Source organism: Apodemus sylvaticus, chromosome 1 (assembly GCF_947179515.1).
Source record: "Apodemus sylvaticus chromosome 1, mApoSyl1.1, whole genome shotgun sequence".
Classification (NCBI taxonomy): domain Eukaryota; kingdom Metazoa; phylum Chordata; class Mammalia; order Rodentia; family Muridae; genus Apodemus; species Apodemus sylvaticus.
The window spans coordinates 57,271,483-57,380,018 of record NC_067472.1 but is presented as its reverse complement, the minus strand read 5'-3'; the positions used below and the strand labels follow the sequence as shown (position 1 = coordinate 57,380,018).

The window sequence follows — 108,536 nt, the reverse complement described above, 5'->3', positions numbered from 1 at the left end:
CTACCCAAGCTGCTCAGAGCTCCAGATGGGAACACATGATTCCAATTTGGTAAAAGTTGGGTGGCTCATAGGCCTTTAGCCAAAGAGAAGTGGATGCTGGGAACTTCCTCCAGGTAACAGGGCAATCAGTTGAAGAAAAGTTCTGGTGGCTGGTTTGTCTGCATGTAAAGCACAGATGAAGGTACACCCACATAGGCTTGGCCTGCTGGCCTCCCAGCCTCCTGGTCAGGTAGCACATACTCACTGAACTCAATCAGCAGCTTGCCGTAGCCCCGGCGCTGGTAAGGAGGCAGAGTCAAGATGCAGGCCACATTGTAATCTTCTGTGGATTCCTTTTCCTGGAATAAGAATAAGTGGGTTTTAGCCGGGCGGTGGTGGCGGCACATGCCTGTAAACCCAGCACTCTGGGAGGCAGAGGCAGGCGGATCTCTGAGTTCGAGGCCAGCCTGGTCTACAGAGTGAGTTCCAGGACAGCCAGGGCTACAGAGAGAAACCCTGTCTCGAAAAAAACTAAAATCCAAAAAAAAAAAAGAGTAAGAATGCCAGGCCCAGGGCAGCACTGAGGGGCACCTGGATGGGTGCTGACCTTGGAGAAGTAGCCCACGATGTGGAAGCCTTTGCAGTCGTACTCCGTCATCACGTAGAAGAGGAAGGGGTCTGTGTCGTAGTACAGTGTCTTGTGGTCCAGGAAACACTTGGCCAGAAGACACAAGTTTTGGGAGTAACTCTGTAGAGGAAAAGGCCTGCCAGTCAGTAGTCTGGGGTGCGGTTTTAAAGAGTTAGATTTTACTGTGCCATGTGTGACTGCAGATGTGCCTATCCACAGCCCGCACACCCAGGCCAGGAACCTTCTGAGAGCCCATTCTCCTTCCACTGTGGGGTCTACAGAGGGAACTCAGGTGGCCAGGCTTCTGTGACAAGCACATCTACCCACTGAGACATCTCAAGGGCTCTGAGGAGCACTACTACGTGCTGTTCCATTGAGAGGGTTGAGGCTTTCCTCCCAGGACCCTGACCCACCCCACCAGTCAGATTATCACCACTGCTTAGAGAAGCACTACTTCTTAAGTGACCAGGAGCCTACACTCTACTGTCCGACTGCCTGCCCCCTGGTGAGCTGTATCGCTTCACATTCCCAGCAAAGCCTGCCTTGGGCCTATACTGCCCTCTGTTCAACTGTTGAATATGTTGTTCAACAATAGTCAATAACATTTCCAAGCCAGGAATGGTAGTATGCACCTATAACCTCAACACGAAGAAGGCAGAGGCAGATACAAGTTTGAAATCAGTCAGCTAGGGTTACATAGTGAGATTTTTTTTTTTTTAATTTTTAATTTTTTTTTTTTTTTGTTAAGTTTCTAAACAGACTGAGTGTCAGGAGAGAAGTTTTACCCATGTGACTGTTCTTTGAGTCTGGGTGTCAGAACCCGAATGCTCTAGCCACAGTGACCCTTTCTGGGAATTGGTCTGCTATTCTCCAGTGGAAATGTAAGGAACTGCCAACCTTAGGGATTGGCTGCCTTATCACATGTGACTTGTACAGGAATTTCATTTCAGACAGCTTTGCAACTGCTGGTCATCTACTCAAACACCACACTTAATGCAGAACAAGGTGGACTGTGGAGAAGTAGCTCCTCTGCAGGGTGAGCTCCCAAACCAATCCAGGAATCCATCTGCCTCTCTCCCTCAAGGACCTCCACACTTGTCACCTAAAGAAACCCAAACCTGCTCCTCCCTACAGGTCTTGTTCCTGTCACCTGACCTTTGACCTTCTTGCCTCACCACTTTTCCTTCTTGCATGCACTTCCTGGTATATCAGCGCCTGCAAATCTGAACCTAACTGCTTAAAACTATCTAAATATGTTCTCTCTGTAATGTGCAGGCTCACAGGTTAACCTGTAAACTATTTCAAAGCAGGTCTATCTGACTGTATTAGCCCTGGCTGGCCTGGAACTCCCTATAGACCAGCAGAGAGATTTGCCTGTTTCTGCTTCCTGAGTACTGGGAATAAAGGATGTACCAGTACACCCAACCAAAGATCCTTTTTTTTTTTAAACTTTTTATTTTGGGGGGGTGTCAAACAAAGTTTCTCTGTGTAGTCCTGGCTGTCCTGAAACTCACTCTGTAGACCAGGCAGGCCTCGAACTCAGAAATCCGCCTGCCTCTGCCTCCCAAGTGCTGGGATTACAGGCATGCGCCACCACTGCCCAGCTTTAACTTGGTTTTGAGAACGAATCTTATTACTGTGTAGTTTAGACTTGAACGTCAGCTCTCTAGCATCAGCTTCCTGGATGCTGTGATTATAAATATACCACAAGCTGGGCCAAGCTGTTCCTTACCTGCCTCAAATTTTATATTTACCTTTGCTGCCTTACTTTCTTAGTTTTCAGTTTGGGCTCCCTAAGATTGGTCTTTCTTACTTTATAGTTCAGGTTGGCTTGGAACTTATTACAGCCCAGTCTAATCTTGAACTTAGGAGTTTTCTGAGATTATAGGCATACACACCTCCAAGCTCTGATGATAGCTTCCTCTGAACTCTGCTACCCCCCCACCCCTTGTTTCTGGACACTCCTCATACTGGTATCTGAATAGCTGACATGTCTGTGTCTGCCATGGACAATGACCTCTCAGGAAAGAGAATTTGTCTAAATCCCAGTATTCTGTGCATCCTCCTGCTCTACATCAGGAATTCAATAAAAGCAGTTAACTGATGTGTAGCCAGAGTAGCCAACTGTTCTGAGCAGGAAAGATTGTTCAGAGGACCTAATCCAGCCATGCCCAAGCCACTCACCTTGTTTTTCCGTCCATCAATCTCAAAAAAGGAGATGGTGCCCTTGCGGTAAATTTCATTGCCTGGAGGGTGCCGAAGATCACATTTGGTCTAAGGACAAAAGGAGGATCAGGTGGGGACTGCTGAGGGTGCACTGGATAGGCAGCCACCCAAGACCCCTCATACCAAGTGGCGTTGCAGACACTTGAGGCTACGGCCGTATTTGAGGCAAAACTCGCACAGGTAGAGGACAGGTAGCGTGGTAAGCTCTTGTGGGTACGGGGAGAAGTACCACGGCTTGAGGCGGTGCCGGCCAAGCTCAATACACTCAATGTTCTTCATCCGGGTGACAATGTCGTCGTGGCTCCGGTCAGACACCAAACTGCCAGTCATGCGTGGTGCTGATGGTATTCCATCAGAGCTGTCCTGAGAATCCTGCCCAAGGCAAAAGAAGAATACTAGGTAATAGTGGTTAGGCACAAATGGCTCGCAACACTGCCAGAGGTTTCTTCCTGCAGGTCTAACATCAACTAAGGGGGAAGCATCTCAATTTCTACTTTCCAAACTAAACAGAGACCAAGAAATTGGTAGTATAATAAAAAACAGCCCAATGGGTTCATCCTTGGCTCCCAACCAACACCCTCACTGCCTGCCTAATGCCTCGCTTGCTTTTAAATTGGTCACTGAGTGAACTCTGCATGCCCAAGTCCACTCCCCTTTCCTGGCTTCCCTCTTCCTCTGCTCCTTGATACCCACCTCATCAGTGCCCAAGCAATTCGATTTCCGCTTCCGTCCTGGCTGTGCTGCCACTGCCCTACGGGCTGATCCATTCTGTGGACAAGACAGAAAGGGTGACCATGAGATGATCCTGGAGGAGGATGCTCGACAGCAAGAAAGAAGAGGGGGAAAGACCTGATGGGCTGTTGTGATGGCTTAGTGGTTAAGAACCCTGGTCTTCGATAGGACACAGGTTCCCTTCCTAGGGCCCACATAGCCACATCGTCGTTCACAACTATCTCTAACTCCACTTTCAGTGGATCCAATGCCCTCTTCTAGCCACCTGCACCAGGCATGCAAGTAGAACACATGCAAAACACAGACAAAACATTCATGCACATGAAAAAAGACTGGAAGACTCACCTGAGGGAAAACTGAGGCTGGGGCTGTCTCGCTGGGCACTGGAGTCGCTGGTGAAACCACCTCCACCTTCCGTTTCTGCAGAGAGAAACCAGGAAAGGTGGGTCAGAAGGTAGAGAAGGTGGGACCTGAGAAGAAAGCAAGGTCCCTGGAATTGCTGAGGGTACCGTTGAGCGGTGGTTGGGTTGCAGGCAGGAGCTGGAGGAGAGCGGCTGGTCAGGCTCGCCACCTGGAATGGCCTCCCGCTCCTTGGGCAGGTTGAAGCGGAGTGTGATCTGGACCGGGATTGGCAAGGTCTTCCCGCTGGCCTGGGCGGAGGCCGGCTGTAGAGATAGGTCCAGGGTCTTCCTCTGGGGTGGGGATGGTGGTGGGATGGCGAAGGGGAGGACGGGCCCCTCGGCATGGAGTAATCAAATCCCACCCTCTGCCTTCTCTAAAGCAGGCAATACTGGACTCTTGGAAGCTACACCTGCAATTTGGTCCCCATCCTTTGCAAGCTGAAGCCATGGCAGAAGAATGCTGCCTCCTGCCCATTCAGGAACCCCTGAGGCCAAGAGATGCAAGAAGGAAGAGGCAGGAGAGAAAAGATGAAATGGGGGACCTACTCACCACCTCTCTTTCGGGAGAGCCGGGGCGGGACCCAGGAAGTCCGTTCTTGGTAGGTGTCTTGGCCTCTTTCTTGGGAAATTGGATCTTCTTTAAGTCCAGCCTCTCGTGAGTCACCCATTCATCCAGACGTTTGTTGACTGCAGCAGTGAAAATGGCTCAGGAGGGGATGCCAGAGGCTTCCCTCAACCCTACCCAACAACCCCACTTCATCCAGGCCCAGGACTCACAATCAATGTAATGGACATAGAAAAGCTTCCGGCCACTGATGTCCTTCACGCTCAGGATCTCAGCCAGGGCTATGGGAACAACACAGACAGGGGGTCTTAGTGAAGGCAGGTCATGAGACTCCACCCTTCGACCTGAAATCCACTTCCAAGCTGGATGCCTATGTCCCAGCACTTAGAAGGGCTGGTTCAAGACCCCTTTAGTCACCAAGTGACACCTCTCTACAAGCCCCGCCCGGATCATCTCCGTACGTCCAAAAGCCACGCCCCTCCTTCCGAGTATCTGCGACCGCCCCAGGATTGCAGAAGCCCCTCCCCCTCCCGTGTGATCGTTGACTCCCTCCCGCCCCTCGCCCTCAGGTTCCTTGGACCCGCCCCCCGACGTCACTCACGCCACTCATCTTCGTTGTCCTGGTTGCGCCGCAGCACGGGCAGGCGGCAGCCCTCGATTATCTCCCCCTGGGGAGACAGCGCGGCGCCAGGGTCGGCTACTGGGGGGCCTCGGGCTCTACCCACCTCCCCTGGCTCCCTCCGCCCCGCCCCGGGCACCGGACTCACCACCTCCGCCATCTTCCCTCCCTCCACTGCCACTTCCGGCCCCTCTGGGAGACGTCACTTCCGGAGCTGAGTGCGCTATAGGCCCGAGCCCCTCGAAGCTGTTTGACAGGAAAACACTTGAGAATCACTGCTAGCTGGTTGGTAGTAAAAAGTGGGTCCGTTTGGGGAATGGAAGAGCAGGGCGTTGTAAGCCTGAGGCCAACTACTAGATGGAATCCCCACTACTCGCACAGCGATTGGAGGAACGCCGAGTCTGTCACGTGACGCCCACCGGGCGCGACTCTGGTCACTCAGATCAAGTGCTTAGGCTTTGTCTCGAAGCAGTGTTCCGGCGAGCCTCGTAGTGGCAGTGTGAGGTGTCACCCAGAGTGAGAAGCTAAGGAGGGGGTTTTGGACCCTGGGGAGTCAGAACTGAAGGGATTTCAAGATCCAGCCAGGTGTTTGCATATGATTGCACAGGCCTGGGGACTTAGCAAGATTTTTCCGTTAATACTGGATTTTTATTTTCTAAATAGTAAATATGTGGCTCTATAAATGAAAGGTTCAAAGTTACAGTAGTCATTCATTCAACGAGCATGGATGTCTCATTTGATCTTCATTATACATCAGAAGCCCAAAGAAGTAGGCTCTAATGACCGCGAGAGAGCGGGCTTGCCAATGAGAGAGAGCAAGTAGGCAGAGAAAGCAGCCTGACGGTGGAGGCACATGTCTTCACTCTGGAGACAGAGGCTGGCGAGTCTCAGAGTTTGAGGCCAACCTTGTCTACAGAGTCAGTTCCAGGACAAGCAGGGCTACACAGAGAAACCCTAACCTGCGGGGTGGCAAGGAGGAAAAACTTCATTGTTTCATGTCTTTCTATTAGTTCCCAGCAGAAGATGCATCTTCTGACTTTGAATAACAAGAATAAAGGTGTGTTCTCCCACCTCAAAGATCTGGATTAAAAGTGGATCTTCCACCAAGCAGTCTTCCCAGCACTGGGGAGGCTGAGGCAGGCAGATCTCCCGAGTTTGAGGCCAGCCTAGTCTACAGAGCAAGCTCCAAGACAGCCAGGGCTACGCTGAGAAACCCTGTCTTCACAACACAACACAACACAAAACAATGAGTCTTCTACTTCAGATTAGGCAAAATTGTTCACATATGTGTTCTTCCATTTTGGGTTTTAGTTAAATCCAGATGTCAAATGGACAACCAAGAATAATTAATACAGATATTAATAAAGTGCCTTAGGGGTGTGGGGGGACCCTTTGGCCTTTGTTCTCAGTTTAAATGGTTCCAGGTCCATTTGGCCACTTTTAGAGGAGTTTCTGTGCAGAAGTAAAGGAGGGGTCTTAGCTGCACCACAGGAGAATTAATAATAACTCTTGGATTTGATATATGTGTAAACTATGTTCGGCATAAGAAGTACTGAAAAACCAATAGGCCTTTTGTAATTGTTTGTCTTGAGGTGAAGTCTCGCTTTGTGGCCCTGTTTGGCCTGGAATTTGTCATGAGGGTGACAACAGGCATGAGCAGCACATGGTTTTCCTCTCTGGTGAATTCTGAGTTGTGCCATCTTTCAGAACATCCAGTCTTCCCCTGAGGAACTGAAACATCACTGGTGTTGCTACAGCCTCCCATGCAGGGGACCCACTGCTGCTTTCCTGCCTTGGCTCCTGGAGTCTTTTTTTTTTTTTTAATATAGCTGTTTACCTGAATGTGTGCACGCATCAGTCACAGGCAGGGCCTGTGGAGGCAGAAGAAGGCATTGGACCACCTAGAAATGGAGTTACAGACAATTGTGAACCACCATAAGGGTGCTGGGAATTGAACCCAGGTCTTATGCAAGAGTAGCAAGTGTTCTTAACCATTGAGCCTTCTCTCCAGCCTTTGTAATTTTAGTTTGTAATTATGTACATAGTATGTATCCAAGTGAGGTTTTGTTCATTGGAGGACAAGTGCCCCTGGAGTCTAGAAGAGGGTGTTGATCACCTGGAGTTACAGCTAGTTGTAAACTACTCAGAGTGGGTGCTGGGAGTACAGTCTTCACCACTGAGTCATCTCTAGTTCCTCTAACAAATGCTTTTATATAAAATACACACAATTCCTCCTTCGTTGTATGTACTTCTCTCTACTTTCTATAAGGTAAGTCCAGGTCACTCTTTAAATCATAACTTCCCCCACTGTGAGAATGTATCTGTTTGCTACTGTCTCCTCAGCTCCACTGGCAAAGTACCTAGCTAGTGTTTAATAAGTACAGCAGGCCCAAGAAACACTAAATGAGCACATGACAGATGAATGTGAACGATGGGGAGTCTTTTGTTCTTAAGTCCCAAACTGGCCTCAAACACATGACCTTTCTGCCTCAGCCTCCCAAGAACTGTAATTATAGGAGCATATCTCCAGCATCAGACTGACTTACATAGAGTTTCTGTTTCTGTGATAGGGTTTCTATTGCTTTGATAAACACCATGACCAAAAGCACCATGGGGAGAAAAGGGTTTATTTCATCTTACAGCTTGTTGTCCATCATCTAGGAAAGTCAGGGCAGGACTGATGCTTCCTGGAGTGTCCCCTGTAGTGTGTGCAGCCTGTTTTCCTACGTGCCTTGGGACCATTTCTCATGGAGGGCACCACTCACAATGGCCTAAGGCCTCCCACAACAATCACTGATTTAAAAAACGTGCTTCAGACTTACTTACAGACAAATCTTATGAGGCATTTTCTCAATTCAGACTACCTCTTCTAAAATGGCGCTAGCTTTTGTTTCTGTAGAGAAAATAATTTTAGTTTCCAGCGCACACAACTACCTGTAACACCAATCAGGATAGACTGCATAAAATTAGTCAAGACAGACAGTACTGAGTTGCCTTCCCCTTCCCCCGAATTAAGCTGTGTACCTGGCCTGTCACTTTTATCTGAGCTATAATGTTATCTGATTTATAATGGTATGATATTAGTGGTACTGTAAAGGGTGGCTGTAATGTTAGATGCATGATAACGTTTCAACAGTATATACCTCAACATTTGGCAGACAGCCCATCCCAATAAACATTGGCTATTGTTACTGTGCTGGAGATGGGCCCAGAGGCTGGTGCCCAGGGTCAAGGAACTAAGGTGGATCACATGCATAGTAAACCAACCACTTAGCAGGCACAATGATGCTTGGCTGTGCTTTCTTTAAATACCCAAAGTAAATTCTTCTAGTGTGATGTAATTTAGAGTTAGACATTTCCCTACAAGTATGGGGGGATGGTATTCTAAGAGTCAGAAACTGACAGGCTGCTTGACTCTGAAGTCTTGTACCTAAAGACTGAGACTTAAAGCTTACAGGTTAGACTGACACACTGTTACCATCATATTTCTCTCTCTCTCTCTCTCTCTCTCTCTTTCTCTCTCTCTCTCCCTCCCTCCCCCCCTCCCTCCCTCTCCATGAATTTTGATTTAACTGAATTTAAATTATTTATTATTGCTAGGTTGTGGGTTTTTTTTTTTTTTTTTGAGATACATTCCCTTGTTTTTAATTATGTGTGTATCTACATGTGCTTAAGTGGGTATGAGAGCAAGTGCCGCTGGAGGCCAGAAGAGGGCGCTAGATTTCCTGAAACTGGTGTTACAGGTGTTTGTGGGTGCTAGAAACCAAACTAATTTTCTCTACAGAAACAGTATGTGCTGGTAACTGCTTCACCATCCCCTCAAACTCAGAGTAGCGTTTCTTCAGCTACCAATTGCCTGGCTACTAGGCAAGAGGACCTCAACACAACTAAGCAGCAGCTTTGGGCTTCTTGGCAGAAGCTTACTTTTGTCCTTGGTAGAAACATCCCTTACTACCACACACAGCCAGGAGCAGTCATCCAGCAGAGTTGAGAGCTACACAGGGAGCCCAAATTGCCCAAGGCAGATCCTGGGAATGGTGGTGACCTCATTTCTATCTGACCGCTTCAGTTCTCCAGCATCCTGACAAGCAAGCAGCAGCAACTTTGGGTAGTTCTGTGTGTATAGTAAGCCATGCACATCCTGCACCCCGCATCTCTTGTTACTATAGTGTATTAGTTTGGGTTCTCTAGAGTCACAGAACGTATGGATAGTCTTATATAGTTAGGGAATTTGTCAAGGATTTACAGTCTATAGTCCAACTCCCCAACAATGATCAGCTGCAGCTGTGGATGGAAGTCCAAGGATCTAGCAGTTTCTCAGTCCCACGAAGCAAGCAGGCAAGGAAGAGTGAGAGAGAATCTTCCTTCTTCCAATGTCCTTATATATCTCCAACAGAGGGTGTGGCCCAGATTAAAGGTGTGTGCATCCATGCCTTTAATCCCAAATGACCTTGAACTCGGAGATCTCCTTGTCTTAGCCACTATGCTTCAAGGTCTCCATGCCAAGATCCAGGTCAGAAACTTATATCTCTGAGCCTCCAAATTAGGATCATAGGTGAGCCTTCCAATTCTAGACTGTAGTTCATTCCAGATATAGTCAAGTTGACAACCAGGAATAGCCACTACAATCCACCCCTTGTCGACTTGACACAAATAATATCTCATGTCCACATGAAACAATAACAAGATTGTGAATATGCCTAACATGATATAACTATTCCTCGTACAATCGCAAACGCATTTGTAAATTTACAATGGGGAAATGTCCCTTGGGAACATTCTTTTAGTGTTTCAATACCAACTGATGTTAAAGGGATTGGAAGAAAGACAAATATATCTTCAACAAAATAAGATAGAAGCATTCATATTACTTATAATCCTCGTTTCTGCAACTGGTTAAGTAGCCTTAGCTGGTATTTATAACTACCTTTCTCTGCTACCCATTCTGTATTTCCTTCACCTTCGGCAAGTACCTCAGCAGGTCTTGGCTCTTTTCCTGGAGGATTGACCCATACCTTCATTCCTGATGGGTCTGTGTCCTTTGTCATCCTGCTTGGATTAGGCTGTTGTAGTTTCCCATTGACTTTAATCACAGGACATGGTAGTACTAAGAGACGCCCTAGGGAATCTCCTGCACTCCAGACATAATCCTGCTTACCTCCATTGTGGAGAGGCAATCCAATTTCCCCATGGTAATCTGGATCTATTATTACCCCTCCTAACACTGATATTCCTTTCTTAGCCTGTTGGTTTAAGGGCATTAGAAGCCAAAATGGCCAGGGGGAAGTCTGAGCTTCCAGTTCAATGTAATGTTTCTTGTGGCTCCTGGTAGGAGCACTCCCCCCTCTGGAACCAAAACTTCTAGGCCAGCAGAACCTAAATTTGTGGGGACAGGAGGCAAAAATTTTCCTAGAGGATCACTAGGAGCGATAGTGAGTGGAACTATTCCCTTTTCCACCTCTTGATTCCTGGACCCATGGATCCTGGCTATGGGAGAAACTGTACCAAATATTGAACGCTGATTCAAAGCATATACTGCCTTCTGAAGAACTCTGCCCCAGCCCTCCATGCTGTTGCCACCTAATTGGCGCCGTAACTGTCTTCAAAAGGCCATTCCATCGTTCTATCAGACCAGCTGCTTCAGGATGATGGGGAACATGGTAAGACCAGTGAATTCCATAATCGTGGGCCCACTGTCGCACTTCTCTGGCCGTGAAATGAGTTCCTTGGTCAGAAGCAATACTGTGTGGAATACCATGACAATAGATAAGGCATTCTGTGAGTCCACGGATGGTGGTTTTGGCAGAAGCATTACTTGCAGGAAAGGCAAATCCATAACCAGAATAAGTATCTACTCCAGTAAGAACAAAACGCTGTCTTTACCCCGGGGGGAAGTGGTCCAATATAGTCAACCTGCCACCAGGTTGCTGGCTGGTCACCTCGAGGAATGGTGCCATATCTGGGGCTCAGTGTTGGTTTCTGCTGTTGGCAGATCTGGCATTCAGCAGCAGCTGTAGCCAGGTCAGCCTTGGTGAGTGGAAGTCCGTGTTGCTGAGCCCAAGCATAACCTCCATCTCGGCCACCATGGCCACTTTGTTCATGTGCCCACTGGGCAATAACTGGGATGGCTGGGGAAAGAGGCTGACTGTCCACAGAACGGGTCATCTTATCCACTTGATTATTGAACTCCTCCTCAGCTGAAGTCACCTTTTGGTGAGCATTTACATGGGACACAAATATCTTCACATCCTTTGCCAATTTGGAGAGATCTATCCACATACTTCTTTCCAAGATGTCTTTCTCACCAATTTTCCAATTGTGATCTTTCCATGTCCCTGACCATCCAGCCAATCCATTGGCTACAGCCCATGAATCAGTGAACAATCGTACATCTGGCCATTTCTTCTTCCAAACAAACTGTAATACCATGTGTACTGCCCGAAGTTCTACCCACTGTGAAGATTTTCCTTCACCTGTATCTTTCAGGCATGTCCCAGAAAGGGGTTGTAATGCTGCAGCTGTCCACTTCTGGGTGGTGCCTGCATAACATGCAGAGCCATCAGTAAACCAGGTCCTAGTCTTCTCTTCTTCAGTCAACTGGTCATAGGGAACACCCCATGAGGCTATAGGCGCATGCTTGGCAGCAGATGGCATTGTAACAGGAGTAAAAACCATAGGCATCTGAGCAACTTCTTCATGTTACTTGCTTGTGCCTTGAGGACCTGCTCTGGCCCGATCACGTATATACCACTTCCATTTGATAATAGACTGCTGTTGTGCACACCCTACTTTATGACTTGGAGGGTCGGATAACACCCAGCTCATGATGGGAAGTTCAGGTCGCATAGTAATTTGGTGTCCTATTGTCAAATGTTCAGTTTCCACTAAGGCCCAATAGCAGGCCAAGAGCTGTTTTTCAAAGGGAGAGTAGTTGTCTGCAGATGACAGTAGAGCTTTGCTCCAAAATCCCAAAGGTCTCTTCTGTGATTCACCTACAGGGGCCTGCCAGAGGCTCCAAACAGCATCTCTATCTGCCACTGACACCTCAAGTACCATTGGGTCTGCTGGATCATATGGTCCAAGTGGTAGTGCAGCCTGCACAGCAGCCTGGACCTGTTGAAGAGCCTTCTCCTGTTCTGGGCCACACACAAAGCTAGCAGCTTTCCGAGTCACTCAGTAAATAGGCCTGAGTAACACACCTAAGTGAGGAATGTGCTGTCTCCAGAATCCAAACAGACCCACTAAACATTGTGCTTCTTTCTTGGTGGTGGGAGGGGCCAGGTGCAATAACTTATCTTTCACCTTAGAAGGAATATCTCTGCATACCCCACACCACTGTACTCCTAAGAATTTCACTGAAGTAGATGGTCCTTGAATCTTGGTTGGATTTATTTCCCATCCTCTGATACGCATATGTGTTACCAATGAATCTAAAGTGGTTGCTACTTCTTGCTCACTTGGTCCAATCAGCATAATATCATCAATATAGTGCACCAATGTGATATTTTGTGGAAGAGACAAATGATCAAGGTCCCTTCTAACTAAGTTTTGACACAGGGCAGGAGAGTTAATATATCCTTGAGGCAAAACTGTAAAGGTATACTGCTGGCCTTGCCAACTGAAAGCAAATTGCTTCTGGTGGTCCTTATGTACAGGTACTGAGAAGAAGGCATTTGCCAGGTCAATAGCTGCGTACCAGGTTCCAGGAGATGTGTTAATTTGCTCAAGTAACAAAACTACATCTGGTACAGCAGCTGCAATTGGAGTTGCTACATGATTTAATTTTCGATAGTCAACTGTCATCCTCCATAATCCATCTGTCTTCTGCACTGGCCAGATGGGAGAGTTAAAGGGAGATGTGGTGGGAACCACCACCCCTGCATCTTTCAAGTCTTTGATTGTGGCAGTAATTTCTGCAATTCCTCCAGGAATACGATATTGTTTTTGATTCACTATTTTCTTTGGCAGAGGCAACTCTAAAGGCTTCCATTTTGCCTTTCCAACCATAATAGCCCTCACTCCACAGGTCAGAGAACCAATATGAGAATTCTGCTAATTTCTGAGTATATCTATCCCAATTATACATTCTGGAACTGGGGAAATGACCACGGGATGTGTTCGGGGGGACCCACTGGACCTACTGTGAGTCACACATCAGTCAAAACTCCTTTAATCACCTGTCCTCCATAAGCCCTATTCTAACTGGAGGGCCACAATGGTTCTTGGGATCTCCTGGGATTAGTGTCAATTCAGAACCAGTATCCAATAGCCCCCAGAAAGTCTGATTATTTCCTTTCCCCCAGTGTACAGTTACCCTTGTAAAAGGCCGTAGGTTCCTCTGGGGAAGAATTGGAGAAAGACTAACAGCAAAACTTTTAGGTGTCTTATCAAGGTCCTTCCTCAGGGGAACCCAGCCACCCCTTCATTCAAGGGGTTCTGGATCTGTAAACTGGCTCAAGTCTGGAAATTGTTTCACTGGCCGAGATTACCTTTTGCCACAATCCAATGCAGCCTTTCTATCATTTGTTTGAGGATTTTTCTGCTTATACAGATCAAACAGATATGCAGTAGGTTTCCTATGTATTTCATCCCTGGAAACACCATGATCGATTAGCCAGCACCAAAGGTCCAAATGAGTCATACCATTATAAATTCCACCTCTCTGCCCATTACGGGGTATGTCATTATAAACATTGTTTGGTCTACGCTGTCCATTATAAGAACTACGATCACCTTGTCTCTGGCGATTCAGTGCTGCCACCTGGCCCTTGTTAAATCGGGGCCCAATTAAACCCATTGAATTTAATTCATCTAATTGAGCAGCAGCATCTCCAACCCTAAGGTCTGGCACAAGGAAAAGGGCAATAACAAAACTCTTTAAATGTGCTGGTGCCCCTCTCACCAGTTTGTGTCTTATAGGACTGGTGAAGGGCATATTTTCTGGACCTTCCCACTGTGGAGGATTAGGTTTTACACAAAGTATCCACTCTAGCATTGCAATTTCCCTAAGCTGTAAAATCCCTTCATCAACACTAAGCCAAGGGATATCAGGCATCTCCAACTCCTTTTCAGTAGGCCATCTTTTGATAAATACTTCAGTCAACCAATCAAACAAACTTTTGACACCTTTTTGAACTGTGCGAGCTTCCATATTAAACCTAGAATCTCTACTCAGAGGGCCCATGCCAATAAACTCAGCCTGCTCTAGTTTTATGTTCCTTCCACCATTATCCCACACCCTTAAAATCCATTCCCATGCATATTCCCCAGACTTCTGCTTGAATGAATTAACAAACTCATTAAGCTCCTTATTAGTATAGTGTATTTCCTCATGGACTACACTTTCTACCTCCCCTTTAGGGGCCTGCTTTGCCTTGAGTCTGGTTATAGGTCTAGAAGAAACTATTGGTGGGCCCTGAGAAACATCAGTATTGTCAGCAAAAGTCACTGCTGGATTATCAGGCTTTGAGGGATTAATTTCCTCAGGTGGAGAAGGCATTATTTCAAAGGGTGGGGCTGAGGGTACTACTTCTTCAGGTGGAGAAAATTCTTGAAAATCTGAAGATTCAAAATTCTCAATTTCAACAGGGTTTTCCCACACATCCCCATCCCAAGTTATAGGATCCCATTCTTTGCCAATTAATGCCTTTACTTTAACTGCTGACACCTTCTGAGGTTGAGACTTAAATTTTCACTGTAATTCAGCCAACCTTATAATGAGGGCTTCAGTTTGATTTTCTGCTACTTGAGCTCTATGACTGCTAGAGAGTAGATTCTCTTCAAGGGCACACTTAGCAACTTTTAGATTGTTTACTTGAGTCTGGAGCTCTTCAATTTTATCACACAACTCCTTCCTTTCCTTCATTGTTTTTTCCCAAGATGCTAAGAGCAACCAGCCAGCAAAACCATTTTCCGATTTTTTTCCTAAACTTGGAGAAAGTATTGTATACCACCGAATCACCTAATTCATCAAGATAATCAAAGGCATTAGCTTCTTTAAGCTTGAGATATAGCTTCATCCACGGGTCTTCAATATTCTCCGAGCTCCCAGGAGGGAGAGAATCTGGAGAAGTTTCAGTAGTTGAAGGTGCTATTGGATCAACCAACCAACTCCAAAATTTTGAAACATTCATCCTTATACTTCTGCTCCTCTAGAACCACTCCCGGTGCCAACTTCTGTATTAGTTTGGGTTCTCTAGAGTCACAGAACATATGGATAGTCTTATATAGTTAGGGAATTTGTCAAGGACTTACAGTCTATAGTCCAACTCCCCAACAATGATCAGCGGCAGCTGTGGATGGAAGTCTAAGGATCTAGCAGTTTCTCAGTCCCACGAAGCAAGCAGGCAAGGAAGAGTGAGAGAGAATCTTCCTTCTTCCAGTGTCCTTATATATCTCCAACAGAGGGTGTGGCCCAGATTATTGGCGTGTGGGTCTCCAGCAGAGGGTGTGGCCCAGATTAAAGGTGTGTGCATCCATGCCTTTAATCCCAAATGACCTTGAACTCGGAGATCTCCTTGTCTTAGCCACTATGCTTCAAGGTCTCCATGCCAAGATCCAGGTCAGAAACTTATATCTCTGAGCCTCCAAATTAGGATCATAGGTGAGCCTTCCAATTCTAGACTGTAGTTCATTCCAGATATAGTCAAGTTGACAACCAGGAATAGCCACTACATATAGTACTGCACATGTGGACCTAAACAAAAGCTAGCCAGCAGCCGTAATATTAAAAGATGAGACTCAGGCCAGGCAGTGGTGGCACACACCTGTAATCCCAGCACTTGGGAGGCAGAGGCAGGTGGATTTCTGAGTTCGAGACCAGTCTGGTCTACAGAGTGAGTTCCAGGACAGCCAAGGCTATACAGAGAAACCCTGTCTGGGGGGGGGGGAGGGGAGAAGAAGATGAGTCTCAGACATGCGCACTTTGCCCGCACTCTCCCAGGTCCCTTGTGTAGCTCTTCCCCATGTCCACCTGCCTCTGATCTCTCTCTCTCTCTCTCTCTCTCTCTCTCTCTCTCTCTCTCTCTCCCTCTCTCCCTTTCAGGCCCTTGACTAAACTAACCATCTGTATTAACCACTGCTCAGCAGTCCACACATGCCCCTCTTCCGGGCGGATGGCTAAGTCTTGAAGATTTTAAACATTTCCTTCCTCAATGCTGTATTTTACCCTGGGTGAGACTGAAGAACCCAAGCAGACCATTTTTGGTTCCTTCTGCTTTCTACTAGCCCATCCTGAGTTTTTCTTCTCCATTAGTTGGTTATAGGAAACTCCCAAGAGTTAATGGAGAGGTGTGGAGGCAACAGATAGGTGGAACTCAGGCCGTAAGGTTATGAAATGTGTGCCTTCTGGGTCTTCTCAAGCCTCATACACCACTCTGAACTTGGTAAGGCCAATAATTCCTAGTATGTGGTGGTCAGGGGTCCAAATGCCTCTGGGTCATACTCAAACCTGGCTACTTTCCAGGGAATGGATCATACTAGAATTCTAAAGTGTTTCTTTTATTGTTGTCTAAATACAATAAAACAAAACACACTGAGGATATGCTAGTGTATGTCTTTAATCTCAACACTAGGGTGGCAGCTATATCTATCTATAGATATAGGTATATAGACAGATATATACACATACATATTTATATGTTTAAAGTATATATACATATATGTGTTTTTTATGTTTTATTGGATATTTTCTTTATTTACATTTCAAATGTTATCCCCTTTTCCGGTTTCCCCCCCACCCCCATCCCCCACCTACCCCACCCACCTGGAACCCCCTATCCCATTCTCCTTTCCCCTGCTTCTATGAGGGTGTTCACCCACCCACTCCCACCTCCCTGCCCTCAATTCCCCTACTCTGGGGCATCTATCATGCTATAAGTGTGTTTTAAGAGTATGGACCAATGTGCCCCAGATGTGGCCAAACTACCATGGAAATGCAATATATCATGCAGAAAGAGGGTTTATTCTTTCAGGTGGCCTCAGACTCAGAGAAAACTGCCTGCCTCTGCTAAATTGCTACATGGCCTTGTTTTGCGTTTGCAAGTCTGCCTATGCCATCCACAACAACCTCATTGTTTCCTTAATGTTGACACCATAATATAAATTAGTGCTATCTTCAGTGTTATTTCTCCTGTCTTAGAAATGTTTCATTCTCTACCACCAATCACCTTTTTTTGTCCCAGGAATTCTCTCTCCCTCCTGTGGTGGTGCAGACCTGTGCGAGTCCAGCAAAGCCTCTGGCTCTTTTGGAGGTGTGGCACAGTGTGTGCAGGGAGCCTGGTGTTGATCTCTTGTCTCTTTCCCCACAGCTTCTGGGGTTCCCCTGCAGTCTGCAGCTTCCTTCTTTCTGTTCCAGATCTTGCTGCAGACACCAGGCTTTTCTGGTATGTCTGCAGGAATGTTTGAACACTGCAGCATCCTTTGGGCTGCATGTTTCATATCATCTTCAACATTGTCCCTTTGGCCACTGTATTAGTCAGGGTTCTCTAGAGTCACAGAATGTATGCGTAGTCTCTGTATAGTAAGGGAATTTGTTGGTGACTTACAGTCTGTAGTCCAACTCTCCAACAATGGTCAGCAGCAGCTGTGGATGGAAGTCCAAGGATCTAGCAGTTGCTTGGTTCCACAAGGCAAGCAGGTGAAAAAGGGAGAGAGTCTTCCTTCTTCCAATGTCCTAATGTAGGTCTCCAGCAGGTGTGACCCAGATTAAGGGTGTGTGTCACCGCATCTGGATCTGGGACTTGTTTTGTCCCAAATGAACTTGATTTTTTTTTTTTTTTTTTTTTTTGGCTTTTTGGATCTGGTTTTTTTCGAGACAGGGTTTCTCTGTATAGCCCTGGCTGTCCTGGAGCTCACTCTGTAGACCAGGCTGGCCTCGAACTCAGAAATCCACCTGCCTCTGCCCCCCAGAGTGCTGGGTTTACAGGCATGTGCCACCCTGCCTCCGTCGCCGCTGCTGCCACCACCACCCGGCCCAAATGAACTTTGAATGCAGAGATCTCCTTGCCTTAGTCTCCTGGGATTCATAGCCACTATGCCTCAAGATCTCCATGTCAAGATCCAGGTCAGAAACTTGTATCTCCCAGCCTCAAGATCAGGATCACAGGTGAGCCTTCCAATTCTGGATTATAGTTCATTCCAGGCATAGTCAAGTTGACAACCAGGGATAGCCAGTTCAGCCACCATCTTTTCCATGTTCATCCAAATTGTCGTCATCCCCATCTTTAAGTCCTAAGCAGCAGCAGGGGACATGTCGGCCCTCTACACAGCTTTCTTCCCTGGATGGAGCCATCTTTAGTTTCTTTTCTTCTCCTCTTCCTCTTCTTCTTCCTCCTCCTGTTCCTTCTTGAATTTTGGTTTTGGTTTTTTTTGGTTTTGGTTTTGGTTTTGAGACAAGGTTTCTTTGTGTAGCTCTGGGGGTCTTGAAGTTCAATTTGCAGATCATGCTGGCCTTGAACTCACAAAGATCTTCCTGCCTCTGCCTCAGCTGAGTGCTGGGATTAAAGGCATGTGCCACCACTGCCCAGCTGCCACCTTCAATCGGAACATCTTTGTGCTTAATTGCATTGTTGTCTCCTCCCTCCCCTTCCCTGTCCTGTGGCACCTTTCAGTCTATCCAGGAAATGCCAACTCTAATTTCTTTTATGTCATCACACTGACCTTCATCACTGGACAGATTCTGCTAATCTATGACAACCTCTGTCTTCCTATGGCCGGAGACCTCACATATGCTCTCTACGTGACTGCTAGAGACCATGCTTGGGCTCAAGAAGCCCTGGCTGGCACAGGAAGGCCTAGAGAGGCGGAGTCAGGGTCTCTGTCCATAGCTGCCAGTAGGCAAAGGAGATGCAAGCCCACAGTCACAGCTGTCTGGCACAGATCTGGCAAAGATGCCCCGCTGCTGGCAAGAAGGCCCATGCAGGGAAGCGGGACACCCTGCCTGCACCCCCACTGGATGGCTTTGTACACAGAGCCCCTCAGGGGAAGCGGCCTGTAAACAGGGCTTGATAGGCTGTGAACACTTGCCTCTGACTCCGAAATGTTGGGATCAGAGGCCTGCACAGACACAGGCACCAAGGAGGAGGAGGAAGAGGAGGAGAAAAGAAGGAAGAAGAGAACAAGAAGAAAAGAAAGAAAAAAACTAAAACAATATTTTTAATCCAGCCTGATCTACATAATAAGTTCCAGGCTAGCCAGGGCTACACAGTGAGATCTTGTCCCGAGAAAAAATAAACAAATAAAACAATAGAATAAATGAAAAAGAAAAGGATGACTATGGAGAATGTAACTTAGTGGTAGAGTGTTTGCTTAGGAAGGACTTGGGTTCTGTCCACAGCGGTGGGCAGAGGGAGGCACAAAGGACATTCCTAAGATATTAGGAAACAAGGGAACAGTTGGCTATAGCTCAGTTGCATCAAAAACAATTTTTTAAGACAGCGTCTTGTGTCTGAGGGTGGTTCCCAAACTCAATGTACAGCAGAGGGTGACCTTGAATCTCATCTCTCAAGTACAGGTTACTCCACCAGGCCCTGGTCAGGTGGTGCTAGAGAGGGAGCCAGCTGAGCTGCATTCCCTCACGTAAGCCAGGCTTTTCCCACTGTGTGGATGAAGATGGCCTTGACCCTCTGATGCTTCATCATTCCTGAAACATGACGTGTTTTTCTTTTATTTTTTTAAAAGTGTTCATGTTGGAGCTGGAGAGATGGCTCAGTGGTTAAGAGCACTGGCTGCTCTTCCAAAGGTCCTGAGTTCAAATCCCAGCAACCACATGGTGGCTCACAACCATCCGTAATGAGATCTGATGCCCTCTTCTGGTGTGTCTGAAGACAGCTACAGTGTACTTACATATAACAACAAATAAATTTAAAAAAAAAAGTGTTCATGTCTATATGCTTGTGTGTGTGTGCGTGTGTAGGTCAGAGGTCAACACAGTATCTTCTGTCAATTTGCAATTTCTTTTTTTTAAAAGATTTATTTATTATAAGTACACTGTAGCTGTTTTCAGATATACCAGAGGAGGGCATCCGATCTCATTATGGATGGTTGTGAGCCACTATGTGGTTGCTGGGATTTGAACTCAGGACCTGTGGAAGAGCAGTTAGTGCTCTTAAACACTGAGCCATCTCTCCAGCCCTGCAATTTGTTTTCTTATTTGTTTCTTTTCCCTTTTTATTCTTTCATGTGTATTTCTTTTATTTTGCTTTTTTTTCCAAGACAGGGTTTCTCTGTGTAGCCCCGGCTGTCCTGGAACTCACTCTGTAGACCAGGCTGGCCTCAAACTCAGAAATCTGCCTGCCTCTGCCTCCCAGAGTGCTGGGATTACAGGTGTGCGCTACCACCGCCCGGCTTTCTCATGTGTATTTGAGTGTGGTATGTGTGCCTCTATGTATGTGTGTGTTCATGTGCGTGGGCACATGTTTGTGAGGGTCTGAGGTTGATATCCACAATCGTAACTATTTCACTTTAGTCCGTTTTAAAAAGTATTTTTATTTATGTGTGTTTGTTAAACGTGCTTGTGTGTGTGGTACCCTTTGAGGCCAGAGGAGGATGAGAGGCCCTGAAGCTGGTCCTCACATGCCATTGTGAGCTGCCTGACGTGGGGACTAGGAAAAGAACTCCGATCTTCTGCAGGAGCAGCAAGTGCCCTTAACCAATGAGCCGTCTCTCCAGCTCTCCCACCTTATTCTGAGGCAGAAGTTCTAAAACAAATCCAGAACTTCTGAACACTAGCCAGTGTAACTTTAATTTTTTTCAAGACCTAATTTTAATGATGGTTCTTAAACGCTTTAACCTATCTTAAACCATCCACCAGAGGTAGTGGGAAAAAAAGTATGAGGTTGGGGGAGGTGGACCTTTTTAGAAAGGTTCTTTGGAGCAACTCCCATCTGTGTTGTCTGGAAATCGGCAGTTCAGTTCACAGGTTAGCTGGCAGTGGCAGCTCGATCCACTCACAGACACTTCATAGATACATCAGCAGTCCAGTTCGGTAGAGTCAGGTTAGCAACAGCGGTGACATGACCTAGCAGAGACAGCCAGGCCTCAGCCTTGGCACAAGTCAGTAGGAGGAACCAGAAGGAACTCCAGGACAAGTTCTTGGCTGTGCCTCTCTCAGGGAGGCAAAGACCAGTGAAGACACAAGACCCACAAGCATTGCACAGCTAGCTGGGCCAGCAAGCCAAGCTCTGTCTCCGTCACTCCATGGAGTTCTTTTTATACTCCCCAGACACCACTGTCCTCCACGTGCCTCGTCTCAGCACCGGTCTGGCTAAGGCATGTGCATCCAATCAGTTCTGGGAAGCAGCAAAAAAACTGCAGCAGCACACCACCAGAAGTTTCTTGGTGCTTTTCTCTCTATGGAGTCCCGACAAATGCAGCTCAACTATGCAGTGTAATGAGGACCAGCACACATATATTGTTAGCAAAGAGTCCTTCATCACATGTCCATTCACATGCTTACTTTAGCAGAAAATCCTCTCTCCTGGGTCTGCTTCTTGAATCTGCCTTGGCTTTTCACCCGTGTCCACTTTAACAAAATGTTCCTTCACATGTTTGCCCCAGCAAAACACATCCAACCAACTTTCCAAAGAACCCTTAAGTTTCCACTTCAAGCCAGCTTTCTCCCAGAATACCCCATCTCTCCCTTCCCAGGCTGGGATTGCAGGTGACTTGCCACACACCTGGGTTCCTGGGTTCTGGAAATTGGAACCCTGATCTTGCTCCATCCACCAACACTTTACCTGAGGCGTCTCCTCAACATCTCTTCCTTACTTTTTAATCGAGACAGGGTCTCCTGTTGAGCCTACTATTGACCTAGTTGGTTAAACAGTGATCTTCCTGGGATCCCTCCATCCCGTCAGTGCTGGAGTTACAGGTGCTGCCATGTCCAGATGTCACATGGATTCTGGGCATCCAGCCCAGGGTCCCAGGGCTGCACAGCAAGCCCTTTCCATACTGAGTTATTTCCCCAGCCTCGATCCTTCAAATTGTTCTTTTAGATTTATTTATTTTTTATTTTTTTATATATGAGTGTTATGTTCTCATACATGACAGTAGGCCATGTAATGTTCCTGGTACATGTGGAGGCCAGAAGGCATCAGTGGCTCCCATGGCACCAGAGTTATAGATGGTTGTGAGCTACCATATGGGTGCTGAGACTCAAATCGGAGCCCTCTGAAAGAATAGCCAGTGCCCTTAATTGCTGGGCCATTTTCTCCTGCTCCCCTCACATATTTTTAAAAGAGTAAACCTGAAGCCATTTTATTTACAAATACAACAACAAACCTCAAAGGCCCTCCTAAAATATCAATGAGGCAAATGCAATCGTGTGGCCAATACACCGTGATCCTAAATATGTGAGGTGGTACAGTTTGTGCTATTAGGAAGTTATATCATTCTTCACAATAGTAGATAAAGAAGAAAACCACATATCCTCTATAGATAAGGGCAAAGTAGTTAATAAACAAATACTCATCACAAACATTCTTAGTAAATAGGCAGGAGATAAAGTTAACCTGATCAAGGGTTAGCCCCGAGTTTAAACAATCTTCTGGAAAACTTAATTCGTATGACTGTTTAGGAAAGTTTGTCATCAGATCTTCAAACCCATGCACTTGTCTTTGGAAAAATCATGAGAATGTACAATCTTTAAAACGGAGATCCAGACTCCTTGTGGTAGACTGGTTACAACAATGAACAATTGCCCCTAATCCTTTCCTTCCCTGTGGCTACATCCTTGCAACATGACTATAGCTTCCTTCAGTGAGAAGAGCAAGGCCAGTGAGATAGCTCAGCAGGAAGAGGTGCCTGCTGCCAAGCCTTACCACCCAAGGTCGTCTCCAGGACTCATGTGCAGAACAAGAGAAACAGCTCCAGGAAGTTGTTCTCTGACTTTCACACACAATCCATGTGAGGCATTTGATCACAAGCAGAGACAGACAGACAGACACACACACACACACACACACACAAATATTTAAAATCTAATTAAAGAAGAAGCAGAATGAAGGGCATCCAGATGGCTCAACATATGAAAGACTGAAGACCTGTGATGGCTTCCAGGATCCCACAACGGAAGGAGAGACCAGCTTCTAAAAGTTGCCCCTGACCTTCATCTGCATAATGTGGCAGGTGCTTGCCAGGAATCATACACACATGTTGATAACAAAGATTAACAGAAGATGCAGGATTGGGACTGGGACTCAGGTCGCAGCATGCTTGCCTAGCATGCACACTGGGGCTCAGGTGGCAGCATGCTTGCCTGGCGAGCACACTGGGGCTCAGGTGGCAGCATGCTTGCCTGGCGTGCACACTGGGGCTCAGGTGGCAGCATGCTTGCCTGGCGAGCACACTGGGGCTCAGGTTGCAGCATGCTTGCCTGGCGTGCACACTGGGGCTCAGGTGGCAGCATGCTTGCCTGGCGTGCACACAGCTCCAGGTTCAGTCTTGAGAACCACATACACTCTGCATGATGTCATATGCCTAGGACCTCAGTATTTAGGATGTAGAGGCAGTACTTCGGAAATTTAAGGTTATCATTGACTACATAGCTAGTTGGAAGCCATTCTGTGCTTTAAGAGGACCCATCTCATAAACAAACAAGTAAACAAATAAATAAACAAATGTAAACCTGATTTTAAGAAAACATGAGAGTCGGCAGTGGTGGCACATGCCTTTAATACCAGCACTTGGGAGGCAGAGGCAGGTGGATTTCTGAATTCAAGGCCAGCCTGGTCTAAAGAGTGAGTTCCAGGACAGTCAGGGCTACACAGAGAAGCCCTGTCCCTAAAAACTAAAACCAAACAAACAAACAAACAAAAACAAAAAACAAAACCATGAGGCTGGAAATGTCTCAGAGCCTATTGGGGAAACTGTTTGTTTGTTTGTTTGCTTGTTTGCATCTGGGTCTATCTTAGTTACTTTTCTATTGCTGTGAAGAGATGCCATGATCAAGGCAACTCTTAAAAGAAATCATTTAAGTAGGGTCTTACTTGTAGTTTCAGAGGATTACAGTTGGTGACCATCATGGTGGAGAATATGGCAGCTGGCTGGCAGGCACGGTGCTGGAGCAGTACTAAGAATTTACATCCTGATATCCAGGCAACACTCAAAGAGACAGCGACACTGGGCCTAGCACTGGCTTTTGAAACCTCAAAGTGTGCCCGCTTTCACATACCTTTTCCAACAAAGACACAGCTCTTTATCTGAAACAGTCCACTGACTGGGAACCAAATATTCAAATAGATGGACCTATGGAGGACATTCTCATTCAAACCACCACAAGATCTCACGGCAGTGAGCGGTGGCTGGCGGCTTGATAGTGAACAGACTGTTCTCAAACTCACAGAACACTACCTGCCTATGCCTACTAAGTGCTGGGATTAAAGGCGTGTGTAACCACACAACCACACACACCGTCTGATGTTGTTTTGTTAGACGGACATGATGTGCTTGTCACAATGCCTTCTAAATATTTATGCTTATGCTCATAATTACTGCTGCTCTCAGCTCTGATCAGAAATGAAAATTTTAAAGTGTTGGTTTGTGTGTGTGTGTGTTCTGTAGTGGGTAGCTGTTGCTGCAGAGTTGAGGCTGGGCACACTGAAGAGAATAAGTGTGACTTTAATGGAGAGCCCTGAATGTGACATCTGTGTCACCCCTCCAAGCTCAGGAACTCTCACAGACAAGGATTTGGAAGAGAAGCAAGAGCTGGAGGAAGCTGGTGTGGGCACTGTCTTCCTGGTGTGCCAGGGCCATTGCATTCTAGAACTCTCAGCAGCTGTGATTCCCTGCACAAAACAGGCACAAGATTGAGACACTCTTGTGCCTGTCACAGAAGTCACAGAAGGAAGAGGGACTTATGAGGTCCTCGGAGGACTTACAATCAGGGAATAGTTCCTGGGAGAAATGGGATTTTCTGCCATTTTTGTTTTTGATTTGTTCCCAGCTGCCCGGCTTACTATGTAGACCAAGCTGACCTTGAACCCAGAGATTTACCTGTCTCTGCCTCTGGAGTGCTGGGATTAAAGTCATGCACCACCATGCCTTACAACACTTAAAAAAAAAAAGATAAATTGCCTTTGTCATAGTGTTTTGTAACAGCAATAACATTATTTTATTATTTCTATTTCCTATATATGGGGGGTCCTGAGTGTGTATGTACGTGCACTTTATGCATGCAAGTGGCCAAAGAGGCATCAAATCACCTGAAACTGGAATACAGGCAGTTATGAGCCACGTGGTGTGGGTGCTGGGGACCTAACCCAAGTCGTCTGGAAGATCAGCAAGCGCTCTTAAGACTGCTGCGCCATCTCCCCAGCACCAGCATTAAATACAGCTTTATATTTTGGCTTAAAGTGGATTTATAGGGACATGACCAATTATAAACGGAGGAGCCTGTGTTTATAGCATACAAGAGGAAGTTTATTCTAGGAATTGGCTTGATCGAAGCAGAGTTCCTTTGTTGTTTGAAGATGTTGCTGCTTATAACCAGTCCTTGAACTTCTGGAAATCCTCCTGCCGTTGCCTCTCATGTGAGTGCTGCATTTACAGGTGCTACTGCTACCACAGGATCAAACTCTATACTGGTGAATTCTCTCCCTAACCTTCTGGTCTTTGCTTTTATAAGACAGAGTCTGACTGTATAGCTCACATAGGTCTGAAATGATTTCCCTCTGCCTTGGCCTTCTGGGTGCTGGGATTATAGGCATGGGCCACCACGCCTGGCTAATCACTTCATTTAGTCTACTTACTGATTCTGTGCTGATTTCTCCTAGGAAGCCCCTTACCTGAATACTCAAAAATGATGTATCGGCTTGTCTACACAATCCTTGGGCCATCATGTTGACATCTGAAAATAGTAATTGCTTGTTCACTGATGAATATTTGAATTATTATAAAGATGGAGGTGCAGATATCTTTGAGTCCCTGCTTGCTGTCATTGTTGTTTTGTTTTGTTTCTCTGTATCCAGAGTGGAACAGCTGTGCTGCATGGTAAGTCTGCTTAGCTTTTTCCAGGCAAGGTTCTTTTACCCCTCAGTGGCTGCACCACCTCACATTCTCACAAGGTGCCACTGTTCAGATCTCTAAACCCTTTTCCTAGCTTGTTATCTGCTTCCTGATAAGGCCATCCTACTGAGCTGCCAGTGGATTTTGTCTCCCTGATAGCTAATGTCTCAACCATCTTTTCACGACCACTTGTGTTTTCTTTGGAGAAATGTCTATTTAAATTCTGTATCCATTGTCAAATTGTTAAGAGGTGTTGCTGTTGGTCTTCTTGTCAAAATTCGTTCACTGCTTTTGGAATAGTGTACTGGAGAGACAGCTTAGTGGGTCTTAGTGGGTAAGAAACAATACATGCTGCTCTTGCAGTCAGCCAGGCTTCAGTTCCTGGCACTCATCTGGGGTGGCCCACAGTGACTGAGAATGAATCCTTGCTTGGGTAGATGGTCTACACAGTGGAATGGAATCTCAGGGGACTCCTCATAGACAAAACAGTCTGAAAAGAGAACAAATATGGAGAAGTAACACTTCCTGATTTCAAAACTTACTACAGAGCGACAAGAGAGTGCACTGGCATTGAGTGTGTGGTAGGATGGCTAAGTAGTTTAGGAAGCCTGTTCTCTTGCAGAGGAGTTCAGTGCCCATAACGGGTGTCTCTCAGCACCTTGTAACTCCATCTCCAGTTCTGCCTCTGGCCTATCGGGCACCTAAGTGTGCGCACTCCCACACGTGCACACCAAACACAAATTATTTTGTTTTGTTTTGGAAACAGGGCCCCACTGTGGAGCCTTAGCTAGCCTGGAGCTCATAGAGATGGGTCTGCCTCTGCCTGCCAAGTGCTGTAACTAAAGGCATATACTACTATGCCCAATTGTTAAAAAATAAAACAGGGCCGTGTGGTGGTGCACACGTTTAATACCAGCACTTGGCAGGCAGACACGGGAATCTCTCAGAGTTTGAGGTCTGCCTCGCCTACAGACCAGCAGGCACAGAGGTCTGACTCTGTGTGCAGCTCTGCCTGGGTTAGTACTTGCTATGTAGCAGAGATTGGCCTTGAGCTTGCATTGAATTCTGCGTCAGTCTCCCATGTGCAGAAGTTGTTGGTTTATACCACCGTGCCTAATTTTTTCTATGAAATAAAAATTTACCTATTTTTTTTTTGCTGACTGTGCTTTTATGTCATAGCTAAGGAATCATTGCCAAATTTATTTATTTATTTATTTATTTATTTATTTATTTATTTATTGAGAGTATTGGGTTAGTTCGGTTTCTATTGCTATGATGAGGTGCCATGATCAAATACAACTTGGGGCAGTAAGGGCTTATTTCATCTTTTTTTAAAAAGATTTATTTATTTATTATATGTAAGTACACTGTAGTTGTCTTCTGACACCCCACAAGAGGGAGTTATGGATGGTTGTGAGCCACCATGTGGTTGTTGGGATTTAAACTCAGGACCTTCGAAAGAGCAGTCAGTACTCTCAACTGCTGAGCCATCTCTCCAGCCCAGTTTATTTCTTTCTTTCTATTTTTTTTGTTTTGGTTTTTTTGAGACAGGGTTTCTCTGTGTAGCCCTGGCTGTCCTGGAACTCACTTTGTAGACCAGGCTGGCCTCAAACTCAGAGATCCGCCTGCCACTGCCTCCTAAGTGCTGGGATTAAAGGTGTGCGCCACCACCGTCCGGCTGTTTTTCATCTTACAGATTATTGTCCGTCATCCAGAGAAGTCAGGGCAGGAACCTGAAAGTAGGAGTTGATGCAGAAGCCATGGAGAAGGGCTGCTTACTGGCCTGCTTCTCATGACTTGCTCAGCCTGCTTTCTGAGAGAACCCAGGACCACCACCCACAATGAGCTGGGCCCACCCACATCAGTCATTAACTAAGAAAATGCACCTCAGATTTCCCACAGACCAATTTTATGGTGGCATTAATTGAGGTTCCCTGTTCCCAGCTATGTCTCTAGTCAACACACATGTATGTGTGTGGTCTGCATGTCTTGTATTCATATTCCCATATTTGTGGTGTATGTGTGTACAGGTGCAAGCACCCTTGGACGTGCAGGTGTGTGGAGATTGACATAGCATGTTTTCCTTGACCTTGCTCTGTTGGGGACCCCAGTGTAAGCCTCATGGCCTGTGGGGGATGGGGAGATGATCTACAAGAGGTGAAGAATGCCATCTTTGTAGACACTGGGTCAGAGCCTTCCAGAGACTGCCCTCGTGGTTTACTGGGTCAGAGCCTTCCAGAGACTGCCCTCGTGGTTTACTTTTCTTACACATTTAAACACAGTAGAACTTGTAACCTGTGACCTTTACAATAAGAATGAGTTCTGGGCTGGAGAGATGGCTCAGTGGTTAAGAACACTGACTGCTCTTCCCAAGGTCCCAAGTTCAAATCCCAGCAACCACATGGTGGCTCACAATCATCTGTAATGAGACCTGATGCCTTCTTCTTGTATGTCTGAAGACAGTTACAGTGTGCTTACATGTAATAATTATAAATCTTTGAAAAAAATGAGTTCTATTGGCTAATAAACTGAGCTCAGGGCTAGGGCCCAGAGAAAGATCTCGATAATCATAAAGATAGATTCTTTTAGTGGCGGATGCACAGTACAAGGAGCCTCTTTCCCTGGATATATTCCACTCACCGCAGGATTAGGGCTAAGATGATCAGGATATTTGAGGGATTCAGGTAGAGGCGGCTCCTAATAGAACAGCCAAGAATCACCAGGTTGGTGGACTACCTTTCACTCTGGCATTCCAGGTGGCTAAGCATCGTTCATTTCCTTCCATTGAAGAAAACAGGCCCATGTGATTGACATTCCTGTTTCTCCAATGCTTATTCTAAGCTGTGCTTTCTGCAATGTTCCCTTTGTATAATGAGGCAGTCTCTCACCTGAACCCAGGGCAGATTGCTCCAGGAATCCTTGTTCCTGCCTCCTGAGTGCTGGGAGTTAGAACTACAGCATATGCCTGTAGATGCTGCATTGACATAGAACTTATGTAGATGCTGGAGATCCAAACTCTGGCATGGGAGGGATTTTACTTGCTGAGCTATCTCCCCAGCCCTCAAATACGTCTTACTTAGGGTTATGATTGCTTTGATGAAACACTATGACCAAAGCAACTAGCCAGGAGAAGGGTTTATTTCATCTTCTATTTCCAGGTAACAGCCCATCAGTGAAGGAAGTCAGGACAAGAACTAAGCAGGGCAGGAATGCAGAGGCAGGAGCTTATGCAGAGGCCATGGAGGAGTGCTGCTTACTAGCTTGCATGATCTTTCAAAGGTTTAATCCATTATCATCATGGTGGGACATAGGCCAACACAGGACTAGAAAAGTAGCTGAGAATTCTACATCCAATCCACAGGCAGCAGGAAGAGAGACATAGGGCCTGGCTTGGGCTTTTAAAGTCCAAACACTTGCCCCCAGTGACACACTTCCTTCAACAAGGTCTCACTTCCTAATCCATTTCAAGTACAGTCCCTCCCTGATGACCAAGTGTTAGCTTATAGGTGACTCCACTAGGCTCCTCCCAGAGACCTAACGATGGTGACATCACCACCTTCCACTGTGCTCTCTCTGTCCCAGCATTCTCTCTCCCCCCTCTGTCCTTCTCTGTGTTCCCCTGCCCCCCCTCTGCTCCCAAGGCTCTGGTCTGGTCTGTCTGCTGTCTACATGCCCACTCATCTGCTTCTCCCCTTCTCCAGGACCTCGCCCCCTCCCTCCCCCCAGTAACCCCCTCCCCTTATACCAAATTTGTTGCATGGGCAGTTACTCAGGGGCACACTTCGGCATGGGTCTGCTGGGCCCACCTTGAGGCATTATATTTCATAACACTAAGCATTCAAATACATGAGCACATGGAGGCCATTCTTATCCAAACCACTGCACTAACTTAAAACTGTACACTTAGTGTCTGTATATGTGTGTTCCTAGACACAGGGCTTGGTACATTATAGGCGCGTCCCCATAGTGACCACATTGCCAGTGTCTCACTACATTGCCCAGGCTGGCTATGAACGTCCTCTGTAGCCCAGGCCGTTCCAAACAGCTCATCTTCCCACCTCAACCTCCCTACGTAGCTGGAACTACAGAGCTAAGCCACCAGGTCTCCCCATCTTTTGACAAAAGTGAAATATTTAAAATAATTGTTTTGTTTAATCTGAGTGAAGGAATGGTCCACCCAGAAATAAGGACTGCATCCTATATCCCAAGTTCCAGAGACTGGCCAGCCTTTTGAGGGGGACACCATGACCTTGGGCTTTTGTATTTACCACGTGGCACTAGCATTCTCTACTCCTTTGTAAGAGAAAACTGCCCAAACAGTTTATAGTTCGGTTTATTTTTTATTTCACACTTCTTTGCCTTGTGGTTTTTCTTTTCTTCTCCCTCTCTCAAAATCCATTCCTTTTAAAAAAAAAAAGTCCATTTATGGCTTATGAGCTGGCTCAGTGGGTGAAGTGCTTGCTGCACAAACCTAGTGACCCAAAAATTCCCCCCCACCCCATAATCCTCAGAGGTGAAAGATGAGAACTCACAGCACAAAGCTGGCCTATGACCTCCACATGCATATGTGGGCACATGGTAATAATAAACTATAAATAAGTAGATAAGTAAATAAATAATTTTTACTACATGTATTGATGTATGCCTTTAATCCCAGCACTCATGAGGCAGAGGCAGGCAAATCTCTGTAGTTTTTGAGAATTCTGGAATTTTGGTTAAGAATGTGCTTACATTTTAATCCCAGGTCTAGGAATGTGGGGCTGCTTCAGACTGTCGGACGATCGACAGCAGCTTCAGACTGTTGGACGATCGACAGCAGCTGACTGGAGCGGGAGCAGTTAATCCGCTCTAAACTCCCTACTAGAGGCTGTGTGTGTGCTTCTTGCTACCACCCCAATGTTGTGAATTCTCAAATGAAAGTCTCAAGCACACACACACACACACAGCCTAAATGTTTTTGTTTTTGTTTTTTGGTTTTTTCGAGACAGGGTTTCTCCGTGTATTCCTAGTTGTCCTGGAACTCACTCCGTAGACCAGGCTGGCCTCGAACTCAGAAATCTGCCTGCCTCTGCCTCCCAAGAGCTGGGATTAAAGGCGTGCGCCGCCACCGCCCAGCAGCCTAATTTTTTTAAAGATTATTATATGTAAGTACCCTGTAGCTGTCTTCAGATATTCCAGAAGAGGGCATCAGATCTCATTACGGATGGTTGTGAGCCACCATGTGGTTGCTGGGATTTGAACTCAGGACCTTTGGCAGAGCAGTCAGTGCTCTTAACTGGTGAGCCATCTCTCCAGCCCAGCTTAATTTTTTTGTTTGTTTGTTTTCTGTTTTTTTTTTTGGATTTGGTTTTTTCGAGACAGGGTTTCTCTGTATAGCCCTGACTGTCCTGGAACTCACTCTGTAGACCAGGCTGGCCTCGAACTCAGAAATCTGCCTGCCTCTGCCTCCCAAGCGCTGGGATTACAGGCGTGCCCCACCACGGCCTGCCATGAGCCTAATCTCTAATGTGCCCTAAGCAGCTCGGTGGCTGGGCCTCTCAAGCTCCCACGTTGCTAATGCCTCCCCTCTGATGCCTCTGGATTATTTACTTACTTAAAATACAAAATCTATATAACATCTTTGCTCCCCTGAATTAACCCGAATCGGGGAGAGGCCCGGGCCGCTCTTCCCGGGCTCTTACATGGCTGTGTGCTTTCCTTCTGCAGCTCCAGCATGGCTGTGTGCTTTCCTTTTGCAGCTCCGGCATGGCTGTGTGCTTTCCCTCTGCAGCTCCGACATGGCTGTGTGCTTTCCTTCTGCAGCTCCGGCATGGCTGTGTGCTTTCCCTTTGCAGCTCCGGCATGGCTGTGTGCTTTCCTTCCTGCAGCTCCGGCATGGCTGTGTGCTTTCCTTCCTGCAGCTCCGGCATGGCTGTGTGCTTTCCCTCTGCAGCTCCGGCATGGCTGTGTGCTTTCCCTCTGCAGCTCTGGCATGGCTGTGTGCTTTCCTTCCTGCAGCTTCGGCATGGCTGTGTGCTTTCCCTCTGCAGCTCTGGCATGGCTGTGTGCTTTCCTTCTGCAGCTCCGGCATGGCTGTGTGCTTTCCTTCTGCAGCTCCTGAGCCTGATCCTCCTGCTTCCCTGGCATGGCGACTCTAAAATCCCTCTTCTTCCCATGGTTCCCTTGCCCAGAAAATCTAAAATCTCTCCTCTATTTCCCTGCCCAGCCATTGACTGCCAGCAACTTTATTCCAATTAAAGGCAACTAGAGCAGAGACCTAAACAGACAAGCAGGTTCCCTTATAATTCCAAGAGCTGAATTAACAAAAAAAGCATTAGAACCAATCCATAAAATTGACTGTGATTTGAATCATGTTCTAGCAGAAGCATGGTTTTTCCATCTGAAGATAATTTCTGTGATATGTGACATTTGGAATTCTTGAAACTTTTCAAATGGAATATAAATGCTAGGGCCCCAAGAGGTGTGATAGATGAGTTGTTCGCAGTTTGTTAGTGCTCAAAGAAGAAACAAAAGGAAAGAAATTAGATCCGGGGATCTCTATCTCTTCTCTATCCTTTTTCTCTCCTATCTAGTGATAGGGGTGAAATGTGGGTTGGGGTGGATGGGAATAAGAGTGGGGAAAAAGAGAACCCTCAAAGTAGCAAACACCAGCTACAGGTGGCTATGCCCAAACACAGGGCTTGAAAGTCAAGGATAAAAAATGGGAAATTTGATTTCAAATGTCTTACAGAAAATGGCAGGAGTTGAAGAAATGGATAATGTTTTTTGAAGAGGCCAGCAAAGAATGTATTACATTTGCTACCACTCTGGTATCCCCCACTTTGCTCCCAGGAGGGATTTTCTGGTTTTTCTTTTACTTTGTATATTCTGTTTCAAAAAAAGATTGCAAGAATGGCTGAGCAGTTAAAAAAAATGCAGGTGGAAATAGAGAGGCCTGAGAAACAAACAACAAACAAAATGTCTGAAATGACAAAAGAGTTACTTTACTCTCATTTCTAACAGAGTTGCAGAATTGACTGAGCAGTTGGAGAGGTAAAGGGTGTGATGGATGCTCTTGGGAGGTGAGGATCACCAAAAAAGAGAACAAAAAGGCTTGGTCCTGGTAACTGAGCCAGATAGCAGGAGTTTCCCACAGCTGGAAAGGGGAAGGAACTATGCTGGAAGGCTGTTGGGTCAGAGAAAAGCTGACAAACAAACAGAAGGACAATCTGGTGAAACAGCCTTTTTTGAAAGAAGGGTTAATCTTGAACCAACGGTGTTGTCAGAGTTAGAGGAAAGGCAGCCCAGTGTTAGGTGATCACCTCCAGCTATCCCAGTAGTCATATAGCATATGCGTGCTAATGGAACAAGGTTATGTTAAGATAGGGTGGCATCCTATACAAATGCTAGATTTGGGCATTTTAAAGAGGCTATGATTTTATAGGGGATACACTCACCTTATGTGAAGCAATTTCTAAAGTACTGGACTACTCAAAATAGAATTATTTCCAAAGACTTTAATGGATTGGTGACAGCTGTACTAGAGGCTGACCCACAGATACAGTGGTTAACATGGTGGAGGGAAGAAGCCTCAAATATTGAACAGCAAAATAGATCAATGGGAATCAATATAGTAAAAGACCAGTTCCTAGGTGAAAGGCAGTACTCTGATATACAGGAACAGATTCAATTTGATGAAACTTCTACATAACAGTGTAGCTTAGTGGCTTTAAGAGCTTGGGAAAAAGTTGAGTCTGGGAAACAGTTCACCTTGTTTACAAAAATTATACAAGATTCTGGAGAAGCCTTTACTGATTTTTGACAAAGATTAGTCTCAGCTGTGTTGTGTGTAATTTTAAAAACCACACTTGCTCCAGCTAGGCTCTGGGACTAGCAGTTGCTTGCCTGCTGTCTAGTCAGCACCCATGGCTAGCTAACACTTTTCTGATATCCCAGTTATTCCCAAGAGTGCTGCCCATTCCTCCTTGCCCAGTGCCAGCAACAGCTGTCTCACCCAGCTCCCATGGCTGGCTTGCTAAGCCACCTAACAATCAGCCAGATGACACAACCTCTGGGCTCCGAATCGATTGTCCTAAATTCATCAGCTATTCTATATGAGAATTCATCCAGTGGTAGAGGCTACCACCATTTCTAATCGCTCCCAGGCCTACAGAGTGTCTGTGTTCCTCCCTCCAAAGCCTGGCCCAAAAGCCGTTTCTCTATCACATGTCTTCCTCTCCTCCTGGGACCTGGAAAACCTGCCTTTATATCTTTGCCCAGTGTTTAGCTTCTGCTGTCTTTATTTGGGTCTTGATTTATTTACCCAAATCAAGAGACATTTGAGCTGGGAGTGGGGCGCATGCCTTTAATCTCAGCACTTTGGAGGCAGAGGCAAGCAGATTTCTGGGTTCGAGGCCAGCCTGGTCTACAGAGTGAGTTCAGGACAGCCAGGGCTATACAAAGAAACCCTGTCTTGAAAAACCAAAAAAAGAAAGAGAGAGAGAGAGAGAAATAGAGAAAGAGAGAAAGAGAGGGGGGGGGGATTTGAGTTCCTCTGCCCGCACAGCTGTGAACAAAGCCATATCAGAACCTGATGTAAGGCACATGTTAATAGAGACCTTGGCATTTGAAATTTCAAATACTGAATGTAAAAATGTTATTAGACCATTAAAGACTCGAGCAACACCTGCGAAGAAGGGCTACAACTGATATTTGTTCTAATGTGTACCACACTAATACAATAGTTCAAGGTATAGCTAAAGGTCTTCAATATCAAAATGCCCAGTGCTTCAATTGTGGGAAATGTGGTCATTTGCAAAGAGATGGTGACTAAGCTGCTAACGGTCTCAGATCTTGAAACACCTAGTGTGTAACTTCGAAAAGTACAGTATTTGCACTGAAAGAGTGAACGAGCAGTCTATAGGAGCAATGGTTTTCCTAAATCTCAATCAGAAAGAATGCCTAGGCTTGGCAGGGTGTCTGCAACGCTGTGAAGGCTGCCACTGGATATCAAAAGAGATATTTAAGATAGCTTCTTACAGTTGGGAAACAGTATTGGAGGCCTAGCTCAGGGCCCTGCAGCAAAAATTACAAGCCTTTTCAGCTAGAGAGTAACATAGACGGAAAAACCTCCATTCCATGTTAGAGATTTAATGCATGCTACTGCAGGCAGTGCTGCTCTAGACTCGGCCATAGATAAACATCTTACATGATCCCCTAAAAGTCAATGTAGTAAGATAACTACTGGAGTTTATGGTCTCAGAGACAGTAGGGATGATCTTGGAAAGGAGTGGACTGACTTCCCAAGGATTTATAGATGAAGATTGTATTAAAATTATGGCCTATGTAAAAAGAGATGCAAATACAAGTGATAGGTTTGCTCAGCTGCTACTGTTTCCCTACATCAACGGTAAAGCCTCACCAGTAGAAAGAACAGGAGGGTTTGGAAGAACAGGAAAGATGTGTTCAGGCAAACAATTGTTAATGATCAGAGCCAGGCAGTGGTGGCACACACCTTTAATCCAAGCACTTGGGAGGCAGAGGCAGGCAGATTTCTGAGTTTGAGGCTTGCCTGCTCTATAGAGTGAGTTTCAGGACAGCCAGGGCTATACAGAGAAACCCTGTCTCGCAAAACTAAAAAACAAACAAACAAAAAAGATCAGAGGCCAAAATTAAAATCACAAGCAAATGGTACTGAGGTAGAAGGCTTGGTAGACAAAGGAGCTGATGTGACTATCATTTCACAAAGATCTTGGAATTCAGAACAGCCACTTCATAAAGGTTTATACTGTTTCTAGGACTTGGAAAGTTATCTTAGATAAAACAAAGTGTGTGGTGGAGTAAATGTGTGGGCCCAGAAGGTCACATAGGAAAGTTAAGGCCTTACGTGGCTGACATCCGTAACTTTATGGAAGGGATCTTTTACAGCAGCGGGGCACTCAGATTACCAATCCTGTGATCCTAGAGATTACACTAGATGCTCCTGAGGAAAGAGCTGATATATGTCATCAGAAACAACCCCAGGCTATGCCAAGTGTCCAAACATGGGGCACAACAAAGACTGAGTCTCCAAATTTAAAAGGGGGACCATTGCTGAAGTACCAAAGGCCCTTCCCTTAAAATGATTTCCTGATAAACCTGTCTAAGTAGAACAATGGCCCTCAACTAAAGAAAAAAGTGCAGGCACTTGAGCAGCCAACAGACACTGGGGTACAGAAAAAGCTGTGGAATTAAACCAACCTCTATACTACAAGGATGTGTTACTATCAGGATGGAAACCAGCAAGTTTTGTGTTGGGGATTCAGGTTTGTTTATATCTCTACAGGAGGTTAAAAAGCTGTGGCTATCATCAAAACTGATAAAGATTAGGAGAGGTCCCCTGTAAACCTTGGCCACTGATCTAAAAGCACTTATTTCATTGAAAACATCTCTGTTTATAATTTACCGATATACACAGCACAATTTAATGGCTTAAAACATAAGAGAGAAAATGTAGTAACATTTTTGAGAATTTTGGAATTTTAGTTAAGAATGTCTTTCTGGCTGGAGAGATGGCTTCCAGAGGCTCTGAGTTCAAATTCCAGCCACCACATGGTGGCTCACAACCATCTGTAATAGGTCCTGATGCCCTTTTCTGGGGTGTCTGAGGAGAGCAACAGTGTACTCACATGTATAAAAGAAATAAATTGAAAAAAAAAAAAAAAGAATGTCTTTCATTTTAATCCCAGGTGTGGGGATAGATGGCTACTTCAGATTGTCCGAGGCAGCTGACTATAACTTATTTGCCTCCTTCTCTAGCAGATGCATGGTTCTGCCCACTGCAGATAGTGCAGATAGTTTCTATAATTGTGTAATATTTGGAACTCTGGGAACTTTTTGGAGAGTGCATAAATGCTAGGAGAGTCGAGGCTGGAGGTTGGTGGTTGTTTAGGATATTGGTTTCAGTTTGTTGGTAGCTGTGGTCAAAGAAAAACAAAAGGAAAGAAATTAGATTCATGGATCTATCTCCCTCTCTCTCTCCCTCTGTGTGTATGTGTGTGTGTGTGTGTGTGTGTGTGTGTGTGTGTGATACAGGGTGAAACAAAGGGGATAAAGGATGGAAAAAAGAAGAAGCCACAAAGTAGCAAAGACCAGCTACAAATCTCTCTCTGTTTGAGGCTAGCCTGGTCTACATATTGAGTTCTAGGACTGCCAAGGCTATAGAGAGAAACCCTGTCTTGGAAAAAAAAAACAAACAAACCAAAAAAACACACAAAAAAACCCAAAAAACAAAGAAGGTCCCTGCCATCAGCCTGATGGTCTTGGTTTGCTCCCAGGACCCACCTAGTGAAAAGAAATGAGTCTAGTGGGTTGTCCACTGACCTCTGACCTCCACATGCCTGGGGAGGGGGGGAAGGGTGGCAGGCTCCCACATACATGTATGCTGACACGTGTATGTAGATAGGCCTTTCTTTAAAGGATAGAAACCTGGATGGGAGGAGCCTAAACTCAAGGGCTGAAAAGGATCGGACAGTGAGGAGCCTTTGTGGGATGAGTGATGTCAGTGTCCCATGCATTCCCCCTTCATTTTCTTGACTTTTTCCCCGGAGTACTGAGGATAGAAACCAGAGTCTTCAGCATGCTAGGCCAGCACTGTAACTCTGATAGATTCCTACCTATCTTTCCCTTTGAAACAAAAGTTCACTTTGTAGAGACTATATTGGCCTCGAACTAGGAGTCCTTCTGAGTCTTCCTCCAGAGTGCGGGGACTAAAGGCCTGCACTACCAAGCCCAACTCATATTTAATTACGTATATATGTGCACACGTGCGTGCAGTTGCTCTCAAGAGCCCAGAACAGGATGTGAGGTCTTCTGAAGCTGCAGTTACAGTTGCTGGTAACTGGACTCTGGTCCTCTGCAAGAGCATTATAAACTCTTAACTGATGGGCCATCTCTCTAGCCTGTAACCATCCTTTTTTAAAAGAACATCTTCTGTAGCTCTGGATGGGTTCAAACTATGTAGAGGATGACCTTGAACTTCTGACCCCATTAGTGCTGGCTTTACTGCAGCATCATGGAGTCAGGGATCAAACCCAGAACTTCCTGAAATGTTAAGCAAGACCTCTACTGAGTTCTCATTTCTAGACCTTACTTCTCAGTAAGTACACTGGTATTCATATTAACTTAAAATTGTAACTATATGTCAGTTTTTAAAAATGGTTCATGATGGCTGTGTGCCATTAATTGGAGATCATAATTCATTCTGTCGCCTTGACGTCCGCCCCTGCAAAACATTAAACTGTTTTTTCTAATCTGCGCCAAGTGAGAAACTGAAATGAGTGGGAGGGGCGGTAACTATTTTCACTTTTGTCTTCCTGTTTTTTTCAGAGCCTGGGAAAGCAAGTCAGAATTTCCAATCTTTTCCAATTCCCACATGATTTCCTAATTTAGAGAAAATAAGTCTTTCTCCGTGTGCTGGAGCCTCCTCTTTCTGGGCATTGTGAAGGCAGCCTGATGTGTTGAGTCCTCCGGCCAGAGTCTCCACACATCTGCACACCTGCCCTTGGCTTAGATGGCAATTTTCGGTCCCTACAAACGCTTTCATTTTGGGGGCCTAGGCTCCTGGGAGTCCTTCAAGGCGATGCTCAAGTGGTGACCCTAGCTGGTTCCTAAGGATCTGAACCTTAGCAGACAGCACCTATCTGCGGAGACGAAGCCCTGGAAATCTTCCAGCACTCATTGCTCTCAGGGTCTTTTTAAGGTTCAGGTGTCTAGTCCTCGGTCTGCCCCTCTACCCCAAGGCCTCCGTCACGCCTTGATGAAGCATGCTCCGCGAAGCACTCCGGCGCGCAGGCGGGTTTGGTTGGGGAGCATGTGGCCTGTAACGCGCGGCGGTCCCCAGAAGGCCTAGCACGGTTAGGAAAACCTGCGGAATTCAGTCACTGGCCTCCGCGGGAGCAGCAGGCCTGGGCCTCTCCCTGTGCAGGGCGAACGGCCGCAGCCTGCCAGCATCCTGGCTCTGCTCCAGACCCGGCCAGGGTGACATCACCAAACTCCTGAGATCAGAGCGGGGCGGGGAACGGGACCCGAAATCCCCTAAAAAACAGAGTGAGTAATCGCGGGCCCGCCCTCCAGGCGGGGCCGGAGCCGGAGCCCGAGCGAGCCGCACTGCGCAGCCCGGGAGCGGCTTGTAGTCGGGCGGGCCTCGGGACAAATAGCCTGGGCGTCCTCCCGCCGCGCTCCGGTGTCCCCGCCCGCGCGCCGCCACCTTCCGCGTCCAGCGTGAGCTGCGCACCTGCTCTCGGCCCCCACGCGCGTCGGTGGCGGCGGCGCAGCGCGCAGGCGCGGCCGGATTCCGGGCAGTGACGCGACGACGGGCGCGCGCCGCGCATTTCCGCCTCTGGCGAATGGCTTCGCTTTAGCGCGCCGTGGGCTCAGCTGCGACCCCGGCCCCGCCCCCGGGACCCTGGCCATGGACGGTGAGGCTGCCCTCTGGCTCACGGGATGGCTGCCCTAGAGCTCCGGGGCCTGCGGCGGGATCCCCCCCACCCCCGCCCCGCGCCGTCTTCCGCCCCTTTCTGCGCCGCGGGTTGCTGCGCAGGGAGCGGCAGGCCGGATGGTGGCACGGGGCGGGGCGGGCTGCGAGGGGTCTGACTCAGTTACCCTCTCAGTGGAGGGCGCCTTGACTCAGTGTCCCTCCTGGGTGGGGGTACGGGTGAATCTTGACTCAGTTTCCTCCGGCTTCCCCCCACCCCCTCCCGTGTTGATGCGACTAGTCTGGCTTCCTTTCCGTGCAAGGGAGAAAGTATCAGACTCAGTTTCCCCTGAAGAGGAGAGGAGTCCTCAGTGTCACTTGTGAACTTAAAACAGGCACTGAGACTCAGTGCCTGTTCTTCCTGGCAAAGGAATGCCTCTGCCCCTTTTCTCTAGTAGAGGGATGCTTCTGCCTTCTTTACCCGCCCTCTTTCAGGGCAGGTTTCAGGGTCTTGGCTCAGTCAGGCTTTCCCTGGTGAGGGTGAGCACTGGACTTTATTGACAGTGTGCCTTGTCTTACCCTTTCAGATCTGTTTCCCCTCATCTTTCCCTCAGGTAAGTGGACCATCCATCCTCAGTAGGAAGGGGCTGTCCAGGGGTAGGGACCATGGGAACAGCACCTGATGGATGGCTGTGTCACCCACAGAGCCAGCCCAGGCTTCTGGGCCTTATGTGGAAATCATCGAGCAGCCCAAGCAACGGGGCATGCGCTTCCGCTACAAGTGTGAGGGTCGCTCCGCAGGCAGTATTCCTGGCGAGAGAAGCACAGATACCACCAAGACACACCCCACCATCAAGGTAAGCAAGAGCCCCCGGGGGGGGGGGGTCGGCGGGCACAGATGTGGTGGAAGGCACTGTGGAGCCCCAGCAGACTTGCCTCCTTGCCGCTGTGCCCTGTATCTAGGAGCCAGATTTGGGATTGCTGGCCTCTAGAGTACTCTGTACTTTGGACAGATCAATGGTTACACAGGACCAGGAACAGTTCGAATCTCCCTGGTCACCAAGGACCCACCTCACCGGCCTCATCCACATGAACTTGTGGGGAAGGACTGCCGGGATGGCTTCTATGAGGCTGAACTCTGTCCAGACCGCTGTATCCACAGGTGAGCTGGGGCTGGGGATGGTGTGAGGTCAGGGTAGGAGGAGGGTGGGAGCAGGCAGGCCAGGCAGCTGTTACAGTGTTACTCTTTTATAAACACCAGCAGAATCCAGAGTCCTTGCTCTGTCCCCAGTTCTGCAAACAGACCTCCTCTGTCTTAAATTCTGTCATATCCTGGAGCTGCAAACCCTCTGGCTGGACCCTTAGTCTCTGGTATCAGAAAGATACCCAAATGGACTCTCTAGACCTTAATACCAGTTGGTAAAACCAGGCAGTAATTGTATAAACAGATAGTCAGGATACTAGTAGAGATTTATAATTTCCACGATGGAAAGAAAACACAGTAGTAAGTTAGAAGGAGGAGAGGCTGGTCTCATGAAACAGTCTCATACAGCTCAAGCTGGCCTTGAACTCACTAGGATTCACCTGCCTCCTCTTCTCCACACCAAGGGTCATGGGCATGTAGCTCCCTGCCCTGCTGCACAGGTCTCATGACTTTGGGTTGGAAGATTATAGAAGGCCTCTTTGCTAACTCTTAAATGGTGAGAAAAATCAGACAAGCTCAAAAGAACATTCCATGCGCAAGAAAGAAGTCCGATGACCTTGGAAAGGGACTAAGTTTAGTGCTTAGGGTGGAGAAAGGAGCCCCTGTGGCTGAGGGTAGGTCTGCGAGGGCCAGGTCCATCAGAGACGTGCTGCTGGGTAATGAATGGGTTTCATGGGGCACAGTGGGAAGACCTGGGGGCTAGGGGGTGGGAGGGGGAAGGACTCTGATACAGGGGTTGGGGGAGAGGGGCTCTGCTGCAGGGGGTGGGGGAGAGGGGCTCTGCTGCAGGGGGTGGAGAGGGGGAAGGGTTCTGCTGCAGAGGGTTGGGGGAGAAGGGCTCTGCTGCAGGGAGTGGGGAGAAGGGCTCTGCTGCAGGGGGTGGGGGGAGAGGGGCTCTGCTGCAGGGGGTAGGGGGAGAGGGGCTCTGCTGCAGGGGGTGGGAGGGGAAGGGCTCTGCTGCAGTGGGTGGGGGGAGAGGAGCTCTGCATCAGGGGGTGGGGGGAGAGGGGCTCTGCTGCAGGGGGTGGGAGGGAGAAGGGCTCTGCTGCAGGGGGTGGGGGGAAAGGGGCTCTGCTACAGGGGGGTGGGGAGGGGCAGGGGCTCTGAGGCAGGGGGTAGGGGGAGGGGCTCTGCTGCAGGGGTGGGAGGAGAGGGGCTCTGCTGCAGACACAGCTGACCCCTGAGGCCTCAGCTTCCAGAACCTGGGGATCCAGTGTGTGAAGAAGCGGGACCTGGAACAAGCCATCAGCCAGCGCATCCAGACCAACAATAACCCCTTTCAAGGTAGGAACGAGGGGCAGAGACATGGGCCGCCTGTGGTACACTTCTCTGTCACCCTCCCTGGGCCTCTGGCGCTCATCTCCCTCCATGGCCAACCCAACATAGAAGTGGAGCCTTGCTGTCAGCTTGGTACCAGCACACTCACTGCTGAGAGTCAGGCCTAGAGAGGGGACATGAATTCCAGGTCACGGTAGAGCTGTGATGGGTGTGGGGTCTTCCTCCCCTTAGACCTCTGTTCCACATCTCCTCAGCTTGCCTTCCTTTTCCCTCAGCTCCTGTTCTCCCCTCCCCCCATGCCTTACACTACTTTTTTTTTTTTTTGACAGTTCCCATAGAGGAGCAGCGCGGGGACTACGACTTGAATGCAGTGCGCCTCTGCTTCCAGGTGACAGTGCGGGACCCATCTGGCAGGCCCCTCCGCCTGACACCTGTCCTCTCACATCCGATTTTTGATAACCGTAAGTGGGCAGCTGCAGTAAGGGGCGAGGTGGGCTTGGGAGGAGAATGGGGGCTGGGTGGGTGTGGCCTGTGAGAAGAGCTCTGGCTTCCTTAGCCATCCTGCCTGCTGTGCTGCGGGGGGGGGGGGGGGGGGGGGGGGGGGGCGGGGCAGGGAAGGCCCAGAGCCTCCCTCTCCGTGAAGCTTCCAGGATGCCCAGGAGCCTGATGGGAAGTGACTGTTTCCCATATCTTGGGTTGACATGCTGGTGTGCCAAGAACTGTCTCATGACTTTAGGAAACAAGCTCCCAGAACCAGATAATGCTAGACAGCAGTGCTTTAGCAGGCAGCTCACAGGAAGCTCTCAGATGACCTGGGCGGACATTGATGGATTGCAGTCTTTAGTGAGCAGCAGGGTAAATGAAAATAACAGGGCTTCAGAGCCCTAAGGACTAGAAACCTGCATGAACTGGAAGTGAGGAGGGAAGGTCTCGATGCCAAGGTAGGGATGAACCATTGCTGAAACTGTGCCGCCCAGGCGGAGGGAGGCAGGTGCCTCAAAGTGTGTGCTCTGCACTGGAAGGTCTGTGAAGGGCAGGGGATCCGGCCTCCAGTGTCCCTCTACCTACATGCTACGTGCACTGCGGGGAGGCTGAGTGTGACTTGAAGAGCAGTGGCCTGCAGAAGTGTAGTCAGCAGGCTGTGGGCAACCTTGACACAGGACTGGGCTGCGCATGGCTGTTAAGGCTCCTTCAGGGTACCCTGAGACCTCTGATGTTTCAGGTGCCCCCAACACTGCTGAGCTCAAGATCTGCAGAGTAAACCGAAACTCTGGGAGCTGCCTTGGTGGGGATGAGATCTTCTTGCTGTGTGACAAGGTGCAGAAAGGTACACATTGGAGTCTGCACGGAGAGGGCAGGGGGGAGGCTGAGCGGGGGTGATGGTGCCAGCTACCTCAGTGGCTTCAAGGGAAGCCGCTGATGTCACAAGGAAAAGCATCAGGTGTTGAGGACAACAGTCTGTTGGGGGTCACACATACTAACCCATACTGCCACTGTCCCCTGCAGAAGACATTGAGGTGTATTTCACGGGACCAGGCTGGGAGGCACGAGGCTCCTTTTCTCAAGCTGACGTGCACCGGCAAGTGGCCATCGTGTTCCGGACTCCTCCGTATGCTGACCCTGGCCTCCAGGCTCCTGTGCGCGTCTCCATGCAGCTCCGGCGGCCTTCTGACCGGGAGCTCAGTGAGCCCATGGAGTTCCAGTACTTACCAGACACAGGTGCGAAGCTGGGAGGGGCCGTGCCAAAGCCAGTGCCCAGCTCGAGGACGATCAGGGCAAGTGTCTGGGACCAGCACCTAAGATTCATATATGCTGTAGTTCATAGCATGTAATATTTCGGTCAAAGACGACCACATAGACCATGGTGGTCACATAAGACTACATACACTGTCTGTCTAATGACATAGGCGTCTAAGTTGGCATAAGTATACTTTAAGACGTTTATGTCATAAGCTGGGTGCTCCCACAGCATGTGTGACCAGAGTGCTGGCGGCAGGGAGATAGGTGGCTCTCTGTCACTGATTGGCGAGTTAGCCTTGCTGAATCAAGGCGCTTCGGATTCCGTGAGGGGCTAGGCATGGTGGCTGACCTCTAATTCCAGCAATTAGGAGGCAAAGGCAGGTAAATCTCTGTGAGTTTGAAACCAGCCTGGTCTACATAACAAGTTCCTGGCAAGCCAGGGATATATAGTGAGATCTTGTCTCAGATAAATAGACAGACAGACAGATAAGGTGGTTGGAGCTGGAGAGGTGGCTGAGTAGTTAAGAGCACTTGCTGTTCTTCCAGAGAACCCGGTTTCATTCCCCGCACCCACATGGTGCCTCACAACCGTCTCCTAAGTCTATTATCAGGCGCCCGACACTTCTGAACTCTACAGGCACCAGGCATGCACGTGTTGCGCATACACACAGCAGGTACAGCAGCCACACAGATAAGTTGAAAAACAATCAGAGACATGGCCTTGACATGCTCATGCACATATCTGCACACACATGCATGCACCTCCATAAACATGTACACAGCATACACACATGCACACACACACTATAATAAGATAGATGTTCATACAATGACAGATTTGCCAAGCAGCATGTCTTAGGATGTGTCCCCATTGTTAAAGAACATGTCAGAATCCCACTCTTATTTAACAGTGACACCCACCGTACTCAGCTCTGTTGGCTAGATCTGCCTAGGGTGAGTGCAAGGAAACGACTTGGCTTTAAACTCAGCACTTTTCACAGGAAGACTTCACTGCATTTGTTAGCAGTGGGAGGCAATGGCGCATCTGAGCCAGGGTCCCTTGGCTCTGTGGACTCTCGCCACCTTGTGTCTCCTGTCACTACCGTATAACCCAGCTTAATTTTGCTCAAGGCTTAGTGCACAACCAAGCCCTGTCCCACATGCTATACATAAGAAATCAAATAAGACAGGAGCTGGAGAGGTGGGGTAGGGGCACTGGACTCTTCTAGTGCACCTGGGCCTAATTTCCAGCACCTACATGGCAGCTGGTAACCTTGTGGAACCGTTTCAGGGCTTCTGTGTGTAAGGAGCCCAGAAATGCTGACGAACACCACACACATAACCAAACAAGTGGGTTGGCTTTTTTAAGACTTACTTATTTTATGCTTGTGAGTACACTATAACTGTCCTCAGACACACCAGAAGAGGGCATCGGATCCCATTACAGATGGTTGTGACCCACCCTATGGTTGCTGGGATTTAAACTCAGGACCTCTGGAAGAGCAGCTAGTGCTCTTAATTGCTGAGCCATCTCTCCAATCCTGTCTTTTGATTTCAACGAGGCAGATTCCCTACTCTTCACAAGCTCAGTCAGGGCACAGATATGTAAGTGATGTGCCAAATGAGGCAGTGCTGTGTGGGGAGCTGGAGTTGTCGGATTGGCATTTACCCAGGAGGAACCTGAAGTGTATTTTTCATTCTAGTGGCCTCATCCTGGCTGGCCGGGGTGTTGGGGAGGACACAGCTCATTCCAGGGCACGGTGGTGGGAGCGGTCTTCAGGCACTGAGCAAGCCCACACAAAGCATGGTCCTGCAGGCTTAGCCGTCTGAGGCTTCGTTCTGAAAGCAGCAGGATGCAGCTAAGAGTTCTAAGCAGAGGTTTGACTGAGCAAATCTGGAAGCTTAGTCTGGCTTCTCTGAGCAGTGTTAGAGATGGAGAGGCGCGTGGACATAGCTTAGTGAGGGCTTGTCTAGAGCATGCGCGAGCCTTGAATGCAATCCCTAGTAACCCTCAAACCAGGGGCTGACACTTGTAACCCAGCATGGGGGAGGGAGGTGAAGACAGGAGGATCGAAAGTTCAGGGTCAGTCTTGGCTACATAGGGAGTTTGATGTCATCCAAGGCTACATGAGATCTTGTCTCAAAAAAGACAGAGTTGACAAGATGTTCTGCGTAACCAGTCTGAGCACCTCTGTTTAATCCACATGATAAAAGGAGATAGTTGACTCTCACACATTGTCTTTGCCCTCTTACTGCAGCATGCACGCGCGCGCACACGCGCACACACAGATGTTTGGGGGACTTAAGTGTGTTTGTTTGTTTGTGGTTTGTTTTTTTTGTTTGTTTTTCATGACAGAATTTGTTTGTGCAGCCTTGGCTGTCTTAGAACTCGCTCTGTAGGCCAGGTTGGTCTTGAACTCAGAGATCCACCTGCCTCTGCCTCCTTAAAGGCATACACCACCACTGCTTGACCACACACACATAAATGTAATAAATTAGGTTTTGTTTTTCCTGTTGTGGCTGGGGGTGGGGTTAGGGGAACCGGCATTGGGAAGACTTCACCAGCCCAAAGGGATCCTGGTACTTTTTGTTGTTTTTCGGTTTGTTTTTTGAGACTAGTTTTCTCTGGATCCTGGTACTTTTTAAGGTCACCTTTTTGATGATTAAATCTCTTGTGTGCTTACTCATCCCCAGTAGCTAGGAGGAAAGCCAGCACACAGTAGGCGCTTGGGAAGTTGTATTGAAATTTAGTTTTGGAGGATTGAAAGAAAAAATGATGCTTAAAGTAGTTCCGGATTTCCAGATTGGTGCCAGGACAGGCGGGGAAGACACGGGACAGAAGTAGCACTTTGGTGTGAGGCATGCAGCTGAGATGGTCTGCATAATTCTGAAGCTTCAAACTAAAGGAAGAAGCCATTAACTGAGATGAGTCTAGAGCCCTTAGGCTAGCCTGTGCTGACTATGAATCTGGAAGCCTTAGGCTAGCCTGTGCTGTGATGAGTCTGGAGGCCTTAGGCTAGCCTGTGATGCTCTGCCCATAGTGCTTCCCTCTCAGCCTAGGCGAATGTTTGGTGAGCAGCTCAGATGGCGCGTTCAGGCTCTTGTCCCCCAGAGCAGGAGGTCAAGAGGGCCAACAAGGCCGGCTCTGGCAGCCCACGCCTTTAATTACAGCTCTTTGGAGGAAAGGCAGTGAATCTCAGTGAGTTTGAAGTCAGCCTGGTCTGGTCTACATAGTTCCAGGACAGCCAGGACTATATAGTGAGATTATCTCAAAAAACCAGAGGAGAAGATTCAACCAACAGACCCTTTTCCAAAGGTAACACATCCCTTCTTAATTGGTTGGGAGACTAGGTCTTAGGAAAATATGACCCCACTACTCCCATGACTCCCATGGAGAGCCCATGGGAGGGAGAGTAAACCCCACCGTCCATATTGCCTTCCCAGATGATCGCCACCGGATTGAAGAGAAACGCAAAAGGACCTATGAGACCTTCAAGAGCATCATGAAGAAGAGTCCTTTCAATGGTGAGATGTGGGAAAGGAGCGGGAGGTAGGCCAAGCTCTAGAGTCAGTGTGAGTGCACTTGCAGTCTGAAAGTTGACCTGGCTTTTGCCCTGTAGGACCAACTGAACCCCGGCCTTCAGCCCGGCGTATTGCTGTGCCTTCCCGAAACTCATCTTCTGTCCCCAAACCAGGTAAGGAAGTCCCTTTGTCCTACTAGAATGAGGGTCTCGTTTCTTCAGACTGAAATTGTATCTTCAGGAAGGGATCCGAACTGGTGTCGCCTGCAGAGTTCTATAATCTGCTCTCTACGGGGTCTGTATGTCTCGGGGCTGTCACAGACTGATAAACTCAAGGCTTTGAAAGTGTGGCACAGGAGCTAGCCATTTCCTGAGGGTGCTAATGTCCATGGAAGTCAGAAGCCATGCTCCAGTTAAAGCCTGAACCCTTTATTCCTTGATGCTCAGGAGAGTGTGGCAGGAGGGTCACAGGTTCAAGGCCATCCTAGACTACAAGGTTATTAAGTTTAACGTCAGTCTGAAGAACCCTGTCTCAAGTTTAAAAGTAGAAGCAGGGATAAGCTATAACTAAAAGGGAGAGTGCTTGCCTGGCACTCAGAGGCCCTAGAGTCAATACTTGGTGCCAAGGGATTAAATAATCCCTGAGTTGGATACCTTGAGATACAGACATTGGGAAATATGACCCCACTACCCTCCTGGGGAGCCTGTGGGAGGGAGGACCGCAGCTCAGCTCTCGATTGAGTTTAGAAAGAAGAAATCACCTCTAAAGCAGTAAGTCATGGGACTAGAGGTACTTGGGTTCTATTCTCAGCACGCACACAACTCACAGTTGTCTCCAGCTACAGAGCTGGGGGTCCAGCGCCCTCTGCTGCTCTCTGAGAGCACTGCATGCATGTAGTGCATATACATAGACACAGGCAAAACACACAAAATAAAAACTTTTTTTTTAAAAGTAATAGGTCGGGTGTTCTGGTATGAGGCTCAAAAAAGTCACCCCTGCCCATCACCACGCCCGTGTTCTGGGGTCTATCCTCTCAACTGGTTTTGCAGCTATAATATGAAAACTTTAAAAGGTCAGGGGTGAGAGCTTTATAACCCTAGTAGTTAGGGAACATCTCAGTGTGACCCTTGGAAGTGGACCCTACAGGCCTGGTCAGATTTTGGTTCCCTAGGAAGGGGCTGCTTCTAAGCACCGTAGAGCTGGGTAAGTGGTGGTGGAGGGGCCATGTGTGTCTCACGGTCTCTGACCCTTTGTTCTTTGTCTTTCTTTTCAGCCCCCCAGCCCTATAACTTCCCATCATCCCTCAGCACCATCAACTTCGATGAGTTTCCCCCCATGCTATTACCATCTGGGCAGATCTCAAACCAGGCCCAGGCCCTGGCCCTGGCCCCGTCCTCTGCCCAAGTCCTGGCGCAGACCATGGTCCCCTCCTCAGCCATGGTGCCGGCTATGGCTCAGCCCCCAGCTCCTGTCTCCGTTCTAGCCCCAGGTCCTCCCCAGCCCCTGCCTACACCTGTTCCAAAGAGCGCCCAGGCCGGGGAAGGCACGCTGTCGGAAGCCCTGCTGCACCTGCAGTTCGATGCTGATGAAGACTTGGGGGCCTTGCTTGGCAACAGCACGGACCCGGGAGTGTTCACAGACCTGGCATCTGTCGACAACTCAGAGTTTCAGCAGCTCCTGAACCAGGGTGTGTCCATGTCTCACTCCACAGCTGAGCCCATGCTGATGGAGTACCCCGAAGCTATAACTCGCCTGGTGACAGGGTCCCAGAGGCCCCCTGACCCAGCTCCCGTGCCCCTAGGGACCTCAGGGCTTCCCAACGGCCTCTCAGGAGACGAAGACTTCTCCTCCATCGCGGACATGGACTTCTCGGCCCTCCTGAGTCAGATCAGCTCCTAAGGTGCCGGAGGGACCCTGCTTGGAGGGCTAGGCTCGCGGGCACTGAAGCCTTCCCAAAGCACGTCCCAGATCTGGGGAGTGTGCTCCAACTGCCCCCGACTTCTTTGGGTGATATCTCCTGGGGGTGGCACATTTTATTCTTTTACTGGCAATATCATTCTTCTTGGAGGTGCTTACGCAGAAGCATTAACTTCCCTGGATCGGAGCTGGGGACTCGGCTCTTCCCGTGTGGATAGTCAGCTCCTGTTTTGTAGGGAACTCTGAGATCCTGCTTCCCTCTCCAGCTTCGAGCACTCTCCTAGAGAGGGCAGACTGGAGCCGTGGCCTTAAGGCCGTAAGCCTTATTATCAAGTGTCTTCCTCAACACGGATTCCTGCACACCTTGATCCACAGCAGGGCTCCTACAAGCAGCTCCTGTGTGGTGCTGCCTGACACCAGCACTTGAGGGGCCACTTTTCTGCCCTGTGGAGCTCCTGCCCTGCCAGCTCTCCATGCTGAGCTGTGGCTAAGAGGAACAGGTGGGCATTACTAGCTGCCTTCAGGATCATGAGGGAGTTTGCTCTGAGACATTCCTGCTCCCCTTTTTCTCAAGTGCCTTAATAGCAGGGCAAACTGTAGAGTCAGGAGGGCAGGCTCGAAGCTCAGCCATAAGGCAGTCTTTACTGAAAAAGCTACTGGACTCTTGCTCTTTCTAGCTCTAAACTAATAAATGTGTTGGCACACTGGCCAGAGAGCAAGCAGCCTTCTTGGGCAAACACTGAGTGCACTTTGCCAGCCACTTCAGGTTGCACGACGGTGAAAGAACTGACTGTACCGCCATGCAGGGCCTGGGTCCTGAGGCGGCCTCCTGCAGACTCTTGATTCTTGTCTGGCAAGTGTTCCAGCAACTAGGACAGGGCTGCCCCCTGCAAAAGGCCCAGTAGGGGTGGAGTCCTTCACATAATGTAGACCCCTCTGGCTCCAGGAGTTAGGTCAGCAGAGGCATCGAACAGCCTGGTAGGGGAGGTGACAGTGACACCATCCTGGGAGTGATGAAGAACACTGCACAGCAGTTGGACGGTTTTCCATTCAGGTTGAAACAAAACAGCCATTTTGCATTCCCTAGTGATCAAAGTCATCTTGAGCATACTGGGTTTGAGAATAGCCTAGGTTATGTTCCACATTGTCTCAAAACAGCTGTTCACATCCCCACTCCCAAAAAGGTGGTGCATGCCTTTGATCCCAGCCATCTAGGGGAAAGGGCAGGAAGGTAAGTGAATTCAAGGCCTGCAAGGTCTACACAGGGAGACCCTGCCTCAGGAAAACAAAATAACAAAAAACTGTCAGCCCTAGTACTGTTGGTAGCACGTACCAGGAAGATACCTAAAGCCTTAACCCAGCCTCAGAAACCTAAACAAAAGCCAGGCGTAGCTCACGTGCTAAAGCTGGACATACTTCCGGTTTTGTCTTGCACAAGCTTAGCAGCCGGAGGCCAGGCTTCTCATGCGCCCGCCCAGCGAGCACTCAGCGCTGGGTGGCGCGGCAACGCGGTGGGGAAAGGGAAACCGCTATGCTGAGAGATCTGTAAGTGTGTAGTGGGCGAGCTGCAAGAGTTAGACCCTTGTGCGGAGCCTAATAGATGGTCCCTGCGGGAGAAGATGCGGTCCAGCAGCAAATGCTGGGGAAGTGGAAGACGGCCATGGTCTAACACGAACGCCAGGTGCACATGCTTAGGGGGTGGGCGGGGAGGCGGGTCTAAAGCAAGGGTGTGCAATACCAAGGGACACAGCTAAACTCAGCTCCAGATGGGGCGGAGTCAGATCCTGGAGCCCTTGCCCTCGAGCCTTGCTGGGAGCCGAAGGGCGTCCTGCAGTGATGCTTAGTACGGATTCTCAGCCTCGGTTTAGGCAGTGCCTTGTTCTTGGCTTTCTGAGTGTGGCCTCTGCTGACCCCCGGAAGCCCTCTTTTAGTCCTTCCCACACTCCCTGAATGACCTCACCGTATAAATGGCTCATCCATCCTAAATCTTTGTATTTAGCCCAGACTTCTGTCCCCTGGGCGCTAGCCACTGGTCAGTTCTCCGCTGACGTCTCCTAAACTCACCCTGTTCCAAGTGGCCACAGTCATCCCAGGCTGTTCCTCCTCCTTCCTCTCTGTCTCAACTATTACCCTCCCACCCACCAGCGGCTCCAGCCGGAAGCTTGGTCATCACAGAGGATACCACCTCGTCTCCCTTACCAACATCGTGCATCCAGTCTTTCCCAAGGTCCTGGGAAATCTGCTCATTCCTCCCGGTGTCGTTCCTGTGTCCTCCCGCCAGGGCTGCTGCTACAGCTTCCTTCCGCACTAGCCTGCCTACCTGCAGCTAAAAAGCTGACACCTAGACATTCCTTACCACTCTCTCTAAACATCTATCAAGCACAGGGTCAGATCCCAGAGGTCTGCAGACACATGCCCAGAGTGACCTGGGCCTTCCCTCCGTCCACACTGCCCCACGAGACTGCTCACCACAGTCCCTATGATGATTAAGCTTCATTGTCAACCTGAATGCTTGTGAGGGACTCCCAAGGGGGTTAACCGATGGACGATTGTGAGAGGCATTGTCCCTTAGAGCCCCATAGTGAATAAAAAAAGAGAGTCGCTAGGCACCAGCAAGGATTTTCTCCGTTCTAGACTGGATACAATGTATCTGCTCCCACTGCAAACTTCTCTACCATTAGGTACTGAATCCCCTCAAACCAGACTCAAAATAAAAACCCTCTTCCTTAAGCAAGTTTTGTTTTGTTGGTCTGTATTTTATCCCAGTAATAAAATATGTTCAACCAGGAAAAGCTAGGTCACATGTAGGAACGTCTGATTGGGGATTCCTAGTGTCCTCTCACCACTTTCTGACCAAGCTTAAAAGCCTCTTTAACCTGGATTCCTTCAAGGACCCCAAGTCCAGCCCTGGAGCCCCTAGAGTGGCCCTCCTGGAATACCTGTGATATCTGAAAATCAACTTTCTAAACTCAGTCCTCCTATTAGCTTCCTCAGAGAAGGCATCCTTTTGCTCAGAGCCCCACTGTTACTCAGCCATGCTTATCCTGTCCTCACTCAGGGTCTGGGCCTCAGCAGAGGAAACCCCAAGGAGAGGCTGATGAGGTCCTGGGGCCCGAAGGGGGGTCCGGTGGCAGTCAATGGTGCTCCTAAGCTCAGCTCAGTGGGGGTTACTGGGGGTTCCATACTGCGTGGCCAGAATCCACCACCACACCGCCCCACATCACACCACCCCCGCCTTGCCCTGCCCCGCAGGCTTGCTGTGTTCCCATTCCTGCTCCAAACAGACAGGCAGGAAGAATGGCCACCTGCTTCCCAAGAGAACCCAATAAATTAAGGGGGGGTAATGGGTATTCTAATCTCAGAGGCCCCACCCTCTGCCTGGTGCCAGGCTAGCTCTAAGTCACTGTCCCTGGGACCTGTCCTACTGCTTTTAGGAGCTTGATGTGACCCTAGGGAGGGGGGGTGACTCCCCCCTTCAGTGTATCTTGAACACAAACACAAATAGAGTTGTTTGTTTTTGTTTTTTAAAACTCTGATGTCCCCTTTTCTTTACAGAATATTTACAAACAGGGACAGGTATTAGCCACCAAATGGGCTGGGAAGAGGGGGCAGTGCTAAGACACGCAGGGAGGAAGTCCTGAGGAAGGTCACTAGTATGACCCAGTTGCTCTGAGAGGCCAGGCAGTCCCATGCAAGTCTGGATTCAGACTGGAACTCAGGCCCGGTCAGTAGTGGGTGAACCCAGCTGCTTAGAGGCCAGGAGCAGGCGGGTGGCGGCGCTCTCCGACTCTGCCAGCAGCCTCTGGTTGTTGTGTCTGAGGCTCCGAACCTCCTCCTCCAGGGCAGCCCTGTCCGCCTTCTCCTACGTTGAAGAGCGTTAGTCAGAACCCTTTCCGCAGGTGGGTGGGTGGGCAGGCCGGCAGCCCTTGCTCCCGCCAGGCTCCCTCCTCACCCTCTGCAGGTCCTCCTGGAGCTTCCTGAGCATGGACTCCAGGTGAGAGACCTTTTCTGACAGGCTCCCAGGTTCTGGCCTGAGGACATGGGGTCAGAGCTCAGCCGAGGCAGTGAAGGCTCCCAGACACCCCTGACTGATAATGAACCCAACCCTGTCTTCTGAGACTTAGGGATGTGTGGAAGCAGAGCCTAGGTAACATTGAACTCCAATGGGCAGGCAGGGAAGGGACACACACACACACACACACACACACACACAAGTGGGTATGTGAGGGCAGAAACCTTACTCAGAATCACACTTTAAAGCTTCCTTGGGGTCTCCACTCTCTGGGATCGGCTGTCCTATGAGAGACAGAGAAAGAGAGAGAGAGAGAAAGAGCAGGTTGTGGGCAGGTCTGAAAGGGATAAATATCATTCTGGATCCTCTCCTCTCTCTCCCCTGGGCCCCTGGCGGCCTCACCCTCCCGGGACAGTGACTCCAGAATTGTGTTGCAGGTGGAGGCGATCTCTGAGATAGACTGCCACTCATCCTCCAGGGTCTCACTGCCGGCTTCTGACATAACTGCAAGTCGCAGGAGCAAGGCTTAGGAGTTGCAAGGGTGGGGGAGGGGCGGGGAGGGGGCTAGAACTGGCTATCTTCTCCTCCTGCTCCAGACTCACTCTTACTGATGGAATTCCGCAGAGACAAGGTTCTGGGCAGGATGGAGGCCCTCAATTCCGGGGCTGAGTCACTGGTGTCTTCACGGCTCCTGGGGCTTCCCGATTGGTCCTAGGGGCAAAGTGACCATCAAGCAGTAACACCCACTGTCACTTCAGCAATGAATGTCCAGAGCTTTGTTTCTGCTTACCTGGGAAGGGGGTGTCTCTCTGTCAGGACCGGGGGCAGATGAGTTGGCAGTGGTGACAAGGAGGAGGTCTGGAGTGGTGTTGGGCAGGACTGGCGCCTCATCGGACATGGAGCTAAGGAGGGTAGGGGCGGCTCAGAACTGAGAGCTGCTTTTCTAGAGCTGTACTTTCAGGTCCTAAAAGGCTGGCCACGGGGTGTACCTGCGAGGTGACAGGGAGTTGTGGCTGTGCAGGAACTCTGTTCTCTCCTCAGTCAGAGTCCCAGGCCCTGGAGGACTGTTACTGTCATTCAGGCAAAAATGTAGCAGCTGCTTAGTGGGAAGCAAGGTGACCATCTTCACAGTCTCGTCCTGTGCTGGCTCCAGGGCCCCGCGCCGGCTGCGTTCCTTCAGAGAGAGCATATACAGCTCCGAAAAGCTCCTGGAGGATGGGGGTGGGGCAGCGTCAGGTAGGACCCTCCATCCATCGCTTCCACAGCCTCCGCCCGGATCCCAGCTACAGCCAGGCGTCCAGAAGGAAGAGAGCCTCTTCCTATCAATGCTTGTCAGCTACAGAGCGCTCTGGGCTCTGCAGCTGACAGAGATCACTGTTAACTTTGTATCCATGGCTGTCCAATGGACCCTAAGCAGGCCACTCCCTGCTTTTTTTGTCAAACACACAGAACAGTACTTACAGTTTAAATAATGTAATATAAACTGATTGGCATTCACAGTGCACTGCCTGGAGCCAAATCCAGTCTATGCTTCTCTTTCTTTTTATTAGCACACATGCCAGTTTTTGAAACTCCTATCTAAGAATAGTTTTTAGATATCTTAAAATATGTATTTATGTGGGGAGGGGGCAGGCACATGTGAATGCAGCTGCCTATGGAGACCAGAAGAGGGCGTGGGCCTCCTGGATCTCGGGGTACATACAGGCTGTTGTGGATCGCCATGGGGGTGCTAGGAATCCAACTCAGGTCCTCTGCAGGGCAGCAAATGCTCTTAATGGCTGAGCCGCCTCTCTAGCCTTAGTTTTTAGATGTTTAAGTAATTTAAAGATATTAATAGAGTATTTCATGACATGAAAAAATTACAGTCTGAGCATAATGTATTTCCACTTGGAATTTTTTGACCTTATGTTGGGTTTACCAGTAAGTAACCCCTTCACAAGATAAAGAGCATCTATATCAAATCCCAAAGTTCCAGCCTCCATGGTTTTGGTAGAAACTCAGGCATACAATCATTTTCCTACAAAAGAACTGATTAACTGTGGCAGAGCAATGGCTCCAAAAGCCTCAAGATATTTACTATTTGGGGCTCTTTAGGGAAAATTGGCCTATAATGGGTTTAGAATAGGAAATGATCAATCAGTGTGCACTTGGGGCGGAGGAGCTGATATCCTGAAATAATAGGAGGCTGTCTGACCTTTAGAGCAGGAAGGCATAGTCTTAAACAGTTTCAAGTCTAGATGAGTAAGGTAAGATTCAGAGCGTGCTGAAGCTAACAGGGGAGGCACAGCTGCCTACCCCTCCTACCCCCCAGCCCCCACCCCTGGTGCCCTGACCTTCGCGGCCGGCCGCTCTCGTCTGGGGGTAGGACCGTGACGCAGACCTTGGGCGCAGAGCGCAGCATCTGGGCAGCAGCTTCTGGACCCAGCTTGGGCAGCGTCTGGCCGCAGACGCGCAGCAGACGCGCTCCAGGCCGAAGCCCCGTGGTCTCCGCGAAGGTGAAGCGCTCCACGTGCGTGATGAAGCCCTCTGCATCCACCTCGAAGCCCAGGCGACCTTGGCCATCTCGGGGCAGCGCTAGTTCTCTGGTCTCACAGCCTCGGCTCACCAGCTGCAAGGAAAGGTTGGATGAGCGTGGCCCTTGAGGGCGTGGCTTCCCAGAGGCCCCGCCCTGGTCCCATACCGCCTCGATCTACTTAACGCGACTTGCCGGTGGAGCTCTAGCAACCCACCTGAGAGTTGTGTATTCCAATTGGAGACTCTGGAGATTAGAAGTCGCCTGTGCAAGCCACCCCCCTTCCCCGACCCACCACGGCAGCCTAACGGGTTTCCAATGGGCTCCGCCCCTGATGCGCACCAGACCCGGGGAGGCCGGCGCCTTAGTTTTGGACTCTGGCTCACCTGCAGACGTGCCACGACTTCGCCCACGGCTTGCCCTGGGGCCCCGTCGAGCCGCAGCGTGATCGCCTCTCCGCGCCCGTGGTACAGATCCAGTTGGTGTTCTGAGAAGGTCCAGGCCAATACGTCGCGACAGGCACAGTTGAAGACCACGCGGCCATCGCGAGGTGCCACCAGCACCAGCGTCTCTGCTGAGATGCCCAACAAGCAGGGTACCTCGGCGTCGTCCGGGCCGCTCGTTTCAGCTCCTGCTGCGACCCGTGCCCCTGGCGCCGCGCGCACCCCCCACATCAGCGCGCCCGCCGCCTGCAGCTCCGCGCCTGGGCTCCGAGGGGTTGCCCGGCGCCTGCCCCCCAGAGATGGCAGGCCAAACCGTGAAGCCGAGTCCAGCGAAGTAGTGGTCACTTCATTAGTAGCCAGGTCCTGCAGGTACTGCTGGCGTGTGCGTGTAGCCATGGCGTGGAACTGGCGTGCGTGACCGGCCGCTTGCTCACCATTGAGTGCCTTGGCCAACAGAAAAGCCCGGAAATCGGCGTTGGCTGCAAAGGGGCCTCCGCCTTCTGGCAGCGCCGGCCCGAAGGCAGGAGTGTCCTGGGTGCGGCTCACTGCCACCCTGCGTGGAGAAAGGCTGTAGTGAGGGAACCAGAGGCAGAAAGGGGCAGGGAAGGTGTCCAATAATTGGTGCCCATGGTAAACCTGAGCTCACCCTAGCACCCACCTGTATGAGGTGTGTGGGGTGCAGGGAGCATGCGCACGCACCACCAAGAAAACGTGCTGGAAGTGAGAGCGGATCGTCGTGGGGCAGAAGGGCTTGCTACCCGGCTCCTGGAACACGATGGTCACAATGTCGTTGCCGATATGACGCTTCCTCAGGAGCTGGGGGTTAGAGGTAGGCAATGAGAGATGCGTTTTGTGCCCCTCAAATCCCTCATTTAGGCAAAAGCACCAGAGGTTCCTCACCTGTGCCTTGTAAAGGCCTGAGGCCTGAGGAGGGCATTTAGGAAGGTGGTTGAGCCAGAGAGGAGGGTTGTTGGGTTCAGCAGAACTGATGCTAAGGTTCTGATATTACCTCAAGGAACACCCTCCACCGCTTCCCAAAAGTCCCAACCCCTCACATACCTGTTGCTGGTTATTAGGCGTGTAAGGCAGCATCGTGGACACGTGAAACATGATCTCATGGTCTTGGTAAGTGGTGTAGAGTGAGTGTGTGCCAGTGGAATCCGCTGTAGCCAGACAGTTGGAGACACAAAGAGAACACGGGTGGTGTGAGTGACTTCCGTGAGTCTTGCCTGAACTTCCTTCCATGTCCCAGTCACTTGTGGTCAACCCTCTCAAGCCCCCATCCTTGGTAAATTCCCTCCCCTCTCCCCACAGCAGAGTGAAGGCGAATCAGGATAGGGGTGCTGAGATAGAACAAACCCAGAAATAAGACAGTCTTAGAGGCAGAGCGCTAGACTGCCGTGGGTAGCTCAGCCCCATTCCCAGCCATCACAGGAGTGCTGATCAAGTTGTGCCCTGCACCTCAGTCCCTTAGGGGTGGGAGGGCTCACTTTTGGTATCCAGCTGGGCCCGGTAACTCTCAAAGCCTTTGAGTCGCACCACGTCCCCCAGCAAGGTGAGGAACTGCATGAAGGCGGCGCTGGCCTCCTGGTTGTTGTACATCTCTTCCTCGGAGCCCTGGCCGGCCCGGCAGTACAGGATGCCTACCTTCCGTTGGAAGCTCAGCTGGGAGGTCACAGACAACAGAAGACAAAGGCGTCAGTGCTGGCCAGCCTTACCATGGTGTAGAGCTGGCCTTTGGGGCTGGGGCTGCCCTGGGAGGGACTCTGACCCATCTGTGCGCCTCTGCCCATCACGTGGGTTCCACCTGGCCCTCTCCTTGTGCTCATGAGGGTGCGGGGAGGGGGGTGTCACAGGGAAGGGATGGAGGATTTAACTAGTTCTCCAGCCACAAAGAGATGACTTCCAACCCATGGTTGTGACCCTTTCATAGGGGTCACATAACAGCAGAAATCAGATATGTATGATACAATTCTAAGGGTAGCAAAATTACAGTTCTAAAGTAGAAATGCAAACAATTGGAACTGTGGTGAAGGGCAACAGCAGCAGGAAGGTTGAGAACCTGTCAAGCACAGTGTTTTCGGTCCCAACAAAGGTCCACGTTACCATCTCCTCAGTCCAGGCTCCAGCACGCTCCCCTCCCTCACCTCCAACACGCCGGTGCGCAGCCCGCTGAGGTTTGGAGCCATTCCTGTCCCGTCTGTCTTTTTGATAGGATATAGTGCATAGTCCCGGCTGTACTTAAAACTCACTATATAGCTAAGACTGGCCTTGAACTCCTGATTCCTCCCAAACACTGGAATTCTAGACATGTACCTGCATTTTTTAAAATTTGTTTGAGACAGGGTCTTGCTATGCTGGCTTTGAATTCACTGCAATCCTCCTGTCTCAGCTGCCTAATATGGGGATTACAGGCATCTACCACCATGCCTGGTTTCTCTGCACACTTTCTTTTTTTTTTTTTTTTTTTTTTTGGTTTTTTTAGATTTGGTTTTTCCGAGACAGGGTTTCTCTGTGTAGCCCTGGCTGTCCTGGAACTCACTCTGTAGACCAGGCTGGCCTCGAACTCGGAAATCTGCCTGCCTCTGCCTCCCAGAGTGCTGGGATTACAGGCGTGCGCCACCAGCGCCCGGCTCTGCACACTTTCTTTAGTGTTTTCCTGTTGCAGACAGATCTGTCCCACTGACCCCATTGAAGTAATCTCATCTCCCAGCCCGCGCTCTCACTTCCCTCCTCCATAGCTAACCTCTGTGGCTGATGGCTTACCTAGCATGCCTGAGGTCCTCCTGGCTTCTGTACTTCAGGGGAGGTGCGTGCGTGCGTGTGCGTGGGGGAGGGGGTTGCAAACCAAACCCAGAAAAAAAACACAGCTCCCCTATAGAGCACACAGATATGACCTTGTCCTGGCGCTCTTGGCGCAGTTGGTCCTCGTGTTGGGGATGACAACAGGAACCTCATCTGGCTTGAAGCCCTCCCTCCGCCTAAGCTTCCCTCCACGTTTGTCTTTTCTCCCTCACAACTGTTTCCAGCTCAGACCCTTTTCCCGAGCTCCAGGTCTGGGTCACCAGCTGCCAGGTCCCTTCCAAATATATATATATATTGAGACAGAGTCTCTCTACATAGCCCTGGGTGTCCTGAAACTCACGATGTAGACTGGGTTGGCCTAGAACTCACAAAGATCCTCTTGCCTCTGCCTCCTGAGCGCTAGGACTAAAGACACGCACCGCCACACCTGGCCCTTTCCAGTATCTTGACCCCTCAATTATGATGTCTCTGCCCTCTACCTCTATCCCTCCTCCAGAGTCCCTGGAGCCCACAACAAAACACAACTCCCAGGGGCTGAGAAGCTGGGCATCTCAACCCTCCTCACACTTTTTGGTTGGTCACAAAGTGCTAGCCACCTCATCATTACCTTTAACCATCATGACCACCATGTCTAATCTGAACAACAACCACAGCTTTGGGCCTATTTTCCATCCAGCCTGTCTATGTGTGCCTCTCAGATCTGTCTGTCCTGAATCCCTCTGTGCCTTTCAATATCTATAAGACAAAAACAAGCAAAACAAAACAAAAAATACAAGCCCTCCACCCACACAAGACGTCATGTGATGTGTAGAGATGGCTAAACCATCACTGTAGAGCCTTCTGCTCAGAAAAAAAAAAAAAAACCAAAAACAAAACTTGTCAATCCTGCCTGCCCAGAAAAACAGGCTCATGCTAGTCTGAGGGCTTATATGTTTGCCAGTGTGAAACTTTGGCTGCAGTCAATACCATCTGTGTGGCCTCTAGAGACCCCCACCCCATATTCTCCTGTCACTGAACCCTGCGCTTCCTGTATTGCATCAGGAGCTCTCTTGGCCACACTCGGGGACAGAATCTCATCTGGAGTTGTTTCAGGATCTGGGCTAGGGTCTGATGACATGAAGGTATGAGATGTATTTGTTCAGTGACCACTGTAATAAACAACACAGGAGACCCGGGGCCAGGGGGCAACTTTAGCACAAGGCACAGGACTGCCAGCTAGCTTGAGTGTCCTGAAGTGGAACAGGAAGAAGCTCTGGGAAGCTTCCCATCTGGGGAGGAGACCAAACAGGCTGGGGGAGGGGGAAAAAAGGCAAAAAATAGTGAAGGAGTTGTGAAGCAACAGGGTCAGCAGCACTGAAAAGGTGCCTAAGAAGCAATCGCCTTAGGTTGGTTGGTTGGTTGGTTGTTTTTTTAATGCAGAGCCTGAGGAGGCCAGAGCTGCAGCCCCATATTCTGCATTCCTAACATGCTGTGGCTGCTCTACAAGCCTTCCTTGATCAAACAAGTCTCCTGTGACCCTGGATCCTTCTCTCTGAAACGCCGGAGGTGGGTCAGCTCTCCCTAGGTCCTGTCAAATCAGGTCAGGATTCAGAAGCTTCCCAGGGAGATGGAGGTTGAGAGCCATCTTCCCGGGAAGCTGAGCCCTCCTTCCTCCGGGCACTCACCACTTGCTCATCTAGAGTAAGCAGCGTGCGGGGCACCTTGGGAGAGGCGGAACCCAGGCGCAGGCAGGTTGGGCTCAGCCGCGGAGCCACGTGTTCCAGAAGCTTCCTCGGGGATAGGCCCCTCGGGGGGCCAGGAGGCAGTGCGTCCTCCGAGATGGTGCCACGGAGGGTCCGGAGCTAAGGATGGGATGTAGGAACATTCAGTTTTTGTATCGGTTGTGGTGGAGGGAACCCGCCTCCTGAGCCTGTAATCCCAGCGCACCTGCGTGGTCCGCACGATGACTCGGTAGCTGTGAAGGGTGCCCCCTCCGCTGCCCTCTTTTTCCTCCCGTCGCAGGCTCACTGCCACCGGACCCAGCGCCTCATCCAGCCCAAAGAAGTTCTGGTGTTCTGGGGTAGCGGGGTTGGTAGGTGGCCTATCGGTCAACCCCACAGACCACCCTATCCCTTCTCGACCACGCCCACCCCAGAAGTACCGCCCTAGGTTCTCTCACACCAAGTGCTGAACCTGACAAGTTCATTCCCCCTCTCCCCGCCCCCCCCACCGCGCCCCGTTTGCAGTCCCACCCACATTAACACCCTGGCCCAGGCCCTGGGACCAAATGCCTAAGTACTCCGATGTTAATGCTGCCACCAAAGCTTATGTTCTCCCTTTCAAGACACGGAAGCTTCTTTTCCTGCTAATGATGAAAACAGGGTTTCATCACACAGATATGGAAATAGGAAATCGCTCACTGGCTTCCTGGAGGGTTATGAAGCAGAGCCAGGTGGAAGGGCACGCCCCTGACTTCAGGTGAGACACCAGGCTTGGCCTTAAAGAAGTGGCTAGAGTTGAGCCAACAGAGCCCAATTCAGCTCCTGCTCCTCCTCATAGGGAAAGGACAGCCCATGAGCCTCCCACGGTACACAGTGTAGACCACAGGGACTTTTGACCCAGACCCTCTCCTCCCTCTCCCAGGCTCTCCTGCCCCTTACCTTTGCCATAGAAGTACTTGCGGTAGTAGCCTGCTCCCAGATCTGCGTGCTCCAGGCTGTACGCTGTGCTCCGGGTCTGTGGCTCCTCCAGGACCGACACAGCCGCATTAGGCAGTGCAGGAGGCACAGGTGGGGGTGTTATCCCTCCCAGCCCTAGCTCGCCCTCACCACCAAGCTCGCTCACAAAGCCAGGTGCTCCGAGCAGTAGATCTGAGGTGGTAGTCTGGTCCTCAGCTAAGGCCAGAATCCCAGAGTTAGCCTCGGTATGGCTGCCTGTCCCCCGAGATCGTGGAGCCCAGTCAAAGAGCAAGCTCTGCACATCGTAGTGAGCAAACCACCGGGGTTCCAGCACTGGCGGGAAGGTGGGCTCTGGTTCCTCAGCTGGCAACCCCAGCAGTGCCAGTGGGTCAGTGAAGAGCCGAGTAGGGGTTGCAGCAGGGCGGCTGGCATCCTCATGGCTGTGGGCACGGGCACGGGGGCTGGCTGGTGTAGGGGGCCGGACTTCACCTGCATCACTGCCACTGCGCAGGAGTGGGCCCCGAGCTGGCCTTGGCTCAAAGGTATGTGGTGTCAGTGGGGGCCGGGCAGGTTGGCGCAGCTTACGGGCAAAGAGGTCATCGGTAGGTGCAGGGGCCATGCCCCGCCGAGGGCTCCCCACACCACCGGCCCACATGGGCGTGCTCTGTGGGCCTGACTCTCTGGGGGCCGGGCCGCATTGGTGGGCACGGGTCCTTGGTGCCCAGCCAGAAGGCTGAGGTTTCAGTGGCTCTGGCACTTCGGGAGGAGGGGGCTGCTCAGATGGGCCTGGGGAGAAAACAGGAACTCAGGCCCCCAGCCCAGTCCTCCACCACCCCATTTGGCTTCCGGCCCCCTCCGGGACCATCAAAGCTGCTTCCGCTTTCCTGGCCACTTCCTTGTCTGCCTGGGGCTGAAGTTTCCAGCCCCCTCCCAGGCTTGGGTCAAGGTTGGGGGCTGAGCTGTGACGCTTTGCCTCTACTGGGCATAGCCGGTATCGGGGCCTCCCAGTTCTCCCCTGTACGGCTTGGCTGTGGAACTAGGCCCAAAGCGAGGGTTGCCACCGAATTCTGGACAGTTTCCACTGGGACGGAAATCAAAGCAGTCACTGGTGCCTGGGTCTTGCCCACTTGACAAAGGGAGGACGTCCTGTCCCCAGAGACCTTCCTCCCTGGCACCTCCCACTTCCTCCAGGATCCCCAAGGAGCTGAGCACCCAAGGCCTAGACTCAATGCCCTCATTCCTGCAGTCTCAATACCTCAAGGACACAGGGGCTCTTGGGGCAGCTGCCGTAAGACAGCAGTGGTGAGAGGACTTCCTATAACACAGGAAGTGGCCCCAACTCAGCCCAGCCCCCTGCTTGGCTCCTATATCCTGAGGAAGGTGCTAGGGTCACAACAGCTCAGTCCTGGGACCCAAGACACCTAAGTCTAAAGGGCAGGGCCAATACTAACCTCTAGTAGGTTATATGCCCACTCGGGGAGTGAGAACGGCTGGTCCCAACAGGACCCTGTGGATATGTCTACCTGGCCTCATGTGCATGGGCAGGGAGGTCGAAATGAGGCGTGGTTAAGAAGATGAGCGTGCCTGAATTAGTTCTTGTCTCTGAATCTCTAAGGAGTGGTTCTCAGCCTTCCTAACACTGCTACTCTAATACAGCTCCTCATGGTGTGGTGACCTCACAGCCATAAAATTATTTTCATTGCTACTTTACAACTGTAATTTTGCTACTGTTAAGAATCATAACATAAACATCTGAAGTGTGCCCCCTGTGGCAGGACTGTCGGCCCTCCAGGGGTCCCAGCACACAGGCTGAGAACTGCTGCTTCTGGGCTTGGCAGCGCTGCACCTGTCTACTCTGCCCGTGTGCGTGTGCGTAGGAGTGAGGCAGCCTTATGAGCGGAGAGGCTCGAGGTCTCACAGGATGTAAGGCTGAAACACCCAAGGCCCCAGGGACCTACTAAGTGCGGAAATGTGGTGAAGCTAGACCAGGCAGGTGCGAAAGGTGTGAGAAGGCTGAGCCCACCTTGGGCTGAGCTATGGATGGCATCAACAGCTGGGGCAGGGGCGTGGGAGCGTGGGAGGCCTCAGGCAGGTGCAGGCCTCTCTTGGTACGGCTTTATCTGTCACCCAGGGCATCATGTGGGGCCAGAAGGAGCAGAGAGAAACTCCGTGGACCCATCAGCTGGGTCTCCAGAATCAAACAAGAGGCTCCTCCTCAGGGTCCTCCCGTCTCACTTTCTTCTAGGATAAGCTCTGATGCTGAACTTCTTGCTTTCTTTGAAGACTGCTTGGAAACTGAAAGGGTGTAGCCAACTATGTCCATGTGTGACCTATGCAGGCCCCAGGTCTATGGACCAAGCTGTGGGCACATGCAGGCTTGGAGTTAGGCCACAGTGCGGGGAGGAGAGCGAGAGAACATGAGAGGAGGGTCTGTAAGGGCCCTTCACCAGCTGAGCTCTGGGAAAGTGTGCAGCTCAGCCGAGGCGCTGCCTCTTGCTCTGGCCCTGCCTTAAGGGGTGTGCTTGGGCTCTGCCCCCCACCCCACATCTTCACACAAGGTCCATTGAGGCCAGGACATTCCTTGCAGCCTGTGTCACTGGGGGGAAAAAGAGGGGTGCCCCGCCCCCACAGATCCGGAAGGCCTGGCTGCCCCAGGAGGAGGCGCTGGATGCTTCCCAGCACATCTGGAGGTCATGACCCTATTTCTGTTGCCAGAGAGTGCTACAGATGTTTCCTCCCAGGCTAGAACCAGGATTGCAAAGGCTGGGAAAGAGGTCACACTGGGAGAAGGGGAGCCCCAGAATAGGGGGAGTCCCACACTCTGCAGCAGAAGCAGCTGCCAGCACTGCTGAGAAAACTCCAGAACCAATGAATCCACTCAGTGGAGCTATGAATCTGCCCATGCAGAGGAGGGAGTGGGAGCTGCCAGCAGGAGACAGAACACTGGACGTGCTGACTCGGAGCTGGACGGGGCAGGAGGTTGGGTGGGGTGCGGGTAGTGAAAGCAGCCAGCAGTCCCGTTCCTCCCCACACTACAAGGGTTCACGTCCAGGCTACTTTGTTGGGTATCCAGCCTGAACCTGGTGCCTCCCGATCCCTAATCCCGCCAGTACCTCTCGGCTCTCGCTGGCCACCGCTGCCTTCCACACCAAGGTTCCGCTGCCTGCTCGCAACGCTCCCGGCGCCTCCGCTCCGCCTGGGGGCGGGGCCAGGATGGAGGCGGTACGTGGTGGAGGGGCGGGACTACCCGGGAGCTGTCTAAGGCGGGAAGCACAGTGGGTGGGGACCTCCGGCAGGAACCTAGGCAGCCCTGGACAGCCTGAAGTTCTCTGTCCCAGCCTTCAGCAACTCTTTTAACTCCAGTTCCTAGCCCAGTGAGTGACCTCACCGAGAAATGGGAACAAATGTTCCTGATTTCCAGACCAATTGGAGTGCTAGAGGCCACTTAGTGTCCTGCTGTGGCCCAGCTTACTGCAAGTATTAGGACCAGAAACTATTTCACTCTTTAAGGGCTGAGCCTAGATGACCGATCCACAGGCTATCAGTTCTGCACTGGTGAACACCATTAAACCCAGCACTCTGGAGGCAGAGGCAGGTGAATCTGAGTTCAAGGACAGCCTGATCTACATAGGGAGTACACAGTAAGGCCCTGTCTCAAAAAAATAAAATAGAATCCTTTCTATTCAGGTGTTATTTTCTTTAAGCTTGGAACAAATGAGGTTGAGTAGTCGTTGAGCAAGATCAAGGCTGATGACTGTGTGGGCCACTAGGCCACAGAGGACTGCCTGAAAGGCAGAGGCTGGTGAAGGCGGCAGCCCATTCCACCAGATCTCCACGTCCAGGACCCAGCAGAGTCTGAGCCCACATCCTTCACGCTCTTCTGTGTTTATCCTCCCTGCCTCAGAGACCTCTACCAACCTCACCTAGTCCCACAGAAAATAAACTGCCAACCAAAATCAAAAATAGTGTTATTAATTTGGTGTCTCTGAAGGAAAGAAAAATGACAAAAGAACGAATGAACCCACCCTTGCCGTATGTCAGGCCCCAGGTTCAGGCTAAGGAGGCCAGCCTTGGGGGCAAAGTCAGTTCTGGCCATGGGCTCAAAGAGGGAGCGGCCCATGGGCTTGGCTCTTAGGGCCTGGCTAGGAAGCCACTGCCTCAATTTGGGGTGTCCAGGCCACAGATCAGGAAGAAAAGTCTGGGTCACTCCGTTCTGACACTGAAGTATCCAGATATCAGGGTGCAGACACCAGAGCCAAAGCCAATCAGTTCTGTGTTCCAGCAGAGTCCGAGCTACTGAGTCCTGGGGTGAGGTCAGCAGAGGCAGGCTACTCAGTACTGGTGCTCCAGCAAAGGTTGGGCAGCTGGGCTCTCTCGCTCCTCAGCAGGGGCAGGCCAGTCACCTGGGGCGCCAGAGGGTGTGCAACTCTCAGGAACACTGCTGTCCAAGCAAGGAATGTCCTGGGTTGTTCTGGCAGGCGAGGCCTCAGAGCTGACATCAGGACTGAGGCTGAGGTCTAGAGGGGCCTATGGAAGAGAAGACAGATGGATGAGCAGACAAGCCGGCCTGAGAACTCCTGGGGTCGTCTCCTTCCAGAAGTCCCTTACCTGAGATTTGGGGGTGCCTCCTTTGGGGCTCCCTGAGGCTGGCTCCCCATCAGGTCCTCCCAGTCCCTTCCGACCCCCCAGACTCCACTTCCCACTGGGTCCCTCAGAATTGAGGAGACCAGGGCCAGGAGGTCTTGAGGGCCGGGGACCCTCAGTGGGAGCAGGAGAAGCAGGGGGTGGTCCCGGGAGCCGAGGGGGAGGCCACTGCAGCAGAGGAGGGGGCCGCCCATCACCAGAGCCACTGAGGGAAGGCCGTGGCCCCCAGCTAGGACCCGGTGGGAGGGGCTGTTCACTGCTGCCTGTAGGACACAGATAAGAGCAAAGACCTCAGCCGGGCTACAGTCTAACCACTGCTTCAGCCAGGCTCTGCCTACTTACCTGCTGTATTTTCAGGAGTAGGGTGTGGCAAGGGGGGATTATTGCTGAGGGAGGCCAGGCCGCCGCCCCCACCACAGTCCGAATCATCCACATTCCCGCCGCTATTACAGCCAGCGCCACAGCCCTTATGAAGTCTGGGTGGAGAAGTGGGAGATGTGTAAGGGGGTCCAGGGCAGAGGCATTCAGAGCCCAAAAGAAACATCTAACATCTGAGTCCCAGGAGTCTCATCTCTTGAGAGATTTTGCTGCCTAGCTTATAGTCTTTTAACTACTAAAGCACGCTCTAGGGGAAAGGGGCCTCCCTGGATGGTGGGTCATCTCTCAGGGTCCAAGCTCACTGACTCCAGGACGGTTCACTGACACAGGTCATTTCTGTCATCTTGGAGGAAGCTTCCTTTGTCTCTGTGCTCCTGCTCCCTAAACCCCCGAGCATCAGCCCTCAGAAAGCTTCCTAAGCTAGGGCGGCAGCCAGGGCTCACCTCTCCCAGCTGCGCAAGAGCCACCGGGCAATGGCGCCCAGGCTTACAGGACCACCCCACAGCGCTCGCAGTTGGGGGTGGCTGCCAGCCAGAGACGTGGTAAGGGGCGATACGTAGATGGGGTAGCCCAGCGGCTGGTCGCACGAGGAGTTGATCATGTTTCGGAGTGCCTGCTTGGCATTCTGGATGCTGCCACGTTCAGGGTTGCGGTTGCGCAGGAACACCAGCTCTTGCTGCTGCCCAGCCCACAGCCCACGCACACACTCTCGGTTTACCTGTGGAGGGCCACACCAAAGGTCAGGGCCACGACACTGAGGAGGGGCATGGGCTGCAAGGTGGGGTAAGACCACGTGCCCCACCTTGATGACTCGGAAGCTGAGGTGGCGCCGGTTGAGCATGATGATCTTGTACTCATCAGAAGCATCGTCCATGACGTGGCGCAGTGCCAGCAGGGAGGGTGTGTTGCTGAGGATGGCGCTGCGCCAGGCAGGGTCCCCCTCATGGGAGATGACCAGCCGCTCCTCGTTGGCCGCAATGGCATCATACAGGGCTGCAGGCTCCTCATACTCATCAGGAGATGTGAAATGGTCCTGGTTGGAGGGGAGGACAGCAGTCAGGAACCGCTGGGCTTGGGGAAGGCTTCGTCTCCCATGGCCTCTTCCTCTGCCTGGACACCTCCCTCCTACCTGGTGAAGCTTGAGGGCCATGCGGACCCCAGGCGCCACCACTCGGTGGAGCAGATCCATGTCGGCAAAGACCCACTCATCGCGGGGAGAGGTGATGCGGAAGTCCCCCTTGAACAGGGCGTGCAGGCCATAGAGGAAGGGCTCCAGGCTGCGGGAGGAGAAGACATCAGCAACAGGGAGACAGCTAGAGCGGCTGCTCCCCAACCTGCCCAGGAGCCAGTCTCTTCCTCACAGAGCAGTGCCAGAGCAGGCAAGGCCGGTGCTGAGTGTCACCCACCTGAGAGGAACACACCCACAGATGTGGAGCTCCTCATGGAAGGGCAGAGGGAGAGCAGCAGGCTCAGCTCGCTGGGGGCACTCACCTGGCAGACATACTGTGTGAGGCTGTTCCCAGGGCCCGGCGACCCAGCACACACAGGCCAAAGCACAGTGTGACCAACGGTGAATTCCAGTCCTGGTCCACAGGCTAAGGCACAAAGACCCTAGTCAGCACAGCTCAGTGTGGGACTGGAGTCCAGACTGAGGGTCACCAAGTTGAAGGCAGTGACCAGGAAGCCCAGGTCCCAAAAGTCTGGAGAGGGGCAGACCTAAGGGGAAGGTGGCCTGACCTGGCTGCGCCGAGAGGCACAGTACTGGATCCACTCGAGGTGCACAGCGCAGAAGGACGGCAAGGAGAGGCCGGACAGCCTGAGGTCATAGTCCTCATCAACACTCAGTGAGAAGGTGGGGTCCGAGTCGGCATAACCAAGGGCCCGCACAGGCCGGAGAGCAGAGGCGATGCCCTCGTGGTTCAGCCAGGTCTCTAGCTTTGGAGAGCGGCTCACATAGTAGATGATGCTCTGGGAGGACAGGCAGGTGTCAGGGGCAACTCCACCCCCGACCCCAGCCATGGGGAGCACGCGCTCCAGCCGGGGCCACAATGCTGTCTTTCTATGGCGCAGCTTCTACAGCTCAGCCCAGCTCTCTGGAGCTAGGTAGGGAAGCAAGTTCTTCCTCTCCAGGACAGTGGTCTGCACCTTGTCCTCTTCTTGCCATCCCTAGAACCCAGCCCATCAGTAACGGGAACGGAGGCTCACACAGATGACAGTCTTGTCCAGTGTCACATAGCTGAGCACACTGGGCTGGAAAGTGAGGACGCTGTGCCACATCTACATCTCAGGGCCAGAAGGTCAGGCTGAAAGAGCATCCTGCCTACAGCCCAGGTAGCCCGCACGACCTGAGTCACAGGTCCCGTTACACTAATTACTATGACAGACATAAGGCCTTCTCTGAAAACAGTCAGAAGCATACACTTTATATCAAAGTTCAGTGTCTGACTGGGCAAGTGGACAGCAGCTCTGGGGAGTGAGGAAGCTGGCGGACTGCAGGGTTAGGGGACTCCATGTGCTTCCCTGAGCTGAGACTAATGGGCTTGGCCTTCTGGCCGGCTAAGTGGTGGGGAAGCCCAGCCCAGGGGACAGTGAAGCTGTCCATGGACAGGGAGTGCCCAGGCAATAGGGACAGCACGGTGATTGTGCTGGGACACTGGGCGGCTAAAAGCCTGGGAAAAATGGCCAGGGTACAAGCTAGGAAGCGCTGAAGCTCAAACACGTTTGCTAGTGGGCGGCTTCATGGCAGCGCGTGCGTGTGGGGGGAGAGGAGGCGGGGTGTATTCTTCAGTTCCCTACACAGATGTGGCCTTGGCAGCAGTCAATGAAGAAGTCTGATGAGAGCTGGCTGCTGACTTCGGCCTTACTAAAAGGAAGGAGCAGGAATGAGTGCTCTGTGGTCTCAGGCTGACCTTCCTGCCTAGAGAGCATCTCTGAGATCCAGGCACCACCACAGCCACTAAGAAAACCCTGGGTCAGGGAGGAGCTGACATGGAATGTGTTGATGCAGGTAATTTTTAACACTATCATTGTATTCTATGACATGCCCTCAGTGTGATTCTTAAATGAAAGTTCAAGACTTTCTAGGAAGAGCTCCTGTCTGGAACATTCTCTGTAGTTGTTTGCCTGGGTACACTTCACTGGCCATGAATGGGGCTCAGGACCACTGTGTCTCCCTGTGCGAGGCTCACTGCCTGTAAGAACTTCAGCTGTGGTGGGGCCATCACAGAGGCCCCACCATTCCTAAGGTTCACTAAAGGATGCAAGATAACATGCAAGAACTGAATACCTCAAGGATAGGGTTGGCTGCAGGTGGGTGCTGGGAGCTGGGAACAGGTGGCTCTGGAGCCAGAGACCGCATTTCATCTGTCACCCACTATTAGTGATGCCCATGGGAAGGGCACTATGTGAATGAGAGTAAAGTCCTTAGCACAGCCAGAGCTGCACGGAAGGGCAGAGTCTGTCTGGCCCATCTAGAAGGCCAAGCGCTGCCACAGCCTGGGCTCCTTGTCCAGCTGCTCCCCCAGCCCTGCGTTGTCCCTACAAGCTTCACCCCTCCATGCCTTTCTCAGAGCTCCAGGTATCACTTCTGCCCAGCTTCTCGGGGATCCAGGCTGAGGCACACTGGCTACTTCAAGGGATAGTAAAGCTGACAAGGCCAAGCTCATGCCAGTGTGCCTCCTCAGCCGAGCCAGCACTGCTGCACAGCAGTCCAGGGTACATGGAGCTCTGATGAAACTTGTGGGAAGAAGCAAGGTGACCTGGACATGAGTGGTCTGGGGTTGGGAATGACCTCTGGACCACTTCTGGCCTGCTTCTTAGTAAAGTGAAGGGCGGGCCTGCCTTACAAACTTTCCTAGGAGTGGTTTGGAGGACAAAAGGAACAACAGAATTATGGTTTCTCAGTTTTTCCAACACATGACTCTGAAAGATGTCCACACTGCCTGGGACAAAAGGACAGACTTGGGTTGCATGAGTTTGCCTTAAAGGGAACCTCAGTGAAGCAGGCTCACCAGCAGGCCACCAGTGTCTCAGGGCAGATCTTAAGTGCATGTGGGACCTGGACTGTGACACAAACCTATCACACGCTAAGGTGCTTTGAATGAGAACACCCTGCATAAGTTCGTTTGAATATTTGGTTCTCCCTTGGAGGACTGTGTAGGAAGAATTAACAGTGGCCTTGTTGGGGGAGGTGTGGACTGAAGATGGACTCTGAGGCCTCAGAAGCTCCAGCCATGTGGATAATTATGACATAAGCTCTAAGCTACTTCGTGCTCCCTGCAATGATGATGTCACGCACTGACTCCCTCAAACTGTAAGCCAGCCCAATTAAATGGTTTCTAGATAAGTGGCCGTGGTCATGGCATCTCTTCATAGAAACAGAAGAGTAACCAAGACATTCCCATAGTGCTCCTCTCTGCGTGTAACAAAAGCTCACTGTTCCTAATGTTCTACAAGCCTGCAAGGCTGTTTCAGGGCAAGAGGCACCATACTAGGTTGCCCGAAACCCTACAATTTCCAGCAGAGCTCCTAACCTCACTGTGTCTCACCACTTTCAACAGGTCTCAAGATGCTCTGGCCTGACTTGAGCCCTCTTCCTCCCACCCAGGACAAGGCCTAGTGAGTGAGATGCCAGGCCTGAGTCTAGAGCCTGGCTCTGTCATATTCTAATGCCAATGCTCCAACAAATCATTTCACCTCTACAGATGATGTGTGTCTGTGTGTGCATGTGGGGACCAGAGGCCGACATCCAGTGTCTCTCAGTTGTATGTGCGTGTGGGGACCAGAGGCTGGCAACAAGTGTCTCCCTCAGCTGCTCGCTCCCTTATTTTTTTTTTCAAGACAGGGTTTCTCTGTGTAGCCCTGGCTGTCCTGGAACTCAACTCTGTAGACCAGGCTGGCCTTAAACTCAGAAATCCACCTGCCTCTGCCAAGTGCTGGGATTACAGGCGTGCGCCACCACCGCCCCGCTCGCTCCCTTATTTTTGAGTCAAGGATTCTCACTGAATCTGGAGCTCACCAATTTGGTTAAACTAATTGGTCAGTAAGTCCCAGAGACCCTTCAATATCCAGACCCTCGGCTTTGGGATTAGAAGTCATGCCAGGATGTCCAGCTTCCGCAGGATCTGAATTCAGGTCCTCATGGCTGTTTACATGCCAAGCATCTAACCAGCTCCCTGCCCTGACCTGTTCTGAGAGTCTTTCCCATCGTGCAGGCTGACCTTGGATCCTAATCCTCTGCCCTTAACCAGTCCCATCACTGTAGGCTGGGAAAGGCTGCTGGGTTTTATTTTGGTAACTATGAGTTGAATCTAGGGTCTCAAACATGCTAGGCATGCATTCTACCGCACTCCTATCCCTGTGGTGGTCCTGAAGACATGCCTTAGCCAACTGGCCCAGCTGGACGCAGCAGCCTGGGGGGGTGGATCCAGGAATGTGCTGCCCACCCACCCTCCACACGCAGGGCCTGAGACAGGCATTCTAGAAGGTGCGATAGGGAGCTCCGACTCCAGGCACTTGCTCACCAAGGCCTCCGTGGCCTACTGTCTGATGGTAGCACTGTGAAGAATGTTTCCCTTCACCTTCAGTCATCCTACACTCAGCCAACAGACGCAGAAGCATGCTTGCATAGTGACAATTCACCGGGCTGCCACCCAGCCCCAGAGCCCATACCTTGACATAGTAGGTGACGAGGATCTTGCGGAGGTCAAAGACCTGCAGCATGGAGGCTGCATTGTTGTCACTGATGCTGTAGCCTTCCAGCACATACTTGCTGGCTGTCACCTCCCAGGCCAGCCAGCGCTGCCCGAAGGCAGCGTTGAAGGACAGGACCCGGGGCAGGTGGCCAGGCTCACAGCAGCAGCAACCCTCATCTTCCTCCACGCCCTCCGTGATGGCCTCCACCTCGCGCTGCTGGCAGTACGTGCCTGTGGGACAGGGTTGCCCGGTCAGAGCTACTAGGATAATCCCTACTTGCACTACCAAGTGCCCAAAATGGCAACAGACCCGCTGCCGCTCAGCTCCTACCCTAGACACTACGTCAAGGTCACTAAATGAATGGATGGACCAAGTGAGACCCTTTCTCCTCAGAACCCCAACTGCCAGAGACTTTCTCTGCCAGGGGTCAGAGAAAAATGGGTTCAGTTCCCTCCATTTATTGAGGCAAAGACCAAAACTTATTTTTAAAAAAAGTGACTTTCTCAAGATCCTGGTGCTCATGCGCTGTCCTTGGAGTCAGCCTCCCTCGAGGCCCCGAAGGACTTGTCTTAAAATGGCACATATGAACTCGAGAGCAAGGGACCAGCCACCTACAGTGCTGGCTGCCATGCCGCTTGTCAGGCCCAGGGAAGAGCCAGAGGAGGCCGGAAGCTACATCAGCACTCAGGCCTCACCTGTCAGCAGTACTCTGAGGACTCTGAGGTCAAAGGCGGTGTGTTATATACGGGGTGTCACTGCAGGTGGGGCGCCAGACTAGGACACCCACACTCAGGAGGAAGAGAGCGCTGCCTGAGGTCACCCAGTGACCTGAGAGCTGGACGAGAACCCAGACTCCACACACACTAACTATGTCTCCCAGCTCAGGCCTGTAGCTCACCCCGGAACTCAAGGCCACGAAGCTGGAAGGTGACGAGGCCATTGCCAACCTCAATGAGGTGCACTAGCGCGTTGAGGTAGTCAGAGGCCAGGACAAAGCAGTCTCCAGGGCCATAATTGCCCCAGCGGCCCAGCACCAGATCGCCACAGAGCGTGTGCTGCAGGGAGCGTGTCAGGTGCTCATAGAAGATGGAGTTGAGGTTGTTGTCATCAGCGCCTGGGATCCACAACAACATAAACAGGTGAGTATCAGGGAAAGAGGGCACCTTCCAGGAGACAGCCTGCCTGTAAGCTCCTGGGCAAGCAGCTACGTACCTGGGTTCCGGTCCAGCTGTGTCACTAGGCGAGTGTTGGAATGATCCACACGTTTAGTGCTATTAGCGAGAGCAACAGTGCATGGGCGGGGTCAGGCAGGCAGACATCCTCTGCCCAAGCTCCACCCTGGTCCTCTCTGAGTCCACATCCCTGAGCTATGAGTAGAGGCCACCTGTGACAGCCCACTGTAGCTGACAGAAGAGGACGCTAAAGCTTATGGACATGAAGGGACTCACACAGGACCCGAGGGAGAGACCTGGAGCAGAATGGGGTCTCACAGAGGCCAGGCGATCCAGGAGGTTTGGATGGCTGCATGTTTGGCCTTCACCAGACTCACTACCGTGAGTGTCCCCAAAGCCAAGCACTCGGACCCCTGCTGTGGGGACCCGGAACCCCTTTCTAGTGCTTTCTGGCCAGGACTCCAAGGCCTCACTTGCCTGTTGGTCACCAGTTCCTATCTCTCATGTGACTTACTTATAGTCCCTCTCCCAGAACTTGAGGGGCCTTGCATAGGACATGATGAAGACTGCGCTGCCCAGCAGGGGGTTGAGTGGGGTAGAGAAGAGCCCCGAGAGCAGGGCCTGGAGGAACAGCATAGCTGAGTCTGGGCACAAGTCAAGGACGTAACAGGCTCATGGGACCGTCCGCCTCCCTCACCTCCCTCTCCTCCCTCTGCAGCAACACACCCCGCCCCCAGAGGGAAACCAGAAGCTGGATACGTGGCACAGCGAAGGGCTGGGCAAAAGCATGGAAGGCTGAGCCCCAGGTGATCTGCCACGGTGCGATGTAGGTCAGTACAAAACGCAGCTTATACAGCAGGTCCCAAAGCTGTGGGTCACCAAGGTCACGGTGATAAGACACATAGTCAAACATGGTGGTAAGATCTACGGAGCCTCCAGACAACAGTCCCATGGTGCTGACTCTGAGACCACACTCCCAGCCTTTTCTTTCTAGACTTGGCTTGCAACACCTGAAGCCATGGTAACTTCTGACTGGCTCCAAAGAACATTAGGCAGTTAACTCCCACGATGACAGTGGGATGTCCCTCCTGCCCTCCCTAGTCCACAGATAGGAAAGGCCCAGTTCAGATAAAAACAGGGAAGTCAAATGACTTGCTCTGGTCACGTTACTTAATCTTTAGCGAGGCTTTCAAGGAATGAGCCTAGCCCCGCCCTCGGAGGCTCTAAGGCAAGCCTGGTCTCTACTAGTTCCAGATATTTAAGAGGACCACAAGTTTCGAGGCAGCCTGGGCTGTAGAGTTGTATAGGTGAGCCTATACAACTTAGACTATCTCAAAACAAGAATTCAAAAGAGGGACGATCAAACAGTTCAGTGTTAGAATACTTGCACAGTACACCCCAGGCCCTGGGTTCACATTCTAGTCACTAAGTAACTAAAGCAGAAGGGGACCGAGCATGGAAGCTTGCTAGCAAACAAGCCAGACGTGAGAAATCCCTCGAAGGCAGTGTGGCTCCCAGCACCCTGGCAGGTGGTAGGCCTTCAGGATGTGGGGATGGTCCTTTGTTCCATGTGACCCCCAATCCCTGAGTGGGGATCCCACAGCCCAAGAGAACAGCAATGCATCCAGGCTCTAGGGAGTCTATTCTCAGCTGTGACCCCAGCTTCAAGACACTGGCTAGTAGGGGGCAGCGCTCAGAGGGTAGCTTTACAGCATCAGAGGACAAGGTCAGGTCTTGATCTGGCTGATCCTGAGAAAAGTGGTTGTGAGATCAGACTGGCTACCAACTCCCAGGAGGGCCTGAGGCAAGTTTCCATTCAGAGTGTCAACCTGCTCTCTGCTGGAAGAAGTGGAGGAATCCCCTCCGCAGGCTACTGCAAAGGCCACACACAGTTAGAGCAATACAGGTGTGCAGGTCTGCGGGTCTGCAGACACACGTTCCCCAAGAGACCCCTTCTACCCTGCCGCTTGCTCCCCAGCCTGGGTCTGAGCCGACCGACCTGCGGCTTACCTTGCTGCAGAGCAGGGACATGAGGAAGTAGTCAAGCAGGAAGCCCTGCGACAGCCTCGGGTAGTCGAAGTGGAAGAGGAGGACGGTGAAGGCCAGCGTCAGGTACTGCTGGGGCGGGCAGCAGAAAGCCGAGCGCAGCAGCTTCAGCCCCGCCACGGTCATCAGCAAGGCCCGGCAGCTGTGGGGTGGGCAATCAGACAAGGCAGGGCCTTAGGGAGGAGTGGGCGCAGACACACAGCTCTCACAGCACTTTAAATGCAACCCTAGGCATCTGCTGTCTACAACAGCCCTTTGTGTTTTAGTGGGGTGGGGGCAGTACCTCCGAATGAGGTGAAGGGGGACACATTTGCTCCAACTGATAGCTCATTAAGAGCTAGAATCCCGCCTTGGCTTTTTGCCAGTCTTAGGTCCTACCCATTCCTCAGTGGGAATCACATGAGGATATATACAGAGAGCGGCAGGGCTTTGGGGGAGTCCTCACTGGAGGCAGAATTTGTCTGGGTGGCTGACGACCGCGTGGGCGTCCACGGTGAGAGCATTGAGAACCACAGCAGGGTAGATGAGGTACTTCTCCACACACTGCAGGCCAGCATAGAGCTTCTCAAACCACATCACCTGGGCAGCACCTGTAATGGAAGGGAACGGTCAGCTAGCATGTGGTTCTCAACATGTCACCTCTCTGGAGCCCAGAGGACTAGGCACCCCAGGGCCAGAAAGCACCCAGGAAGGTGGGCAAACCATCTATGCTGTCCTGGGCTCCTGGAGATGTGGGCTAGTGTCTTTGGAATACTGCTAACAGTTCTGAATACGGATGAAGAGCCCAACAGGACAGGGGCTCCAAGCCCACTCAGCGTGTCACAGGCTTGGAATAAGCACTAGGTGGTTCTGACCCACTAGTGGCAATTCAGAATATAAAACTACTTTTAAAAGTGTTGGAATCCTCTTCCACTAGAGACAGCAGGAAGCAAGGCAGGGGCTGTTGGGGTTTTGTCTAAGCTCCACCCCACACCTACCTGGCAATAGCCAGGTATGCCCCACCCCAGAGATCTGGCCCACTATAAGAGGGGCTACTTGCCCCTCCTCTCCCTCTTTGCTTTCTGCTCTCCCACACTCTCTCACCTCTCTGCCCCTGGGGCTCTTCCCCCCTCCACGTGGTCATGGCCGGCCTCCACTCCACTCTCTCTATTCTCTCTCTCTCTTCTCTCTCTTCTCTCTCTTCTCTCTCTCTCTCTCTCTCTCTCTCTCTCTCTCTCTCTCTCTGCCTCTCTCTCTGCCTCTCTCTACCACTAACTCCCATCCCCTACTCTGAATAAACTCTATTCTATACTATGCCTGTGTGTGTGTGGTCCCTCAGGGGCAGAGGTGCCCAGGCAAGGGCCCGCCTGGACACCTTCCCCCACACCGCCTAGCCACACTCCCCTAACCCCCTATAGTCTCCCCCTTTTAAGCCCCTTCAGGGGCTGTGCACAGGGTTGGAGCCCAGCAGAGACTGTACCGGGCAAGTGCAGGCAATGGGAAAGAAGGGACCAGTGGGGCTCACCTCGCACTTCATACTGGCTGTATTCCAGTGGTTTCAGCACAGGCTGGGAGAGGCAGAACCAGGGGAGCTGTTTGCGAAGCTGTGGCAGCAGGTAATGCGTGAAGAAGCCCACAGCTCCTGCCAGCGCATACAACACGAAGCCCAGAACTGACTGTAGGAGGGAGAGGCCAGAGGCCCAGTTTAGCCTGGGCTCAGCCCACCAAGGTAGGCGTGGCCTACAGAGGGGCTCTCAAGTACAGCAGGCACTTATCCATACCAAAAGGGCGTGACCTATGCCACACGAACCTTCAGGGCGATGAAGACGGTGCTGGCACTGATGGCGAAGGTGAGCACGGCAATGACCACGCACATCACCAGGTCAGAGTGCAAGACTTCCCGCTGCAGAGCCAGGAGGAAAAACAGCCTGAGTGCCCACTGCATGGGTTCACACATCCTCCCCAGGTCCAGACCTGCCGGAATCCCATACTCCTACACCCTCATCAGCTCCCACCCCTCACCACTGACTGACGCATCTTCTCTGGCAGTGGGTCTGGGGGTTCGGCCCGGGCCGTCTCTAGGCTCCGCTCCTCTAGCTCTGGGAAGAGCTTACTCCGGACTAGAGACCTGAAAGGAAGAAGAAGTGCCAAGGAAGGCACTAATGTCCCTTCCTCACACAGTTAGTGTCAGTCCCAGGCATATGCACTGACCACCCAAGTTCCAGGTGTGCACATTTTCACACACACACACACACACACATTCAGACAGTACTCTATCATGCACTTATGGCTAAGCAGTCATATAGTACTCTGTCATGTACAGATAAGCACACAGTCAGAGAGTACTCTGTATGCACAGATAGGCACAGACAGCACTCACCAGAGAACAGTGGGGTCACTGCTCTGCCGACTCAGATGGTAGGACAGTGCCACCAGGAGGCCACAGAAGACGGAGAAGAGGACAGGAACGTGCTGCTCTGGCCAAGGTGTCTGAAAGAGAGAACCCATGCTGGTCAGGGGTCGTGAAGAGACGTGTTGGGGAAGACAAGGGGTGTCCTATGTGAGAAGCCACTGCTGAGCCTAATTCCCAGCCCTGTCCCAACGACCCCACCCACCCACCACCCACCCCCACCCCCACCCCCCGGAGTTAGCATGCCCAGCTCCTGGAACTGCCCATACCTTGATGGCCCCAAGGCAGAAACCATAGAGCAGGGCAGCAGCCAGCAGGCTTCGTGTGAGGCTGAAGACTGCAGTGAGTGGGCTGGTGGCGGCTGTGAGCAGGGGGAAATGGGTAAAGCCCAGCTCTGACCTACGGGCCTCACCTCTCACCCTGTCCCACTGCTCCTCAATGCCCACAAGACCTCCCCTGGCACCACCCTCCTCCACTGGACCTTCAGAGCTTCTAGCGTTCTGGGCTGAAACCATTGGCTGGGGAGGGGGGAGGGGAAAAAAAACGAGAGGGGATCAAAGAGGACAGGGGATGGGCCCCGGCAGCCACGCCACAGAGGTTTTGGGAAAAGGCTCTGTAAGAACCAGAGCTGCAGACCCAATGGGGGTCGGGGGGAACCCTCCTGGCCCAACACTGTCTCTTCCGCATAAGCCACCTGTGGGCACCATACCTGTGCCCCCAAAGCCATGCATGTCTATCTGCTCCAGGAGGTACATGAGGCAGGTGTTGACCTGGGGCAGGAGGCCCAGGAGGAAGACAAACGGGAAGCACAAGGTGAACACTGTCCAGGAGCAGGGAAGACAGGACTAATTAGCCTGCCAGCCTCTCCCTGGCCCACCCTCTAGACTCCCTCCCTTGGGTCAGTCTTGCCCTGCCTTACCAGTAGCCACATCTCGGGCGCAGAAGAAGAAAGAGGCAGAGAAGAGTGTGAGGCCGTAGAGAGAGACAGGTGGGAAGGGCTGAGCAGTCCCCAGGGCGTCCAACAGCCAGATGAGTAGACAGCAGATACAGAAGTAGACAGGCCGGCTGTACGCAATCACCCAGTTGTGGCCCTAGGGAGTGGGCCAGTGAGGAATTGGGCCTTCCCCACTGACCTCCCTGGGGCATGTGCACACATTCAACATGCCCCAGGCTTGACCACATCCAAGCTGGAGAACTGGGGAAGATGGGAGCAAAGCGCGTGGTGAGGGAACTCGGCCCCTCTCCCACCATGGCCTCGAATTTGCTCTGACCCTCCCAGGGCCTTCTGGCCAGAGCATCGCCCCCACAGGTACTCACATGCATGGGAGACGCTGCGTCAGGCTGCACGCTCTGGAAGAGACAGGGCTATGTTGGCAACAAGAACTGGTGTCCACAGAAAAGGGAAGTCACTCAGACCAGCTCCACCACTGGACAATAAGTGACCAAGGCAGGACTCTGGACTGTCTGTCCTGAGCCTCAGTACAGTACACATGGGTACCTGGCTACAGGGGACCTTAACCAGAGCAGCCATGCTTCCCCTCAGACCCGAAACAGGGGAAAGCGGATGGCCCGGGGAAGTTGTGTATTTGGGGAGCCAGGCCTGACCTTGAGCAGGGAGTACTGACAGGAGGCGATGACCAGACAGAACTGGAAGACCCAGATGTCAGTGAAGAAGCCCTTGAGCAGCAACAGGTATCCCAGGAAGGCAACCAGGCTGCTCAATCCAACACCGAAAATGTTCTCCATTATCCCACGTGTCCTACAAAGACATGTGGGGCAGGAAGCCGTGTCAGGACACAGCTTCCTGCCCCACTTTCTAAGGGGAGTTGGGGAGACAAGACTCTGCCCTAAAGTTACATATACCTCTGGGCCTTAAAAAGCCAAACCTTGCCAGGTGGTGGTGGCGCACGCCTTTAATCCCAGCACTTGAGAGGCACAGGCAGGTGGATTTCTGAGTTCAAGGCCAGCCTGGTCTACAGAGTGAGTTCCAGGACAGCCAGGGCTACACAGAGAAACCCTGTCTCGAAAAACAAAAAAGAAAGAAAAGAAAAGAAAAGAAAGAAAAGAAAAGAAAAGAAAAGAAAGAAAAGGAAAGAAAAGGAAAGGAAAGGAAAGAAAAGAAAGGAAAGGAAAGGAAAGGAAAGGAAAGGAAAGGAAAGGAAAGAAAAGAAAAGCCAAACCTCTGACCTCATAGGGAAGAGGACAGATTGCACTTGCTCTGAAAAACCGTCTTGTTGCTGCCCTTAGCCCATCTTTGGCCATCCAGACACAGACGTTCAAGGCACGGTTGTTCCTGGCCACGCCCCCTTCCTGCTCACACTAACAGGAGTTACAGCAGGAGGGCCAAGATGTGCACACAGGCAGACCCCAGCCACACGAGTGAAACAAGGATGTACAGGACGCCAGGATGTGGGATCTAGGCCCGACGCCTTGATGGCATCTTTATCTGACTTTCTGGCCTGTTTCCCCTCTGGAAAACGGGAAAGGTTTTGAGACAACCAGGATTATGAATGTACTTAGGTTTCAGCACTCAAGCATATGGAAGAGAAAGAAAGAGACTGACCCTGGAATGAGGGAGCAGTGAGGGATCACTCCGTTTTGAGGAAGGCTTCAAGGGAAGGGTAGCCATTGAACCCCATCCTTTTATACCCTCTGCAGCCTAAGAAACCCCTTGCAGCAGAGTGGTGGTCACACCTCTACTAGAACTTTTAGGGCTGAAGAAGAAGGATCACTGTAAGTCTAGAGTTACAGAGTGAATTTCAGGCTGGTCTAGGATACAAATGAGACCTTGCCTAAAAAACAACAAACAGAAACCAAGCCAGGTACAGTAGTGCACACCTGTAACCTCAGCACATGGTAGGTGGAAACAAGATAACCAGAGTTGAGGGTTAGCCTCAGGTACATAGCAAATCTGAACCCAGCCTGGTCTATGATACCCTTTTTCAAAAGCCAAAAACAATAACAAAGAAATCCACTTCAGTCTCCAGCAACTGAGGCATTCAAGGTCTCTGATGGCATGACCATCTTCACAAGTTTAGAGTTTGGAAGACCAGAGTCCCAACACTTTCTGGGGATCGGGAACTAATACTTGTAGGTACTCACCGGTCCAGCAGAGCCAGCAGGGCCAGCCGCTCATAGCGCACAGAGGTCCAACGGCCAGGAAGAAACCAGTACTTGTAGCTGTGCTGGGCCCGGGGTGGTGCCTCCTCCATCAATGTCTGCTCCTGGGATTCGTGCAGGGAGTCCTGGTCCAGCAGGTCAAACTGCAGTCCCCACAGCCGCATCTATCAGCCCCACCACCCCATTGATCTAACATAACCCCTCCCCCAATGCTGATCTGATGACTGGCTATGTAACTGAGCACATCAAGGCGCATCTGTCCTCTAACCCTCGGCCTGCCTCCCTCTCCATCACAAAGGCTCGCTCCTAGCTCTGGGTTCCTAGGACACCGTTGGATTGTTGTTATAGGTTGCCAGGTGCCAGAGTCACCAAATCATACATCTGCCTTCTGAAATCAGGCAGAATATTCAGTGAAGTCTACTTTGTCCTTCAGGATCTATCACAAATGACATCTCCTCCAAGACGGAGCCACCACTGTCATTGTAACAACCCCATTCAGGAACACAGAACACCTGGTTCAGCGGACAGGCTAGAGCTGCGTGTCCCTGAGAAAAGTACTTAGCTTCTTTAGTATAGACATATCCTTCACTCAACATGCATTTCTAGAGATGGCTCAAAAGGTAAAAACCACTTGTCACACAAAACTGACAGCCTGAGTTCAATCTCTGGACCCCATAGTTGGAAGAGAAAACTGACTCCTACTCATGTATACTGTGATATGCCTGTTTGCACAGGCATGAATATGTGCATGCACATGCACACACACACAGACAAAAACATCTGCAGGATACAGTGGAGAGCCCATTGCAAAGATGCCCGGCTCTGGCCTTTAAGTTACTACTAGACTGCAAGGATGATGCCGTCAATCCCATATAATGGTTACGTAAAATAAACAGCCAAGAAAGAGGAGCCAGGCCTGGCAGCAATGACCTATAATAATCTTAGGTAACTGGGAAGCTGAGTCAGGAGGACTCCAAATTCAAGGCCTACCTGTGCTACAGAGTGAGGTTAATGCCAGCCCAGTCAACTTAATGAGTCTGTCTCAGGCTGGAAAAGCAGCCTGGAAATACAGTGCTCGCCCAGGATTCAGTCCCCAGTATCTCACACAGACACACATACACTCCAGCCATGGTGGGTTCTAGCAGTGCTCAGTCAGCTGTGATCTGAGGCGTTAGCACATTCTGGGTTAGGCCTATTTCAGAGCTGCTCTCTGAACTCTGTAGAGTGGAGACTCTGTTTTGAGGTCTGGGTGTGTAAGCACTTTAATGCAGGCAGGGTCCCTCTGTAGTGCAAGGCTGGCCTTCAGTTCCCAGGCTCACGTAAGATCCTGTCAGCCTCTGGAGAAGCCGGGATCCACATGGTCGGGGTCATGTTTTATGCACTTATTACTTCTGTTAACTACTGGAATGATTGTGTTAGTGATAAATGATCAGAAGTAAGAAAGGACACCATTAGTAACCACATTGCTGTCAGGATAACGCCTCAGGCAATCACACCTTAACTGTCAGGCACAGGACAAAAAAAGGCCCCTTCTGCAGGGATCATTGTGAAACAACCATTGTCCTGTTGGCTGCTCCTGCCCTGGGATCAGAGCGGTACACATTTACAGAGTAAATAAACATACGACTGAGGAGGCATTCAGCTTCAAGCCATTAAAGATGGGGACATAGTGGTGTCCCCAAGCTCCTCCTCGGGGATCTAGCCCTCTTGGGATGCCCACGCAGGCTATCTACCTAGACCAGCCTTAGACATCTGATACATGCGTCTTGTCCCACACAGCCCTTTCAAAGCTGCTCCTCACCTCCGGGATTTCCAGGGGCACCCTGCGCACCTGCATACCCTGAAGAACCACTGGCCTCGGTTGTAACAGGTTCAAGCCTCCTGTGGCTTCAGGCACATCAGCTGAGTGGAAGCTGGAGGAATGTGAGTGTCGGTCCCTGTGGATCAGGAGCAATGAGGGTGAAGGGCAGCGACAAGCCCTGCATCTTGGTGAGTCGGGAGTCAAGGCCAAGTAGGTGGGGCACCTGCCCCACGGCTGGTGCCCGGGGATCAGAAGCGCGGAGTCAGGAGAAGGCAGATTGTAGGAGTAGCTCTCCTGCGGGCTCCGGCCTACTCGGAAGCTGTGCTTCCCTGCCCTCCTCCCCAGAAGCCAATACTATGCTTCCTAGAAGACTTGGAAGCCTAGCATGACCTCTGCCCCAGTCTCCTACTGTCTTCCCCTCCTTAGCTCTTTGCTGCCCCACCAGAGTAAAGAATACTAAGTTCAAGTGCTCTCAGAAATGCAGTCTGCCAGGCCCACAGGAAGCCCACCCTGGAGACTCACCAGGCTCCATTGGCTGCCTGCTCGCCTGGCTGACTCACAGGGTTCTCATAGCCACCTCCAGCTAGGCCAAAGGTATACGACCGCCGTACACCTGGGGCAGAGGGACAACAGCACCATCAAGGCCTGAGACTACAAGGGCATCAAGGCCAACAAACAAGGGTGGTGTGTCTCCTGTCGTGACAGCCCAGCTCCTAAGGACCAAGTATTAGGTAGGAAGGGGACTACAGATCAAAAGCCTAGGCCCTGTGGTCAGCCTGCCTTGGGCAGGGCTCTGTTCTACCACTAGCTCAGCCTGTGGCTTCAGGTGTGCCTCTGTTTCCTCATAGCAGAGCAGGGATAATGACACCCACATCTCAGAGATGCTGCAAGGATGACACTGGGCAGCACAGTAAAGCCCTTGCCACAGAGCCAAGGGTGGGTGGGTAGCCACGATGCCTGCAGGAAGCATGGAAGAGGCGCTAGGCTGGCCGGGGAAGGGCTCACCACTCTCATCGTAGAAATAGTGCACAGCACCCTCGGAAGTGTCATCAAAATTGCTGGCTTCGTGGACGCTGGGGCCAGCTCGGGTGAGCAACAGGGAAGAGGCAAAGTGCAGAGCAGAGGGCAGGGTCAGCGCCCGGGAGTGAGAGGCAGCCCGGCCCCGCTGAGCCTCCTGTAGGCTGCTGGACAGGGTAAGCCCGAAGTTAGCACCAGGCGGAGCCAGTTGGCCCTTCTACCCTGCAGCCATGGGGCAGATGCTCACCTAGGTGGTGAGCCCATGACAGAGGCGGGAGGCGTAGGGTTGCTGCCTGCATTGTGTCGTCTCCGGATAGCCTGAGCCCTCCTCACATTGCTCGTGCATTCCCGCTGACCTGTTTCCTCAGGTGCTGTCCGGAAAGAAGCCCCAAGCATAAGCGACAGGCTGGGCTGGGCTGGGCTGGGCTGGGGACGGGTGCTCCAGAATGGAGCTAAAGGTAGACTTAGTACAGCACCACTTAGTCCCAGGAGCCCTGCCTGCACATCTCTAGCCATTCATGCCTCAGTTTTCTCATCTGGAAATAAGAATGACAATCATCTGCCCTGCCCCACTGCTGGGCAGATGCTGTCCGCAGGGAACAGAGGCTCAGTGCTAACCACAGCCTGGAGGTGTGGCCCACATGTCTTATCCATGGAGTACGTGTCCACCTGCCTCCTGAGATGGAGGATGGGCTGACACTGACTAGGTTACCCAGACTCAACCCTCCCGGCTCTTCCTCACCCTCACCCCTGGGCCCCACTCACCTCCCCCCACAGCACCTTCCTCCTGCAGCTCCCCCCGCCAGCCAGGCTGGTTGGCAGCAGGTCCCCTACGGGCTTCAGGAGGCAGCACAGCAGGCTCGCCAGCGGCCAGCTCCATTCCTGGCTGGGCCTCCAGCTCGGCCTTGGAGCCAGCCAGGGGAGCCCTTAAGACATCACCCCCTGCCCCATCCATGCTCAACACACGTGCATGAGTTTTGGCACTGGCAGTACTGGGCGTCCGCTGGGTCCCATAGGGTCGCTTAGGGGGCACAGCAGATCCTTCTTCAGCCCCATGAGGGGCCCGCCGCTTCCGAGGACCCCCTGCTGCACCCTGGGAGCTCTCGGGGGAGTAGCAAGAAGTAGATGAGGAGCTATCAGTGCTATAGCGGCGCTGAGACCGGAGACTGGATGCTGGACTCAGCTCACTCCCTTCACTGGTGTCTTCATCTTCAAAGAAGCCTGAGCCCTCAAGCAAGGGCCGTCTTGGGGTACGGCCAGGTGGGGAGTGTTCTCGCATGGGGGGCCGCCGTTTGTTAGGCCGAAGCAGGGCCAAGTCCTTGGGCCGCACAACCAGGAGCGGCTCAGTTTGGCCCGGTGGTGTCCCTGCTCCAATGACTGTGTCAAAGGAACGAAGTGTATCATCTGAGGGGACCCCAGCATCTGGGGAGGCAGGCAGCTCAGCCTCAGAAGGAGGGTCTGTGTCACTGCCCTCTGGGGCATGCCCACCAGGGGGACTGTCCAGGTGTGTAGAGTTAGTCTTCTCACTTTTGAAGCTGCTCAGAGTCTCTCTGTCAGTCCCACTGAAGCAGGAGTCTGAAGAACCAGCTTTCTGGGGCACAGGGTCCCCCGAGCCCCTCCGGTCCAAGGGCTGGTAGCCTCCAGTTCCCCGACATTGTTCCCGCCGACTACTGGTCCTCACTAGGGCCCGGTCAGGCCGGGTCAGGGTCAGAAAGCTCTTGCTTAGCTCCTGGCTGAGGCTCCCTTTCAGTAAAGGGCTCATGGGAGTATCAGCCACGCCGCTGCCACCCCAGGCAACACCATCTCCAGTCATGGGAGAACGCTCAGAAGAATCCGTACTGGGGAGGGAGGGGTCTGGGACAACCCCTGGGGGTGTCTGGGGAAGGTCTCCAACTGTTAAAAGAAAGAAAGAGATGAGAGAAGGGCATGTGGCAATGCGGGCTCGTGTAAGGGGATCTCATGACCTCTATTTCCCACAGAGGGTATGGGCACGAGAGGAACACCAAGGTGATCCCATCTGGGAGCACAACAGTGGAGCCAGATTTGGGATGATGTAATCCTGAGACACCTGCCCTTCCCGCCGGCCCATCACTCACTCAGTCTCTCTGGAGAGCTGGGTTTCAGCAGCCCCCGGTCGGCAGAGGTCACAATCACATTGTTGCTGCCCTGCTCCCGTACCAGCTCCTTGATGTCTGTAGCACAGCACCAGAGTGATCACAATGACCCTAGGGTCCTCAACATCATCCCGTCCACACCACTACCACCATCCAGCCCAGAACAGCAGCCACCTACCTCTGAGGGGCCCAGAATCCTCCATCCGGGGCAGCAATTCCTGATCAGCCAGAGGAGAGAGCACAAATGAACAAGCAGAGCCAGAGCTGCGTGGAGCAGGCCCACAGCAGGGACAGCTCCCAGGACAGCAGGGAGGGAAGCCTGAGGTTGGGCCTACTCACCGAAACCTGGTTGAAGCCAAACACAGAATGCTGGGAACTGCAGCGCACAGGGGGTGTGGAACTCACTTTCCGGAACACCGTCATCTCCACACCAGGGTCCCTGCAAACAGAAAGGACAGCTGAGAAGAGGCTCTCAGCTAATCTCTCTTTCCTGTTTCTTCTCCCCTTCCTTAACACCCCTTCCTCCTCAAGGCTCCCTCCCTTCTACTGCTCTACTTAGACTGACTACAGGAAGTACTTAGAGCCAGTGTTCCCTCGGCCTTCCCTGTCTTCCAAGACACTAGACACAAGAACAAGCACAGGAACAACGGTCCCTGAAATAGCCAATGCCCTCCTCACCTGGGAAGACTGCTCTCCCCCTGGGCAGCCTCTTCTTCCTGCTCTGCCATGGTAGAGTTGCGTTTCTCCACAATCTCGCCCTGGTCGAACATGGCATGCAGGCGATAATTCACAGTCTTGATGGTAGCAAAGATGACAGCTACCACCAGGCAGTACACTCCAGCCACCATCAGGCTGGGGGGCAGGACCTGGAGATGACAGTTAAGTTGGATGCTTTCTCATAAAAACCTTGCTCCCTCGAAGATGTACCTGCCACCACTATAAAGAATTAGGATTCATCAGTTTACAAAACTTCATCACCCCCTCATGTAACAGTACAAAGACCCCTGTTAGGAGCAGCCCTCTGTGTAACCAAATAGATTAAATGAGGCTCAAGGTCACTCCACGTAGAAAAGGCTTGGTCTTCCCTCTATATAAAACCAAACTCTATAGTGACTCGCCTCACTCGACACCCTAGGACTCAAGATGCCCATCCCTCCAGACTGTCCTCCCTCTCGCTGTAGTCACAGGTGGCGGCAGCCTCTCACCATGTACAGCAGGAAGGGAAACATGAGCAAGAAGATCCACACATAAAGATGGAAGCAGTTGGAGAAGGTGCTCTGATGTGGATCGAAGAACCAACCGCCAGTGAGCGAGGCCCACACCCCCTGGCGCAGGATCTGCAACACCTGAGACCCCATGGCCCAGCCGCTGCTGCGCACGCCCTCCTCCCGGGACCCTCATGGGGGCGGCCCCCGGCCCATGCCCCGCTGGCGCCCGAGGGTCCCGGGGTCCGACTTAGATTTCACGCCATGGCCTCCCCCAACGGGGGGAGGGGATTGGTAGGGCGAGGGCACAGGCAGGGGGCGGGGCCGGCACAGGCAGTCAGCGGATCAGGCCGGGATACTGGGGTGGGACTGCATCAGAGGCGGGGCCTGGGCCCCCACCGGTGGCCCTGAACTGTTGTAAGGGGCCGAGCCTGAAAGCCAGCGCAGGGCAAGGGCTGGGCACTCGTCGGCGGCATCCAGAGGTGGGCGTGGAATAGGCGCTCTCCGAGTGCCAGTGATAGGTCCCTTGGCTCCGGACCGGAGAAATCCTTGGGACCCTGAAGTCCACTTCCGGGGTCGCAGGTCACTCGCTTGGGGCTCTGCGTTCGCCCCGCTTCTACCGGTGCCGGCGCAAAGGGAAGGCCGGAAGGAGCCGCGAGCTGCCAGCCTGCACAGGCGCATGCGCCCGTTAGAACCTGTTAGGACCCGGAAAAGGAAAACCTGGCGGCAAAAGTGCGCAAGCGCGGAGAAGTGAGACGTGACGGATTGCTGAGATGTCTCAGGGGCGCGCGCAGTCAAATTCTAGAGAGACCAAAAATGGGAAGTGATTTGGCCTAAGCGCACGCCCGGATAAGTCGCCACTGGGTAACGACTTAATGAATGGCGCAAAGCTTTTCCAATGTGTTACAGGAGGTGGGGAAAACCTGGAAGCTGGGACTCCACGGCTGCTTCCAGTTTGCGTTACCGGGTCACACCCCCGACTTGGGCCACCTCTCCTAGTGCAAGACCGTAAATCATGGTCGTCACTTGGCTTACGCCTCTACTTCCGGGTCAGAGCTTAGCCGAAACAGAAAGGGATCCTGATCAGACCTGAGTAGTCGAACAGGATGACATCGGCTTTCTTAAAGTGACAGACACAAGACAAGTGATGAACTAACGAAGAGGTTGTTGAAGGCCCTTCAACTCTGATTCCAGAAAAAGTTCTGAACAACAGTTTCAGGGTTTTGCCTCTTGGAAAAAGGCAAAGGACACGAAAAAGTGGATTGCCTCTCAGGTGAAAGGAAGATAATTTTAAATGGTTCCAAGAGCTTCAAGTGTAAGCCAATTCCGAAGTTCCAAACTTCTCTATTCACATCCCCTTCTAGCACTAAAAAGCAGAGCATCTTGTTATTTCATATATGAAAAGAACGAAGCTTAAAGAGTTGTGCAACTTTGTAGCCAAGACCAGATTTGGGTTTTGAGGCAATCACAAGGATGGTTTTGCTGATGAGAATTTAGACACAAGGATTCTTCTCTTCTGTCTTTGCAGAGATCCACTTCAACCCTGAGCAGCGGAGCACCTAACGTAAGGCTTCGAGCTGTGATGGTGCGTTTGGGGGCGGGGGAGGCGGGAGGAACTGCCGTGCCCGCCTTCTACCTCTCTTGGCCAATCTCCCCGGGAACTCCAGTGCACAGCTGCCGGGAGCCTCCGGGAGGGGAGCGGTGCAACCCGCCCGCGTCATCTGATGCTGTTTCCTGCAGGAGGGAGAAGAGCGGAAAAAAGTGAAACTCCACCCTCCACCTCTGCCTCCCGCCCCCGGGGCCAAAGTACAAAGGGAGGAGGAAGAAGGGAACAGGGGTCGGAGCTGTCGGGGCCAAAGGCACTAGCCCGAAAAGAGATAGCTTCGGCTCAATCGGGGACCTTTCTCTTACCACTTGTGCCTGAAGACAACAACCGAGTCCAGGCGCTGACCCTGGCAGGCCCCACCTTACAGTAGGCGGGCGCTGGAGCCAGGTTCCCAGGACGATTTCGGGACTGAGGGACTCTCTGCTGCTCCACTTCAGCCATGGTGAGGCGCCGGAGGCCAGTGGGCCCCACCCCTCCAGCCTGACCACACTGCCCTTGGTGCCCTCCTCCAGAAGCCCGAGATGCGGGGGGCCGGGAGGCGACACTCCTGGCTCCCCAGAGAGGCGTGGGTCTGGGGCTGAGGGCCAGGGCCCGGATGCCCAGGTTCTGGCACTAGGGCCTCACAAGCCAGCGGGGGTGGATACCACGGGCACCCGAAGAAGGTCCCCCACACATTCCAACGCCGGCTCCCTGCCATGGAGCCCTTGAAGAACCTCTTCCTCAAGAGCCCGCTGGGGTCATGGAATGGCAGTGGCAGTGGGGGCGGCGGGGGTACTGGTGGAGTCCGGCCGGAGGGGTCCCCAAAGGCAACAGCAGCTTATGCCAATCCTGTCTGGACAGCCCTGTTCGACTATGAGCCCAATGGGCAGGACGAACTCGCCCTGAGGAAGGGCGACCGTGTGGAAGTGCTGTCCAGGGATGCAGCTATCTCTGGAGATGAGGGCTGGTGGGCGGGCCAGGTGGGTGGCCAGGTGGGCATTTTTCCATCCAACTATGTATCTCGGGGTGGAGGCCCACCCCCCTGTGAGGTGGCCAGCTTCCAGGAGCTGCGACTGGAGGAGGTGATCGGCATCGGTGGCTTCGGCAAGGTCTACCGCGGCAGCTGGCGAGGGGAGCTGGTGGCTGTGAAGGCTGCCCGACAGGACCCTGATGAGGACATCAGTGTAACAGCTGAGAGTGTTCGGCAGGAGGCGCGGCTCTTTGCTATGCTGGCTCATCCCAACATCATTGCCCTCAAAGCTGTGTGCCTGGAGGAGCCCAACCTATGCCTTGTGATGGAGTATGCAGCTGGTGGGCCTCTTAGCCGAGCCCTGGCTGGTCGGCGTGTGCCCCCCCATGTGCTGGTCAACTGGGCCGTCCAGATTGCCCGAGGGATGCATTACCTGCACTGTGAGGCTCTAGTGCCTGTGATCCACCGAGACCTGAAGTCCAACAACAGTGAGTTTCAAGGGGCATGAGGCAGGGGGATGGGGAGCTAGGAGCATCACCCAGCCAAGGCCCAGCGCACACATCTCCCATCTCAGCTAAGCCTAGTTAAGTAGATGCTGGAGTCCCAAGCTCCTTCCTGAGAGGAGTATTAGACAGCCAGGGACTACCCATGGCCTACCAGTGAACCCAAAACGGGAATCCCAGGGCCCTGGCAGAGTTCTGCCTCTGTCCCAAAAGTCCCTGGTCCCAGCCTTTACCTGAAGTTTTGACAAGGTTTTGAAAACTGGGCTCTTTCAGGTAGGCCTTCAGCACCCTAATTTACCATGGCCACCACCTCAGAGAAGTCTCCTGGAAGCTGCCACTCTAGTCTCCCCATCCCCAAAAGTTATAAACATGGTATTACTGCTCTCCCTTTCCCTGAGGCAGCTCCTTCAGGACACAGGCCTTAGAAGGGAAGACCCTCTTCCCTGCCTGGCCAAGGCTGGTCTATCCCAGTCTTTCCTGACTACATGTTCTCCAGCTGATTACTTTAACTCAGAACCTCAGTCTCAGCCTTCCTAGGATGGGAACAGTGAGGCCAGGGCTGCATAAGGACCTTCTGAAGCCCTGACCCAGGGTGCCCAGCCAGCAGTGGGTCCCCAGCCAGGGACACAGGAGAGTCCATCTCTCACGATTTCGGACTCCCATTCGCTGCCTGTCATAGGCCCAGGAAAAAATTGGTGACAGGTTCAGACAGTTTCCTGAAGTGGGCAGCCTTCAAGCCAGTCCAAACCAGGCAGCACTTAGTGAAGCACTTGCTTGGGTGGGTGTCTGGGCAGGGCCTGACCACAGTGCAGGCTCAGAGGCAGTGTCCAGCAATGTGGAGACACCAGGACCCAGGTCTGCTGGAGCAGAGGGCACGGACTGGGGACAGTAGTGGAAGCAGTGCTCCAAGGATGGCTGGAGAAGAACGTAGAGATTCTTAGGAGCGTCAGCACAGACATTTGGAGCCTCCTGGCCTTGGCTACTGTCAAACGGGCTGGAGGAAAACAGCAGCAGAACCAGGGAGAGCCAATTCCTTGCCAGTTGAGCACCCGCTATCATCTAAGAGCAGAATGGGTGGGCCCGAGGCATATAGGGGCCCACCCATGCTCCCTCCATAGCCTGGGGGGATTCCCCGAAGGCCCAGGGGGTGGGGGCTCCTGTCTTCTGTTTTTCCTCCCTTCTCTTTCCAGAAAAAAATGGAACAATAGTCCAGGCCCCTGCGCCCCACCCTCCACACGGCTTCCTGTGTTTCCTGCTGCCCCTGGGCTGGCTTCCTGCCCCAGCTCCAGCCCTCTTCCCTCCCTGGCCCAGCTGCCTGCAAGGGAGGAAAGAGCTGGGGGTGGAGGGGTTTCGGGAGAGGAAGGAGCCAGGGATTGCTCCCCCCCGCCCCCCAGGCCCTAGTTCCCCTGTTCCCCTCAGAGCCTGGGTGGTGGTGAAGGGCAGACAAGGTGCCCTCACCCTCTGAGCCTGGCGTCCCAACTTCACAGACCCAGTCCTAGGTCCGAGTTGCTGTCTGTGGGATTGGGGTGGGGGGAGTCCCTGAGCTTGGGGGGGGGGGTCAGGCAGGAAACAATGGCATGATTTTCCTGGACAATGGGGGCCTTGTGAGGAAGCCTGGCTGGGAGAAGGGGGAATTCTCCAGGCCCACGAGTCACAGGACGGACCAGCCAGCCCGGCCTGGACCTGACCTCCCCCAATTTGCCCCCAAAGAACACCCCCCCCCCAAGTTGGCCCAGGCCTCCTAGAAAGGAGAAGTAGGGACCAAGAGAGGAAAGCGGAAGAGGTGTGAGCTAGCCTGGCTACTCCCTAGCCTGACAAAGGCCAGGAGGGGGTGGGGACAGTAAGGAGCTGCCCCACGCTTTGGGCTCTCCAGCCTCTCTTGGTGGCCCCTGACCTCCCATGCCCAGGGTCTCCATCAAACATCACAACAATAACTTAGGTTTTGAGGAATTCAGGACCCAGGCAGGATGCACAACAACTGGAGGAAGATCTGAGGATGCAGAGGTGAGGAGCTGGCGAAAACCAGAGTGCAGACAGGGAGATGGCAGCGTGGCTGTAGACAAAGGCCTGAGACACTGAACTGCTGCCTCTTACCAGAATTAAGATTCTACAACCAAAAAAGAAGCAGGTTGGCTCCCTGCCTGAAAACACGATGCAGAGTGTGCTCTGCTTGTCTGTGGCACCCGTGTGTGCTGGAGACCAGGCTAGAGGCAGGAACCCGTCCTCAGTGGAGGGTGGGTCCTGGCTCCAGAGAACCTGTGCCCGCTCCCCATCCTGCCCCAGCCTGTTGTGGTTCCTCCGGAGATGAGCTTGCACAGGCCTAACAACGGGTCCCTGCTGCCTTTGGCAGGCTGACCTGGGGCTGGAGGCGGAAGCTAGGATTTGGGTGGAGAGCAATAGTGGGCGCACGGGCTCTCTGTGCCGAAAGACATTGAGAACGGTTCTGCCACACGGCAGGCCCAGGTTAAAGGCTTCTCAATGTGAATGTGTGAACTGATCTAAGACTGTAGACAACCTGTGAGGTTCCTTTGTCGTCATCCTCTGCCTTACCTGAGCCAGACTCAGTCACAGTGCAGGAGTGGGCGGAGTCAACACCATTCTCTGAACTGGGAGAAACTGAACGGAAGTCTGCCAGGAGTAGGGCATAAGAAAAGCCACGCAGAGTGTGCTGACAGGAGGCAGAGTGTGTCACTGCGGTCTTGCCTAGAGCTCCAGGTTTAAAAGGTGCCACATGAGAGGCAGCCCAGAAGTGTGAGAATCTGAGCTCTGAAGAGTACCAGAACTGAAGCAGCTGAGAGTGGGAGGGCCCTCAGGGAAACAGAGTCACACAGAAGAGGCTGTGGGAATGAGTGGTGTCTGGGGGTTGGGCTGTAATGCCAAATCACCCGTGAAATGGGTTCTGGCTTCAGGCCTTCTAAGATAAATCCTAGTGTGATTCCTCCTCCAAGAAGCCCTCCCTGGCTCACCTGGCCACATAGGTGCCCTCCTCCGCTTCCTCACACTCAGTACCCGCCCTGCCCCACTGCAGGCCTGACTGATGTCCCATGTAAGAGAGCTGGCGGGGGGAGGGGGGGAGCTGCCACACGCTCAAAGCAGAAGGCACTGTGTACTACAAACAGGCCTTTGAGGAGTCTGACTTTGTTCCTGCTGCTCATGTGAACTGTTTTTATCCTGCCAAGAGATTTTAGTTTTTCGAGACAGGGTTTCTCTGTGTAGCCCTAGCTGTCCTGGACTCACTCTGTAGACCAGGCTGGCCTCGAACTCAGAAATCTGCCTGCCAAGAGATTTCTAAGATGTTGCCTCTCTTGTCCTGAGAGTGGTAGCCATACTTGGGACAAAGCTGAACACGCCTGCCAAGTGTGAGCAGACCTTCACTCTCCCTCTCTCTTTACACCCAACTCCTGCTGTAGACACCTTCTGAAGTCTTCTGCTCTGAGAGGCTGTGACAGTCACAGTTCTGTGACCTCTAGGAGGAGGTCTTCACTCGTTAAGGGCTTCCCTCCTGTTCCCTAGCTGAAGTTCGGATTCATACTCCTGCCTCAGCAACTCAGCAAAGTGACTAGACACTCCCGGCGTCCTCTCTCCTCTCTCCTCTCTCCTCTCTCCTCTCCTCTCCCCTCCTCTCCCCTCCCTCCCCCCCTCTCTCTGTATGTGTCTTTCAAGACAGGATTTCTCTGTGTAGCCCTGGCTGTCCTAAAACTCTATTTGTAAATCAGGCTGACCTTGAACCTTGAGTTTCTCTGTGTAACCCTGGCTGTCCTAAAACTTTATTTGTAGATCAGGCTGGCCTTGAACCTTGAACTCAGAGATCCACCTGCCTCTGCCTCCTGAGTGCTGGGATTAAAGGAATGTGCCATCATGCCTTGCTCAAGTTTCTCTTGAAAGCAGCGCCACCAACACTGAAAACCTACCACGTTACAGTTTTTATTCCATTCCATGTTAGGAGAAGGCTAGAACATTAGCTTTGAAGCCATAGGCTGAATAGAATCTCTATTCACTGTGATCTTGATCATTTCCCTGCTATTTCCTCACCTGTAATATGATAATTCGTGGTTTTGTTTGTTTCATTTGGTTTAGTTTGTCTTAGTTAGAACTAAGTGTAAAAAATTGGCCTCTAGTACTCAGAAAGGCAGCAACTTAGTAATTTCTTGCCAGTAAAGATGTGCCAGTTGGTGCTTGAGTAGTTAAGATCCGCCCTTCCCCATCCCCAGCTGTGAACTTCTCAAGGCAGATCCTTACCGCCACCGCCACCAGTGTGCTTAGTACCTGGCCAGGACCATCAGGTGCACCCGCTCCACACTCCTCTCCGAGCCCTGTTCGTGCTCCTTTACACCCCATGATCCTGCTCCTCTCCTCCCCAGTTCTGCTGCTGCAGCCCATTGAGGGTGACGACATGGAGCATAAGACCCTGAAGATTACTGACTTTGGCCTCGCCCGAGAGTGGCACAAAACCACCCAGATGAGCGCCGCGGGCACCTACGCTTGGATGGCGCCTGAGGTTATCAAGGCCTCCACCTTCTCAAAGGGCAGCGACGTCTGGAGGTACAGCCTGAGTTGAGACTGGGCAGTGTGGGCCTACAGAGGGCGAGAAGAACCACTCAAGACCAGGGGTGGTAATGAAGACAGGCTGAAGCCAGCACCCCCAAACCATTTCATTCCTCCTTGCTTTGAGGTGAACCTTCAAATCTCTTGTCTCCCCTACAGCTTTGGGGTGCTGCTGTGGGAACTGCTGACTGGAGAGGTGCCTTACCGTGGCATCGACTGCCTTGCAGTAGCCTATGGTGTGGCCGTAAACAAGTTAACATTACCCATCCCATCCACCTGCCCTGAGCCCTTCGCACAACTCATGGCTGGTAAGAGGGTAGGGCTGCGGAGGTGAGGGGCAGAACACCCTGGGCCCAGACACAAATACTCACAGACCTCATATCCTGCCTCATTAGACTGCTGGGCACAGGACCCCCACCGCAGGCCCGACTTCGCCTCCATCCTACAGCAGTTGGAAGCTCTAGAGGCGCAGGTGCTGCGGGAGATGCCACGGGACTCCTTCCATTCCATGCAGGAGGGCTGGAAACGCGAGATCCAGGGCCTCTTTGATGAGCTGAGGGCCAAGGAAAAGGTGGGAAGAGTGGGGGACACAAGATGGGGTAGAGAATAAGGTGGGAGGTCCGGATCAATGCCCAGCTGACTCCACCTCCTTCATTCTCCCGGAGCCTAGGAACTACTGAGTCGCGAGGAGGAGCTGACGCGTGCTGCCCGCGAGCAGCGGTCCCAGGCGGAGCAGCTGCGACGGCGCGAGCACCTGCTGGCGCAGTGGGAGCTGGAGGTGTTCGAGCGCGAGCTGACGCTGCTGCTGCAGCAGGTGGACCGAGAACGGCCGCACGTGCGCCGCCGCCGCGGCACCTTCAAGCGGAGCAAGCTCCGGGCTAGAGACGGCGGAGAACGCATCAGCATGCCTCTGGGTAAGGGGCGGGGCTCCGGGACGCCTCTCTGCCATTGGCTGTTGGCGCCAGGTGTGTGATCGCGCTTGAGTGCCCGTTTAGCCTTTTGGTGTCTTGAGCTGCTGGAATAAGGAGGGGCTTGTTTGGGGGCTGGGATTTTCTTTTCCGTCTCTGGGCGGGTCCTGACAGATATTTGCATGTCGGGCTGCCATTGGTGCACCGAAGAGTTCTGAGGGTGGGGCCGGCCTGCCCACACTGTAAACTTATTTTTCTACCAGTTTGTGCTGCTGATGGGGGCCAACCACTCGGCTGTCTTTACTGAAAGCCTTGAGACTGAAATGTCGTGAAGCGCCGCCAGGCACACAGCTACTGTTGCCCCTGTGGGAGAGACCTAGGAGCCTCCTAAGGGTCCCTGTGGTTTTGAGTGCATCCTTAAAACCTTTCCTTTCCCAAATCCCAGATTTTAAACACCGCATCACTGTGCAGGCCTCTCCTGGCCTTGACCGGAGGAGAAACGTGTTCGAGGTCGGGGCTGGGGACTCGCCCACCTTCCCTCGGTTCCGAGCCATCCAGTGTAAGGAGCTTGCACTGCCTTGCCTTCCCCAGAACCCCTAGACTTCCCTGATGTCTAGAGACGGATCTTCCTTCCCTCGCCATCCCGTACCCTAGTCCTCACTACCCTGCTTCCAGGCTTCCCTCCCCTTTATCTAGACTTTTACCTTTAAGTTCCCTCCAAAAACAATACCCCTCAAGTGATTGTATCATATCATGCTTCTGGGTTTTTTGTTTTGCTTTTTAGACAGGGTCTCAACTTCATAGCCGTGACCAGCTTGGAACTTAGAGATCTACCTAAGTGCCAGAATTAAAGGCCTGTGCCATCACACCTGGTCATATATTCTTTATTTTCCTGAATGCTTTGCAAATATTAACTCAGTAGTTTTAGTGGATTACTGAGTGTTGGTAAGAAATGCAAAAAGAGTAATTTGCCACATGGTCAGTAAGTGGCAAAGCAAATCATCCAAACGTTCTCATTGCTAGGCCAGGACCTAGTTCCACCTAAGCCCACCCCACCCACCCATCCTAGCTGTGAGGATGTAGGACAAGGATCGACTCTGACCTGTGGTGTTCTCTTAGTGGAACCTGCAGAATCAGGCCAGACTTGGGGTCGCCAGTCCCCTAGACGTCTTGAAGATTCAAGCAATGGAGAGAAGCGTGCTTGCTGGGCCTGGGGTCCCAGTTCCCCCAAGCCTGGGGAGGCCCAGAATGGGAGGTAAGAACCTCAGTGTCCCACACTCCTGTCTTAGGGCTCTGCTCTTTAGAGCCCCAAGACTCACAAGCATGCTCCCTCTCCAGGAGAAGGTCCCGCATGGATGAAGCCACGTGGTACCTAGATTCAGAGGACTCATCCCCCTTAGGCTCTCCTTCTACACCCCCAGCACTCAACGGTGAGTAAGGAACTTGGTCAGATCTTGCTGAATTCTTTCTGGGGGCACTAGGGGAGACTGAGCCAGCAGGCAGAGGTGCCTTAAACACTCATGACAAGAGGACTAAAGCTGAGGCCGCACAGTAGAGCCCAGGTCACCGGGTCTGGCCCCCAGGCCTACAGAAGCAGACTGACCTGAGGCCTCAGCCTCGGGGCTGCTAGAGACTAGTCCTCCTGTTGAGTGTTTTTAGGACCCTGTGCAGCACTGTACCCCCCAAGAGGCTCTGGAAAGGACAAGAAACAGGGAATGGTTTCTTCCATTGGTATCCAGAAGAGGGGGCCGTGCTAATGGCTTCCACAGTGCTTTTCACAATCCCTTCTGGAGAGCCCATGGGGGGCCAAGAGGATAAGGAGACAGGAAGAAACGCAGAACCCTCATCTGCATTCTGGGGTGCTCGGGACTGGTCTGTTCTCTGTGATGATAACAGCCTCACCGGGAGGGAGACAACATGTCTGACCCCCGAGTGAGGAGCCATTATTCTCCCCATCTTAGGTATAGAAGGTGAGGCTAGAAGAGGGGAGGAAGCTACCTCAGGCCCTAGTTAAGGACTCAAACCAGAGAAGACATGGCTCCGCATCCTTAGTGGGCTTCCAGGGAGGCTTTCCTTCTGTACAGACTGCTTAGGCTCCACACCAGCAGGGTGAGGACCCAACCTACCTCCACGTCACCCAGTCTCCACACCAACCTAGACCATGTTCAGGGGTCCCAGCCCTGTACTGCTGCCCACAGCACAGTATAGGCCCTAGACCAGTGCTTTCCAACCTGTCAGTCACGACATCTTTGGGGGTCGAGCCACCCTTTCACAGGGATCCCCTCAGGCCTTTGGAAAACACAGATGTTTGCATTATGACTTGTGGCAGAAACAAAATGACAGTTATGAAGTAACAGTGGAAATGATTTAAGGTTGTGGGTCACCACAACACAAGGAATTATACTAAAGTGTCACAGTGTAACAGTTGGAACCACTGCCCTAGAATCTACTTTAATGGCTCTTGGGCTGGAGGCCTGTTCACCAAACCATTTAGCTGTGCTGCTTGCACCCACGCACAGCCATCGCCCCCACCTGCTGGTTTCTGTAACAGTTACAGCTACCATTTATTAGCTTTCTCCTATATGCCAAGTATATGTCATCATTGGCTCATTTTTACAGAGGAGAAAACTGAGGCACAGAGAGGTTAGGTGGTTCACTGTAGGGGACTGGCAGAACCAGGATTTGAACCAGGGTTGAACTGAACCAGAGGCAGGCCCTTTAGCTTCCCTCTACTAAGATTTTTTTTTTAATTATTTTATTTTATATATATGTATGTATGTTTTCTCTGAATGTGTGTTTGAACACTGTATGTGCGCATTGCCTGTGGAAACCAGGAGAGGGCATCACATTCCCTGGAACCGAAGTTACAGATGCCTGTGAGCCACCGTGCGGGTGCTGGGAACTGAACCCAGGTCCTCTGGAAGAGCAGCCTGTGTTCTTAACCACTGAGCCATCTCTCCAGCTCCCACGTTCTGCTCCAGCAGCTGTAGTCCACCATTGGCTGTCGTATGTGGGGTGACCTGAAAAGGGATCGTATCTGTTCTCAAATGTAGCAGGTCAGAGGACCAAAGGAGAATCCAGGGCCTGTGAACCCAGCCCTTGACCGTGTCCTGCCAGGCCTTCCGGCCATGCCACCCCTGAGGTCCCAGAAGAAGAGACACAAGACTTAGATCCCACACCTCTCCAGCTGGTCCCTCATCTTGAGATAGTACCACCAGCCCAGCCTAGGTGCTGACCAAGCGTGTGTTCCCAGCCCAAGCCCGTACTCTTGCTGCCACATGACCCAACCTTCCAAATACCCATAGTCAAGGTCCGGGGTCTCACAGAGCATGCGTAGACCACTAGTAGGGCTTGCTCGCCCTCTCCCAGATAGAGACTCTGGCCCTTGGGAACCTGACCACTGTGATTTGCTCTTAGGCAGCCTACAGTCCACCTGCACTGACACGAAATTGCCTGAAGGGCATTGCCAGGAGCCACTCACCAACCCTCAGCACCTTGGAAGCAAATTTGCTTCATCTCCAGGTCAAGCCTCTCACACTAGCATCATCTCCTCAGCAGCAGGGTTGCTAACTCAGACATTCAGCATGCTTAGAGACAACTTTAAGTTCTAGGCAAGTTACCTTGGACAAGTCACTTAACTTTAGGGGCGTTGCAGCTGCCCCCAGGGACCGCCACTCACCCGCTGGGTCCCAGGCTCCACTCTCACTTTCTTCTGTCATTTTTCTTTTTCTTCTTTTAATACTTTTAGATTATTTTTTTACATTTTTATTATTAATCTGTTCCAGGGGATCCATGCCCTCTTCTCACCTCTGTAAGCTCCAGGCATGGGTGGTAGTATGCAGACACACATGTAGGCAAAAGTAGTTATACAAATAAATTACTTTTTTAAAAAGAGGGTTCCCTGAACCGACAGAACTCCAAGCTAATTCCTGCTCCGAGCAGAAGCTCACAGTCCCCAGCCAACCCAGAACTCCAGACTGGTCAGCTGTGCCTGGCAGAAGGAAGGGAAGGGCAGAAGGGATTAGAGCAGGAAGGACTTTGAAAACATGCAGTGAGGGACTGTCAGGACAGCTGCCTGGGAGGTCCAAAGAGCGCCTGAGTGTGCGGTGGAGGCCGGGGACCCTTGCAGACTCTTACACAGGACCGTGAACAAGCCTGACAGGGGAAGGCTCTTGAAGGAGTCACAGCTACTGGGGTGCAGAGGGCTGTTGTGCTTTTGGAGAATTGTCTTCTGCAGCTGCTTCCGGGCTTTGCTCCTGATAGTTACCCCGCGCCAGACCTTCTGTTCTTGTTCTAAAGCCGCCCAGGATACTCACAGGCAGACATGCTAACCTCACACTAAGCTGTGTCACTGATACTCAGGTAATCCTCCAAGGCCTAGCCCCGAACCAGAGGAGCCACGGCGGTCCGGGCCCACAGAGCGGGGCAGTAGCTCTGGGACGCCTAAACTGATCCAACGTGCGTTGCTACGGGGGACCGCTCTGCTGGCCTCCCTGGGCCTTGGCCGAGACCTGCAGCCTCCAGGAGGCCTGAGCCGTGACCGTGGGGAGTCCCCGACAACATCACCCCCTGCACAGACGCCCTCACCCTGCCCACCTGAGCTGCCCTCCACCCCGCTCATCCGCCTCTCACAAACAACACCTGATGCCCGTGGCCCACCCACCCCTGGACCCTTATTGCTAGACCTAGGCGTTCCCTCTGGCCAGCCATCAGCCAAGAGCCCTCGGCGGGAAGAGACACGTGGTGAGTGACCAACCCTAAGACTGGTGGGGATATAGAGGCCATCGGGGAAGGAAGGAATGGCTAGGGATTCAGGACCACAGGCAGCGGCTGGGTGCCCAAACCAGATTCTTAGGCTCTGTGGCAGTTGGTAGAGCTCTAGGTTCAGCTGTAAAATAGGGACATCTCCCTAATGGTGGCAGACTGCTATTGATTGGTTGGGCTAGGTACTATAACCATTCTGTATAGAAGTTATTACATTAAACTATAATCTGTGAATGAAGCATTCTTATGCACAGTTCTTAGATGAAGTTGTTTGTTTCACTGTTTGAAGCAAAGTCTCCCTATGTAGCCCAGACTGGGTTCAAGTCCCAGTCCTCCTGTCTCAGCATCTCAGGTTCCAATATAACAGGCATGTTCCACCATGCCAGGCTAGATGAGAAATTAACTTACTTTTACATGTATTTGTCTGTTGGGGCGGGGAGGGGGGCGGGAAACATGCCACATGCAAACATGGATGGATTTCAGGAGTCAGGTCTTCCTCCACCGCCTGGGTGCCAGGGTTTGAACTCAGGTAGTTAGTCTTGGCCACAAGCCCCTGTAACTGCTAAGCTGTCTCGCCAGCTTAGATGAAGAAATAGAAGGCGCACAGAGCATACAGATGCAAAGGCTTGGGGTTCTTACAGCTAGTAAGTCACCAAAGCGAGGCAGGTCGAAGACAGCCTGGCCCTGAAACGGTAATGCGCAGACACACACATCACAGAACATAAAGAGCGTTAGAAGCCATGAGGCAATCACATAACTCACTGAAATCTAGACGCTCAGGCAAGAGCAGGGCAGTTGTTCCAAAGGACATCTAAGAATTAGTGGGTGCCTAACCATGTACCCCTTTTATACCCCCATAGGAAGAACCGTTTCACCCCCACCAGGAATATCACGCTCTGCTCCGGGCACCCCGGGCACCCCTCGCTCACCACCGTTGGGCCTCATCAGTCGACCTCGGCCCTCACCACTCCGTAGCCGCATTGACCCATGGAGCTTCGTTTCAGCCGGGCCGCGGCCTTCCCCCCTGCCCTCTCCGCAGCCTGCACCCCGACGGGCACCGTGGACCTTATTCCCAGACTCAGATCCCTTCTGGGACTCCCCACCTGCCAACCCCTTCCGGGGAGGCTCCCAGGACTGCAGGACGCAGACCAAAGATGTGGGTGCTCAGGCCCCCTGGGCGCCAGAAGCAGGGCCCTGAGCGGGCCAGACCACGCCCCCACGCTCCACCTGCCTCAGATGAGGCCTAGCGAACACTGGAAGAGGGACCAGGAGCCTCCGTGGCCACTATGGTTCCCCCCAGGGACCCTGACCCTTTGGGGATCAGGAACACTACACTGCACAGAAAGCCTTCACACTGGATGGGGGCGACACCCCACATGCCTACAAACTGTAGGTCCCCCCGCCCCGACTTACCTGCCCCACCGGGGCCTGACACTGTACCTAGCTGGTTAGGAGGACCAGAGCCTGTCTCAGGGAATTGCCCCAGGAGTGGTGCAGGGACGAGGAGGTCCAGGGGAAGGAGCCGACCTCAGGTGTCACCAGCACTTTTGACCAAGTCCTGTTACTGTGGCCCCTGTCTCCAAGGACTAGGTCCTGGACCCCCTGCCCTGGAGGTTATTGGAGCCGGGGCTCTCGGGGTGCCTTTCTACTGCCCCAGCCAAGGTGGGAGCCTTGGCCTGGGCCAACGAAGCCAAATAAACTTGTAAGCTGTCTCCCCAAATGTAATCTGTCCCCTTTCTTGGAGGTAATCTGGTGTCGTCTTCATGCCCCTAAAACGAAAAAAAGCCTGAGGCAAAGCTAGGATGCCTGTGCCACACCCCTCTGCTAGGACCAAGCCCATCCCAGCCAGCTTCTCACCAGTGCCAGGCGGCGGCCACTCTACAGTTTTACTTGAGCCATTTCTACCACTCAAGTGATGCTTTGCCCACATGTTCTCTGTTGCTGTGTGTGTGTGTGTGTGTGTGTGTGTGTGTGTCCCTGCCTGCCTTCTGGGCCCAGCTGCAATGTCATCTCTAGGAATCTTTCCCAGGATGTCTTCTCTCCACCCCAGGGAGATCACTCACCTGTAGCCCTCTGGGAAAAATCTCAAGGGTTTGCCCTGGTTCTGTCTCTAGTCCATACCCTGGATGTCAGTCAACCCGCCCACCGGGCAGCATGACGGCTTGACCTGGCCTCAAGGTTCCCACCCAATCAATGCTTTAGGGCAGCATTCTTCCATGGTTTATGAGTGATCCCCCAATTTACACAAGGTAGCTATTCCGGGTCTGCAGTCCAGTCAGGCAGAGAGGCCGGAGATCCCCAGCAAGAGCCAGAACAGGAAGTCAGAAGTATCACCTGTCCAAGTGCCCTTATGTCATGCTCTCCCCAACTGTGTCCATCTGAGTCCCACAGTCCCTCTCCCACCCCCTGCTTAGAGCACCACTGTCCCGCCCAACATGCCTCAGCATCCTCCGGAGCTCTTTGGTCTCCCTGTCCTTGTAGGCCTGTCTCCTCACGCCTGTCTCCTCACACCTGTCAGCTCACGCCTAGTCTCTGGCCACTGACTTCTTTGGTTTTTTTTGTTTTTTTGTTTCCCAAGACTTCTTTGGGTTTTTTGTTTTTTGTTTGTTTGTTTGTTTGTTTTGAGACAGGGTTTCTCTGTATAGCCCTGGCTGTCCTGGAACTCATTCTGTAGACCAGGCTGGCCTCGAAATCAGAAATCCACCTGCCTCTTCCTCCCAAGTGCTGGGATTAAAGGTGTGCGCCACCATTGCCCGGCTCCCTGATGTTATCTTTACATTTTTAGTTAATTTTATTTTAGACAGTCTTACTCTATCACAGCTGACTTGGAACTTGCTTTGTAGACTAGGTTAGCCTTGAACTCACAGAAATCTTGCCCTTCTGCCTCCCGAGTGCGGGGATTGAAGGCATGCACCATCACACTTGGCCCTATATTTTTTGTATAGATGGTTGTTTTACCACAGTGTGCCTGGTACACTTGTGCCAGGTGAAGGTTGTCGAACACCCTGGAAGTAGTCTCTGGCAGTCGTGAGCCACCATGTAGGTGCCAGGAATCGAACCCAGGTCCTCTGGACAAGCAGCAAGTGTTCTTGCAGCAGACTATCTTTCCAGTACCATAACTAGATTATTCTCTGGTTGAAATATTACTTCCACCAGGCTGCGTTGGCGCACGCCTTTAATCCCAGCACTTTGGAGGCAGAGGCAGGCGGATTTCTGAATTCGAGGCCAGCCTGGTCTACAGAGTGAGTTCCAGGACAGCCAGGGTGACACAGAGAAACTCTGTCTCGAAAAAACCAAAAAAAAAGAAAGGAAGGAAGGAAGGAAGGAAGGAAGGAAGGAAGAGAAAGAAAGAAAGAAAGAAAGAAAGAAAGAAAGAAAGAAAGAAAGAAAGAAAGAAAGAAAGAAAGAAAGAAAGAAAGAAAGAAAGAAAAAGATTACTTCCTTCAGAGTTTTCCTGGGAAGTTTGCCCTCCCTGCACAGACTGTTCCCTGGTGGTTTGTCAGCAGATTTCTTGTGGGAGCGCCAGGAAGGGACACCTGTGTCTGTCATCTTCCTTGGTGTTTGAATGAATGCTGTATAAGGGACTGAGGAGGTGAGACTTTGCGTGCGGTCCTGTGAGGCCCTCTCCAGGACTGAGGAGATGAGACTTTGCCTGTGGTCCTGTGAGGCCCTCTCCAGGCTTGGTTTTTCTCACCCAGTCTTCTTCTCCCCACAGTGTCTTCCTCCGCCCACCCCAGCTGCCATGTCTTGCCCCAGAAACTGGGCGTGCTGCGGCTCACCTCCCTCCATCCACATTCACTCTAGTCATCTCAGCCACCTACCCACGCAGCACCTCCCTCCAGCCACGCCCTTCGCAACCCCTCCCTCCCTGGTGCCTGCTCCCTCACCTTCCCAGACTCAGAGTGCCTTGCTATGAGGAGTCTGAAACCATGGGCCCGGTATCTGCTCCTGGTTACAGCCCACCTGCTGGCCATGGGCCTTGGGGCTGTGGTGCTTCAGGCCCTGGAGGGCCCTCCAGCTCTCCACCTCCAGGCCCAGCTCCAGGATGCGCTGGCTACCTTCCAGGCCGAGCACAGGGCCTGCTTGCCACCTGAGGCACTGGAGGAGCTGCTAGGTGCGGTCCTGAGGGCGCAGGCCCACGGAGTTTCCAGCCTGGGCAACGACTCAGAGACAAGCAACTGGGATCTGCCCTCAGCTCTGCTGTTCACTGCCAGCATCCTCACCACCACCGGTAGGCCACCACCAGCAGGCAGACCAGGAGGAGGACCCAAGAGCTACAGGGTGCAAGCCCTTCCCCCACCCCAAAGCTCCAGACTAACCTACGCTCTATCAGGCCTGACATCACAAGTGGGGCTCCCCACACAACACACCCCAACTGGTGCCTCCACTTAAGCTGCCAGGAGAGGTGTGGCCTTCGCAGCCCCACCCCTCAGCACTCTGGATCCAGCAGTGGAGCTGGGTCACATAGGCCCAAAGCCAGGCAAAGAATACATTGGGTGGGACAGACGCTCGGCTAGAGAGATGCTGTAGAAAACACAGCTTAGAGCCACCCCCAAGAGAAGCTGAGGAGAGGAAGTGGCGCTACACTCGGAGCCCTGTCAACAGGGTGCAGAAACAGGGTTAGTGAAATTCCTGGCTAGGAGAAGAGATATGCTTAGGCACAGAAATAGTCCTAGGGGTTTGGTTTTTTTTTTTTTTTTGGTTTTTCGAGACAGGGTTTCTCTGTGTAGCCCTAGCTGTCCTGGAACTCACTCTGTCACTCTGTAGACCAGGCTGGCCTCGAACTCAGAAATCCGCCTGCCTCTGCCTCCCAAGTGCTGGGATTACAGGTGTGTGCCACCACCGCCCGGCAGGGAAATATGTATTTCTAACTTTCTTTCCAGTTGGCTGGAGCAGGACGGAGCCTGTCCCTAAAGCACATGGCCGCTGTCCTCACAGCTCTTACCTCACTCCTGACTCCTGTGAGCTTTGGCGTTTGTAACCCATGGTCCCTGCTGACTTGTTCTCCCAGCATGCCCCACTCTCCTACCTCTCCCTTTCTTGCTCCTGTTTCTCTGGCTCTAGCTGCTGTCTCGTGCACGCATGCTGCCTCTTTTCAGAACATCTTGTTTCATTGCCAGCTTCCCTCGCCATAACCCAGAGCCCGGGCAGATACACATTTGGGGAAAGAAAGCAGATGGCCTAGCATGCCGCAGGTTGGCAATGATGTAGTCCAAAGAACCCAGGAAGCCAAGGTCAGGCTGGGGAGACACCCGCTGCAGGGCTACTGTCTCAAATGCACGAGACCCCCTACGTTCCATCTGAAGTGCAGAGGGAGAGGAAGGGTCTCGAAGCCAGAATGCCAGCTTTAAGTTGTTCCAGCTACAGAAGGCCTAGGGGATATGGCTTCAGGATTAGCTTTTCAGAAAAGACACCAGAAACCCAGCGAGGTTAGCCCACCACCCAGTGAGAGCGGACCCCAGCCTGAAGCTTTCACATCATCATCAAAAGGCAGACTTCTGTGGGAGGTGATAGAGAAAAAGTGACCGCCGTGGGCAGCGCACTCCAAAGCGCGCCGCCCTCTACTCTCTCTGTTCCAGGTTACGGCCGCATGGCCCCACTCTCCTCAGGTGGAAAGGCCTTCTGTGTGGTCTATGCGGCCCTTGGGCTGCCCGCCTCTCTAGCGCTTGTGGCTGCCCTGCGCCACTGCCTGCTGCCTGTGTTCAGCTCCCCAGGTGCCTGGGTAGCTGTTCGCTGGCAGCTGGCACCAGCCCAGGCTGCCCTGCTACGGGCAGCAGGACTGGGCCTCCTGGTGGCCTGTGTCTTCGTGCTGCTGCCAGCACTGGTGCTGTGGGGTATACAGGGTGACTGCAGCCTGCTAGAAGCCGTCTACTTCTGCTTTGGCTCACTCAGCACCATCGGCCTAGGAGACTTGCTGCCTGCCCACGGACGTGGCCTGCATCCAGCCCTTTATCACCTTGGGCAGTTTGCACTTCTTGGTGAGTCCAAAGAGAGGAGGGTAGAGGGGCCTGGACTACAACTCCCATAGACCACTAGGGACTGTAATTCACAAAGAGACCATACCTTAGGGCACAAAATGGGTGTTGTAGTCCAAAGAACACTGGGAGCCATGTTGAGAGTTGCCAAGTAGTGCCAGGGTGGACGGTCACACGGGAAGTGGGAGGGGGCATCCTGAGCTACCCCTACCACCTCTCCTTACCCAGGTTACTTGCTCCTGGGGCTCCTGGCCATGCTGTTAGCAGTAGAGACCTTCTCAGAGCTGCCACAGGTCCAGGCCATGGTGAAATTCTTTGGGCCCAGTGGCTCTACAACCGATGAAGACCAAGATGGCATCCTAGGCCAAGATGAGCTGGCTCTAAGCACCATGCCTCCTGACACCCCAGTTTTGGAAGGAACCATTTCAGCATCAGCATCAGAACAGACCCCAGCTTGCTGATCCAAATCAGGTGACAGGAATTCAGCTCAGTGGCGTTGGGGGGCCTTGAGCAAGAGGCCCCAAGGAGTGAAGAACACAGGAGGAAGGGGTTATGGGAATGACGATGTCACGGGATAATGTTAATTATAAAGATTAAATGGGCTGCTTAGCATGTACCAGGAGGCTTTGAGCTAATTCTTCCAGTCCTAGAGGGGGGAAAAGCTCAACTGTGAGTGTGTGTATGTCAACCAAAAAAACCTAGTGGGGGTGGCAGACTCAGGCATGGAGACATGGAGCATGTTTGGAGGTCAAAGGACAACTTTGGGGAGTTGGTTCACTCCTTTCACCTTCAGGCGGTCCCAGGAACTGAACTCAGATTCTCCAGCCTGCCCAACAATGTTTTTAATCTACTGAGCTATCTTTTTTTTTTTTTTTAAGATTTATTTATTTTATGTAAGTACATTGTAGCTGTCTTCACACACACCAGAAGAGGGCATCGGATCCCTTTACAGATGGTTGTGAGTCACCATGTGGTTTCTGGGAATTGAACTCAGGACTCTGGAAGAGCAGTCAGTAGAGTAATCAGTGCTCTTTTTTGGGGGGAAGGGGGGTTGGATTTTTTTTTCCAAGACAGGGTTTCTCTGTATAGCCCTGGCTGTCCTGGAGCTTACTCTGTAGACCAGGCTGGCCTCAAACTTAGAAATCCGCCTGCCTCTGCCTCCCAAGTGCTAGGATCACAGCCGTGTGCCACCACCACCCGGCTAATCAGCTCTTAACCACTGAGCCATGTTAAGGACCCATTTCAATATTTATTTTCTTTAGAACAACACCACTGAGTTTGAGGGCAGCATGGACTACAGAGTGAGTTCCAGGATAGACAAGACCATAGAGAAAAACCCTGTCTCAAAAAACAAAAGCAGCCAGGCAGTGGTGGTGCACACCTGTAATCCCAGCACTTGGGAGGCAGAGGCAGGCGGATTTCTGAGTTTGAGGCCAGCCTGGTCTACAGAGTGAGTTCCAGGACAGCCAGGGCTACACAGAGAAACCCTGTCTCAACAAAAACAAAAACAAAAAATAAAAACAAAAACAAAAGCAAACAAATGTAAGAACAATGTAAAGCAGACTGGCCTTGAACTCACAGAGATCTGCCTCCCTCGCACTAGAATTAAAAATATGTACCACTACCAACATAGTTGAGACTGGCCTGGAGCTTTTTTTTTTTAATTATTAATTTTATATATGTGAGTACATTGTTGCTGTCTTCAGACACACCAGAAGAGGGCATCAGATCCCATTGCATGGTTGTGAGCTACCATGCAGTTGCTGGGAATTGAACTCAGGACCTCTGGAAGAGCAGTCAGTGCTCTTAACCGCTGAGTCATCTCTCCAACCCTCTTTTTTTTTTTTTTTTTTAAGATTTGTCTATTTATTATAGTAAGTACACTGTAGCTGTTTTCAGATGCTCCAGAAGAGGGAGTCAGATCTTGTTATGAACGGTTTTGAGCCACCATGTGGTTGCTGGGATTTGAACTCAGGACCTTCAGAAGAGCGGTCGGTGCTTTTAACCACTGAGCCATCTCTCTGGCCCTGG

At 51.8% G+C, this 108,536-nt stretch overlaps 6 protein-coding genes across 19 annotated transcripts in view; 3 read left to right on the top strand and 3 right to left on the bottom strand.

The window, feature by feature from the left end:
- Positions 1–5,401, bottom strand: part of Kat5 (lysine acetyltransferase 5) — a 7,876-nt gene extending 2,475 nt beyond the window's left edge. The window contains exons 1-11 of one of the 4 annotated variants that reach the window (XM_052192449.1): positions 5,299–5,401; positions 5,133–5,199; positions 4,744–4,812; positions 4,517–4,653; positions 4,075–4,230; positions 3,911–3,985; positions 3,527–3,601; positions 2,957–3,205; positions 2,792–2,881; positions 587–727; positions 245–338 (exon numbers count right to left, since the gene is read on the bottom strand). In XM_052192449.1, coding sequence (XP_052048409.1) covers positions 245–338; positions 587–727; positions 2,792–2,881; positions 2,957–3,205; positions 3,527–3,601; positions 3,911–3,985; positions 4,075–4,230; positions 4,517–4,653; positions 4,744–4,812; positions 5,133–5,199; positions 5,299–5,310 — 1,165 coding nt within the window. In that variant the 5' untranslated portion in view covers positions 5,311–5,401. Of the gene's footprint in view, positions 1–244; positions 339–586; positions 728–2,791; positions 2,882–2,956; positions 3,206–3,526; positions 3,602–3,910; positions 3,986–4,074; positions 4,231–4,516; positions 4,654–4,743; positions 4,813–5,132 lie in introns of all 4 variants that reach the window. The other 3 variants (XM_052192467.1, XM_052192440.1, XM_052192459.1) reach the window with 3 other exon arrangements.
- Positions 5,402–39,233: 33,832 nt separating this feature from the next.
- Rela (RELA proto-oncogene, NF-kB subunit) lies at positions 39,234–49,953 on the top strand. 3 transcript variants are annotated; one of them, XM_052192366.1, is made up of 12 exons: positions 39,234–39,589; positions 40,173–40,199; positions 40,291–40,442; positions 40,599–40,747; positions 41,982–42,073; positions 42,397–42,528; positions 43,290–43,394; positions 43,574–43,786; positions 47,252–47,332; positions 47,428–47,502; positions 48,603–49,016; positions 49,131–49,953. In XM_052192366.1, exons 1-12 carry the CDS (start codon positions 39,583–39,585, stop codon positions 49,226–49,228), a joined length of 1,545 nt encoding a protein of 514 aa, XP_052048326.1. In that variant the 5' UTR covers positions 39,234–39,582; the 3' UTR covers positions 49,229–49,953. The 3 variants fall into 3 exon arrangements, with proteins under 3 accessions (XP_052048326.1, XP_052048317.1, XP_052048334.1); XM_052192357.1 differs by having other exon boundaries at positions 48,603–49,953; XM_052192374.1 differs by lacking the exons at positions 39,234–39,589; positions 40,173–40,199; positions 41,982–42,073 and having other exon boundaries at positions 40,315–40,442; positions 48,603–49,953.
- A 2,800-nt stretch (positions 49,954–52,753) lies between these two features.
- On the bottom strand, positions 52,754–64,901 carry Sipa1 (signal-induced proliferation-associated 1). Its single transcript, XM_052192305.1, has 16 exons — positions 64,789–64,901; positions 61,658–62,461; positions 60,945–61,072; positions 60,683–60,859; positions 57,704–57,878; positions 57,273–57,376; positions 56,872–57,029; positions 56,157–56,766; positions 55,592–55,866; positions 54,248–54,466; positions 54,049–54,160; positions 53,861–53,969; positions 53,661–53,762; positions 53,488–53,542; positions 53,199–53,277; positions 52,754–53,108 (listed from the first exon to the last, which is right to left on the bottom strand). Exons 2-16 carry the CDS (start codon positions 62,328–62,330, stop codon positions 52,962–52,964), a joined length of 3,123 nt encoding a protein of 1,040 aa, XP_052048265.1. The 5' UTR covers positions 62,331–62,461; positions 64,789–64,901; the 3' UTR covers positions 52,754–52,961.
- A 725-nt stretch (positions 64,902–65,626) lies between these two features.
- On the bottom strand, positions 65,627–87,926 carry Pcnx3 (pecanex 3). Of its 9 annotated transcripts, none has more exons than XM_052192052.1 (35): positions 87,256–87,924; positions 86,729–86,916; positions 86,390–86,489; positions 86,229–86,268; positions 86,033–86,128; positions 84,702–85,829; positions 84,184–84,307; positions 83,925–84,103; positions 83,442–83,532; positions 82,920–83,055; positions 81,101–81,261; positions 79,604–79,757; positions 79,316–79,348; positions 78,918–79,089; positions 78,708–78,818; positions 78,268–78,359; positions 77,969–78,078; positions 77,611–77,716; positions 77,399–77,491; positions 77,114–77,264; positions 76,055–76,199; positions 75,574–75,751; positions 74,323–74,431; positions 74,078–74,207; positions 73,604–73,662; positions 73,290–73,505; positions 72,368–72,621; positions 68,435–68,665; positions 68,189–68,292; positions 67,827–67,974; positions 67,500–67,730; positions 67,141–67,415; positions 66,662–66,795; positions 66,284–66,582; positions 65,627–66,202 (listed from the first exon to the last, which is right to left on the bottom strand). In XM_052192052.1, exons 1-35 carry the CDS (start codon positions 87,406–87,408, stop codon positions 66,008–66,010), a joined length of 6,126 nt encoding a protein of 2,041 aa, XP_052048012.1. In that variant the 5' UTR covers positions 87,409–87,924; the 3' UTR covers positions 65,627–66,007. The 9 variants fall into 9 exon arrangements, with proteins under 9 accessions (XP_052048012.1, XP_052048028.1, XP_052048037.1 ...); XM_052192068.1 differs by having other exon boundaries at positions 81,101–81,243; XM_052192077.1 differs by having other exon boundaries at positions 82,950–83,055.
- A 1,128-nt stretch (positions 87,927–89,054) lies between these two features.
- Positions 89,055–102,250, top strand: Map3k11 (mitogen-activated protein kinase kinase kinase 11). The gene is made up of 10 exons (XM_052192318.1): positions 89,055–90,298; positions 94,675–94,855; positions 95,018–95,166; positions 95,254–95,429; positions 95,529–95,772; positions 96,212–96,325; positions 96,886–97,021; positions 97,105–97,196; positions 100,129–100,509; positions 101,391–102,250. The coding sequence occupies exons 1-10, from the start codon at positions 89,557–89,559 to the stop codon at positions 101,726–101,728; spliced, it is 2,553 nt and encodes an 850-aa protein (XP_052048278.1). The 5' UTR covers positions 89,055–89,556; the 3' UTR covers positions 101,729–102,250.
- A 2,192-nt stretch (positions 102,251–104,442) lies between these two features.
- On the top strand, positions 104,443–107,102 carry Kcnk7 (potassium two pore domain channel subfamily K member 7). Its single transcript, XM_052192388.1, has 3 exons — positions 104,443–104,761; positions 106,110–106,508; positions 106,734–107,102. Exons 1-3 carry the CDS (start codon positions 104,443–104,445, stop codon positions 106,964–106,966), a joined length of 951 nt encoding a protein of 316 aa, XP_052048348.1. The 3' UTR covers positions 106,967–107,102.
- The last annotated feature ends 1,434 nt before the right edge of the window (positions 107,103–108,536 follow it).

Excerpts from the sequence above, each read along its gene's own strand:
- Rela (XM_052192357.1), top strand. Across the intron at positions 40,200-40,290 it reads TCCCCTCATCTTTCCCTCAG|AGCCAGCCCAGGCTTCTGGG; the intron begins GTAAGTGGACCA and ends TGTCACCCACAG. Across the intron at positions 43,787-47,251 it reads CCAGTACTTACCAGACACAG|ATGATCGCCACCGGATTGAA; the intron begins GTGCGAAGCTGG and ends TTGCCTTCCCAG.
- Sipa1 (XM_052192305.1), bottom strand. The coding sequence starts at position 62,330 with ATGTGGGCCGGTGGTGTGGGGAGCCCTCGGCGGGGCATGGCCCCTGCA. Across the intron at positions 54,161-54,247 it reads AACTCCCTGTCACCTCGCAG|CTCCATGTCCGATGAGGCGC; the intron begins GTACACCCCGTG and ends TACCCTCCTTAG. Across the intron at positions 53,109-53,198 it reads TCCAGGAGGACCTGCAGAGG|GAGAAGGCGGACAGGGCTGC; the intron begins GTGAGGAGGGAG and ends TCTTCAACGTAG.
- Pcnx3 (XM_052192052.1), bottom strand. The coding sequence starts at position 87,408 with ATGGGGTCTCAGGTGTTGCAGATCCTGCGCCAGGGGGTGTGGGCCTCG. Across the intron at positions 86,490-86,728 it reads GGGGAGAGCAGTCTTCCCAG|GGACCCTGGTGTGGAGATGA; the intron begins GTGAGGAGGGCA and ends TTCTGTTTGCAG. Across the intron at positions 66,203-66,283 it reads GAGGCACCCCCAAATCTCAG|GCCCCTCTAGACCTCAGCCT; the intron begins GTAAGGGACTTC and ends TCTCTTCCATAG.
- Map3k11 (XM_052192318.1), top strand. The coding sequence starts at position 89,557 with ATGGAGCCCTTGAAGAACCTCTTCCTCAAGAGCCCGCTGGGGTCATGG. Across the intron at positions 94,856-95,017 it reads AAGGGCAGCGACGTCTGGAG|CTTTGGGGTGCTGCTGTGGG; the intron begins GTACAGCCTGAG and ends TCTCCCCTACAG. Across the intron at positions 95,773-96,211 it reads ACGCATCAGCATGCCTCTGG|ATTTTAAACACCGCATCACT; the intron begins GTAAGGGGCGGG and ends CCCAAATCCCAG.
- Kcnk7 (XM_052192388.1), top strand. The coding sequence starts at position 104,443 with ATGAGGAGTCTGAAACCATGGGCCCGGTATCTGCTCCTGGTTACAGCC. Across the intron at positions 104,762-106,109 it reads CAGCATCCTCACCACCACCG|GTTACGGCCGCATGGCCCCA; the intron begins GTAGGCCACCAC and ends TCTCTGTTCCAG. Across the intron at positions 106,509-106,733 it reads TGGGCAGTTTGCACTTCTTG|GTTACTTGCTCCTGGGGCTC; the intron begins GTGAGTCCAAAG and ends CTCCTTACCCAG.